At 42.9% G+C, this 144,179-nt stretch overlaps 1 protein-coding gene across 1 annotated transcript; it reads right to left on the bottom strand.

Moving 5' to 3' along the window:
- Positions 1-65,648: 65,648 nt before the first annotated feature.
- Positions 65,649-129,852, bottom strand: klf5l (Kruppel like factor 5 like). Its single transcript, XM_078211554.1, has 5 exons — positions 129,555-129,852; positions 111,740-111,838; positions 104,616-105,486; positions 102,820-102,879; positions 65,649-68,878 (listed from the first exon to the last, which is right to left on the bottom strand). The coding sequence occupies exons 1-5, from the start codon at positions 129,720-129,722 to the stop codon at positions 68,700-68,702; spliced, it is 1,377 nt and encodes a 458-aa protein (XP_078067680.1). The 5' UTR covers positions 129,723-129,852; the 3' UTR covers positions 65,649-68,699.
- Between the last annotated feature and the right edge of the window lie 14,327 nt (positions 129,853-144,179).

Raw genomic sequence — 144,179 nt, 5'->3', positions numbered from 1 at the left:
AGACTTTTGTATTATTTTCCTGATGGAAGAAGGTGGAAGAGAAAGTGTCTGGGCTGCGTGGGGTCCTTAATTATGCTGGCTGCTTTGCTGAGACAGCAGGGAGTGTAGACAGAGTCAATGGATGGTAGGCTGGTTTGCATGATGGATTGGGCTACATTCACGACCTTGACCTTGTCAAAAGCATTCTGAAGATCTAAATAAACCACATCCACTGGTTCTCCTCCATCCGCAGTGGGGGTGGGGGGAGGGGGTTGGGGGTGGGTAGGGGGGGTTGCTGGCGGGGGCAGAAGTAATGATCTGAAATTGTTCACCTCGGTGTTGAGTCTGGAAGACTATAAAGTGTTAAATCGAAAGGTGAAGTGCTACTTGCTAAGTTAACATTCAGTTTTATTGGTCACGGGGGGTCTTGTGGCAGAGTGGTGGTGTCCCTACCTCTGGACCAGATGCTCAAGTCCAACACCAGGACTTGTTGGCTACGGAAGGAGTGTTCATAATGCGGATCAACGGGCTGATAATCAGCTCGGGAATCCTTCCATTATATCCCCACTAACCACTATTCCCCAAAGGGACAAAAGTGTGTGAAGATGCATTAAAAAGCATTGGAACAGTGCAGGAGGCCATGAATAGAGAAGTCTTTCTGTCTTGACTGCCCACTCCATTCCAATGAATCTCAGTGTAACCGCATGGAACAGCACCCATCAATTTGACATGCAGGAAAACTTAGTTTAAAGACAGACTTTGATAGGAACCTGGGTCTTAACCTACCATGACCTGCCTCACAAACTATCAGTTGCAATGCTTTGTCACAGTTAGGTGAGGCTTTTTTGGCCTTCACTATCTAATTTCAGTCCTAAGTTTTGTCAAATGTTTTTAAGTGGTTAGTTAATCTTTTTGGATGGATAATGTCCACCAACGGCTTATGTATGTAAATATAAAGCAGATTTCACATGATGTACTAAATGTAAACATCCAGCTGTTGGTTTAAATACATTCTTTTGCCAAGTGAGCTGTTTTGAATATATTAAAAATATGAATCACCGTGGCCCTGATATTATCAGTCAGTTTTGGTGAATGAAGTTTCCAGGATTTTCACTTCACTGCATGTGCCTTTTTCAAAGAAAGACCCCTGCCCACGAGTCAGCCTGATTGACAGGCTTGGCTTCTAGTCAAGCAGGGAGCAATCCAGAACAGGTCGACACCTGCAGCTATGTCTTGGGAGAGTGGGAAGGTGTCTGATCTCTGATTGAAGGAGTGTTCATATGGGTGAAAGGGTCTGATGGAGACATGGGGTCGATGATTGATGTTTAATTCAAAGGAAATAGGTGAGCTTGGGGTGTGCGGGGGTGGTGATGATTTTGGGCAGGAAGGGGAGTAGCAAGGGGAAGCAATCTTAACCCCTAAGCAACAAGCTGCAGACCTTCTTATTGAAACTGGCCAGGCTTGCAGTATTTATATAGAACCCAGCCTCGTGGGAGTGGGTTGGTTGTCTGCCTCTTGTTGCACCTCCATTAACACCAGAATCAGCAGCTTTGAGGTTTTAAAAAATGTTAACATCCCACCTGACCCCAACCCTGTTTGGAGTTAAAATTCACCCCTATGTGTCACGGAGTGATTCCCCATAATAATATGTCATCAATGTGGCAGTGCATTATGGATATGTTTACATTATTAGGGCAATTACGGGCTGCAACAATGCTGTAAACCTTACTACACAATGTGGGCTTAACATTGGAACTTGTATTTTTTTATTCGTTTGCGTGATGTAGGCTTCGTTGGCTAGGCTGGCGTTTTTATTGCTCTCGAGAAGGTAGTGGCGAGCAGCTTTCTTGAACGATTGCAGTCCATGTGGTGTAAGTACACCCACAATGCTGTTAGGGAGAAAGTTCCAGGATTTTGATCTGGTGACAGTGAACGAACAGCAAGATATTTCCAAGGGTGGCACGGTAGCACAGTGGTTAGCACTGCTGCTTCACAGCTCCAGGGACCTGGGTTCGATTCCCGGCTTGGGTCACTGTCTGTGTGGAGTTTGCACATTCTCCTCGTGTCTGTGTGGGTTTCCTCCGGGTGCTCCGGTTTCCTCCCACAGTCCAAAGATGTGCGGGTTAGGTTGATTGGCCATGCTAAAAATTGCCCTTAGTGTCCTGAGATGCATAGGTTAGGGGGATTAGTTGGGTAAATATGTAGGGATATAGGAGTAGGGCCTGGGTGGGATTGTGGTCGGTGCAGACTCAATGGGCCAAATGGCCTCTTTCTGTACTGCATGGTTTCTATTTCTTTCTATTTCTATTTCTAAGTCAGGAGAGTGAGTGGCTTGAAGGGGAACTTGTAGGTGGTGGTGTTCCCACGCATTTGTTGCCCTTGTCCTTCTAGCTGGTAAGAGATCACTGGTTGGGAAGGTGCTGTCGAAGGAGCCTTGAGGTGTTCCTCCAGTGTATCTTGTAGAAGATACACACTGCTGTCACTGTGTCAGGAGTAGAGTGAGTTGATGTACAATGTTGTGGATGGGGTGCAAATCATGCAGGCTGCTTTGTCCTGGATGGCATTGATCTTCCTAAGTGTTGCTGGAGCTGCACTCATCCAGGCAAGTGAAGACTATTCCATCACACTCCTGACTTGTGCCTCGTAGATGATGGTCAGGCTTTGGGGAGTCAGGAGGTGAATTACTTGCTGCAGGATTCCTAGTCTCTGACCTGCTCTTGTTGCCATAGTATTCATATGGCTAGCCTAATTCAGTTTCTTGTCAATGGTAAACCTTCCAGGATGTTGATGGTGGGGAGTTCAGTGATGATAATACTATTGAGTGTCAGGGGGATTTGGTACGATTTCCATTTTTTGGAGATGGTCATTGCCTGGCATCTGAGTGGCACAAATTTTACTTCCAGTTATTATCCCAAGCCTGAATGTTGTCCAGACTTTGCTCCGTTTCAACATAGACTGCTTCAGTATCATGAATGGTACTGAATATTGTACAGTCATCAGTGAAAATCCCCACTTCTGACCTTATGATGGTGGGGAGGTATTGATGAAGCAGCTGAAGATGGTTGGTCTGAGGAAACCTCCCTGTGGAGCTCCTGTAGTGATATCCTGGAGATGCAACAACTACAATCATCTTCCTTTGTGTTAGGTATGACTCCAACAAGAGGAGAATTTTTCCCAATTCTGACTGACTCCAGCCTTGCTCGGATTCCTAACTGCCACACTTGTTTAAAGACTGTCTTGGGGCAGGATTTTCCGTGCAATCTACCATGGCAATGAAGGCAGTCTGCCATTGGCTGGTGGCAGGATCTTCTGGTACCACCTTTGTCAATGCGAGTTTCCCTTGTATGCACCCATCACCACTGGGAAACTCGCAGTGGGGATGCACTGTCGATAGCACCAGAAGATCCTGCCGTTGCGAACGGCCAGAAAATTCTGGCTTTGATGTCAAGGGCAGTCATTCTCACCTCACCTCTTGAGTTCAGCTCTTGTTCATGTTTGGACCAAGGTTGTAATGTCAAGAGCTGAGTGGCCCTGTGAAACTCAAACTGAGCCTCAGTAAGCAAGTTATTGATGAGTAAGTGCTGCTTGATAACACAATTGATGACCCTTCCATCACTTGGCTGAATGTCAAGAGTAGACTGATGAGGCAGTCATTGGCTGGGTTGGATTTGTCCTTTTTCTTGGGTACAGGACATACCTGGGCAATTTTCCACATTGTCAGGTAGATGCCAGTGCTGTAACTGCACTGGAACGGCTTGGGTAGGGGCACGGCAAGTTGTGGAGCACAAGTCTTCAGTACTATTGCTGGAATATTGTCAGGGGTACATAGCTTTTGCAGTATCCAGTGCCTTCAGCCATTTCTTCATATCATGTGGACTGAATCAAATTCACTGAAGACGGATATCCTTCAGGGGAAACTTCAGGGGGAGGCTGAGATCGATCATTCGCTTCTGACTGAAGATTGTTGCAAATGCCTCAACCTTCTCCTTTGCACTGATGTGCTGGGCTCCTCCATCATTGAAGGTGGGGATATTTGTGGAGCCTCCTCCTCTTATTGTTTAATTGTCCACCACGATTCACAGCTGTAGACTGCAGAGCCATTGGCTGTGGGATCGCTGAGCCCTGTCTATTGCTTGCTTTCTGGCACACAAGCAGTCCTGTGTTGTAACTTCACCAGGTTGACACCTCATTTTTAAGTATGTCTAGTATTGCTCCTGGCAGATCCACCTGAACTCTTCATTGAACCAGGATTGATTGCCTGGCTTGGTGGTAATGGTAGTGAGAGATATATCAGGCCGTGAGGTTACAGATTGTGGTCAAGTACAATTCTGCTATTGCTAATGGCCCCAGTGTCTCATGGATGCTCAGTTTTGAGCTGCTAGATCTGTTAAAAATCTCTCCCATTTACTACAATGTTAGTGCCACATAACACGATGGAGGGCATCATCAACATCAAGGTGGGACTTTTGTCTCACAAGGACTATACAAGGTCACTCTTTCCAATACTGTCATGGACTGATGCATCTGTGATTGGTAGATTGATGAGGGTGAGGTTGACTAGGGTTTCCCCTCTTGTTCATTCCCTCATTACTTGCTGCAGACTCGGTCTTGCAGCTATGTACTTTCGGACTCAGCTAGCTTGGTCAGGGTGGTGCCACAGAACCACTCTTGATGATGGACATTGAAGTCCCCCACCCAGAGTACCTGCCGTGCCCTTGCCACTCTCAGAGGTTCCTCCACGTGGTGTTCAACATGAAGGAGTACTGATTCATCAGCCGACGGGAGCAGTAGAAACATAGAAACATAGAAAAACTACAGCACAAAACAGGCCCTTCGGCCCCACAAGTTGTGCCGAACATATCCCTACCTTCTAGGCCTACCAGTAGATGGTAACAAGTTGGTTTCCTTGCTCATGTTTGACATAAAGCTATGGGACTTCATGGGTTCCTCAGTCAATGTTGAAAACTCCCAGGGCAACTGCCTCCTGGGCCGCCACCTCTCATGGGTGTATCTTGTTGTTGGTGCGACAGGACATAACCCCAGGGATGGTGTTGGTGGCAACTCAGTCATTGTGTGTAAGCTATAACTTGCTTATTTGTTAAGTTGTTTGACCAGTCTGTGGGACAATGAACACAATGTACTTTGGCAGAAGCCCCCAGGTGTTACCAAAGAGGACTTTGCAGCATCAACAGGCCTGGGTTTCCTGTTGTTGTTTCCGATGCCTAGCTCGATACCCGGTGATCCATCCAGTTTAATTTATTTTTGTAGGCTTTGTAGTGGTCAAAGATAATTGTGTGGCTTGCTATGCCATTTCAGAAGGGATTTAAGAATGAACCATACTGCTGTGAGTCTGGAGTCACATGTGGGCCAGACCAGATACGGACGGTAGATTTCCTTCCCTACAATCTAGTTTTTTAAATTCTGGATTTATTGATAGAATTTACCTTCCACCAGCTGCTGTGGTGGGATCTGAGCACATGCCCCAGTAGCCTGGGCCTCTGGACTACTAGTCCAGTGACATTACCACTACACCACTGCCTCCACATATTGTATGTATTGTGGATTCATTGCCATTTAAAGCGAGAGTGAATTTAATTTTGCTCTTTGGGGTTGGTATTAAATTATATGTGCATATAATTGCTATCTTTTTGTCATCAGATTACCAGTAAAAAGGTTTCTTGGTCCTTATTGTGTATGCTAATTTTCCCATACATTTTGCACCTAGTTAAACAAATTCCATAGATCATGTCAAGCCTCACTCAGGGACATGAGATCATAGTTTAAACTGACGTATCAGCGTAGCCCCCGGTGTCCTATCCTTTGGATAAGATCCTGAACTGAGACCGTAGCTCCCTGATTTAATGAACTTCATAGATCCTTTGACATTAACCAAAGAAGAACAGGGAGTTCTCTGTGCCGTGGCCAACATTTCTCTCTCAGGCAGAACAAAACCAGAAACACATAAATGGCCATTCATCTTATTGCTTTCTGTGGATGATTGCTGTGCACAAAATGCAATTATTTAGCTTTGAAAAATGAATGCAGTCAACTGTTGAACTGCATACACAACAGTTGAGTGGATTAATGAAAACAAAGACCTTGCCACTGTGTTATCAATTGCAGCAAGCAGTTACAGATACACAGAACAAACTGAAGAAGGAATAGAGGGATAAAGTCAATACAAACTTTGCCTTACACAGACTATCGGAGGGCATTCTCCCCAAAATGCCAGCTTTCTGTCAGAGCAATCCAAAACGCAATGCAATTCTCGCCAGTTGGTGAGATCCCGATTGCAATTCTCTCCCACACATAGTCATTCTTTTGGAGGAGGGGGGTGGGAGGGTGATTTGTGCTGTGAATGAGAATGGCAAGGCCTAAAGATGTCAGCAAGGCCTGCTCCCTAGAGATTGGGGGTGCTGTTTTAAAAGGCCTCCCCAATCTCAGATTAACTTTCAAGGCCTCCATTTCATAGCCTGCATCGAAGACAACTGCCCCCCGCCCCCCCCACCCTCCAATTCACCAGCATCATCGGGAACCACCCAATCATCGTATCCCACATGTGTGAACCCCTGCTATGAGCACACCTATAGGTCCTGCCCATTTCAGGCCCCGTCTCTTCAGGCCCTGCCACTTGGCATTGCCAACCTGACATTGACCCCTGGGGGAGACACTGCCAGGGCACTGCCCAGCCATGTCCCTGACCACCTGGGGCCAAGCCAATGGCTTTCGAGCCCCTGGCTTGGCCATCACACCTGGTCTCCAATTCCATATGTGGAGACCAGTAATGATTTCCACCAACTTCCTGTTGCGCCAGGGCAGGGGAGAGGAGGGGTGGGGGGGGGGGGGGGGGGGGGGGGAGGGGGAAGGGGGGGGTCAGTGAATAACTGGAATCGGATGAATCCAGCTAAAAATATTTCAATGCATAGTTAATTAAGGTAAATCCAATCCATTTAAATTCCCTCAAATATGTAATCCCTTATAAAAAGAAACACGTATTAATAATCCCACATCAAAGACAGATAATAGCCTCTTGGAGAAGTCAATCAAATTGTGAACTTCACTGTCCCCTTATGGTCACAATGACAGGTTTTGGAAGTAGTCAAATAGTAATAATATTACAATGACAGCCCTTAGGCCAAGTCAACAAACCATTATTGAAACTGCTGGAACCACTTATTTTCATTCTTTGAAAGAAAGGCAGTTTTCTTTCAAAATTTAAAAGGGAGGTGATTTAAGTAGCTTGATATTTGACAGTTTATATACCTAACCCAGCCTTCCCGGGTTTTAATGTCTCCACCATGAAGAAATGGAACGCACACTTGTGGTTTGAGGATGTTCCTGGAGTGAAAGTTGAGTCTGCTTACCCTGTGCACTGAGCTTAAATAGCCCAGTGGATTTGTAATTTTCATTTGTGTGCCTCACGCTTTGCTGCCTTTCCCTTACTCACAGAAATGGTGAGGGCGAGACTTTCTGATCCGGGTCTCAGCCTTAAATGCTCCCTGGAGTTTCCTCGGCTCCACAAAAATCCAGCCCAAAGTATTTGTTTAAAGTTCAACTCTGTTTCTCTCCACAGATGCTGCCTGACCTGCTGAGCATTTTACACATTTCCTGTTATTGTTTGTTTAATGTCTTTGCCATTTCCTATTCTCCATTATGATTTCACTTGTGTCTCTGACTTTAATGGGCCCATATGCAATCTATTTTTACATCTCTTATTAGTCTACTCTCACATTTTCTTCCTCTTTATCAATTTTTGGTCCACCTTTACTGAAATCTAAAATCCTCCCAATCCACAGACCTACTCTCTTTTTGGCAAAATTATAAGCCTCTTCCTTTGATTTAATACCATCATTAACTCCACATGTTAGCCATAGTTGGAATGCTTTATCTTTGGGCTTTTGTGCCTCAGAGAAAGTGTCTATAAGCACTTTAGCTACATTGAAAACTTCATGGATTAGTGCTTTGTCACATACCTGTGCTGACAAGTAAATCACTAGTCTATGAATTTTGACTTTTATATTGACTATGGCTCCAACAGGTAATTAATAGTAATATTGATCTGAAGTTGAGTGCAGATTGGACAACTGGCCTAATGCACAAAAAGCAAAGGTTTTTAATAAATGTTGTGGTTATTTTTGACGAAGTGTTTGGAAATTTCATTGAGCAAATTAGAATTTTTTTTAAGTGAGCAAGTTGGGGTGGAAGTGGGAAGAGGAGATCATTTGGGAAGAGAATTAAACAAGTTGAAATTCTTGTGGTGCGCTGGTAGCATCCCTGCCTCTGAGCCTGAAGCTTCAGGTTCAAGTGCCACTCCTGGACTTGATGGCCAAGGAAGGTGCATTTGTAATGCAGTCAAATGCATTGAGCATCAATCTGCAAATCGTTCCGGCATATGCCAATGGCAGGTGATAAGCGTGGGTGGATTCTGGGTTAGCCAAGTGACAGAAAGAAAATTGGAGCCTCTACCATCACCATTTATAGATTAGGACTACACCATACGTGTAAAAGTGCATCTTGCCACAACAACTCAGACACATTTGGCTAGACCAGATTGGCAAACAACATAGAGTTTGATTCTAGCTGGGCTGGATCTGGGACCTTCCTTACCCTACCAATGTCAGAGATCACGGCACTATGGGTTGGATTTGCCTTTGGGCAGAGAACTGAGGAAGAAGAAGATTTAGGAACTGGCTTGTTTGTCAAACACAAACATGAATTATCATGAGGTGATTGTTAACACTATTTGAACATCCATGTTAATCAAAAACAGAAAACATCAGAACCAGCAGGTAGGCTAACATCTGTGGAATGAACAGACTAGTTTACGTTTTGGGTGTGGAGTCTTCTCCATAATGGACAAATAAGAAGCAGGTCAGTATATTATTGAAGTCATGAAGAGAAGTGAGAAAAATATGCTAATGCAAAATCAGTCTTCATTACAATTAATTTTGATGATGGAAGTCCACAAAAATTCACAGTAACTTTAAACTTTCAAACTCCTGAGATATCTGAAAATAAAGTAGCACTGATGGAAATTTCATAATTCATCAAATATTTGTCTACTTTACCTAAAGGAGAACACAGGGGATCAATGTCATGGTGACATTTGTTTAACTATAAGTGGAGCCTCCTGGATTTTATGTTCGAGATTTATTACCCAGATGCAGTTATGAAGATAATGGTTAACTTTAGCAGTGAGCTCAGCTGTCACTTTAATGAATAGATGTTTTCACAGAGACTACTTTGTACAATAATTGCCCCATTCATAAACATTTACATCAGCACTACAGCATTCTGTTAGTAGTACTTTAACTTGTATTACGTGCAAAGAAATGCATTTCAAAAGCTTTTGGAACTATAGGAGAACTGCTTTTCTTTTCATAGGCTTTCTATTACCTGCTTGGCATTCGGAACTTTGACTCAAATAACAACATTTGAAATGTTGAGTTTACTGAAATTATGGTGATATTTTGGTTTGTCATTTGGTCTTGTAATCAACAATGCTGCATTTGAAAAGTTACCATTTCTGAATGACTTGCCTTTCCTTCTTGATGTATCAGTTTTTACTTTTACGAAGAGGTACCTTTGCCCCAGTGGCCCAAAGCTGGTTTTACATCCTGCTTGCTTTTCTTTTGAAGTGAAAGCAAACTGAAACGGACTGGAGTCAATTGGCCTGCCGATTGTTGTGGCTGGGGGTTTTGTTCTACTGCTGAAGACCAGTTTCAGCCCTTTGTATTGTACCAGTTCTGTGCAAACAGCTTTACTTCTGTCTGAGGTTCCTATGGCCCCAATATTTATGTGTATGTGGAGCGGGTGAATTTGAGGTCAGAATTGGGTGAAAACCGGACAAGGCCGGGAACACCTGCTGATCATAATGGCAGGATGTGGAGACACTGGAAAGAGTGCAAAGGAGATTTACCAGTATGTTGCCTGGTTTGGACGGTAGGTCTTATGAGGAAAGGTTGAGGGAACTTGGGCCTTTCTCTTTGGAGCGGAGGAGGTTGAGAGGAGACTTGATAGAAGTTTATAAGATGATGAGGGGGATAGATAGAGTGAACGTTCAAAGACTATTTCCTCGGGTGAATGGAGCGGTAACTAGGGGGCATAACTATAGGGTTCATGGTGGGAGATATAGGAAGGATGTCCGAGGTTTTACTCAGAGAGTGGTTGGGGTGTGGAATGGACTGCCTGCAGGGATAGTGGAGTCAGAAACTTTAGGAACATTTAAGAAGCTATTGGATAGGCACATGGAGTACTTCGGGATGATAGGGAGGAAATAGCTTGATCTGGGTTTCAGACAAAGCTCGGCACAACATCGTGGGCCGAAGGGCCTGTTCTGTGCTGTACTGTTCTATGTTCTATGTTCTATGACCCTCCCCTCTGACAGTCACCCAAATGGACAGCCCGAGCAGCAGGCAGGACGGAACACCAGCGGCAGAAGGCTACAACCTGAGAAGGTCCCCGGAGTCTGAGGCAGTGGGGGAGGTCTGTGATCAGGGAGGTAGGGGAAGGGGGTGGAAGGGTCTGTTATTGGAGGTGGAAGAGAAAGGCTGGGGATGGGGAAGATTGAAGGCTGATAATCAGGTGTGGGGAGTGCTGAGATGTTTCTTTGGGCCTGGGGTAGAGGAGGTGGGGAGCACATTCTTCTCCTTGCCCAAAATGGGTGCTGAAAACATTGCTGAGGCAACAGTCCCTGCCTCCCTTTCATTGTTGAGATTCCTGATCTTCGCAAAGTTCATGCAGCAACAGTAAAACTCAACTTAGTTCCTATTTGCATTGTGGGAACCTGATTTTGAATAAAATAACTTAGCTTTTCCACCAATATCCATCACCTTTTGTGCAGGGGTGTATATGGTCCATTGGGATTAGGGGTGTCTTTAATTTTTTAAGGCCTCTTCCTCCTCCTCCTCATCACTCATCACCAGATCTTGCTCATTGCAGAGCAAGCGTTAATATTGAAGCCATTGGGTGGGATTCTCCGGCCGCGCTCGCCCCGAAACTGGAAAATCCCACCCGAGGTCAACGGACATTTCCATGGTCCGCCCCTCGCCCGCTATGATTCCCATGGCGGGTGGAACAGGAAAATTCATCCCACTGAGTTTCTCTTCACTAATTTGCTCAGCTAATAACTCAAGCCTTCTGAAAGAAGAAACCCTTTTGCGCCTATGACTATAAGATGAACATATGTGGACGATACTTTTTAAGCCACCTTTCTTCACCCACCCACCCAGATTAGTGACCCGACCTTCTCGGGTTGCAGCCTCCTGCCACTCCTGCCTGCTGCTCGGGATGTCCGTTTGAGTGACTGTCAGAGGGGAGGGTCCTGCCATTATGATCAGCAGGACATTGGTGTTCCTGGCCTTGTCCAGTTTTCACCCATTTCTGACCTCAAATTCACCCACTCCACATACACTAATATTAGGGCCATTTGAACTTCAGACAGATGTAAATCCGAGAGTTTCACACCACACCATCCAACTACTCTTTAACGAGTTAAACTATTTGTTTCGTCTACCTGAGTTGGATGACTACTCTCTGCTATTTACTCTGTGGGAGGAAATTCACTCTGCCATCAGCCCAATTTGCCTAACACCCATTTGAGCCATTTTTCCATGTCTAACCGTCAAGTACAAGTTAGAAGTAAGTGACTGAATTTTTTTTTGTCCTGTTCATAGGTGTTCTTATTTTAAAATGATTTGCTCTAACATTTTCCTTGTTGCAACATTGATTTTGTTTGGAACTTGGCAGTAGGTTTTATTTAACTTTGCTAAATGCTGTTGTAAAGTAACAATGGCCTTGATTCCTGGAGCTACACACACACAGCCACATCTTTTATAGGTTTGGTATAACTTTTAACAATCAATACTTTTGATATGCTTTACTGAGCAGCTTGTGAGAAACAAGGGCGAGAGATCACAATGAAGTCTGATATTTACTTTGCTGCAGAAGACTTCATTAAGTTTCTTTCAATGAGAATGTTTTCTTGTTGATGATTTTATCTGTTGTGTGCAGTACATTATTGTCATTGATGGGAAGGTTCAAAGTAATCCATGGAAATGATCTCTCTGCTGGTTTATGCCAAAGAACAGGAAGTCAAGACATTTTGTTGGTGATAATAGTTTGATGTTGGACTTCCTGGCATTCGATCTTCAAACAGAAATACCATTCAAGCATTACGATGACACATTGTAGTGGAAGGCAGGGGAATACGTTCAGTCCTCCTACATATCTGATTCAGCCATGCTGCAGTATCAGGCCCAGGCTCAATCTAGGGCTTCCAACTCATGTTGGATATATTCCTATAGATTTCATCATGTGCTGGCCGGCCTGCAACCACACTGCCCCACTGTAATGTCCCAGCTATGTTAGAGGTTGTGGGTTTTAAACATAAAGAAAAAAGGTGTGTTTTGCACACATATGTTCAAAATAACATATAACCAGTTTATTGAAAGAGATGTTCTCCGCACAGGACAGAAAATGAAAACTGAAACAGAAACCTGTGAAACACCCCAATGACCTTATGATCTAGTCATGTGATTTGCTCTTAAAGCAATCACACAACCACATAAATATATAACATCCTCCCCCTTCTGTGGTCATGACAAAAAATTACTATGATGTTACTCATAGGATCAATAACAATCTTGACACAGTACTATGCATCATTAATAATCATCAATAGTCATAGCACTAGGGACTAAAGAAGTTGGTATTTCTGGGGATGATTCTGAGAAATCATTATGAGGTGACAACAATTGGTCAATATGGCGTTGTCAAACTAGTTCATCTTTGGTTTGAACCGAAATTGGACTGTTTTTGCTAAAACCATGACTGGTACCCACATCTCACTCGTGACATAATTACGCACTAATACTCGATCTCACAGGATAATTAAAAGAAGGATTAATGATGGAATCCCTACAATGCAGAAGGAGACCATTCAGTCCAACGGGCCTGCACCAACAACAATCCAACCCAGGCTCTATCCCTGTAATCCCAGGTATTTACCCCACTAATCCCCCTGACACTAAGGGGCAATTTAGCATAGCCAATCCACCTAACCCGTACATCTTTGCCGATGAAGGCATAGGGAGAACATGCAAACTCCACACAGTCACCCAAGCCGGCAATTGAACCCGGATCCCTGGAGCTGTGAGCTAGCAGTGCTAACCACTTTGCCACCTTGCAACCCATAATGATACACCCCAGCTCCCACGGTTCCCACCAGTCAGGAAGGCCTGGAACATACTCTTTGCACTCTTTTAAGTATGGATTTACCTCATTAACAAAATTACCAATTAAAAAAACAACAATTGAACCAACTGATACCCACTAAGGGGCACGGAAACAAAGGAAAAAAATGAAAGGAACTGGACCAAATTAAATCAAAGCATGGTTTTGGGGGCCCATGGTGCCACTGGTTATGGAGTGTCTGCTATTTCTACTCTTTTAATAAGATAATAATCAATAAGTTAAACAAAAATGACAGGGGTTACTGTAACTAAAATTAATATTCAAATGACTCAGGAAGCCCGACTAGAAAGGAATATGGTTTCTTACAGAATGCAAAGTAAAACCACCATACACACTAGTTCCTGCCATTCTTTAGGGCAAACCAATTAAACTAAATTCAATAAACTGAGGGACAAAGCAAGAAGGGCAGCCCCTTAAAGAGGAATCACCTGAAACAAAAACCAATCACAGATCAAACTTAAAACATCAAATCAAAAGTAATTAAACGGGTCAATAACACACTTCAGTTCCTGCAGTGCCTAACGGATGTGGAATGCCTTGATAGTGCCTTCGGACACGGCATGCTCCCTCTCCAGGGACACAGCGGTAAAGGGGCACACAGGTTGGGCAGCCCCCTCAGTCACCCACTGCTTGGGCCTGTTTATGGCAAGTTTGGCTAAGCCCAGCAGCAGGTTCATGAGGAGGCTCTCCTCCTGCAACCCCTCTCGTTAACCTGTGCTTAACGCTCTCTCCACTCACATTGTCTGTATGTTTAAGACTTGATTACCTGTAAAGACTCGCATTCCAACCATTATTTTGTAAATTGAGTTTGTGTCTTTATATGCCCTGTTTGTGAACAGAACTCCCACTCACCTGACGAAGGAGCAGCGCTCCGAAAGCTAGTGGCTTTTGCTAACAAATAAACCTGTTGGACTTTAACCTGGTTGTTGTGAGACTTCTTACTGTGTTTACCGCAGTCCAATGCCAGCATCTCCACATCTTGATGACAGAAGACAGAGGGTGGTTGTCGAGGGTTATTTTTCAAACTGGAGGCCTGTGACCAATGGTGTGCCTCAGGGATCAGTGATGGGTCCACAGTTATTTGTCACTTATATTAATGATTTGGATGAGAATTTAGGAGGCAATTTAGGTTAATAAGTTTTCAGATGACACCAAGGGTCTGATTTTACCATTTTCATTCTAAGTGCTGAATCTGGACGCAATTCAGACTCGACTTGGAAATCTGCTTTCAAGCGCCCCCAAATGCATTCAGCCTGAAAAAAAAATCGCGGGTCCCATTCACGCTGTGGGAGGGGCTTATCGCGTCTGAAACGATCGGAGCTCTGAACTGCGCATCTGCTCCCGGGCCGCAGAAAGCGGAGAAAGTGGCCCAGGAGCAAAAAGCGGGAGCGATGGTCCCCACACACATCACTGTCCCCCTTATCCACCCACCCCCCTGCTACCCAGACCGATCGCGACCCCCTGCCCCCTTCCCTACCACTGATCGCCCGCAGAGTGGCAGCGGACCCCCCGCCCCCCCTCCAGAGATCCATCTGCCCCTCCCCCACCAGTGAGCGATCGGGCGTCCCCTCCCCACCACCAGAGACACATCCTTCCCCCCCCCTCCCCAGTGAATGATCTGGCCTTACTCCCCACCCCCCCAGAGAATGATCTGGCCTCACTCCTCCCCCCCACCCCCAAGAGAATGATCTGGCGTCACTCCCCCTCCCCCCAGAGAATGATCTGGCCCGCCTCCCTCCCTCCCCCTTCCCCCCCACCAGACAACGATCGGCCCTCCCCCCACCCCCAACCAGACAACAATTTGGCCTCACTCCCGCCCCCCCTGCCCCAGAGAATGATCTGGCCTCACTCCCCTTCCCCCGCAACCAGAGAATGATCTGTCCTGCCTCCCTCCCCCTCCGCCTCCACCACCGATCTGAGTCAAAGAGCCGTTGGAAGCTCTGAACTCACCTCTTCAGCAGCTGGAGTGCCCGATCCAGACTTTTATTCAGCATGTTCATTTCAATGTGATTCCGGATCGGCGAACGCGGTGGTAAAGGGGGAAATGCTGATAAAGTTTGGCAGGCAGTTCATTAATTCAATTTAAATGTATGCAAATGCATTTAAATTGCTGTTGCGCCCGTTTTGGGTGCGAATCGGATCGCAGCCATTCCTGGGTCTCAGTAAAGTGGGCATCTGCGCGAACACGGGCTCGGATCGCGTTAATGGCCTCCCACCCGAGTTTACCACGTTTTTGCGCCCGAAAACGGGCACGACGCAATGGTAAAATAGGGCCCCAGGGTTGGTGACATAGTGGACAGCGAAGGAGGTTATCTAGGATTGCAACCGGATCTTGATCAATTGGGCCAGTGGGCAGATGAATGGCAGATGGAGTTTAATTTAGATAAATGCGAGGTGATCGAACCAGGGCAGGACTTACTCAGTTAATGGTAAGGTAAGGAGTTGGGGAGAGTTATAGAACAAAGAGATCTAGGGGTACATGTTCATAGCTCCTTGAAAGTGGAGCCACAGGTGGACAGAGTGGTGAAGAAGGCATTCAGCATGCTTGGTTTCATTGGTCAGAACATTGAATACAGGGGTTGAAGTTGTACAAGATGTTGGTGAGGCCACACTTGGAATACTGTGTACAGTTCTGGTTACCCTATATAGAAAGGATATTATTGAACTAGAAAGAATGCAGAAAAGATTTACTAGGATGCTACCAGGACTTGATGGTTTGAGTTATAGGGAGAGGCTGGATAGACTAGGACTTCTTTCTCTGGAGCATAGAAGGCTTCGGGGTGATCTTATAGAGGTCTATAAAATAGTGAGGGGCACAGATCAACTAGACAGTCAATATAATTTCCCAAAGGCAGGGGAGTCCAAAATTAGAGGGCATAGGTTTAAGGTGAGAGGGGAGAGATACAAAAGTGTCCAGAGGAGCAATTTTTTCGCACGGAGGGTGGTGAGTGTCTGGAACAAGCTGCCAGAGGTAGTAGTAGAGGCGGGTACAATTTTGTCTTTTAAAAAGCATTCAGACAGTTACATGGGTAAGATGGCTATTGAGGGATATGGGCCAAGCGTGGGCAATTGGGACTAGCTTAGGGGTTAAAAAAAGGGCGGCATGGACAAGTTGGGCCGAAGAGCCTGTTTCCATGCTGTAAACCTCTATGACTCTATGACTTGCGGGGAACTAGCGGGAGACTCTGCCGGAGTGATGGGGGGTAATCGGGATCGCCACTACTGGGGACGGGGTGACTGGAGATCAAGGCGCTCTGGGACAGGGGGGTCAGGTACAGCTCAGGAATGCTTGTGCGGACCGCGATCGGGCCACGATCGGGCCATGGGGGCGGGGGTGGGCAAAACTGCGGAGTTCCCGGGCTGGCCAGCGATCGAGCGACCATCGAAGTGGTCCCAATGTCAATGCAGTCTACAGCCCTCCCTCTGACACCATTCCTGCAGCTACACATTCATCTGCACTATTCTCCTGTGATTTTACCGTTAGCGTGCAGCACTGGGATTACGACCTTTAACACCCTGATTTTTAATTTATTTCCTTGTTCTTTCCTCGCCCCATGGGCAGCACGGTGACACAGTGGTTAGCACTGCTTCCTCGCAGCGCCAGGGACCTGGGTTCAATTCCAGCTTTGGATGACTGTATGGAGATTGCACATTCTCCCCATGTCTTCATGGGCTCCTCCGGGTGCTCTGGTTTCCTCTCATGGGTTAGGTTGACTGGCCATGATAAATTGTCCCTTTGTGTCAGGGGGATTAGCAGGGTAAGTCTGTGGGGTAAATATGGGGATAAGGCCTGGGTGGAATTGTTGTTGGTGTAGGCTCGATGAGCCTTCTGCACTGCAGGGATTCTATGATTCCTTTAAGATCTGTCTGCAGGACCTAATTCCCATTTCCACCTATGTCATTGGTAACACTGGATCATGATGTCTGGCTGTTACCCTTGCGCCCACTCAGAATGCTTTGCAGCCCCTCAGTGACATCTTTGACTCTGGCACCAAGGAGCTAACAAACCATTCTAGAGTCACAACTGCAAACCCTTAAGACCCCATCAGTTTCCCTAACCAGTGAATCCTCGATCACTAGTGCTTTTCTCACCTTCCTCACCAACCTTCACTGTACAGCTCAGCTGTCCATAGTGTTGGTGACTTGGTTCTCTGGCTGCATTCCCCAGAGAAACCTTTTCCCTCTCCACGCTCTCACACACACTCTCATGCACACACTCGCTCTCTCACACACTCGCTCTCTCTCACACACGCGCTCTCTCTCACACACGCGCTCTCTCTCACACATGCGCTCTCTCACACACACACGCTCTCTCACACACACTCGCCCTGACACACACACTCGCCCTCTCACACAAACAGTTTTGAGAGCAAGATGCACTCAGGGAATTTTCACACTGGCCTTTCTGCCACGTGTTTGTCTGTGACAAGTACTGGTAAAAATGAGTGAGCTTGGAATCCGTAGGAAAACTATTATTTATAAGAGATGAAAAGAAGCATTATTTTGAGTAAACGATTAAGGAAAGTGAATCAAAAACAGAAAATGCTGGCAAATCTCAGCAGGTCTAAAAGCGGGGGGTGGGGGTGAGTTAATAGGTTGTAATGAACAAAGCATCGTAGCTGTGGGGGACAGCTCGGTGGATAGGATATTGGTATGTAGATAGGCTGGAAAATTGGGCGGGGATCCTGGATTCAGGATTCAATCCTGGACCGGGGAGCGGCGCGGGCTTGGAGGGCCGAAGGGCCTGTTCCTGTGCTGTATTGTTCTTTGTTCTTTGTTCTTTGTCTGACAGCATCTGTGGAGAGAGAATAGAACCAACTTTTCGCGTCTGGGTGACCCTTCATCAGAGCTAAGAGCAACGAGAATCAGAACAGATTTATACTATGGGGGTGAAGGGAGGTGGGGGGAGGGGCGGGGGGGGGGGTGGCGGGAGGAAACTGGAGCACTTGAAGGAAACCCATGCAAACATGAGGAGAACATGCAAACTGCACACAGACAGTGACCCAAGCCAGGAATCGAACCCAGGTTCCTGGCACTGTGAGGCAGCAGTGGGCCACTGTGCCGCTTTATCTAAGTAAAATGAATTATGGTATCTCCAAGTTGTGATGGTTCAGGTCAGGAACCCCATAGTGTTTTGTGGAACCCACCTGGATCGTAAGTTTTGCATCTTGAATTTGGCTAGGATAAGCATGATAGATTTCACTTCAGATATGATTCAAACGACCCACTAGGGAGCTTTTACCAAACAAAGTTTATTTAAGAATATCGTTAACATGTACAGTAAGAAAAGTAGCAAGAACTTTTATCAATTGCAAACAAAAACAAAACAACCACAATAATGTATAACCCTCAACAAATATATACCTAAGACATTCCAATAAAAAACAATCCCATAAACAACCCTTTAAACAGCAAAGACTAATGCTCACGTGATACTGGAATTGAGTCCTTCGGATGAATTCTGCAGTTCTCTTGATAGACTCAGAACAGTTTGAAGTCAGAACAGCTTCCCAGAACCCTGGGGAGAGATTCTGGCCAAGCCACCAACAGCAGACTCTCCCCTTCAGAAAGGTAAGACCTTGTTTTCAGATAACCAGCAGAATTTCCAAATAAAACAGGGAGAGAGAAACATTTCTTTTCAGCTTGCTGTCCCTTCTAAAAAGTAAACAGCAGGTCAAACTGAAAGCGAAAGAGCTCCTGTTATTTGACCTGCCAATCAGTTTTCTTTCTCCTGGCAATGCAGAGTCATAAATATCCCAGTAAAAACAAATAAACCCCCGTTTACACCACAATAAAAAGACTCCTCCAGACAAACTGGTGCCATAATCAGAAAATGACTGAAGCCAAAAAGGCCTGCTTACAACTGCAGAAAACATGATTTAGAAAAAAAAAATCTCTTAAAGGTACACTAATATCACAAAGGGAAACATAGGTTCTTATTTCTGTATGCTTTGTGCTATCACATGTGAGAAACAAGACTTGATGGGGGCAAAGTTTGTTACAAAATGCATATTTAATGCTGATTTCTCGTCAGCACACAGCACCACAGGTCACACACACACACTGTCAGGCCTGTGTGAGCTTCCCCATTAATATCACTGAGTAATACTGTGTGTATCAGCCTGCTGTGCTATCTGCCCCAACAAATTGGTATAGTCTGTGTCGCACTGCTTGAAATAGCATCATGGCAACACACTTCTCCTTCTAGGCTCTGAAATTGGACCTTGCTGAATCATAATATTTCACGGAACATTCAAAGTGGCTACTCCAATTGTACTTTCTAACTTATCTTTATTTGTGAAACCTAAAAAGCAAAACTGATTGATGTAAACAGCAGAAATCCTGCAGGAAATTGTATCATTGGATAGAGATTCTGAACAATATTCTTAATTTGAAACATTTATTTAAATAGAATAATTTAGTATCACTAATTATTGTATGTTGATACATTTAATGGAGAAAAAAATTATGCAAAGCAGCTTCATATTTTCTGACCGTTTTGCTGTCTGTAAAGAAAAACTCTGAACATGTCTTCCCATTTAACATCCAACATTAGGATTTTATTTATATAACTGTGTATATGTGAATAGTGAATTGTGCAATATAATTATTGTCCATGGTGGCATAGTGGTGAGCACTACTGCATCACAGCGCTGGGGACCCGGTTCAATTCACGACTTGCGTCACTGTCTGTGCAGAGTCTGCATGTTCTCCCCAAGTCTGCGCGGGTTTCCTCCAGGTGCTCCGGTTTCCTCCCATTGTCTGAAAGACGTGCTGGTTAGGAGCATTGGCCAGAAGTGGGGATGCTCACTGACGACTTCACAATGTTCAGCATAATTTGTGACTCCTCAGATACTGAAGCAGACCATGTCCAAATATAACAAGGCCTGGACAATATCCAGACTTGAGCTGACAAGTGGCAAGTAACATTTGTGTCAAATAAGTACCAGGCAATGACTGCCTCCAACAAAAGAGGATCTGACCATCACCACTTAAAATTTAATGGCATTACCATTGCTGAATTCCCAACAATCAAGATCTTGGGGGTTACTATTGACCAGAAACTGAACTGGGCTAGCCATATAAATACTGAGGGCTACAAGAGCATGTCAAACATTAGGGATCTTGTGGCAAGTAATTTACCTTCTGAGTTTCCAAAGCCTGTCCACCATCTACAAGTCACAAGTTAGGCATATGGTGGGATTCTCTCCATTTGCCTGGATAGGTGTAGCTCCAACAACACTCAAGAAGCTTGACACCATTCAGGACAAAGCAATAGACTTGATTGGCATTCCATCTGCAATCATTCACTTCTCCAACACCGATGCAGAGTGACAGCCATGTGCACCTTCTACAAGATGCACAGCACAAACTCAACAAGGTTCCTTAGACATCACCTTTCAAACCCATAACCGCTACCATCTAGAAGGTCAAAGGCAGCAGATACGTGAGAACATCATCACCTGGAGGTTCCCCTCCAAGTCACTCACCATCCTGACTTGGAAATCTATCGCCGTTCCTTCACTGTCGCTGGGTCAGAATCCTAGAACTTGCACCCGAACAGCACTGTGGGTGTACCCACAACTCAGGGACTGCAGCGTTTCAAGAAGGAAGCTCACCTCCACCTTCTCAAGGGCAAATAGGCAATAAATGCTGGCCTAGACAATGAGATCCACATTCCATAAATGAATTGTTAAAAATCTCGGAAGAAGGAGGTCAGCTATTTAGAACGGGGATAAGGAAACATCCCTTTACTCAAACAGTTGTAGATCTGTGGAATTCTCTACCCAGAGACCTGTGGGTGCACACTCGTTGAGTATATTCATGACAAAGATCAATAGACTTTTGGTTGCAAAGAGAATTAAAGGAGATGGGGAATGTGCAGGAAGGGGGTGTTGACTAAAAGGCCAGCTCTGGTCCTTATGTTCTTAGCCTCCTACCCTCAGTGGAAACGTGCAACGTCTGACTCACCATCAGCAATGCCACAGTATATCTGTCAGTGCATGCACATTTTTCAATGGGTGGCTGAGAAATCTATGTGTTTTGTGAATATACAGACTGTATATTCTATGTTTTTACATGTTATGATGTTCTTCCGATGGATGTTTTGTAAGGCAGCACGATGAGTTATCTTGGGCGTTGGCTTTTATTCACATTAGAATTTTAAAGGTGCGTTTGAACTATAGGATAGTTCACACACACCACTGTGGAGTGAAATCCCGATCCCAGCTGGAGATTCTCCAAGATGGAGCAATGTGCAGCACTTCCAGCCGCTTCTGGTGCAGCCCATGCAGCACCCCATGCTGGGAAGGGTGTTTGCATGGGGGTTCCTTACACTGTAATCCTCCCAATTGGTGCTGCCATTGTGCCTCACAACTGTAGCAGCTGATCTGACTCTCCATTCACAAACTCAATCCACACAGCTCCATTAAAACTATTAGCTTGTTGCTCCCAAAGGACATGCATTAAGTAAGATGGTTCCAGCATGAGCATTATCGAAACGACTGGGCACCCACCTTGCAGATCAGATAATTTAGAATAATGTCTGCTATGATGAAGGGCTGAATTTAATACCCTCCACCCCCCTCCCCCAGGAGGCAAATACCATGGTGAGGGTGTCCTTTAATTGACTGGAGTATATGGAACAGGGACCTCACCACCACCACCCCACCCTTTCTGATTAAGTCTTGGGTGGGAAGACTTGTAGATGGCCTGCCCACCTGGATGCAAACTAACACCTGCTTAAGGGCCTCATGCCACCATTCAACCAGCAGTGGGCAGGGTGTTTGCCATGCAGGGTGCCAAACCCTGTTGGGTTTGCCTGTGGCCTGGCTGAGGGGTGGGGGCCTGTGGTGTGTCCTCATTCGCAGGCACTCTGAAAGCCATCATCTGCCCTTTCCTCTGACCCCCCCATACGTCCTCACTTTATGAGCCCCTCCCTTTGCCCCTCCCCCACCATCCTGCTCCAACTTACCTTTCTCCAGGGATCCCATGACGATCCTTGGTGAAGGCCTCAGTATATTACTGGCAGCTGCCCCTGTTCCAGATGTTGCTGCTGGTAAGGAGAGCTACCAGCCTCTGATTGGCCAGCAGCTCTCGAAGGTGAGATTTCCTCCCCACTGGGGAAAGTTCTGGAATTAAATGTCCCCTATGAAACCAGGAGCCCTGGCGGCAGTGTACCCGCTGCCAGCTAGCGACTCAGGCTTCCCAGAGATAGGGTTGGCGGGGGTGCTGTCAGTTTTGGTGGTGGAAAATGGGCCATTCGCTGCCCTCATTAAGTTCCAGCTAAAGTCTCTGGAAGTATTGTGGAATGTTCTGGAGGTCTTGTGGTGAGTTCCTGGATTTGGCAGGGAGTGTTGCTGCAACCTCACAGGGAGGACAGAGGAGCAGGTGAGCTGTCCACACCAAGGCTGCAGGGATGGGGGTTGCAGTTCCAATGTCTCAGGGTGGAATGGAGCAGGAGTTGCAGAAAGGACAAGCTCTCTGCAAATCCTTTTGCCATGCTGGAACCATGCAGACATCTCCAGGCTCCTTGGCAGTGGCAGGAATATGTCTGGCAGGCCAGCTATTGCACTCAGCATTTCAGCATACATGTCCAGCAGTGCTCTCCAGTGCTGGGCTGCCAAATTGTGTCTGCTGACTCACAACTTGCAGACCCCAACTCTATTCTAGTCTTCCGGTTAGGTGCAGTGTCGATATCTCAGCAGGTGGCTGCGACTACAAGATCATGTCATGGGACCTCTACTAGAGGAGATGGTACATAACCTAAGACACTTTTGGTTGTAGTTATGCTGCTGCTTTGGGATGAATACTACTGGCATAATCGTGATTGCATAATTCCAGCTTCAAGTTTGATGTGACGCCAACTCTCTGGAAGATTGACCTCTAGGAGGCAGTCTCATATCACTTGGGCCCAGCAATGTATGGAGTATCCAGCGTGGCATGAAGCTGGGAAAGTGAAGTCAATGGTTTGGAAAGTGCTTTGAATGTGATGAGAAAGCTGACATTGATCTTATTGCGACAGGACTCAGCATGTTGGCCAGGAAGAATGCACATTTGCAGTACCTAATGGACAATGCCGGCAATGCTTACAACTACCTGGCTTTAATTGGTGCTGCAATGCAATTGTTGCTTCAATAATATACAGCTACTTTATCACTGTTCATAACTGTTGTGTTCATTTTACTGCTCCAACTCAGGTCACCTCAATGTGAAGCACACAATTCTCTGTTGGTGTTGTCCCTGATCAGACCAGCAGAAGCCATGGTTTTGGAAGATCTTTCTGCCACCAATTTCCCTTCCCTTTCCCGTTAATTTGGCTGAGAGAGATAAAGCTCTGTGCTTGAGGATATTAGTGGAGATATATTTCAACTTGTATCTCTGGAAGAAGGTCCAGCACTGTAGGAGCTACGTGTGATTATTTATGTTTGATATTGGTTTGAAATTAGCTGTTATCTCTGTATCATTACTGACGTGTTCAGAATGCAATTAACTTGAGCACTGCCTTTTGGCAGTTGCTAATTATAGTACTTTTACAAGTTTTAACCTTTGGATCAAGGAGAGTGAACAAGGAGCCCTTTTTGCCTTTGTGGCTTAATAGTACTTCTTTATTCTTCTTGAAGGTTTTGGCATGATCTTATACATGAATTTGCATTCTGTCTGATAAGAGGAAACTGAATAACAGTATATATGTTACCATGTAGGTTACACTGAATGTGTAAATACATACACTAAAGGCTCGGCACAGTTAGGTACACGTTCACACTTGGGTGGGGTTACAATTTGCCAGGGTCATGGTCTTTACTATGGTGCTCAGGACATGCTGGATAAGGGCTCACCTGGTTATTTGTTTGGCTGATACCTGAAAAGGGCGGCAGCTTTCGGTCTGTTGGGTTAAGGGTTTGATCAAACTGAAGTCCAAGCAAAATATCCAAACTTCTTGGTTTGTCTCTGACTCCAAGTATAGTCTGCTTTATTTGCCTGACAAATGTTTAGGAGGCATCTTGCCTACATGGTTTCTTGGGAAACGTTTGGTTAACCTCAGAGCTGAGGGAAGCGTTTTGTTGTTACTTGGAGTGGTAGTTTGGAAGCCTGTGGGTTGCAGGCATTTCTTGCTGAGTAAGCTTGTGGTCAGTTATAGTGTGATAAGGCCAACCCTGTTCTCAATTACCTGCAGGACCTGCTCCAAAAGAAAACTTCAGGGTTTCAAATGACTCGAACAATTCTCCCCCTCATCGTAGAATCATAGAATCCCTACAGTGCAGAAGGAAGCCATTCAGCCCATCGAGCCTGCACCGACACCAATCCCACCCAGCCCCTATCCCCCGAACTCCACATATTTACAATGGCTAATCCCCCTGGCACTTAGGGCCAATTTAGCATGGCCAATCCACATAACTCACACAGCTTTGGAGTGTGGGAGGAAACCGGATCACCCGGAAGAAACCCACGGAGACACGAGGAGAATGTATAAACTCCAAACAGACAGTGACCCAAGGCCAGAATTGAACCCGTGTCCCTAGCGCTGTGAGGCAGCAGTGCTAACCGCTGTGCCACCATGCCACCCTTAGAAGTACTGCAAGAAGCACTGCAAGTGAATCAAGACCTGAACAGACGTTACAGCTGCAATCCTAACACTGTTTGTCTGAATGATTTGGGGCAATTCTGGAGTTTGTGTGGGATGAAGCAATGGAGAAACTCGAGTTCACCCTGTTACTGTCTCTTTCTGGTGGAAACTGAGAGGACCTTTTTCTGGGAGTGTGATCTAGGTCGTGTTTCCAAATTTAAGTTTTCTGTATCTTCTAATCACAAGGAAGGCATGGAGTGAAAGTAATGTGACATATCATGGGATGGAAATTTTGAATGAAGTAAATTAGATTTGTGAAGAAGAAAAAGAAAACCATTTTTAAACAGGCAAGGAAGCGCAGTGTCGGGAAAATGTAAGTTGGATAATATTCACTTTTTGAAGTTTGTGGATTAAGTTGTGTTGTAATGCTCCTTGCGGCAGGCACTGAGTTCTCTGGATGACGCTTACAGTTCTGTTCCAAAGCCATAAACTGTAAACTCCCCAGGCTAAACCACTTCCAGGCCCAGAACACAACATGATGCAACTAAGCAGGACAAGTGAGTGGGACTGACCTGTACAGTCTCTCCTGACTCACCAGGGAATGAATCCCTTACAAATCTTGATAGTCCTCTGAATACTCTTTCTGTTTTGTTCATCGTTTTTCAATATTAAATCACTGCAGAAAAGAAATATAATATTCATATGGTTCTTTGTTGCGATTTATCACTAAATATCTTCAGAAGGCCAAACACAAACAAGTACAGCCATATCTATTGAATTGGCACCTGAGTCACCAATAACATTTGAAAATCCTACTGCTTTTGTAGTGTATTTATTAATCATTTTAACTTCAGTGTACATAGCACATGTTGCAAAAAGATGGCTGATGCAGAATCACTCAGCCTATTGACTACAAATGAGTTTTTGTTCCCTTTTTGTTCCCTGTTAGTCAAATAGCCTCTAATTTGAGTTAATATTCATGTACAGTGCATTGCAGTGTGTCTGAGCCACTGGACTGGCTACTGTGACATAGAGAGAAAAGTGGCTGGTGCTGGGCTAGTGTGGCCCATAGATTGTCGGAGAACAGGCTTAGATAATTCTGTTTGGACAACCTGTATATTATGATGCCAGGATATAGGTACTGCCAGCAGTACCTATTGCTTCCAGTACGATGCATGTACAGATGGAGGTCATATAATCTGTGGAGGTAAGAGGTGATTTGCTTTCCTTTTTGATATGAAGAGAACTCCATCTCATCAACAGAATGGCTCCTCCAAAGTCATTGCATAGACAAACCTATAGTTTATGTTCTGTTGGTAACAGACCTTTCACATATAATCTGAAATAGTAGTCGCTTTTACTGAACTGTGTTCTGACTGGGATATAAAGTCATTAATGTGCCCAAAGTCTACACTATAATCTTTACAACCTGGCTGTTTGTTTGTTAGACATTCCTACAGCATGTGATTACTTGAAGCCCATTTAATTTGAAGAGAATGTTGTACAGGTAATGGAGTTTGCTGAGTCCATTTCAAAATGTTGGAGGAAATATATTTTATTAAAGTCCCCTGCATTGTTGGGAGACCATGTTGTGTGCATGAATAACTAAGAGTAATCAGTTCATTAGAAGATCTATTTTAATCAGTTCCTTATTCAAGAAGCCTTTTTTAACTAGTTGCATCTCTGCATAGCAAACATCAGCAAGCAATAACCAAATGTAACAGTAATCCTTCGCAGGTTTGGCAATTTCATCTTAGCAAGAGCATTTTCTGGCCAAAAGACCACTGAGATGCCTATTAACTTCCAAATTAGCTAAACCTTCCTTTTGCCGCTCAAAATAGATATTCATCAAATTGTATCCACTGCTTTCTGAGTTGAGTTAATTTATTAATATAATGTACACTCAGTTATCTCAATTATTTATTTCTACAATTTCTACAACTATTTCCCCAAAATTTGTGCTGTACTTCATTTGTAAAGTAAATCCTATTGTTCATGCTACATTGTGTGATTACTCATAAAAGACTTGAGGAAATAACAGCTTTCCCCAAAATCATCTTCGTTTCTTCTGTATTTATGTTTCCTGTCTGTTGCTGAAGATTAACTTTCTGAAGGGATCCAATTCCACTGTTTCTGCTGAAATGCTCACCAAGCAGACACTACTCACTTCTAAGCTTCAATGGTGAGCAAGCCTTTTGGATGTGGAAGCATTGCAATCCATTGCAATTGAGGAGATCCTACCATGTCTGGTCAACAACACAGATGATACCTACAGCTGGAGCTCTGGTCGATTTTTCCACTTTCTCCCGGGCTCCTGAGACTCACTGAAATGCCTCGCCTTGTCTGAAATCAGTTAACTCAAAGCAGACTTGGGACCTCCATTTGTTTTTATCATTGGATAAACATGTTGAGCTATCAGAAGAACCACTGAAACATATCTGCCTGGAAATTGTTATTTTAACGGAGATATCATCACAATGTATTTGCTGAGATGCCCAGGCATACCATGAATAAAGCAATCTTACATAGCCAAGCTAATTCCATATAACCATCCTGTCTTAAGGAACAAGCTCAATTCCAAGGATCGACCTAACTCCATGCAACCATTTAGCTTCCATACACAGAAATAGCAGCTTGAACTAGTTTCCCACCCTGACTTTCTCTTTGGAAAACCAATGACTTTCATGTCTTTTCTATTTCATCACATCAGAGAAGTCTTCATATCACCATACAGGCCTTGACAACAGAATGTTGAGAAAGTTACATTCCAATTTTATTATATATTTTCTGATTTTTTTAAACTGGTTTTTCAAGATATTACAATATCCCATTCATTTTTCCATCGAAGTATAAAATAGTGCATGGTCAATACAAGAGGTTGAGAACATAAAAAATATTGAAGACCTGAATTTTTTGCATGGCAGGGACTCAATCTCCACCATCCAGAGTCAACGGGGATAGTAAGGGGGAGCGTTTGGGTTATCGGGGATAGGCTGGGGGTGGGGGAAATTCTGGCAGTGTCTGTTCCTTGAGAGGGGGGCACCCCCAGTCAGGAGGGGGCTTACGATGGAGGCATCCTTTCCCCCTACACCTTCCCACCCGAGATCAAAGATAGTGACATTTTCTATCCCCCCCTGAGTTATCTGGCACCGGCCAGTCTAAAAATTGAGGCTGGGTGGGACTAGGCCCTTAAGTGGCTATTGGGTGGCCACTTCATGATCTTAATTGGAGCAAGGATAGACTTCCCATCTGAGGCTGTGCCCCACTGTAAAGTTTTATCCGTGTCGGTGTGGGAAGGATCCTGGAGGGAATCCCATCCATGCAATTTCATGCTCCCCCTCCCCAACCGCCTCCCCCCATCCCGCCACCCCCCCCCCCCCCCCCCCCCCCCCCGCCCCGTGTCAAACTCCGCTGGGGGGATGTAAAATTCAAGCCAAAGATCTTTATCTAATAGATAATAGATGGAAGTTTCCATGAAGTTCTTATTGTTGTCAGGTACAAGCTCAATAATCAATATAGGACTTTGTTACCAATTATCAGGATCTTTTCGCTCAGGTAATGAAAATGGTGTAACTGTTTCCTGTTCCATTGTCTGCTTAAATACCACAGCACACTTGTGCTGAAAGTAATTAGAAAATTTAATTGGACTCTTCAAGGTTAAACAAATAAGAAGCTCTGCTCTTAAGAGCAAAGAGATTAGACAGGGTAGATTCAGAAAGAATGTTCCTGATGGTGGGGGGAGTCCAGAACTAGGGGTCATAGTTTGAGGATAAGGGGTAAACCTTTTAGGACTGAGGTGAGGAGATATTTCTTCACCCAGAGAGTGGTGAATGTATGGAAGTCACTATCACATTACGTATTTGAGGCCAAAACATTGTATGATTTCAAGAAAAAATTAGATATAGATCTTGGGGCTAAAGGGATCAAGCAATATGGGAGGAAGGGGGGATCACGATATTGATTTTGATGATCAGCCATGATCAAAATGAATGGCAGAGCAAGGGGCAGAATGACCTTATCCTGCTTCTATTTTCTTTGCATTCTATGTCTCAGCCTTATTGATACAAAAATCCTCAGGATTTCATAGAATTATAGAATCCCTACAGTACAGAAGGAGGCCATTTGGCCCATCCAGTGTGTACTGACCACAATCCCACGCAGGCCCTATTCCCTTAACCCCATGCATTTACCCTGCTAACCTCCTGACACTATGGTCAATTTAGCATGGCCAATCAACCTACCATCTTTGGACTGTGGGAGGAAACTGGAGCACCTGGAGGAAACCCATGCAGGCACGGGGAGAACGTGCATGCTCTACACAAACAGTGACCTGAAGAATTGAACCTGGATGCCTGGCGTTGTGAGGCAGCAGTGCTAACCACCGTGCCACCATGCCGCTCAAATACAAGACTTGCATTTCTCCAGAAATTTAGTAAGCTGAAATGTCTCAAGTTATCCAAAAAATCTATTACTTTTGAAGTGTAGTGAGAAACATTATATTAATACATTGTCTTCATCCTAACTGCTGTGCTGCTGTTAAAACTGAACTGCCTTTATGCTGAGATTTTGGTATTGCATACGTAATATTTATTGAACCCAGTCGCAAAGAAAATTGCAAAATACACGTGATAACATTTGAGGAAACATGATTTGTTCATAATAATGCTTCAGTGAAATGTTTATTTGAAAATCTTTATAAATAGTTTAATATTGGAAACATACCAAGCAGCGTTACGGGGTATTCTATGTCCTACCTATCAATTTAGAATCATTTTCATATTACATAATTATTCTGTATAAGAATTTGTCCCAACATCAGTGCTATTCTTTCTACTGAGACAGCACTTCATGATTGGTTGTTTTTAAGTTGCTGATCCTTGGAGTCATTGCTGTGGTAGAGGTTCAAATTTCTCATTTTTATCTGACAGTGTTCATGCCTGCCTTGAAGTAAAGCATCCACTTTTCAATTTGGCCAGATATCTACAGAATGCTAAGTGAGTTCCTCATTAATGACTGACTTTTTAAAAAGGAAAATCAGTTTCAGTGCCCACTTTTTAAAAATTCCGAGCCAGGGCAAAGATTGCTTTTTACATTTTTTAAATTCATTCATGGGACATGTGCGTTGCTGGCTGGCCAGCATTTATTGCTCATTCCTGGTTGCTCTTGTTCAGAGGGCAGTTAGTTGAGAGTCAACCACATTGCTGTGGCTCTGGAGTCACATGTAAGCCAGACCAGGTAAGGACGACAGATTTCTTTCCCCAAAGGACATTAGTGAACCAGATGGGTTTTCCTGACACTCGGTAATGGCTTCATGGTCATCAGTAGATTCTTAATTCCAGTTATTTTTAATTGAATTGTTAAATTTGTCATGCAGGGGATGGAGCGGGGTGGGGGGTGTAGGGGGGAGTGGGAAAATGTGGCAAGCCATTCAAAAGTCCATTGATGTCAGCGGGAATGGAAAATCCCACTGACAGAAAATTCCACCCGCCTTGTCCATTCCTCTATTTGTTGCTTCAATTCTATTCCATTTGTACTTTCTCTCTGTTTTCCACCATTCACATTGTGCTCATAATCTGTGTTTCCATTAACATCAGTAAAAGTAGCAATAATTCGAGGCCCCTATTTGTGTTTTTACAGAAGAAGGGAATATGGGCATCTGGTGAGAAGGTAATAACAGTCATAAAGGGATGGGATTGTTTGGGTTACTGGTCATTTCCTCCAGTTTGTAGCTTTCCCAACAATAGAATTTAAATGGAGGTGCAGGACAAGATTGGACTTATTCTGGTTCAAACTTAAACTGCTTCAGTAATGAAAATCAGTAACAATTATAGTTTGGTTCACAATATGGGGAGATAATGGCTTGGTGGTAATGTCACTGGGCTAGTAAGCCAGAGACCCAAGGTAATGCTCTGGGGACCTGGGCGGTGGTTCGAATTCCACCACGGCAGATCAATCAATAAAAAGTCTGCAATGATGACCAGAAAACCATTGTTGATCATTGTAGAAACCCATCTGATTCACTAATCCCCTTTATCCTTACCTGATCTGGCCCACAAATGTGGTTGACTTTGAAATGTGCTCAATAAGGAATGAAATGACAATAGCAAACTGAGCCCTGTTGACTCTGTAAAGTCTTTCTTACTAACATATGGCAGGTTGTGCCAAAATTGGGAGAACTAGTCAAGCAAAAGCCAAAGTAGTAATACTCATGGAATCATACCTGACAGATAATATCCCAGACACCCGTTACCCCCTCAATTAATGAATCATTAATCCTCCAGGTTGAACACCACTTGGTGGAAGCAATGTGGGTGGCAAGAGTGCAGAATGTACTTTGGGTGGGGACTTCTATGTCCACCATGAAGAGTGGCTCGATTGTACCACCACAGACCAAGCTAGACAGGTCTTAAAGGACACAGCTACTAGACTGGGACTGCGGCAGGTGGTGAGGGAACCAACCAGAGGGAGAAACATACTTGACCTCATCATTGACCTGCAACAGATGCACCTGTCCAAAACAGAATCAGTAGGAGTGACCACCGCATAGTCCTTATGAAGACAAGTCTCATCCTCACATTGAGTGCAACTACCACACTGCTAAATAGGATAGATTTCAAATAGATCCAGCAACTCAAGACTGGGCAAGCAGTGCTGTGGGCCATCAGTAACAGCAGAAATGTATTCATCCTTATCCTGTGGCTTATCCCCCACTCTACCGTTACCACCAAACCAGGGACCAACCCCGGTTCAATGAATCGTGCAGGAGGACATGCCACAAGCAGCACTTAAAAGTGAGGTGTGAACCTGGTGAAGCTACAACACTGGAAAATTACATGCCAGACAGCATTTGCAGCAAGTGATAGACAGAACTAAGCGATTCCACAACTAAGGATCAGATCTAAGCGCTGCAGTCCAGTCATGAATGTTAGTGGACAATGAAACAGCTCACTAGAGGAGGAAGCTCCACAATTATCCCTATCCTCAATGGTGGAGGAGCCCAGCACATCAGTGCAAAAGATGAGGCTACAGCATTTGCAACAATCTTCAACCAGAAATGCCAAGTGGATGATCCATTATGGCCCCCCCCCCCACCCCCGGAGGTCCCTGACATCACAGATGTCATTCTTCAGCCAGTTCGATTCTCTTCAAGTGATATCAAGAAACAGCTGTAGGCAGTGGATATTGCAAAGGCTATGGGCCCTGACAATATTCCAGCAATTGTACTGGAGACTTGTGTTCCAGAAATTTCCACAGCCTTAGCCAAGCTGTTCCAGTACAGCTACAGCACGGGCATCTCATTGGAAAATTGCCTAAATATGTCCTGTATAAAAAAAGTAGGACAAATCCAACCCAGCCAATTACCACCCCGTCTATCTATTCTAAATCATCGGTAATGTGATTGAAGGGAATCATCAGCAATGCAATCAAATGGCATTTGCCTGACAATAACCTGCTCACTGATACTCAGTTTGGGTTCAGCTACGACCTCATTACAGCCATGGTTCAAACTTGGACGAAAGAGCTGAACTCAGGGTGAGGTGAGAGTGACTACCTTTAACAGCAAGGCAACATTTGACCGAGTGTGACATTATGGAGCCCCAGCAGAACTTGAGTCAATGGGAATCGGAAGGGAAAGCTCTCTGCTGGTTGGAATCATAACGAGCACAAAGGGAAATTGTTATGATTGTTGGTGGTCAATCATCTCAGCTCCAGGATATCACCGCAGGAGTTCCTCAGTGTTGTGCCCTAGGCCCAACCATCCTCAGTTGCTTCATCAATGACCTTCCTTGCATCATCAGGTCAGGAGTGGAGATGTTTGCTGATGCTTGCTCAATATTCAGAAACTTTTGCGGCTCCCCAGGTTCTGAAGTAGTCTTGTGTCCAAATGCAGCAAGACGTGGACAATATCCAGGCTTGGGCTGACAAGTGGCAAGTAACATTCATGCCACACAAGTTAGGCAATGACCATCTCCAAGAAAAAAGAATTTAACCAATTCCCTGTGACATTCAATGGCATTACCATAATTGAGTCCCCCGTTATCAACATCCTGGGAGTTATTAATGACCAGAAGCTCAACTGGACTAACTATATAAATATGGTGGCTACAAGAACAGGTCAGAGCTTAGGAATCCTGCAGCAAGTAACTCACCTCCTGACTCTGCAAAGCCTATCCACCATCTACAAGGCACAAGTCAGGAGTGTGATGGAATACTTTCCTTTTGCCTGAATGAATTCCAACAATAGTCAAGAAACTTGATATCATCCAGAATGAAACAGCTCAGTTGATTGGCATCCCGTCCTCAAATATTCACTTCCTCCACCACTGATGCAAAGTCACGACAGTGCGCACTGTCTACAAGAAAACCTGCAAGAATTCATCAAGGATCTTTAGACAGCACCTTCCAAACCCATGCCTGCCACCATCTCGAAGGACAAGAGAGTCCTTTACGCAGAGAGTGGTTGGGGTGTGGAATGGACTGCCTGCAGTGATAGTGAAGTCAGACACTTTAGGAACATTTAAGCGGTTATTGGATAGGCACATGGAGCACACCAGGATGATAGGGAGTGGGATAGCTTGATCTTGGTTTCAGATAAAGCTCGGCACAACATCGTGGGCCGAAGGGCCTGTTCTGTGCTGTACTGTTCTATGTTCTAAGGGCGGCAGACACATCAAAACATGACCCCCTGGATTTCCCCTCCAAGTCACTCACCATCCTGACTTGGAAATATTGAACTGTTTCTTCACTGTCACTGGATCAAAATCCTGGAATTTCCTCCCTAACAGCACTGTGAGTGTACTTACACCACATCGACTGCAGCAGTTCAAGAGGCAGCTCACCACCAACTTCTCAATGACAATTAGGGATGGACAATAACTATTGGCTGAGTCAGCGATGCCCATGTCCCACGAATGAATAAAAAAAATAGATGCTTGCTGCTGATAAATTCCAAATCAAGATTCATTTCTTAGAAATTCAGTCAGGTGAGAAATAAGACATCGTGTCAAGGGTTTTGTTTAGTACTTTTAAAGCAAACAACTGCCCTCCCACGTACACTTTTATCTTATCAGAATGCTTTCTGAGGAAATTGCGAAATTATCCCATAGAAACTTATTGGACACATGGTAAACAGATGGAAAGAGGGACCTCACTGACTGAGTGAGTGACCTCACTGACTGAGAACAAATAAAATATTAAACTGTGAAGAAATGCAACTCAGGGAAACTAGGCTTATCATTGGTCAGGCTGTTCATATGCATGGGAATTAAATACTTTCCTATTGCACTCAGGCCTCAGTGGGCTAAACATTTACAAACTGGAATTTTTTTTTAATATATACTTTTCCAATTCAATCAAATCAAATCCAATTCAGAGTCTCAACAAGTTGAGACATTTCAGATCCAGGCTGACAAGACAGGGCGAGCGACCAAACCACCCTGTCCTGGGCCTGATCTACATGAACCAAGCTGATTGGAGAAGGGGGAGGTTCCTCCTCCAAGACTTGAGCTCATTTGCATCTTAGCCAAAAGGCTGAGATGCCGCTTTAAAAAATTGCTTCATATGAAACATATGAAGCCCCAGTGCAACCCAATGACCTCAACCAAGTGCGGCCGACCATGGGCTGCCGACCATACTACACTTGATCTTAGCCAAAAGGTTACAAACTGGAAATGTCTATCTGCCATGTATATGCAGGTTTCTGTTTTTACTGTGGTGGGCTACAAGTGCTGCCTTAACACCTCCATTAGCACATTTAAATCAGGCTCTCACAACCTCAATCAGACCACAATGGCCTGATGTAAGCTTAACATTCGGTGCGTGAGTTCTCCAGGACTCAGGATAGCAAGCAGCAAAAAGGAGGGAGAGCTCTCAGTGTCTTTTACAACATTTACTGTGGAGAAACAGGAGATCTGTTGTTGAGTCCAAAGATGTGCGGGTTAGGTTGATTGGCCATGCTAAAATTGCCCTTAGTGTCCTGAGATGCGTAGGCTAGAGGGATTAGTGGGTAAATATGTAGGGATATGGGGGTAGGGCCTGGGTGGGATTGTGGTCGGTGCAGACTCGATGGACTGAATGGCCTCTTTCTGTACTGTAGGGATTCTATGATTCTATGATTCTATCTCTCCTGTCCTCTGGCTGCTCAAGGAAGCCTTCAACCAACCGTGGTTTTTTCTCTCTTTGCCAGCTATGATCCTGCCATGATCACCAAATTTACACAGGGGACTGTTCCATTGGCTCGCCAGTGGAGTCAGCCTCGAACTCATTGACTCTGGGTGCCATTTCTGCCAACTTTTTGTCATCCTGGCATCCCAGGCATAGATACATGAATCCAGATATCACACCATGAGGTCTGGGGGGAAAACCAGCCCAAGGTCACATCAAAGTGATGACTTTCACAAGAATCTATTCATTCTTTCAGCATCCCCCTTTAATGCAACAGATAACATACTAAGGCAAAGTTGACACAAAATTGTTTAAAATATAAAAGTGTGCTGGCGAAACAAGCTGTGATTGAAGTATGAGCAATAAGATGAAATAGAAAGTGCCCTAATACTTTGTAATTATTTGGATTCGAGACTTCACTGTGGGTAAATCATAAAGGTTTAAATACCACAAAGTAGAGTTGTGCTTATATAGCTATGCGTGAAAAGGAATAGAGAGGAGAGTTTGTATTCAGTAATGAGTGACTGAGATTTGTAAAGATGCATTTTCACAGACTTCATTAGTGAACACAAAATGTATTTATTAATAAGAATAGTACAGCAGCTTCATGTCTGTAACTTGCTCCCAAAATGTCTCTGCCTAGGAGCCTGTCTCACCACGGGGTGATTCCACACTCTGGGCCTTATTTTCCCATTTTGATTCTAAGTGCTGGGCAGACTTGAAACTGGGAGTGTTTCAGATCTGACTTTTAGGTCCGTTCTGAGGCGCCCCCTTACGCACTCTGCCTGTAAAAGTAACAGCGATTCCGAATCGCGCTGCACAAGCCTGTGGGTGAGGCTTAACATGTTTGAAATCCTGCAGCTCCGATCAGCGCCTCCAAATGCGCATGCTGTGGTGAACCATCGTTGGTTCCCACTGTGGGATTGTTCTAATGTTGTTGTTGGGCTAGGGTGTTCACACTGTGGGATTGTTCTAATGTTGTTGTTGGGCGAGGGTGGGATTAATACACCTGTGGTTGTTACTGTTGTGGCACAACCCAGTCGGGCTCCGCCTCCTGGGAGAGATATAAGACCCCCTGCTTGGGCAGGACCTCGTCAGTCTGGGATGGTGTACTTACGTTCTATTAGTTCCATTGTTAGACAATAAAAGTCTTCTGTTACCGAAGCTTCGTGCCTCGAGTTCAATTGACGCGCATCAATTTTATTGTCTAACACTAAGCTCTCGACGGAAAGGAGAGTATGGAGCAAATCCTAAAGCCAGAACGTCTGATGCTGGATCCACGTGCGGTGGGCGCTTCTAACACCTTCGACCACTGGCTGAAGTGTTTTGAGGACTACCTGGCAGCCTCCGCAGCGGTCACCACAGATGATGACAGACTCCGGGTCCTCCATGCGAGGGTAAGCGACACAGTCTACCTCGCGATCCGTGCGGCCACCACTTACCCGAGGGCCCTCGAGCTTTTAAAAAAGCGCTACACGAAACCTCCCAACGAGATCCACGCTCGTTACCTCCTCGCTACACGACGTCGGCAGTCGGGCGAAACCATGGAGGATTACGCCAATGAGCTCTTGCAGCTTGCCAGGGGCTGCGACTGCAAAGCTGTGTCGGCTGAGCAGTACATGTATGACCTCGCCCGAGATGCGTTTGTGGCCGGGGTAGGGTCTTCATACATCCGTCTCAAGCTGCTAGAAAAGGGGAATCTCAACCTGACCCAAGCTATGGAATTGGCTGAAATGCTTGAGGCGGCTTCGAAGAGCTTGGTCCTGTATCCGGAGGACCACGTGGAGACAACGTGGCAGGAGCAGTCACAAATCCCTCCTCGCCCCACGGGCTCGAAGTGCAGTGTTATGGCGTGCTCCCATGTAGACCCGACGACGGCTGCAGCCCCATGCGGCCCGCGGTGCTACTTCTGCGGAGGAGCCAAGCATCCACGACAAAAGTGTCCCGCTAAAGCGGTGGTCTGTAACCAATGCGGTAAAAAGGGACACTATGCGAAGGTGTGCAGATCGAAGCCCAAGAACGGCAGTGCAGCCTGTGACCCTTCGGAACGGGGATCGTCACCATCGACGTCGAAGTACCCACGGGGTTCGTCCACGTGCGAGTCCAGGACGACGCCATTGTGGTCGACGGAGTCGGAGCAGGATGACCACCAGGAGTCGCTACGCTTGGCGCCCTCAACCATGTGCGATTCATGGGGGCGGCCATTTTGGTCGACGATGACCAGGAGCGACCAGCAGGGGTCCTCAGCGTCAACCTCAGCTGCCTGCAGTGACGTTCAAGGACCAACGGTGGCGTCGATCACCCTGAACCAGGCTAAGCACCACAGGCTTGACTGTTCAATGATGGATATAGAGGTAAATGGTCGTGCAATTTATTGTCTGTTTGACAGCGGGAGCACTGAGAGCTTTATTCACCCTGACACTGTAAAGAGGTGTGGACTCCAGATTCAACCTGCCAAACAGACAATCTCTATGGCATCAAGGTCCCGGTCTGTCCCTGTTCAAGGACGTTGTGTGGTAACTTTGAAAGTGCAAGGCACAATTTACGAGCGATTCAGGCTCCTTGTGTTACCGCATCTTTGCGCACCAATTCTCCTCGGACTAAACTTTATGGTCCACATGAAGAGTGTGATCCTACAGTACGGTGGGCCACTCCCTTCGCTGACAGTAGGGGAACAGCTGCAGTCTCCAAATTGTCCAAAGCGCCCCGCATGCAATCTTTCTACATTGAAGATCACCACACCCTCTTTATTCAAGAATCTGGTACCAGGCTGCAAGCCCATCGCTACTAAAAGTAGGCGTTACAGCACTGAAGATCGGATCTTCATCAGGTCTGAGGTTCAGCGACTCCTCAAAGAAGGGATCATACAGCCCAGTGTTAGTCCGTGGAGAGCACAGGTTGTGGTGGTCAAGAGCGGGAACAAACCCCGGATGGTCATTGATTACAGTCAGACCATTAATCGATATACGCAGCTGGATGCGTATCCCCTCCCGTGCATATCTGATATGGTCAATCAGATTGCGCAGTACCGGGTGTTCTCCACCATAGACCTTAAGTCCGCCTACCACCAACTCCCCATTCGCCCAGAGGACCGACACTACACGGCCTTTGAGGCGGATGGTCGTCTGTATCAGTTTCTTAGGGTTCCATTTGGTGTCACCAATGGGGTCTCGGTCTTCCAGCGTGCTATGGACTGAATGGTGGACCAGAACAGGCTGCGGGCTACCTTCCCGTACCTGGATAATGTCACCATCTGCGGCCGTGATCAGCAGGACCATGACACAAATCTCCAGAACTTTTTACGCACTGCATCTCGCCTGAATTTGACCTACAACAGGGAGAAGTGTGTATTCCGTACGCGCCGGTTAGCCATCCTGGGATACGTGGTGGAAAACGGGGTCATTGGCCCTGATCCCGACCGTATGCGCCCCCTTGCTGAACTTCCCTTGCCCGCTAGTGCAAAATCACTGAGGAGATGCCTAGGCTTCTTCTCCTATTATGTGCAGTGGGTCCCCAACTACGCAGACAAAGCCCGTCCGCTTATTAAGTCCACGACTTTTCCACTCACGCCAGAGGCCCAATTGGCCTTCAAGGAATTGAAACACGACATCGCGAAAGCCACGATGCACGCGGTAGACGAATCCATCCCTTTTCAGGTGGAAAGCGATGCATCTGATTTCGCCCTGGCCGCCACACTAAACCAGGCGGGCAGGCCCGTCGCGTTTTTTTCCCGCACCCTCCAAGGCCCCGAAATTCGGCATTCAGCGGTGGAAAAGGAGGCCCAGGCCATTGTGGAGGCCGTCAGACACTGGCGCCATTACCTGGCGGGGAAGCGGTTCACCCTGATCACGGACCAGCGGTCCGTGGCGTTCATGTTCAACAACACGCAGAGGGGCAAGATCAAGAATGATAAGATCTTGCGGTGGAGAATTGAACTCTCCACCTATAACTACGATATCATGTATCGTCCAGGGAAACTCAATGAGCCCTCAGATGCCCTCTCACGCGGAACATGCGCTACTATGCAGGAGGATCGCTTGAACGCCCTCCATAATGACCTGTGCCATCCTGGGGTCACTCGGCTCTACCACTTTATCAAAGCCCGCAACCTGCCTTACTCGGTGGAGGACGTCAGGTCGGTGACAAGGAGCTGTCGGATTTGCGCGGAATGCAAACCGCACTTTTACCGACCTGACCGGGCACATTTGGTCAAGGCCACTCGCCCCTTCGAGAGGCTGAGTGTGGATTTTAAGGGCCCCCTTCCCTCAACAGATCGGAACGTGTACTTTCTGAACATAATAGACGAGCACTCCCGGTTCCCGTTTGTTGTCCCCTGCGCGGACACGTCGACTGCCACGGTGATCAAGGCATTCCGTGATCTTTTTACCCTGTTCGGGTACCCCAGCTATATCCATAGCGACAGGGGCTCGTCGTTCATGAGTAATGACTTGAGGCAATTCCTGCTCTCATACGGGATTGCCTCTAGTAGGACCACGAGTTACAACCCTAGGGGTAATGGACAGGTGGAAAGAGAGTCTGGAAGGCTGTCCTATTGGCGCTGAAGTCCAAAGGCCTTCCAGTCTCCCATTGGCAGGAGGTCCTTCCAAATGCGCTTCACTCCATTCGCTCCCTCCTGTGTACGGCAACCAATGCTACTCCCCACTAGAGGATGTTCTCATTCCCTCGGAAGTCGTCCTCGGGGATATCTTTACCAGCCTGGTTGACGTACCCAGGACCCGTCCTTCTGCGGCGACATGTAAGGGCCCGCAAGTCCGACCCCTTGGTCGAACAGGTCCACCTCCTCCACGCCAACCCTCAGTATGCCTATGTGGCATATCCTGATGGGCGAGAGGACACAGTCTCGATCCGAGACCTGGCGCCCGCAGGGGACGTAGCAACTCCTGTCGCTCCCATACCCCCAGTGACGAATCCCTTATCCCTTATTTCTCCCCCGGACGTGGCGCGGTCAGCACCGGGACCAGTGCTTAACAGTTATACACCAATGCACAGCTTGCCTGAACCCCGGAGATCGGCGCCATCGCAGAATGTACCAGGATCCCCTGCACTACCGCTTCATCAGGGTCAACCGGTCTGTGAGTCCGTGGGAGAACAGCCGGACGCTGTTTTGGGGAGAACGCCACCGCAAGCACCTACTCCGGTGTCACCGCCGGTATTGAGGAGGTCACAACGACGGTGCGGTCCTCCAGACTGTCTGGACTTATAATCTGTTGACTTTTTAGTCTGTTTTCATACCCCGCCGGCCTTTGTTCTCAAAGGAGGGGTGAATGTGGTGAACCATCGTTGGTTCCCACTGTGGGATTGTTTTAATGTTGTTGTTGGGCTAGGGTGGGATTAATACACCTGTGGTTGTTACTGTTGTGGCACATCCCAGTCGGGCTCCGCCTCCTGGGAGAGGTATAAGACCCCCTGCTTGGGCGGGACCTCGTCAGTCTGGGATGGTGTACTTACGTTCTATTAGTTCCATTGTTAGACAATAAAAGCCTTCTGTTACTGAAGCTTCGTGCCTCGAGTTCAATTGACGCGCATCACATGCGCAGTAAAAAATGCTGCTCCCCTGCCACACCCTTCCCGGGCTGGATAATGCCTCCCCGTGGCCTCCACAGATATTCCTCCATCCCCACGACATTACTGACCACTATTTCCTCCCACCCCCCCACCACCCAGACCAATCGTGAGCCCCTTCTCCCTCCCCCCCACCCTCCCTTTTCTTCCACTGATCTCAGACAGAGTGGCAGCGGACCACCCTCCCCTGCCCCACTGATTTCAGAGTGGCAGCGGACCCCCCTTCCCCCCACCACTGAACTCAGGCAGAGTGGCAGTGGACCCCTCTTCCCCTCCACTGATCTCAGGCAAAATGATAGCGGACCCCCCCTTTACCCCCACTGATCTCAGGCAGAGTGGCAGCAGACCCACTTTCTCCCCCCACCGATCTCAGGCAGAGAGCTGTCGGATGCTAGGCACCTACCTCCTCACTAACTGGAGCGCCCGAAACGGACTTCTATGGAGCATGTCTGTTTCACACCAATTCTGGATGGGCGAACGCGGTTGTCAAGGGGGAAGTGCTGGTAAAGTTGGGCTTGAAGCCCGTTAATTCAATTTAAATACATGCAAATGCATTTAAATGGCCGTCATGCCCATTTTGGGCGCGGTCCCGATCGCGGCCATTTTCAGGCCTTGGTAAAGGGGGAACCGGTGCAGAGGCGGGCACGGATCGCGCTACTCGCCTCATGCCCGACTTTACCAAGTTTTCGCACCCGAAAACGGGTGCAACGCAATGGTACAATCGGGCCCTCTGACTCCTGATTGGGCACACAAGCCACTTGAACTTACTCTGATGTGTTGCCCTTAAAGAGACAATCACTAGAGAATGCAATACAATTTAAAGAAGAATGTATACACAGGTGTAGGTGAGTGACAAACTTCCAGGAAAATGTATATACAGGTATAGTTGATTCAGTGACTGATTTCAATGCAATGGGGAGAATATGCACAGGTATTGGTCAGTGACTGACATTCCAAGAACAGGTAGAATGTGTGCGTAAGTAGATGTGATTGATATCTATGTGTATACAATTGATATAATGGACATGATAGAAAAAATAGCCGTCTGCTGTAGTGTTACCATTCTATTATTCTACACATGGTAAGTCGTGGCAGGGAAGCTCAGCCATGTGATATGTTCCTCCTATGTGATATGGAAAGTCAGGGACACTTCCAGTGTCCAGGGCGACCATGTGCGCAGAAAGAGACTCCAGCTGAAGAAACTCAAAATCTACATTTTGGAGTTCGAGCTTTGGCTGGAGTCACTGTAAAGCATCCACAAGGCTGAGATCTGTAAGCTGGTTCTAGCTAGCAGACAAGTGTGACGATACTGTACCTTTAAGAAATGTATTTTAGTCATGCTTCTGTGCTCAATGTGTTCATTAGTCCCTTCCATTTTATTGGAGCCATTTTGTCTGGATCCAGCAGTGCTCTATTGTTACTGCGGCAACATAATTGATCATAATTCATGCAGTGTTTGTTTCAACCTGAATTAATTTAGGGTTTTGTTCTTTTATTTTTTTCCCCTTGGATATTGCAGAGTGGGGTTTGATTAGGTTGATTGACAGGTAAGGTCATATGACTGGATACAGCTAAGCTTTCACAGAGAACTCAAGGCAGTCTGCTTCTTTTGGGAGAAGAAGAAGTGCCTCTCCTTTGCTCTCTCTCTGAGGTCTGGAGACTGGAATTTGCCAAGAAATAAGCCATTTCCTCTGAGATTCTATTGTTTGGGGGTGGAGATTTCTCTGGAAGTTGCTGCATGAGGATTAGAAGACAAGTGTCTGTCTGGATCATTCTCCAGAAGTGTCAAAGGGCTGGAAATCTGGTACCTATAAAGGCATCTTTGGCTTTTGTGCCAACTGGTTCTAGAGAAAAGATTCACATCTGAGGGATAATGCTAAATTGGAACAATAGAGATAGCTAGCTGTTAAGAATTATATTTTGTCATGTTTAAGCATTTTAATTGGTTAAAGTTATGCTAATTCTTTCTGTTATATTATATTTCGTTACCTTTCTTTTTGTTATAGGCTTCTGTTTGCTGTAATTGTAAAGTGATTGATGGGATGATGCACGTGTGAAAAAATCTATCATCGCTAAGAATTGGTTTTTGAAAACCTGAGGCAATGAGCATAGGAGTGGTAACTGGCAGAAAGTTTTACAGCGGGACACCACCAGAGCTCGTGAGGCCTGGTCATCAGCATAGATGTGCAAAAGATTGAACACTTGAGGAAATTTGCCAAGCTAACTTCAGACTAGACTAATGCGATGGCATGGCAGCAACCCATGTGTTGAAAACAAAGAAACAACTAGCTGAGGTGATTGCGCGTGTTGCTGCCATTCCATAGCAGATAGTCCAGTCTAAAGTTTCCTCAAATGTTCAATCTTTAGCATATCTCTGCTGACGACCAGTTCTCATGGCACCCTGCATTCTCCTGCTCTGCCCCTCTTCTCGTGAATCTCGGACAGCAGATTTTCTGAGGAAGATACCCAGCAGCACTGTGAGGCAGCAGTGCTGCCCACTGTGCCACCGTGCCGCCCAAATGGTAAATGGAAATTGCGAGCTTGAGGCAACATGCTTAAAATCCATAAACATCTCTTGGGTTTTAATTAGTTTACCACTACTGTTTTACTTTATAGTGTTATAACACTTTTCAAAACAGCTGTAATGGCCAAAATCTTCTGTTCTCGTTTGCGGCTGGGATTTTCCAGTGCCGCCGCTGACAGTGATAGAGTTCTGGCTGGAATGCCAAATTTTCTGTTTTCGCTCGCAGCGGGTCCCACCACGAACAAGAGCGGAGAATCCCACCCAATGTGCACAGTGTGCAAGCTGGAAGAATGGTGAAACGTAAGGTTATGGAACAAAAATGAATTTATACCATGAGAATCGTCATCTTTGAAGTTTTCAGCAATTCTTAACATTTTCTTCAGCAGTGTGATGTGTTTGCTGACTGTTCTCCTGCTCTAGAAATCAGGGCCGCAATTCTCCCATTGCGACCCGCAACTTTTCTGGCAGGTTGGCGTGGGAGATGCGCATCGCCGGACTTGTTCCGGGATTTGTGCATGCGCCGGGAACGCATGTGTATCTCCCAGAGCCGGCAAACGGTCGCCGGTCAGATCCTGCTGGAAACCGGCAGAAAGGCAAGTAAGTTATTTAAATCTTTTTTGGATGTATTTGAAATCTGTATATTAGTTAATTATCAGGACCTTTCAGGTTCCAATTGAATCTCCCACCCCGCCAGGAGTACTTCATTCCGGCGGGTTTCAGACTAGCTCCCCACGTTTGGGGAACTAGCGGGAGACCCCGCCGAATGATGGGGGGGGGGGGGCAATCGGGGCCCCCCAGGAGGTCAGGCGGCGGGGGGGGCGGGGGGTTGTGCCCCCTGGGCATGGACACCCTAGCAGTGCCAGCTTGTACCCCCTGGCATTGCCCAAGGGGCAAAGTGCCCGTGCCCGGGGGCACCTTGACACTGCCCATCAGGCATTGGGCAGTGTCAAGGGGGTGGGGCCTATTATGGGGCAGGGCCTAAGGGTGATCGGTGGGGTGGGGGGTCCCACTGCCACTCTGCAGACAGGATCGGTCTGGGATGGAGGGAGGGCAGCGATTGGGGTGGTCTGCCGGGGAGGGGGGTGCCTCTGGGGGAGGGGGTGCGTCTGACCCTGTTGGGAGATCAGCTGGACATCTGGGCACTCCGGGGTGAGGGGGGGTCAGGGCTGGTGGGAATTGCTGTGGGGGCCGCGATTGGGCTGTGGGGGGTGGGTGCTGGAGGGGCAGCACTGTGGGGGTCCTGGACTGGCCAGCAATTGAGCTGGCCAGCAAATGCGGAGTCTGACAAATCGGGACCACTGCGAATGCGCAGAGTTCCAGAACTTTCAATCTCCAGCATGAATAGATGGTTTTTTTAGTAAGATTCCCAACTGGGACCTCTGCAATGCACAGAGTGCAGAGATTCAAATGAGAAGCTGAACTGACAGAACAGTCAGGATTTAGAACAGTTCTCCCACCAATTCAGCACTTTTGGGAGAATCGCAGCCCAGATTTCTACAGTAATGTGGAACTTGTTCCAATCCCACCCGACTGGGCTCAGCTATTCTTTTCAGCCTCTTCATACTTAACATGCCCCAGTTGTTTTACTGGTTAGTGTGACCTCAAGCCAGCATGGATACACAATGTGTTTTTCTGTGTCATGTACCTGGTACAATATTGAATGCTTTTTATATTGCATTCCTGTTTGCTGCAAGTGTCACTGGAGGAAAAGCTGCATTTCCCAAGAGCTGGCTGAAAAAGCGTTACTGAATGACAGTTTGCTGAACAATATAACTAACCGGCAGAGCAAGTGCCTTGTTCAAATTTAGTTACAATAAACAGCCTGTGATTAGCAAGTGTTTGATGAAGTAATCCAGCAGTTTTATATCAAATGAACTGGCAATGTAATCAATGTTTCAGAGAGATTGCGTCTTTAAAGCTGTTTCCTGCAACTGAATTGGAATGAATGCTTTTTTCAGAAAATGTCTTGATCTTCAACTTCCCACTATCTGAGTTCTCCTTGTTGTATATTGGAAACGTGATACGCGGGATAGACTTTGGTTAAAACCGAAAGGAGCTACATTAATGGTGTACGATCTCTTCCTTTGTTGCTTCTTCTCTTTCTGTTTCCCGCTCTAGGTCCATTACATCATTTCCGGTGCATACATTAATACAGCAGAGCTCCAGTGAGCCAGTAGGAATGAATACAAATACATAACATTTTCTCCCCCTTCAATTGAACATCCCCAAATAAGTTCAAAGCAAGTTCAATATGAACAATAGTCAATGGGCTGGATTTTACGACCTTGCTCGTCCCAAAACCATAAAATCCTGCCTGAGGTCAATGGACCTTCCCATTGTCCGCTCCTCGCCCACTCTGATTCCCATGGCGGGCGGGGCCATAAAATTCCGGCCAATAAATCAGTAACTGTTCTCTAGGTCATCGCTCTTGGAACCTCTGGTGATTTCTATTTCACACTGACAACATTGGTGGTTGGTTTAACCGGCATTGACATAGGATCTAAAGGTTGTCTCTGCATCTGAACAAATGGTGAGGTGTTGCTTTACTCAGTGGTGTCTGGTAGTATAGGGGCTGTGGGAAGGTTCAAGTCAGGACTTTGTAAGTCTTGATCCTGAATTTTCATCAGGCTCCAGATTTGGCAGATCTGTTCTTCCAGCCAATAACTGGTCTGCATGTCTTCTCCAGATAATGTCGTCTCTTGTCTGGACATTGTAAGAGACAGGCCCAGCCTGTGCAAGGGCAGTGGCAGGAACCCATTTCTCCCCTGTGCAGTAGTTCCAAGCCAAAACTCCTTGTCCTTGGTGGAAAACTCTGGTATCCCTTCCTGCCATTCCACTTGTTGTTACTATTGCACAGTCTCCTTAGTGTTTGGAACTTTTAAAAGATCAAATGCAGAATGGAGTTGCCTTTCTATCATAAGTAAGGCAGGAGAAGTCAGGGTCATGGAACGTCTGGTATTCCAGTAGATCAGCAAGAATTAGTTAAGGCATTTTATAAGCAAATCTTGTTCCTCAGTTGCTTTCAAAGTGTGTTTCAGAGTTTGGATGAAGCGTTCTGCTCATTCATTAGTAGCAGGGTGATACAGTGCAGAAGTAATATGTTGAATATCGTTTTCTTGTAGGAAGTTTTCAAATTCCTGCGAGACAAATTGAGATCTGTTGCCGCTTACCAGCTGTTCAGGAAATCCAAAGCAACTAAATACTTCTCCTAGCTTCTCAATAGTCTCAGATAAGGTAGATGTCATCACAGCGACCTCTGGCCTTTTGGTGCGAGCATTAACCATTACTAAGAATGTATGTCCTTGGAAAGGCCCTGAAAAGTCCACACGCACATGTTGCAAAGCCTCGTCAGGCCATTCCCATGGATGCAGCGGTGCTAAAGGTGGCAGGTTTCTTACCTTCTCAGAGGAAGAACACTTTCTAGCTTTCTCCTCAATTTCCACATCAAGTCCAGGCCGCTAGACTTAACTTCTTACTATTTCCTTCATGTGTACAAATCCACATTAGCCCTCGTGTAACTTCTCTAACACCCGCTTTCACAATGGTGGCGGAATAATCACTCTGAGCCCCCATTGAACAGATCCTGACTGTACCGACAGCTCCATTCTCCTAGAGTAGTAGAGTTTCAGGTTAGGTGTTAGTTCCAAGTCTTTTATTGAAAAACCATATCCATCACTTCTGAGAGCATAGGATCACTTTGAGTGTGTTTTCTAACTTGCCTACAAGTGAAAGGTGTGTTGTCTACTTGTTAAAAGTTGAAGATATTTCCCTTCGAGCAGTCTGACAAACTGCCAGGTAGTTGCAATCTTGAAAGTCCATCTGCATTACAATGTAGACTTGACTTTTGGTACTTAATGGTGTAATGGCGGCATGGTAGCACAGTGGTTAGCACTGCTGCTTCACAGCTCCAGGGTCCCGGGTTCGATTCCCGGCTCGGGTCACTGTCTGTGTGGAGTTTGCACATTCTCCTCATGTCTGCGTGGGTTTCCTCCGGGTGCTCCGGTTTCCTCCCACAGTCCAAAGATATGCAGGTTAGGTTGATTGGCCAGGTTAAAAATTGTCCCTTAGAGTCCTGAGATGCGTAGGTTAGAGAGATTAGCGGGTAAAATATGTGGGGGTAGGGCCTGGGTGGGATTGTGGTCGGTGCAGACTCGATGGGCCGAATGGCCTCCTTCTGCACTGTAGGGTTTCTATGTTTCTAAGTATGTGCAAACAAGAGCAATGCCCATATTTGCATTTTACTTGCTGCAAGATGGTTGTGGTGGTTGGAGGTCAATAATCTCAGCTCCAGGACATCACTGCAGGAGCCCCTCAGGGTTGTGTCCCAGGCCCAACTATCCTCAGCTGCTTTATCAATGACCTTCCTTCCAACATAAGGCCAGAAGTAGGGATGCTCACTGATGACTGCACAATATTTAGTACCATTCGAGATTCCTCAGATATTGAAGCAGTTCATGTCCAAATGTAACAAGAACTGGACTTAGGCTGACAAGTGGCAGGTAACATTTGCGCCACATAAGTGCCAAGCAATGACGATCTCCAGCAAGAGAGAACCTAACCATCGCCCCTTGACATTCAATGGTGTAACCATCACTGAATCTCCCACTATCAACATCCTGGGGATTATTACTATTGACCAGAATTTGAACTGGCCATATAAATACTGTGGCTACCAGAGCAGATCAAAGGCTAGAAGTCCTGTGGTGAGTAATTCACCTCCTGACTCCCCAAAGCCTGTTCACCATCTACAAGGCACATGTTCATTTTTATTAATTTGTGGGTATTGTTGGCTGGCCAGCATTTATTGCCCATTCCTAGTTGCCCAAGAGAAGGTGGTGGTGAGCTGTCTTCTTGAAATGCTGTGAGTTGACCCACAATGCCATTAGGGAGGGACTCAGTGACTGTGAAGGAACGGCGATGTATTTCCGAGTCAGGATGGTGAGTGGCTTGGAGGAGAATCTGCAAGTGGTGGTGTTTCCATGTGTCTGTTGCCTTTGGAGTCAGGAGTATGATGGAATACTCTCCACTTGCCAGGTTAAGTGTAGCTTCAACAGCACTCAAGAAGCTTGACACCACCCAGGACAAAGCAGCCCATTAGATTGCTACCCCTTCCACAAACATTCAATCCCTCCACCATCGACAAGCAGTGGCAACCATTTGTGCCATCTATGAGATGCACTGCAGGAACTCACCAAGTTTCTTTAGGCAGCCCTTTTCAAATTCAAGACAACTACCATCTACTAAGACAAGAGCAGCAGACACCTGAGAACATCACCCTCCTGGAGCAGCGCTGTGGCATAATGGTTAGCACTGCTGCTTCACAGCGCCAGGGATCCGGGCTCAATTCTGGTCTTGGGTCACTGTCTGTGTGTAGTTTGCACATTCTTCCCGTGTCTGTGTGGATTTCCTCCAGTTGCTCCAGTTTCCTCCCACACTTCAAAGATAAGTGTGTTAGGTTGATTGGCTATGTTAAATTGATCCTTAGTGGCAGGGGGACTAGCAGGGTAAATACATGGGGATAGGCCCTGGGTGGGATTGTTGTCGGTGCAGGTTCAATAGGTCATATGGCCTCCTTCTGCATTGTAGAGATTCTATGATTCTGTGACTTGGAAATATAATGCCATTCCTTCAATATCGCTGGGTCAACATCCTAGAATTATCTCCCTAACAGCACTGTGGGTGTACTGACATCTCAAAGGCTGAAGTGGTTCAAGAAGGCAGCTCAACACCATCTTTTGAAGGGCAACTAGGGATGGACAATAAATGCTGGCCTAGCCAGGAATGACCAAACCCCACTGATAGAGCACTCAACCTAATCCCATTTCCCTGTCTTACCCTGTAACCTTGCACATTTTTACTTTTCAGATATAAATCCATTTTCCTTTTGAATACCTCGATCGACCCTGCCTCCACCCCCCTTTCAGGAAGTTCATTCCAGACTACAACTGCAACAATATTCCTCACATTACTTTTACTCCTTTTGCCCATTATTTTGAACCTGTGCCCTCTAGTTCTTGATGTACAAGACTGTGGTGGACCTCAGTTGTGCCATTGTCCTATATGGACCACCGTTGTGTGTTCTTGTCATACCTGGACACATCCCCTTCCAGTTTGGTTCCTCCCCTCGGCACCTAGTATAAAGGTGGCTGTCTCCTCCCCCTTGTTCAGTCCAGGTTGGTTATATGTTGGGATCTGCTCCTGATTCTGTTGTGAATAAAAGCCTACACTTATATTGGCATATCGGTAGTCTTTCGCCTTATTGATAGCGCATCAAAGACTATTGAAGCAGTGCTTCAGGTACCTGAACAAATAAGATGGGATGTTTTTTCATCCTTGCTAATTTCATCATCCAAAACAGGCCTAAAAACAAGTGGAAGAGGTCTTAAACACACTTTTCTTCCTTATCTTAATTTCTATCTCATTTTCCATCCTGGGAGCTCTATTTCTGTCTGCCGTACCTTTCCCGTTTAAGGGATTATACCATGACACTATGGACCATTTCTGTTTTGAAGGTAGCCCATTGTTCAGCACCTTGGGACAATAACCCTGAAACCAAACATGAGTGTTATCCAGAACCCGAATACACCATGTCCAAAATTGAGCTCCACAATAAACCAATCCTTGCATCCTCTGCTTTCTTGTTCTGCGACAATAGAAATAAAATTCTCTGGACGAGGTATAAGTGAAATGAAAACAAGTCTATTTTTCAGAAGTGTATTTTTTTTAAACTCCCGTTGCTAGGTGTCTCTGAATCTCGGGATTGATGTGACCCATTATTACATGTGTCAAGTCATGAGAAGGCCTTGTCATTTCTGCCATCTTCACTAATAGATATTCCACTCACAAGTAACCTAGAGATTACTGCAAGAGCATAATGAAACTGGAGTTAGCGCAGGATGGTGGTGCATAACCAGAGCAAGTGTCTATTGGGCACTAACTAGAGTGTGACCAGGGGGAAGTTTGTCCATGTAAATGGGAGGCTCAGTTGTTTACATGTGTGTTATTCAGTTACATTACTTGAGATGTGTATTCTAATGATATAAATTTTCCATTCCAAAAGTAGTTACAACAGACCTGGGTTCACAAATTGAATTCCAATGATTCACATTGAAATTTAGTAGTTACATTGGGTGACAGCAGCACTCTGGTGTCTTGCCCAAGTAGATTCATTTGTAACCTTAAAATGTGAGTGTAAATGGGTTATTCTCCATGATAAAGAGATTGGGGGAGCAGAGGTGTGGGTGGACTTCAGAAGGGATTCTTACTCTTGATGATTTGTACTTAAAAAAAAAGAAATATGTTCCGAATGAAAACAACTTGTTTGCATATTTACATGTCTGGGAAATGTTTCTATTATGATGGGAGTATCATGACTTTTTGTCCAAAGTCTATTGTAATGTGCACACAATGCAAATCTGTAACATAGCTGTTACCTGTGAAATATGAGCAGGTTTAGAGAATGACCGTTTAGTGACTGACTGATTGAGGGTCTGAGGGTATAACTTTCTCACTATTCTTCGCAAATGCAGCTTTATTTGATTACCAGTCTGCTGTGAGCTATTGTGATCCTGTGATAAATTGCAATGGCATTGCAACTAGATGGCTTGTTACCAAGGGAATAAAGGAACCCATTCAGCTTTAGCAACGGTTAAGTTGGTGACTAAGGAAATACACAGTCAACTTGGACTAATGGAAGTAAATAGCAACAGTACAATGAAGCTCATGCCACAAAGTCAATCTGCAGAGTTATGATAGGCTAAAGTGATATACATTTCACTTGCCCATGGGTCTCTGCTCTTTATTTATCGATCTCAACCTTGTCCACGGACTTTGATGTGGCACTACAATGGATAAGAACCTATTTAAAACTGCCTTTTGATAAAGAGTCTGCCTGTAACTCCGACAGAATTCACCTCCTAACTCTTTAATTGCTGAAACCTGAGAACTCATGGCAGAAAGGGGATAGATACAAGTCAACCTACAAAACTCAGAAAACAACTTCCAAAAGTTGACAGTTCCAAAACAACTAACAACTCAAAAAAAGTTCAATTTAAACAAAGCCCTGGGTCACTATGCAAGGTCACTGGCTCAGGCTGAATGAATACATTGAGTTATTGCACTGAACTTCTGGATTTGCATTAACTTTTGGAATCACATTCTGCAATTGAGTCACTTGTTTTGCTACAATTGATTGCAAGTGGCATATTTTTATATTCGTTCATGGGATGTGGGCGTCACTGGCTGGGTCAGCATTTATTGCCTATCCCTGAGAGTAGTATAGAGTCAACCACATTGCTGTGGATTTGGAGTCACATGTGGGCCAGATCAGGTAAGGACGGCAGATTTCCTCCCCTGAAGGACATTAGTATGACCTTTGAAAAGAATAGTTAAAGTGCAAGTGCAGAGCATGAACATTTCTCAAGATTTAATATAATGGGAGAGGGTGGTGGGTATGGAAGAACGAGGTATGCAAATACATTCTTATGGCAGCCTTAGGTGGGCCATCAGTGGATGGGAGACTGGGCTCGAGAAAAGCATTCTTTCGGGACTAAAAACAGAAAATACTGGAAAATCTCAGCAATCTGGCAGCATGGGTGGAGAGAGAATAGAACAAAAGTTTCGGGTCAGGATGACCCTTCGTCAGAGAAAAGGTTCCATTCTCTTATTTCTTGTTAAGCAACATTTTGTGCCACTTTTGCAAGAAATCTTGAATCGATTAAAATGCGGCTGTGACCTTGGACTGATTAAAAACTTTGGAAATGGATGCATTTGGATATAATTGTTTTGTGGTCGGGTTTCTGCCTCTTCTTGCTGGGGGCATCTCTATGAAGAGGCTGAATTGTTGGGTATTTTATATTATTGATGATCAACGCCAGCTGTCTTATTTTCATATTGAGTTTAACAGAAATGTATTTCCCTATTAGTGGTTAAAACTGAACCTGGTGATATTTTCTTCATTGTGGTGATCCAACAGTGTTGAAGTGAAATTGATATTGCAACTGATTTTTGAGTTTTGTACTCTGGGGGGTGTCGCCCCTGTGCTATTTTTTGACACCACAATTGTACTATGGGCTGAATTGGGTAACCCCTGAACATTTGTGTCACAAAGCTTCCATTCTAACTCACATACTGCCAATGTCATGCAGGCACTGAGCCAATTTTTGCCGCCTGTTCGATTAAATGTTTGCCGCACACAGCTAGTGTGAACGATGCTCTTCATGGCTGTGCACATCAGTTGGGGGCCCAAATTGGAAGTTGCCAGCACTAGTTCAAGATAGCCAGCACTGCGTAAAGATAACAAGCATCTCTTAAAGGGGAGATGCACCATGGCTGCTGCAGGTGCTGGTGAATCTGACCTGGGAAACAGTGAAGAATTACAGAATTGAGGAGTGAGCAGGTTCCAAGTTTTTTTTTTGACGTCGTGCTTGGAATCTGATAGAGGATGTAGGAAGTAGGAGATATGTCTTACATCCACAGAGGGCCAGGAAGCCCACCAGACACAGTGCTCGCCCCAAGTGCGGAAATTCCTGCCCAAGGTCAACAGACCTTTATAGGGTCCACCGAATTTTCTGTCCCGCCCGCTACAATTCATGTGGTGGGCGGGATGGGAAAATTCCACCCATAATGTTGTGGACAGGCAGGAGTGCTGGAAAAATGTTGCCCTTTTTTTGTTTCTTTCTTGGTTTTTTTAGAAGGTGTGTTTTTAAATCCTTTTTGACTTTAAAGAATGGACAGGCTGTCTGGTAAGGTTAAATCAAAAGAAAGAATAAATGCTTATTTTCACAACACCAGAAATCTGAATGCAATGAAACGCTCAATATTCAAATACACAGATATACATGCACACAAGAAACTAAAGATGTTGCATGCACTTAGATTATTTACAGAATAACAAGAAACAAAAGATGAAAATGTTTCAGGGGTGAACAGTTTTCTCTCTCATGGTTCTATAAAAATAAATGGAAGTTGCAAGTTTCTGGATTTTCTTACAAAATTGAGTTCCTGTAGAGAAAGGAATATACTCATGTAGGTGAAAACACATCAGCTTCTCTCTTCACTGCCTGAGTTGATTGCCTGTTTAGGCAGGGCTTTGTTCTTCTTGATGGGTGGTGGTGTCCTCTGTGCTGTGTCATCCCAGACTGCCTTGCTCTGCCCTGTCCTTGAAAAAATATGTTATCTCAAGTCAGTTTTAATTATGTGGCCACAGAATCAATACTTCTATTATCCCAAATTATTTTGATTTCACAAGCTATTGCCACACAATGGGGAATGAATGTTGGCTATTCATACTTTTTCTTTATTCTTTCATGGGATGTAGGCATTGCTGAAAAAAACAACATTTGTTGTCTATCCCTACTTGCATTTGAACTGAACATTTCAGAGGATAGTTAACCACGTTGCTGTGGGTCTAGAGTCACATGTAGACCAGACCAGGTAAGGATGGCAGATTTCTTTCCCTAAAGCGTTAGTTGGGGTCTCTGGATTACAAGTCCAATAACATTACCACTACGCCACCATCTCTCTTGCTTGTGATAAAAGTGTTTCCTCACACCTCTCTTTGTTAGGTTTCTAATTTGCAAACACCTTTCTACAGTTACTTTATTTGAGTTCCTGTAAATATCCAGACAATAGGAGCTGTAAATCCCACAGTGATCTTGCATTCTGAATGTCTCTGCTGAGTAAGGACTTCCACACAGACAATCATGTTTTCATGATTTACTAGAGACATGAATTAGACCCTGTCCAGAAATCACAAATCCTTCAGACTCCATCCTGGGTCAAGCTAAGACGTCTATATTTTATGCTGCTTTTACAAAAAATGCCCATCGTCTTCATACTATCCTTGGCACATAACGCAACCGTGACAACATTCAAAAAGCAGTAGGAACAGATAACCAGATCAATGCCCCAAGAAGCTGGTTATATTGCAGCAGGAATTTTAATAACCTCACACAAGTGATAAAGACCAGTGAATGCATCTTCAAATGCCATATCCCACCAACTGTACCACAAGCCTCAGATGTTGCTCAACTCACCACAAAGCCATCACTACCCACATCAGCCAAACAGGTATTAACATTCACTGGCACATTGCCCTCTTTTTGCTGAACAAGATGGCACAGAGCCGGAGGCAGCGAGAGATAACCAGCGAGAGAGCATGCCTGTGTGTCCTAACCCTGGTTAAGGAATTGGTGTTGGTATTATTGGGACACCCATTGCTGCGGCCATGGCCAGTGGTGGGACTGAAACTACTGGAGGCGATGATATTCTCATAATCCCCCTTCTCACATCCCACACTCTAATTTATAAGCTGCAGATGTTGTGAACGTCTTACTTTCCCCCTCTATATCACAGCTTTAACTTTGTTCCGTTTTGTTTTAGAATCCAATGTGGCCAAGCAGTGGAGGAAGATCAAGAGAGTAATGATGAAGACACAACTTGTTTTCACATTCTCACACAGCAGCTCAGAGTCTGACATGGTGCTTATCACAGAGGGTCAAGACGGGATCTGCATGTGATGTGACACTGGCCACAAGTGGCCTACAACCAGGACAAAGGCAAGAATACCGCTCAGCCAAGGGTGAAGTTGTAAACAGATTTGCTGCAGGCGACTCAGATCAGCACTTCAATGAGACAAGTGATAAAAGAGCATTTAAATGTTTTTCCCACAAAATGTTAGTCCATTGGGAGGTTTACTAAAAGCCTGTGGCCAATGTGAAGGAGCATGAAGAAGTCCAGCACAGCTTAGTTCAGACCTTGGAGTCCACTCTTTCCAGCATGGAACTGATGGTCAACTCCATTCCCACACTTACAGACCCAACAATTGTACAGGCCCAGTCTTAGCTTTCATTGTAGCTCAAGCAGTGGTCACACAACATCTGAATACTGCTATGGAAGTTCAGACTGAAATCATACAAGCTCAGACTGCGGCCATCATGGCTGTGGGTTACAATATGAAAATATGCTTCCAGGATGTTACAGCAGTGCAGCAATCCACCCCTACACTTAACTCAGATTCCTGAGGCACTGTGTCTGAGGCACTGAGGTGGATTGGTTCGATGAGGCATGTGGTGAACCATAGATGGTTACCACTATGGGTACTTGTACATATGTTACTCTTGTTACTGTTGGGGTTAGGGTTGGGGTGTTCCACCTGTTAGCATTGTTCTGTGGTACACTCCTTTTGGCTCCGCCTTCTTACAGGAGTATAAAGGTCACTGCTACTTCCTAGTAGCCCTTAGTCTGGGATAGTATTGTTTTCAGCAGTATGCTCTATTCTTGTTGTGACTAGAAGCCTTTATTCCCGGGTACGTCCTAGCCTCCCGTGTGAATCAATCGCGCATCAATTTTATTCACAACAAAATACCGAAAATTTTGTTCGAAGAAAAATGGAGCAGATGCTGAAACCCAATCGGCTAACCTTAGATCCGCGTGTCGCTGGAGTGTCGAATACTTTCGACCATTGGTTGAAGTGTTTTGAGGATTACATCGACGCCTCGACAGCAGTCCAGTCTGACGCCGACAGATTGCGGGTCCTCCACGCAAGGGTGAGCGACACTGTGTATGCAACAATCCGTGATTCCCAAAATTACAAAGAGGCCATCGAATTACTCAAGAAGCTGTACCATAAACAGCCGAACGAAATTCATGCTCGTCACCTATTAGCCACTCGATGGCGGCAGCCCGGCGAAACTACGGGACAGTACCTGCGCGAACTTCAACAGCTAGCCAGAGCCTGCAATTGCAAGGAGGTGTCGGCTACTCAATACACCAACGATCTTATCCGGGATGCATTCGTGGCGGGAATCGGCTCATCCTATATTCGCCTGCGGCTGCTAGAGCAGGGTAACTTGGACCTGGCTAAGACGGTAGAATTGGCCGATGCAATGGAAACGGCCTCCAGAAGTCTTGAAACCTACCCCACTGACCACGTGGAAACATCGTGGCAAGCACAGCCACCGCCTCAACTGTACTCGGCGGCTCCTTGGAACTGCGCGATAATGCTCTTAACTTCAGACCTGACGGCTGCGGCAGCTCCTGGAGGCCCACGGTGCTATTTCTGTGGATTGGCGAAGCACCCTCGCCAGAGATGTCCGGCCAGGATGGTGTTTTGCTCCGCCTGTGGGAAGAAAGGGCACTATGCAAAAGTGTGCCGAGCAAAGACCCCTTCCAAGCCCAGCAGTGCTGTGTGTGACTCCCCAGGATCAATTTCCTCGTCTCCGGCCTCGTCGATGTCTTCAGCCACGTGCGATTCATGGGCGCCGCCATTTCCTATGACGACGATGCAAGCCACGTGCGACCTGCGGGTGCCGCCGTTTTCAACATCATCGACCACGTGTGATTCGTGGGCGCAGTCATTTTGGTCGACACCGGCCGCAGAAGACCAGCAGGGGTCCTCGTCGTCGGCTATCTCAGCTGCCTGCAGTTACACTCGGGATCCAACAGTGGCGTCAATCATCCTGGGCCAGGCCAAGCCTCACAGACTTGACAAGTCCATGATGGACATAGAGGTAAACGGGCGCCTGACGCATTGCCTGTTTGACAGCGGGAGCACGGAGAGCTTTATCCATCCAGATACAGTGAAACGGTGCGCTCTCCGTGTGCAAACTGTCAGGCAGACAATCTCCATGGCGTCGAGGTCCCGATCTGTTATCGTTCTTGTTAGCTCTGTGGTAACCTTAACGGTGCAGGACACAGTTTACGAGAACTTCAGGCTCCTCGTGTTACCGCACCTTTGCGATCCGGTACTCCTGGGGCTAGACTTTATGATCCACGTGAAGAGTGTGACCCTGCAGTACGATGGGCCACTCCCTCCACTTTCAGTGGGAGAACAGCAGCCTCCAAATTGTCCAGCGCGCTCCACATGCAGTCTCTCGACACTCAAAATTACCCAGCCTTCCCTATTCGAAGATCTCGTGCCAGGCTGCAAGCCCATCGCGACTAAAAGCAGGCGTTACAGTGCTGAGGATCGGATCTTTATTAGATCTGAGGTTCAGCGGCTCCTCAGGGAAGGGGTCATTCAACCTAGCACTAGCCCATGGAGAGCACAAATCATGGTGGTCAAGACTGGAGACAAGCCCCGGATGGTCATAGACTACAGTCAGACCATTAATAGGTACACGCAGCTGGACGCATACCCTCTCCCGTGCATATCTGACATGGTCAACCAGATTGCGCAGTACCGGGTGTTCTCCACCATCGACTACCACCAGCTCCCCATTCGCCCAGAGGACTGCAAATACACGGCCTTTGAGGCGGATGGCCGTCTCTACCACTTTTTAAGAGTCCCTTTCGGCATCACTAATGGGGTCTCGGTCTTCCAGCGTGAGATGGACCGAATGGTGGACCAAAACGGGCTACGGGCTACCTTCCCGTACCTGGACAACGTCACTATCTGCGGCCATGACCAGCAGGACCAGGACGCCAACCTCCAGAAGTTTTTACGCACTGCGGCTCTCCTGAACCTGACCTATAACAAGGAGAAGTGCGTATTCAGCAAGCATCGCCTAGCAATCCTCGGATACGTGGTGGAAAACGGGGTCATCGGCCCCGATCCAGACCGTATGCGTCCCCTCCTTGAACTTCCCCTAAACACTAGCATCAAAGCACTGAGAAGATGCTTAGGCTTCTTTTCGTATTACGCACAGTGGGTTCCCAATTACGCGGACAAAGCCCGTCCGCTCATAAAATCTACCTCTTTTCCCCTGACAGCAGAGGCTCGCCTAGCCTTTGAAGGGATAAAAGCCGACATCGCGAAAGCCACGATGCATGCTGTCGATGAGTCCATCCCCTTTCAGGTGGAGAGTGATGCATCTGATTTCGCCCTGGCCGCCACACTTAACCAGGTGGGCAGGCCTGTCGCCTTTTTCTCTCGCACCCTCCAAGGCCCTGAAATTCAGCACTCCTCTGTGGAAAGAGGCTCAGGCCATTGTAGAGGCCGTACGGCATTGGCACCATTATTTGGCTGGCAAACGGTTTACCCTGCTCACGGACCAGCGGTCCGTGGCCTTCATGTTCAACAACACGTTAAGGGGAAAAAGTAAGAATGATAAAATCTTGAGGCGGAGAATCGAACTCTCCACCTACAACTATGATATCATGTATCGTCCGGGGAAGCTCAATGAGCCCTCAGGTGCCCTGTCACGTGGAACATGTGCCAGTGTGCAGGAGGACCGGTTACAGGCCCTCCACAATGATCTCTGTCATCCGGGGATCACTCGGTTCTTCCATTTTGTAAAGGCTCGGAATCTGCCCTACTCCATAGAGGATGTCAGGTCGATAACTCGAAGCTGCCAGGTATGTGCAGAGTGCAAGCCGCACTTCTACCGGCCTGACAGGGCACACCTCATTAAGGCCACTCGCCCTTTTGAACGACTGAGTGTCGACTTCAAGGGCCCCCTTCCTTCGACAGATCGAAATGTGTATTTCCTCAACGTGGTTGACGAATACTCCCGATTCCCCTTTGCCATCCCCTGTTCTGACATGTCCTCTGCCACGGTCATCAAAGCCCTGCGGAGTCTTTTTACCCTGTTCGGCTACCCCAGTTATATCCACAGTGATAGGGGTTCGTCGTTTATGAGCGACGACTTGAGGCAATCCCTGCTCTCTAAAGGAATTGCCTCAAGTAGGACTACGAGTTATAACCCCAGGGGTAACGGACAGGTCGAGAGAGAAAACGCTACAGTCTGGAAGGCTGTTTTACTGGCGTTAAGGTCTAGGGGTCTTCCAGTCTCCCGTTGGCAAGAGGTACTTTCTGATGCGCTCCATTCAATCCGGTCCCTCCTGTGTACGGCAACCAACGCTACCCCACATGAGCGGATGATTACCTTCTCTAGGAAGTCTTCCCCTGGGACCTCACTGCCGTCTTGGTTGACGTACTCAGGACCTATCCTCCTGCGGCGGCATGTTAGGGCCCGCAAGTCCGACCCTTTGGTTGAACAGGTCCATCTCCTCCACGCCAACCCTCAATATGCCTATATGGCATATCCTGATGGGCGAGAGGACATGGTCTGTATCAGAGATCTGGCGCCTGCAGGGGACCTGGAAACCCCTGTCACTCCCGCACCCCTGGTTAGGATTCCTTTGCCCATTCTCTCCCCTCCTGACACGACGCGGGCAGCATCGGGACCTCAACTTAATCCTCTTACTCCCGTGTACAGCTTGCCTGAGTCCAGGAGATTGTCGCCACCTCGAGGTCCACAGGCGTGTGAGGAACTGGAGGAGTCATTGGACACCACCTCGGAGAGAGGGTCATCACCACGGTCACCAGAACCGGCACTGGAGCCAGTGCTGCGGAGGTCGCAGAGACGGTGCGGCCCTCCGATACGGCTGAACTTGTGAACATATGGACAGTTCGTATTGTCTCCTTACCCCACCGGCCTTTGTTTTTAAAGGAGGGGTGAATGTGGTGAACCATAGATGGTTATCACTATGGGTACTTGTACATATGTTACTCTTGTTACTGTTGGGGTTAGGGTTGGGGTGTTCCACCTGTTCGCATTGTTCTGTGGTACACTCCGTTTGGCTCCGCCTTCTTACAGGAGTATAAAGGTCACTGCTACTTCCTAGTAGCCCTTAGTCTGGGATAGTATTGTTAAGCAGTATGCTCTATTCTTGTGAATAAAAGCCTTTATTCCCGGGTACGTCCTAGCCTCCCGTGTGAATCAATCGCGCATCAAGGCATAAATCTGCTGTCCTCTCTGAGCAAGACAGAATTTATCTTTCACTCCTGCCACTTTGCCAAAGACCTTGACATTGTTTTTCAGTCAGCCAGCCCAGGTTGCTATTATCTATGCTGAGACGTTGCCATTCACAGCTGGAACTCCTAGGCCCAGGGTTGCTGGAGAATGTTCTCCAAGGCCAGCTGCAGTCTCCCCCACTGAAAGTCAGCAGTCTTTCATCAGCCATGCTGCAGCCACTAGGACAGCACTATGTAATGCACCAGGCCAGGCAAAGGCACAGGGAAGACAGATACTAAGGGAATGCACAACACAACAGATTCCATTTCTACATTTGAAGCTGCATTCACTGGCCTTTATCATTTGTGTGGGGTTATGAAAATTATTGCAGCACTGCATCCAGTTTCTTGGTGGTAAGTCCTGTGGTGATACTTGAAGCTACAACTTATGACTTTTCTCCTGACTTTAGCTATAGTGACCGTTTTCTATAAATCACAATGAATGGCTGAATGGCTTCTTTCTGCACCAAAAGCATTTCTATGGTTCTATATAGGTGGAGACTATAAAGCAGGTCCACTTGCAAAATCAAAGTGGTTGATTAGCAGCGCTTCACAAGCGGCACAGTGGCGCAGTGGTTAGCACTGATGTCTCACAGCACCCGGGGCCCGGGTTCGATTCCGGCCTTGGGTCACTGACTGTGTGGAGTTTGCACATTCTCCCTGCGCCTGGGCGGGTTTCCTCTGGGTGCTCCAGTTTCCTCCCACAGTCTGAAAGATGTGCAGGTTAGGTGCAATGACCCGAACAGGCGCCAGATTGTGGCGACTAGGGGAATTGCACAGTCATTTCATTGCAGTGTTAATGTAAACCTCACTTGTGACTAATATAAATCCCTAAAAAAAAGGGGAGTTTAAAACTAGAGGGCATAGGTTTAAGAGAGAAGAGAGATACAAAACGGTCCAGAGGGGCAATTTGGTCACGCAGAGGGTGGTGAATATCTGGAACAAGCTGCCAGGGGTAGTAGTAAATGCGGGTACAATTTTGTCTTTTAAAAAGCGTTTAGACAGTTACATGGGTAAGATGGGTATAGAGGGATATGGGCCAAATGCGGGCAATTGGGATTAGCTTAGGGGTTTTAAAAAAAAAGGGCAGCATGGACAAGTTGGGCCAAAGGACCTGTTTCCATGCTGTAAACCTCTATGACTCTAATTCTGTATAATGCCAATTCATTGACCTTTGATTAAACACTTTGTGGTTGACTAATTATATCAGAAAAGATTGAGGTTATGACTTGGCTGAAATTGTTGATCTGAATATAGAAATAAATTCTTGTAACCTTATCATTCAATCTTAGAATGATGCTGAATGGGAATCGTTTTATTTGATGCTGTAATGTTAGCTATTTGGGTTCCAGGCAAAAAGACTCTTAGTGGGTAAAATATCATTCTGCTTTTCCAGGTGTAGTACTTATCTTACCTGTATTATGTGGAGAAAAACTAACTACTGCACCAAAATGAGAAGAATCAACCTTCTCCTGCTAAAGGTTAATCTAAGAGACTTTTGTTCACAACATGAGTATCAAATTTATTATCATTATATTAATTGTCTGTAACTTGATAAAATATAATTTTCTTCTGGATAGCATTTCCATTTCCATTTATTAATAACTTGCTTTTGTGTTGGTAGTTTTTGTAAATATATAGCTGCTGACCAACTTACCGCCAGATGTGGAATTAACCCTGAAGGTTCAAAATTACAATAACTTATTTTCAATAATAGTAATTCAATAACCTCTTTGGCTCTCAGTTTATTTGCTTTATAATTAGTTGTAACTTACAACTGCAATGCCGAGGGGATGCAGCTTTCTATCCCGTGCTTTGAAAAGTGTAACCTCAATGTTGAGTTGTCTTCTAGATTCAGGGATGTAATCAAATACACAATGTCAAGGGCCAGCTCAATCTCTTAGAGTATCTCAACCAGCCACCTGACATGCTGCAGTCACTGGCAGAGTACATGGAGGAAGTGGAAGAAGCAGAGCACACCCTTTTTACCCGTGGTGACATTAGGCACAGAGTTCATATTTTGTGGGGACAGTGGTAAGATTGGTGAGACCACACCTGCACTCTATCCAGAGAGTGCTCCTGCTTTGGTATTAGATGCTGTATCCTGAGGTGACACCAATGAAATTTAGTGCAGTCAGAAGGAAGCTATCTCTGGCACCTCTGCTTCAGCAGATTGTTGTACTTCAAGAAGCCAGACACCGAAGGATAGAACTGTCGCCTAATCTTGATGCACTTTGCAAGGTTTTATTTACAGAAATACACATTATAAACATGCACCTCCTAACCCAAAAGCCACAGTTTTAGTCTTCTCCCACTTATATATGACCATAAGTGAATCGCCAATTAATTCCTGCCACCTGAATACAATTAAAGACCAACTCAATATTTAGTTAACACAGATAGGCAGTGACAACTCTATCATCTGCTGCAGGCAATAATTTGGGGCTGTGCACAGGCTCACAAAAATGTCATTCACTCTATGTGTGGAATCTTGTTTTTGGTGGCTGGTGGCTGAAGGGAACATTTCATCTGGAGGGAACATGATGGGTGGGGATCTTTAACCCAGTTAAGTCCTTGGTGGGAAGGCCTCTGGATGACCTTAAGTGTCCAATTAGTATTGACCCAGTGGCAGGTGAAAGACCGGCCATGTAGAAGGCATGATATGTGGGGCCCTTGTCCCATGGGAGGGAAACCATTGCTCAAAGGGACTCAGTTCCTGATTGAGGGACCTGGCATTGGAAAGAGAGGGCCCAACGAAAGTCTTCCACTACTTTTGCTGCCAAATACCATCACTATCCCTCCCCTCTATCCCCACATTGTGAGACCCATCCTACCATCACTCACCTGTGCCTTGGGATTCATCGACAGTCCAAGGCCATGGGTGATGCAGCCACTGCCTCACTGGTGATGCCATTCAATCGATCAATTGGCCTTTGATTGGCCAGCAGCTCTTGGTAAGAAGGACTTCCACACCCTCTGGGGTTTTTGATCCCAGGGGAAGGCCCGCCTCTGGCTGTGAAGTGCCTGATTGACACGTGATGCTGTGGCCCTTCCTGAAGTCAGGCAACACAGGCCACTCGCTGGCTTTCCAGCAGGAAGTCGGTGAGGGCATGTGGTTGTCAAAAGTATAGAGAGATTGGTGTAAGACAGTCCTGGGGCTCAGTCCACACTGTCAGGGGGCAGATTCAGTAGACAGTCTTAGAGCTGTAGGGATCATGCCAGAGGGCTCTGCATGGCACACCTGTCTTTGTTCTGGATCTGGAAGAGGGAAGTCCTCTCTGGACAGTGAGGGTCAGGCCTAGCATGCTGTGCAGCGCGTGGTCTGTCCTTACAGTTTTTGGTCCTGGGGGTTTGAGGATCTGTACTGGCCACAGATGGCACAGTGACAGTCAGGGGAGGCAACCACATCCTGTAACGTGTGAGCTGATAAATCATAGCAGGTTATTAGATGGACTCATGCAGAGGATCCTTGAAAGTCATTGTTGATGTGGCCTTAAGAAAGGGAGGGGTCAGGTTGACAAAGGCATGGGGACATCAACATTAAATGGTTCAGGGGGAGGACAAGAATGTCAACATTTTGACATTCACTCCAGGGTGATAAGTGGAAGCAGGAGAGGGATTGGGGGAAGGGGAATGTGAATATAGTGAGGATGGAGGGGGATAGGAAGGACTTGAAAGGTAAGACGGGGAGGTTGAAAGCTGGGTGCCCACACAAACTGCAGCACCACCATGATGATCAACATCTAGCAATGACACAGTTGAAAAATAATACTTAACAAGAAATTGCCTGGGGAGTTTATTTATTTTATTAGTGTCACAAGTAGGCTTACATTAACAGTGCAATGAAGTTACTGTGAAAATGCCCTAGTAGCCACACTCCAGCGCCTGTTCGGGTACACTGAGGGAGGATTTAGCATGGCCAATGCACCTAACCATCTTTAGACTGTGTGAGGAAACCGGAGCACCCAGAGGAAACCCACGCAAACACGGGGCGAACGTGTAAATCCACACAGACAGTGACCCAAGCTGGGAATTGAACCATGGCGCTGTGAAGCAACAGTGCTAACCACTGTGGGAGGGGTCTGAGGCAGTCAACAACTGCAACTTTGGGCCAACGGAAGGGGCACTCTATAATTATCAGATCAAGTCCTACAGTTCACGGTTCAGCTGAGATCTGTTAACATGTGTCAAATGCCAATTGAAGGGGTTTAGCTCCTTAACTCATGGAGCGTGTTCATGCGAGAATCCATAAAGGCTTGGGGAAAAATCTGATTTAAAGAGTCATACAGACTTGAAACATTAAGTCTGCTTCTCTCTCCATAGATGCTTCCAGCCTGCTGACCTTTCCCAGCCTTTTCTGTTTTATTAAACATTTGATTTGGTCTGATTGTCCATCAAAGAAGTATGCAAAGTGGGAAGGAGGGTCAAACAATTAAGGGGCACAGCTGCTGCACATAAGCAACAAGCTCTCGATAAAACTTCACATTATTGTTTGAATGGTCATGGTCTATATGCCACAACCCTTGCAGTCATAAAATTGTTGTGAGGCTGAGTTAGTATCTTGGCTAAAGGAGGCAGGCTGATAGCAGCCTAACTGAGGTTACGAGCACATGGCTGTATTCACCCTGATCAAAGCCTGTTTGATGGTGTACAGTCATGTCAGAGGAGGATGCTTAGCCATCTGTGAATCTTCAGGATGTGCTTCAGCTGTGATGGGTAGCTTGAGGATGCCATGTTAGGAAGGAAGGCAGGCCTAAGGCTTCACACTGGCTTCCTGGCATGGTCACGGAGGGAACGCATTCCAGGATAAGGTCCACAGATGTAAGTAGAAGCGCAGAACGCAGGCTGCAGGCAATGTTGCCTTCTTGATGAGTTTGATGTGAGTGAGAAGAAGTTGGGCCTGTTGCCACATGGCACAGCTTAGGGAAGAACATTGACCTGAGGAACAAGAACTAGCAGGGGGTCAAGAAGACCCAGATGCTGATGGGGAGGGACTGCTTCCACAGGGGCATTTGGCATGACCAAGGGTCTATAGAATATGCCCTTCATATATGGAGCTGAGCGAGAAGCAGTGCCCCAGATGTCTCTCTTTGTCAAGGGGCGTGGTGGATCATAATAGCCTCACAGGGAATATGGCAGATATGACTCCGCATGGTTGGGAATCCAACCAATGCTGGCCTGCACTGAAGGTAACTCCTACATTCAACTGTTTTGCTAATGAATCATTTCAGGGTTCCACTTGGGATTTTTGCAGAATTACACAATTGCCCACTCATTAATACATTAGGCCATTTCCAACAAAGCACAGAATTATGTGCAGTCCATCATGGATGAGCCAAGTCAGGCTGCCAGAGCTGTGGGATTTGCAGGCATCTCCTGCTTTCCACAGATGCAGGGCACCAGATCACCCATGTTCTTATTGAATGGTGGAGCAGGCTCGAAGGGCCAAATGGCCTACTCCTTCTCCTATGTTCCTATGTGAAAAATGGTAGGTCATATGATTCAAGTCAGCAGTACACACTGACTGACATCAAGATCTGCCCACACCATATAGTTCCAGTGCATGCCCACACTGAACTCCTTCAATATTGGCAAGATGCACACTACAAATGGTCGGGAGCATGTGAATGCCACTTTTCTCCTAAACTGGTCCCATCGAACCAAAGCTACCAGTGCTGTGAAGCCATATTTTGTGGTCCTGAAGCTCTGTGCTACAGGCCACTCGCCTCTTAGTTTTATTAACTGATAAAGCATTGGAATAAATTAGAAGGCCAAGAAAATGAATCGAATAATGTTTCATCTATAAACAGCTTTTTTTATTTTGTTCATTTTCTCTTATTATACAGTACAGCTTTTAACAAAATCTGAAATCACTGTATATTGGAAGATTTTTGTTTTAAAACATTCATATTTTTGATTTTCTTCTTCAAATTTGTGAAACACTACATTATAAAAATAAGTGATACATTTAAAACAAACCAAAGCAAAACTACCACCATTTTCTTCCCCTTTGTTCTGAATATAAACATTACTTTAACAACATATAAAAATTATATACATTACTAGATATCCCAATATTTACATACCAATGTTTCTTAGGGAGCTTGATAGAAAACTAACGTACAATTAAAAACGTTACGAGCCAAAAGTTTAGTGTAAACCTTCCATCCAATAATACACAATCCCACACTGAATCTTCCATCAAAGTTGATTGTGCTGCATGCTCCTTGTGTAACATCTGAATTAACATGGATTTACTTAGCTGATCACATGTCCCCAGAATTCAACTTTTGCAATTTTTCAAGTGGTTTAGGGGATTTTCATCCCATTTTTGTCCTTCACAGTGTTAGACTATACTACCTCCTTGACTGACAGTGAGGAAAACCCAACATGTGGACCAACAATTACTGTTGTCAATGTTGTTCACTGCTTGACTTGCCTTCTTTACTGAATCAGTCTCTCCCCATGGTGAATCATTCAAATTGGTAAAATTCTCTCCAGTAGATTTGCGAAGGTCATTGTTGGTTGGGACTGATTTTCTTTCTATTCATTTCAAACATCTACAACCTCCATGAGAATTTAGCAGGAAATGTGAAACGAATGTGGGTATATGGAGTTGAGATACTTTTAGATCAGTTGTGATCCAATTGAATGGTCGGCTGGGATGAATAGTCTACACCTATTCCCATGTAAAAGGCTGGGGTGAACTTTCAGTGTAAAAGGGTTTTGCCCCAAATTATGGGCCACCTTGTGGAGAGGTGGCGCTGGGGGTGGGGAAGCAGTTTAAAACTGGTCTGTCTGCACTTACCATGTCAAACCCCGAGATGTGTGTTGGTAAGTTCCTAAATGCTTCAGCATTATAGCTGCCAAGTGCCCCCAAATGGAATCTGATTAACTTAGATCCTGGGAAGTCTCAGTTCAACTCTTTGCACTTTCAGATAAACTTTGATGACTGCAGTATGTTCATATGCTTATACTTATCATCAAGTGTGTATCCTTTCACGCACTGTGATAGGAGCGCATTATTCATTTTTCAAATTACCGATCTGTTGCCATTCAGTGTTTTTTCAAATTGTTTGCATGTACAGATAATACCAATTTGTGATTCCTTCCATTAATTTTACAAAAACAACATCTAAGTGAAGTGCGGAGACAGACAAGGATAAATGTTCAAAAGAATATCAGTGATATATGCAAGAATATTCATTAAAATTGTTTTAAGTAATGCTGAGATTGTATGAGGGACACACATTTAACTTCGTTGGTTACTATTTTTTCCTAAGTCAGGATGATGGTCAGTTCAGTCTCTTGGTAAAACTTCACAGACACCAGTGTTAATGGAAACTAGCTGAATTGGGGTACAAACATAGTGGGGACATTTATTTTTTTTAAATGCTGAAACAGGCCATTAAAATTATTCGAAATTGATAACCTGAAGAATAGCCAGCAGTCAACGGTTGGCTACTTGATGCTGGTGTTCACCAATAACAATAATTTTAATAGACAATGATCATGAGTGGTTGTAGCACTTTTTCCACCATGCATTATATCCAACACTTTCTAAAATAATTCTTCCTCACAATGTTCAGTACCTGAAACTAGTAATTAAGGCAAATTGTCTACATTCAAATGCCTCTCGTCGATGCAATCAATATTTAGCAATTCATGTACACCGAGATAATAAAAAGAGTAACAGTATATTTTAAACAGGAGTTCTTGGCACAAAATAGAGGTAATATTCAGTTAGCTTTACTTTTGGGTAAATTACTTGCAAATTAAGACATTTTTCACAATCTTCAGCATAATTGCTCAATCGTTGATCATTGTAGGAGAACAATATTTACTTTGGTCTCTTACAAAAGAAAGTATGGAATTAAGAGCTTTAGGATGTACTATAATGCTTGGCTGATATATACAGCTGTTCAAATGTTTTGACTGAATGTGCAGTTGGAATGAGAAACATTCCTAAATCAGCTTGTGCTGCAGTTGTTGTAGGTTTTAACATGTTAGGTATTATTAGTGCTTACAGATGAAGATGCAATGCCTCTCTTTTGAGTTTAATAATGGTAGTTGATTCTATCCATCTTCCCATGCAGCCATAAAACATTGTTTTTTCAACATAAACTAAGAAATGACTATGAATGATGTTACAGCAAGTATGTTTAATGCATACACATCAAGTTAATTAACCCATAAGGATAAATTCAGAATTCCTGTGCTCCTAGTAATGAAATTGCAGGCCACAGATATGGCTACAATTCTATAGTACTGATTCTCCAAACTGTGCTCCCATCAATCAAGCCTCATTTTAGAGGGAGAGCACAATGGTTGATCAAACACCTTAATGTGTGCATAGTAAACTCCTTTGTCACTAGGTGCTAATTAAAATGAACACGTTAACATGTTAATCAATATGGAGAGGAATAATGGGTTAATTGTTTGTTAAGCTTTTAATCATTTCTAAGGTATAATGTAGCACTAGGTGCTGTCTTGTCCCTTAATTATATGACCATTTAAACATGGCAGTTGGCTAATTAAATTCCAAGATTATTATGCAGTGAAGGAATATCAATTTATTGCTGATCAGTAATTTATTTCCTTAACATTGGAATGGTTTCTTCAACAATATTTCAGGCACAGGATAACAGACCATTTTCCAGGAAATAAAAAAATAAATAATACAAATTTTTTTTGAGAATTAAATGTTTTGCGTAATTGGTTTCCAGTTAACCAACTGTTTTTCTCCCAACGATATATCCTCTCAAAAATATGAAGTTATTTATCTCCTGTTTATTTGTGTGTGTTGTGTGTGTGTGTATAATGGCAGTACTTTGTTCATCTGTACACTTTAAAAATCAGTCACATTCGTTGTCTGGGCAACAGGTATTGGCTTAGTTCTGGTGTCTCTTCATGTGGAGAGCCAAATGATCTGAACGTGAAAAGCAGCGACCGCAGGCAATACACTTGAAGGGTTTTGCTCCTGTGTGCTTTCTGTAGTGTCTTGTGAGTTCATCGGAACGGGCAAAACGCCAGTCACAAGCATCCCATGTGCATTTGTATGGCTTCTCACCTGTAATTAAAATAAATGGATGTGAATAAAGTGGCTCCTTTGCAGGCCAAGGGTACTTTAATATACTTATAAATCCGAGAAAAGAACCATACACCTGGATCTTAAAGATTGCTAAGTGAATTTCCATGATATTTACACTCAACCCAGCTATATCCAATTATCTAAATATAGACAAAAGCTGACAATCTGCCAGAAGACTTTGCTAATTGATCCAAACTGCTTTGAGGGCTAGGTCTAATTTCAAGATATGAGCTGGAATTCTACCACCCTGCCTGCCTCAAAAATTGGAGCAGGCGAGCGGCGGACAATGGGAAGGTCTGTTGACCTTGGCCGGGATTTTCCGGTCTCGGGTTGAGCGAGACCTTAAATTCTGCCCATAATGATGAACTAAGAGTGTTGTTTATGCTTCTGCTTGCTCCAGATGTTTTATTTTTTTGCTTGCCTTTAATGGTCACTAGCTAAGCTACTCACTGCTTCATGTCAATGGGCCAACATGCATGGCTCTACAAATTGTCTCAAGGCCCTATCGTCTTAGGACCTTGATTACTATATTAGAATTTAGGCTCCTGTCTAAAAGAGATGGTTGTCTAGCCAACCCATGAAGAAGCCCTCAAGAAAATTGCAACGGGTAGGAATGAGCAGTCAGATATCTCTGTAATTTTTCATGTGCTACTATCTCATCTGCACTGAGCAGAGGGAGTTAAAATTGACCCTATATTTATATAATGAAAACATTTTTTTAATTTTAGAAGACGTGCCTTGAAATAGAAGCCTAGGTTTTATAATTTCATCAAATGGCCAATACCATTCATCAAAGATCAGAATTGTAACACGCCACATGGACGTGCTGTCAATGACCAGCTCACCATTACTATCAATGGATGTTCCAGTCTTTTGTTACACAGGTGCTGCAGTGTCCTTGAAGTAGATGGTATCATTTATAGCCAGCTTGCGCCTGGCCTGGACCCAATGAAAGATTTGTTGACCTGGGGAAAGGCAGGACTGGAAAATCCCGTCCCATGAAAGTGGCATCTATGGTTCGCAAGGCACAGATACATTTCTTCAAAGCCACTGGGGCTACTTAAAATATATTTTGGATGTAACTTGGCGGAAGGATTTGCATTCAAGTTTCGTTTGTTCTATATACAAAATAGTTTCACTATTCCACTGCTTGAGTTGACGGGCATAATTCATGCAGGTTTAAACACAATCAAATTTCACCAGTGTGCCATGGCCTAATGCCAGCCTACTGACGTTGGATGAGAGTGTATGAAACTATGTATGTCCAGAACTAGTTTACATTTCTAATCATACAACAATGCTTGCTCAGTGTTGCCAGGTATGCTTCCTGACAGGAAAATTATAACAAAGTGCATATAATTGTGTGGATGAAAATAATAGGGCTTTTGAGATTCCATGTACTGATAAGACTGTAATGTATACACTGTTGTATTCTACATTGGAACAGGAGATGGAATTGGATTAACAAATTAAGTGATAGCTGCGTAATTTAGTTCACCTACTGTCCTATGGGGGCGAAACAGAAAATCATCAGACTAGAAAGAAAGAGATCAGATTTATCAGTGACCTACTGGGTAAAAGCACTCTGCCAAACAGACTAGAAAGTCTTTAGTTTGAATCTCAGTCTATTTAGGTGCCTATGGAGACATATTTCACTAAGTGTCATTAGGTGTCAGCTATTGCACTCTTGCCTAAGACAGAAGGTTGTAGGTTCTGGTCTCAACATTAAATCTAGGCCGACACTCCACTGCTGCATTGTTGGAGGTGTCATCTTTCAGTTTTGACATTAAACCGTGGCTATGTTTATCCTCTCAGAGGAATGTAAAAGGTCTCATGGCACTGTTTTAAAGAAGTGCGGAGGAATTTCCCCTGGTGTCTTGGCTAATATATATCTCTCAATCAACACCATTAAAACAAATTCTGGTTTCATTTCATTGCCATTTGTGGGATCTGGTTGTGTACAAATTGGATATTGTGTTTCCCACAATACAACAGGGATTAGAAAATCAGAAGTCCTTCATTGTCTATGAAGTAGTTTGAGTCACCTCAGATTGTGAAAAGCGCTGAATGTCTTTCGAATTAATGCTCACAAAACAGGATAATTGTGGAAAGGACAACATTTTGAAAAGTTAAAGGTACTGGCTTAACTTTAAATAACTTCCTAGGGCACTAGAACTACAGCAAAATCTTAGAATCATAGAATGGTTACAGCACAGAAGGAGGCTGTTTGCCCACTGTGTCCATGCTAACTCTCTGCAACAGCAATTCAGCTAGTCCCACTCCTCTGTTCTTTTCCAAGAGCCCTGCAAACTTCCTCTGTTTAGGTGCCGATCCAATTCTCTTTAGAATGCCACGATTAAATCTAGTTCCATCACACTCGCAATCAGAGCATATCCTAACCATTTACTGTGTAAAAATGTCTTTCCTCATGCCACTGTTGATCCTTTTGTTAATCATCGTAATTAAATGTCCTCTGGTTCTCAACCATTCTGCAATGGAAGCAGTTTCTTTCTGATTCCTCATAATTCTGAGCACCTTGTCAAATCTCCTCTGACCCTTTTTTTCTCTTAAGGACAAAAAGGTCAGCTTTTCCAATCTATCCATATAACTGAATTCCATCATTCCTGGAACCAGCCTCATAAATCTTTTCTGCAGCCTCTATAAAGGTTTCATTCACATCCTCCCCAAAGTGCAGTGTCCAGCTAATTGGACACATTTCGCCAGTTGAGGTTGAGTCAATGTTTTATCTAAGTTCATATTACTTTCTTGCTTTTGTACTCTAAGATATCGTGCCATTTGCCTTGTTAACCACTTGCTTAACCAACCTGGCTAAGTTCAAGGATTTGTGTACAAAGCCCACAGGTCTTTTTGCTCCTGCACTATTTTATAATTATGCTCTTCATTTTAAATTAACTTCCCTCATTCTTTCCACAAAATATTTTACTATACATTTCTCTGCATTAAATTTAATCTTCCATGTCCACACATTCCACCAGCCTCACCATGATTTCTTGACGTCTATCAGTATCCTTCTCACGGTTCAATATACTCTCAACTTCAATGTCATCTGGAAATTTTGAAATTGTGCCTTGTATATCCATGCTTAGGTCATTAAGACAGATCAAGAAAAGCTGTGGCCCTGGTACCAACCTCAGACCCCACTGTATACAATTCTCCAGTTCAAAACACAACCGTTCAGCATTATTTTGTTTCTTCACATTCAGCCAACTGTGCATCCAAGTTTAAAAAAAATTTATTTATTAGTGTCACAAGTAGGCTGACATTAACACTGCAATGAAGTTACTGTGAAAATCCCCTTCATCACACTCTGGCGCCTGTTCGGGTACACGGAGGGAGGATTTAGCATGGCCAATGCACCTAACCAGCACGTCTTTCAGACTGTGGGAGGAAACCAGAGCACCCGGAAGAAACGCTCGCAGACATGGGGGGAATGTGCAGAGTCCACACAGACAGTGACCCAAGCTTGGAATCGCACCCAGGTCCATGGGGCTTTGAGGCAGCAATGCTAACCACTGTGCCAATTTTTCTGACAAGTAATAACATGGCCTTTATCATACAATTTTGAAGTCCATATATACCACTTCAACCACATTATCCTCATCAACCCTCTCTGCTACCTCATCAAAAAACTCAATCAAGTTAGTTAAGCATGATTTGTCTTTAAAAATTAAAGCTTTTCTTAATTATTATAATTGTTTCTAAAAGCTTTCCCACTATCAAAGTTAAACTCCCTGGTCTAAAGTTGTTGGGTTTATCCTTACATTCTTTTTTAAAGAAGGATGCAACATTTGTAATTCTTTTGGCACCAAGCTGTATCTAAGGATAATTAGAAGGTCAGTGCCTCTGAAATTTCCATTATTACTTCCTTCAATATCCTCAGATGCATCCCAACTGAGCTTGGTAACTATCAATCTCAAGTATATCAGTCAATCTAATATCTCCTTTTTTTAAATCGATGTTTTAGCCCATCCAGTGTTTCAACAAACTCCTCTTTCACTATGACACTGGCAGAGTTTCTTCCTTAGTAAAGGCAGATGCAAAGTACTCGCTTAGTATCTCAACCACGCCCTCTGCCTTTATGCATAAATCCCCTTTTTGTTCCCTATTCAGCCCCATCCTGCCTTTACTATCATTTTACTATTTATATGCAATCGACTACTTTTTAATGTTACCTGCCAGTGTTTTCTCATACACTATTTGCCTTTCATTTCCCTTCATCAACCTGACATCTGCCAAACACCCTCTTTTGCTGCCTCATTTTACTCTCTGTTTTGTCATCTTGTGATCTCTGGTTTATACCATTTTCCCCTTGTAGGAATATATTTGACTGTATCTGAACGATCTCCTCTTTAAAGACAGCCCATTGTTCCATTATATTTTGTCTTCCAATCTTTTATTCCAATTTACCTGGAAAAAGAGGAAGGGAGCAATACTGGATCTAATTCTGGGGAATGAGATGGATCAACTAGACCGGGTGTCAGTAGAGGAACAGTTTGGCAACAGTGATAATGGTGTTATAAAATACTTTGAAACTTACCCGGGACAGATCCATTTTCACTTCACTAAAATTCATCCTCTTCCAATTAAATATATTTTAGTTTTGATTTCTTATTTTTCTTTTCCATGACTAATCTATATTTTGTAATACCATCACCACTGTTCCCAAAATGTTCTATCCTTCACCACCTGGCTATCCAAGTTTCGACAAATGTAGCCAATAAGAAATCAATGGTTTTAATGGGCAGAAAAGAAGAAATATACAGTTGATGAAACCAACATGCTGTAGAAATAACTGCAAAGGTTTGGATTTGTGGCTTTCTTTTACATCAAATCACAAGCACGTCAAGCACTTATGTTTATGTGCTCATTCTTTTAGCAAATAAATGTCTGTGTTAATGGTAGAATGGGGGAGCTGCATTATTACTTGAAATATTGTTATACTAACATATGAAAAGGAGAGAGGGAAAGTGCCATCAGCCGCATCAGTGTGTGTACACACCCTAGCTGTTGGACAATGCAAATCTGTGCAACACCCCTAATCACTAATAATACGAACTCTTGAGGACCATTCTGACACTGCCTTCAAATCAAAACTCCTGAGAATAGCATTGAAACTCATTGTTTAAACAAAATATTTAAAAAGGTAGTAGAGAAAGAAAAGGAGGTAACATCAATCAGTATTCTTTGAGTTTTAAAATGAGTGACCCTTTCTCATTACCTCATACACTGCCACTTTGTTGCACAATGGTCTCTCAAAAAAGCCACACGTATACACCCTTGCATTTTTAGGCTGGAAAAGCTATTGATCGCCCTTCAAATAATTAGATTTTTACCCATTCATCACATTTGTTTGTGCTTCCTACTTAGCACTGAGAGGTCGAAATTCCTGACAACAGAACAATGGCAAGAACATTTTTCTGGTCTCTGCCTCCTGGTTAGAGGAGCCAACACATCGGGGTCAGATAATGAGTTCCTTTGGAATAAGTTCTGGCCAAGTCAACAAATACTTTGTAAATAGGAGAATATACAAGACTGGATTGCTTTTTGCACTAAGGTGTGGTCCAAATATTAGCACATGTTTTCTGATAGTAGGAATAATAAAGCTGAGGGAAGGAAATTCAGAGGTACTGGGACCTCAAATATTTGCTTTTTGTTGGCTAATTTAAAAGAAATGCCCCTTTGATTATCTCATTTATTAAATGATTGTTATTTTTCAATAAATACCATGGAGTTTCAAGTAAAAGTAAACATTCTGTTTGATATTAGTAACTGCAGGTTAGAGTCCAAGTTCTTGGGTGAAAGTCAAGAGCGTGGCAATTGGGACGCTCGGAGTAACCGACTTGAAACCAAATGATATTTTCAGCTACTTCAATGGCTCACTGAATAAATAGATTACAGCACAGACACAAGTAAGGCCCCAAATTCACCACCAGGGTAAGAAGGGGTGGAGGAGGGGGTACAGCAGGCCACCATGACAGTTAATAGAACTATTCTCAGAAAAGTCTCCCATCTATTTGTCTACTTTTCCAGCCTGAAATGGCTGTGTGGATCTTGAATCTAATCTTGAACCCCCCAAAACGGGAAAAAAATCGTTCAAAACACTAATTAAAAATAAACCGATGAGAACAGTGTCTTCCTGTGTTCTAGGCAACTGCTAGAAGGAGCTAAGTAATGAACAACATTCTGTGAAGAAATCCTAAACCTTGAATCCCTTAAGTAGGCAAAATAAGATCCTTGCTCCATGGTTTGTCTGCTTCATAGTTACACAGTGCATCAAAAAAGACCCAGAGCAGAATTCTCTCAATAACTTAGCATGTCTTGAGTTTGGTCAAATTCAATATGGCAAAGAAATAAAGCTCTGAGACTTTGAAAACATACTTTGTTAACATGAAACTGGCTGATATGTGCATGGCATATATTTTTAAATATCAGTTTGATTTGCAAGTATGTGAATAGCTCAAGGTCATTCTCAGAATGAACCAAATGGAATACTTTCACACTGTTGGATCATTTAATGCTCAGCCCTAATATCTGCTGTGTTGCTTATTAACTCATCTTCTCGAATGTGTGACACATTTTTTTTTAACAGAACGTGTGAACACACAAACATTTGGCTTTTTTCGTTTGAATACTGTATATGTATGAAACCGCACAACATTTCACACTGGACTCAACAAAAGAAAAATTATTGGACAAATATCAAATTATAAAAATGAAGGGACAACATACTTGCATTTATGTAACACCCAATCAGATTGAAAATTTCAAAGTATTTCACATTAAACAAATGACTTGTGCAGTTATTATATTAATCTAGTCAAAACAATCTTCCATAAACAGCCACGGACTGATCTGTTTTTGGTCATGCTGGCTGAGGGTGCAATGTTTTGAACAGGAAACCAGAAGAACATGTTATTTATCTGAGTGAAGCCATGTGATCTTTATCATTCATCTGCATAGCCAAGGAGGTTTAACATGATAATTGCTCATCAGAAGTGTGATTTCAAAACATTCTTACACTAAAAATAATAGTTTAATTCTTCTTGTAATCAATGTAGCCTCCAATTTTGTTTCGTAGTTCAAGGGCCCTTTTAATTTTTTTATTGTACAACAATATGTTGGTAGGTATTGAATCAATTCCCAGCAACAGATCAGCCAGCGAGTGATGTCCAGTGGAGGTTGACGTGAGCTACTATTCAAATTACACTTCAGTTTTTTCTCTATATCAGAATTTGTTGTTGAAGTCAAATTAGGCTTTAATAATTGAGCAACATGCTATCAAAGTATGACTAAGGCAGCTATTAAGCCATCAGAGATAAGCTTTTCACAAGACACATGTGCTGCACACTGGATTGTGTGGGGTCACCATTGCCCAACACTTCAACTTTATCAGTGAAAAAAGCAAACAGAGTTAGATAAGTAGGAACTGAATGGGGGAAAATTAAACTTGTTTCTCTGTGTTTGTTCGGCTCACAATCAATTTGCACAGCTTTTCAGAATAATATAAGTGCTAGATAGGGACACTTCAAAGCAGTCCTCAATTTTTAAACGCAGGTGAATATTAACATTTTCATTTCAGCAATGCATGTATCTGATCACTTAGCCATGTATCAAGCAGCCCCCAATCTTTACAACAGCTTCTTACAAAGTGCAAGTTCTAAATAGCATTTTATTCTATGTACACTAACAGAGAACCACACGAAGAACAGGTGGTTTCTGAATGCCCTCGGCTGTTGGTGCTGTGGAGTCCACCCCTTATTTGTTAAGTGAACTGCGCAATTAATTGAAAGTCACAGTGCATGACTTTCACTTTCTGCCTCTTAGAGCTTACTCAATTGTTGTGAATATCACATTTTTGTCTGTATGGCTGGGCTCAGTGCTCCACATCGTGTGTCAAGAGAAAACGGTATCCACCTTTGCCAAAGGCAGAATTTCCATTTACCACTGGTAGAGCAGGGACTTTAAGCATTGCCTACACAAACAACTATTTTGTGTAGGGTGAGCCATCTTCAAAAGCATTAGCGCTACTTCATTTACCTCATGGCATTACCACTGATGAAGTGAGGCGTACGAGGTGCAACAAGTTATGTGAAGCTGCTTCTATTCTATCAAATAATTAACTATTCTGTAATCTTGTCAGAGTTCCTGCTATCTGATTTATCTGCTTGCCACTGACAGAACAGGAGGCAAGCAGTCTTAGCCGACATTTGATGGACACACGGGGAATCAAATTTAGTTCGTATGGTGCACCTTTGCTGATAGTTAAGACCATAAGACCCATAAGACATAGGAGCAGAATTAGGCCACTCAGCCATTGAGTCTGCTCCACCATTCAATCATGGCTGATATTTCTCACATCCCCATTCTCCTGCCTTTTCCCCATTACCCCATATACCCTTATTAATCAAGAAAGTTGAAGAGGCCAAGCCTTGAGGGACACGTTCTATCACAAGTGCCGCACACAAAGCCACCAAGTGAAGTTGTGGGTTGTTTTCAGTGTTGGCATCTGTTGCCGAGCCACTGGCTGTTGTGGTGGTGGACACCAGCTCACAACTGGTGTCACCATTCTCCTCTGTTGTCAACTGGTGTCTCCCAGGTGCAATAATCAATGTTTAGGCCTTCATGTCACACTTGCAAGCATCCTTGAAGCAGAGCTTCAGACATTGTGGTAGTCTTCTGGCTTTGGCTACCTCACCATACAAAAAGTCCTTGTGTATGCGATCATCTTCCATCCTGTGGATGTGCCCAAGCCAACGTAGCTGCCTGTTTGATGAATGCTAACAAACTTGGGAACTTTGCCTTTGACAAGAGTGCTACATTGGTGAGTGTGTTCTGCTAGGATTCCCAAAATGTTTCAGCATTGTGGAAAAGGCCTTTGCTCGAGTCATTCTTAAAAGACTCCACCTACTTGCAGGCAGCCAAGCAATCATTTCAGCCAAATAAAACTGTATCTAAAATATGGTCTGCGTTTATCTGAGCTGATGAATATTTGAAATGTGATAGGTGTCTAGATGAAGGTTTTGGGGATTGTCTTTTCTTCCAACGTATGCTGCTTGAATCTGTAGTTTCACAAAACAATTATTCCTAATTTACAGTAACTATTCACACATTGGATCTTTACATGAAGTTGGAGCTTCTCCTCCTTCCACATCTCTTTTACTTCTCCTGTGTCATGTTCTCTGATATCATGTATGCTTCTGATACCCTTTACTTCATAGTGAAAATCTTTCCCTAATCAAGTTTGATCTAATGACTATAAAATGAAAGACCATGGAATCCCTACAGCGCAGAAGGAGGCCATTTGGTCCATCGAGCCTGCACTGACAACAATCCAACCCATGCCCTATCCGTGTAACCTCATGCATTTACCCTACTGATCCCCTTGACACTAAGGGGCAGTTAAGCATGGCCAATCAACCTAACCTGCACATCTCTGGACTGTGAGAGGAAACCGGAGCACCCGGAGGAAACACACGCAGACACGGGCAGAATGTGCAAACTCCACAGACAGTGACCTGAGGCCAGAACTGAACCTGGCTCCCTGGTGCTGTGAGGCTGCAGTGTGAACCACTGTGCCACCCAAAATGAATAAGGGTGGCAGAAACATGGGAATACATGCACCTGAAAGTCCCCTTCCAAGCCTCTCATACGTTGATTCGATGCGGACATTATAGGCTGAATGGCCTCATTTGGTATTGTAACAGTTCTTTGATTCTGTGTTCCTCTGTCCATCCCCATGGCCTCTGATATCCTCCATGATAACCTAAGTCTCTCTGTCCATCTCTCATGACCCTCCATCTCAACCTACGCCCGTCAGCCCATTCACCATGGCCCTACATACCCTATATGTTACCACATGCCCCTTTACCCACATCCATGGTCCTTCAGAGTTCGTGCCAACTGTGCATCTCACCCATTACGCTTGTTCCTTACCCCTACCATGCCAACTCACACAGAATCCATCATGGGCAGATCATAGGAATCATGCTGAGATCAATTAACATAATGTTCTAAGTATTCTTACATGAAAAAAAACTTATTCATGAAAAACCCATTTACTACATTTACATTCCTTCAACTACATAATCTCTTAGAAGAACAAACATTTAATTCAAATGCATACTCCGTTATAAAAACATTGGAAGCATTGGAATTCACCGTTCCACTTCAAATAATCTAAAACCACTTGTATCTGAAAATCAAACTGTGAAATGACAGGCACCCTGCTGTGATAAGGAAATGTTGTGAAGTCAGCCATACAGCGCAAATTCAGGAATGGTAGCACTAATCCAGTAATGGTAGCTCTCAGGATTATGTCAACAGATAGAGTTAAATAATAAGCAATGTTTTCTTTTTAAACTCTCAAGACAATTTTTCAAAGATTTAAAGGGCATAAGTTTAAATGCCTTGACAGCTTGACAATTGCTTTTGCAAGTTCATTTTGACAGCTTTAACAGTTGCTTTTGACAGTTAATGAGTTTATGCACATTCATATATTTGTTTAATGATCCCAAGGGGCACATGACCTATCCCTAGAGGCACTTGACCTCTCCCCAGGGGTACCTGATCTCCCCCCAGGGGTATCTGACTTCCCTCAAAGGTGTCCTGGCGCCATATCTGGAAGAAGGTGTAACTGGGGTGGTCAGTAAGTTTGCGGACAACACAAAAATGGCTGGACTTGCAGATAGTGAGGAACATTGTCAGAGGCTACAGAAGGATATGGATAGGCTGGAAATTTGGGCAAAGAAATGGCAGATGGAGTTCAATCCAGATAAATGCGAAGTGATGCATTTTGGTAGAACTAACGTAGGGGGGAGCTATACGATAAATGGCAGAACCATAAAGGGTGTAGATACGCAGAGGGACCTGGGTGTGCAAGTCCACAGATCCTTGAAGGTGACGTCACAGGTGGAGAAGGTAGTGAATAAGGCATATGGCATGCTTGCCTTTATAGGACGGGGCATAGAGTATAAAAGTTGGGGTCTGATGTTGCAGTTGTATAGAACGTTGGTTCGGCCGCATTTGGAATACTGCGCCCAGTTCTGGTCGCCACACTACCAGAAGGACGTGGAGGCTTTAGAGAGAGTGCAGAGGAGGTTTACCAGGATGTTGCCTGGTATGGAAGGGCTTAGTTATGAGGAGAGATTGGGTAAACTGGGGTTGTTCTCACTGGAAAGACGGAGGATGAGGGGTGACCTAATAGAGGTGTATAAAATTATGAAAGGCATAGATAGGGTGAACGGTGGGAAGCTTTTTCCCAGGTCGGTGGTGATGTTCACGAGGGGTCATAGGTTCAAGGTGGGGGGGGGAGAGGTTTAACACGGATATCAGAAGGACGTATTTTACATAGAGGGTGGTGGGGGCCTGGAATGTGCTGCCGGGCAAGGTGGTGGAGGCAGACACACTGGGGACGTTTAAGACTTATCTAGATAGCCACATGAATGGAGTGGGAATGGAGGGATACAAAAGAATGGTCTAGTTGGGACCAGGGAGCGGCGCGGGCTTGGAGGGCCGAAGGGCCTGTTCCTGTGCTGTATTGTTCTTTGTTCATATCCAAAGGGATACTGATCTCTCCAAATGACTCCACAAAGTTCAGACTGGCTCCTCCCAGGTTTAAACTCTGTATGCTGTATTTCGCACACTTGGATCAAAAAAATTAGGATTCATATGGACAGCTGCCTCTGTGCCACACGATCCAGTCTCATTTCTACCCTGACTAAAATAGTAGGTGCCGTGACTTCTGCTTTTCTGGCCCTTGCACCATTTTGCAATGACAGAGAGGAACTTGATCATGGTGAAAATGCAGGCCACAGTTTCAGTTTTTAATTAAATAAACTCGGTTTGATTTACGACTTATTAATCAATGGATAAAAGTGCTGGAAAAAGCCTTTTCCAAAATTATGACAAAAATTTAATAAGGGCAGATAAATGTATATTTAAACAGAACTTAGTTTGCTGGATTCATGGCTTAATGCCAATGTTTGGAGCCTCTGTACTATAGAAATTCTAGGCTCTCCTTTTCACTTGTAACCAGTGACTTTGCTGCATTCGCAGAAGGTGGAGCTTTTATTAAATTCATTGAGAACTTACTGGCTCTAAATCCCTGCTTAGGAGATGTGATTGTTTAATTATAGGGGCTGGAAGGCCAGGTTTCACTGTGGTAAATTAGAAATGAAATGCTCTTGTTGCTACAGCATTGTTATTGAATTGGCTCAATTCTTTCCTGGAGGCAACCTACAGGAGGTGGACGTGAAAAAGGAAAATTATTTTACAAGTTTCCTGATCTCTCTGGGGAATTTAAAACTCATGGTACTGCTTGCAAAACTTCACAAGATCACATTTACAGACAATGACAGCCATTCAGCCCAACTGAATTAATCCACCCAGAGAACTATGTGCACCCCCGCACCCCACCGCCAACCACCACCACCCTGGCCCTCATCACTGTGGCCTCCAATATTTTCCTAAATGATTCAAAGATTTTTGCTTCCAAAGCTCTATCTAGAAGTCTATTCCAAATGTTGAAGTCTATTTATGTGAAGAAGAATTTCTTGACATCAGCCCCAAAATTACCTTTTACTAAGTTGAACCAGTGTTTAAAAATAATGGATCACTGATTTAAGAAGAGATGAGGAAAATATATTCCTCTGAGGGTTGTGGCAATTTGGAATTGTCTTCCTCAAAAGTAGTTGAGGTAGAGTCTTTGAATATCTTTAAAGTAGATGTAGATAGGATCTTAATAAAACAAGGGGGTGAAAATTTATTAGGGTTAGGCAGGAATGTGAAGTTGCAATTAAAATGAGATCAGCCATCATCTTATTGAATGGTGGAGCAGCCTTGAGGGGCCAAGTGACCTACACCTGTTCCTAATCTGTATGCTTGTATCTTCATATGTGTACCGTTGTACTACTCCCACAACTTAATTTAAAACACAGTAATGCTCTGGGTTAATTTTTTCTAATCCAGATAATGGGTGGGATTTTACGGCCTCACTCGTCCCAAAACCATAAAATCCCGCCCAAGATCAATGGATCTTTCCATGTTCCGCCCCTCGCCTGCTCCGATTCCCATGGTGGGCAGGGTGGTAAAATTCCAGCCAATCACTCAGACACTTCCTTTGTTCTTATAAACATAGTCCTGGATATATGGGTTCACTCAATCTTGTGCCTCTTTGCTGCTGGTGACCAGAACTGGATGCAGTAATCGAAATGCATGTAACCAGTGGATGATACAATGCCACTGTTACCTAGATCAACATCCTATTAGCTTTGTTGATTGCTGTCCTGCAGTAGTCAGACAGATTTGGCGTTGAATCTACGAAGACTCTAGGTTTTCTTCAACTTAATCCTCAACAATATCAATACCTTGCATGGAATATGCATGTCATCCTTTTGTTCTTTCCTATGTATAACATTTTATATTTATCTGCAATAAATTCCATTCCTCATTGATCTGCCCACTTTTATATTTTGTCTGAATTTGTATTTATTGTATTTCTGAACTCCCTCCTCTCATTTCCTCTGCACTTTTCAGTTTAGTATCTTGGTTATTAATATAAATTAAAGCAATAATGATCCCAGTAATGAGCCCCAAGATATCCTATTGAGCCACTATCCCTTCATCTGCCAACTCTTATACAATTGATATAATGAATACTTGTTGCTTCCTACCCTTCTGCCAGCTTCTTATTCCTCTGAGGGTTTGTCCTGAATTCCTGCAGATTTACGTTTCATTGATAGCCTTTCACTTAATCAAAGGTCTTCTGGAAGTCTAGGTACACCAAGTCATAGGGTCGGCTATAGTCCATTTTAGTTGTCATCTTACCAAATTTGTTGATGAAGATGGTCAGGCAAGATCTTTACCTTCTGAAACCATTCTGAGTATTGTTAGCTAAATCAGTGCCTTATTAATGATCCTCGAGTTTATTTTTGATAAAGAGTTCCATTATTTTACATGGATTTAAAGTAAGATTAGTGGGTCTGCAATTGCCAGCCTGGCTGTTCTGCCTGGCCTGAATCATTCAAGAACTTTGGCTGCATGGGAGAGGAAGAAATGGAACGTTTAACTTGGTATTTTGCCACGTAGGAAGAGGTGCATGTTCCTCAATTTTCTAAGCATGAGAAACTCTGAAAATGTCTGGAAATATTAAATATTTAGGATTTTTTTGTAGTCACTCCTGGAGGACATACGTTGCTCATTCATATTGAGATAGATTATAAATTGTCCCTTAGGGCCCGATTTTATCATTTTGATTCTAAGTGCTGAATCTGGGTGCAATTCAGATCAGACTTGGAAATCTGCTCTCAGGCGCCCCCATACGCACTCAGCCTGGAAAAAGAATTGCGAGTCTGAATTGCGCTGTGGGCGGGGCTTATTGCACCCAAAACGCTGCTGGTCTGATTGGAGCTTTGAACTGTGCATGCACAGTGAGAAAAAAAATTGAAAAATGCGCCCCTGTCACATCGCTCCCGGGCCACAAAAAGTGGATAAAGCGGCTCGGAAGCGAAAAGCAGGAGTGATGGCCCCCACAGATATCGCCCCACCTCCACAACATAACTGTCCCCATTATCCACCCACCCCCCCCCGCTACCCAGACCAGTCGCGACCCCCTGCCCCCTTCCCCCCACAGAGTGGCAGCAGATCCCCCTGCCCAGCCCCCCCCTGCACCAGAGATCCATCGGGCCTCCCTCCCACCAGAGAATGATCAGGCCTCCCCCACCCCCCCCCAGAGAATGATAGGGCCTCCCCCCCCATCAGAGAATGATCTAGTCTCCCTCTGCCCACCCCCCCTCCCCCGCCCCCCACCACCAGACAACGATTGGGCCTCCCTCCTCCCCCACCGATCTGAGTCAGAGAGACGTTGAAGCTCTGAACTTACCTCTTCAGAAGCTGGAGCACCCGCAACAGACCTTTGCCGAACATGTCTGTTTGGCGCCGAATCTGGACACCCGAACGTGATGGTAAAGGGGGAAATGCTGGTAAAGTTGGGCGGGCAGCCGATTAATTCAATTTAAATGCATGCGGATCGCGTTAATGGCCTCACGCCCAACTTTGCCAAGTTTTCGCGCCCGTTTGATAAAATCGGGCCCTTAGTGTCCAAAGATGTGTAGGTTAGGTGGATCAGCCATGGTATATGCATGGGTTACGGGGATAGGGTGAAGGGTGGTGGGCCTGGGTGGGATGCTCATTTGGAAAGTCGGTGCAGACTCAGTTGGCCGAATGGCCTCCTTTTGCACTGTAGGGATTCTATGATAAGATGATGCATGCTTTACACTGGAGTATGTGGAGCATACTTTGAATTAATATCCTAAAGTATAGTTTTATGTTAAATCATTTAAAAGATTTGAAAACAAAATGTTCAGTTATATTTTGTTATAGCAGCACATGGTCTCGAGTGTTTTGTCTAAGTTATTAAAACACAGCTGCTCATTTCATTCAGGCTCCCAGGTGTTTTCATGTATGCCATCTACAGAATGGTTCCATAAGGACACAGCCTGGTGTAGTCTGGGTAAAATGTGAAAAAAAACACAACCATGAATATGAAACTAATCCAGACTTGTTTTGGATTAACCAGTTCAAACTCACCATATTCTTAACAGAAGGATAGAACAAAGCCACACTGTGTTAGGGACCATCCATAATTATCATCTTTGTCGTGAGTACAAAGAGTACTGTTTAGTTTACAACTCCTGTCCCGGATCCAAAAAGGTTGTAAAAATTGTGAAAATTGATCAGTTTAATGCTTATATAATGCTGTATACAAACCAATAACCATGCTTCTCACACAACTGTAGGCTTTTGTTCAAACAATGAAAATTCTGGATGGTCTCTATTCCCGCTGTGTAAATTCACCATGAAAGATCATTGGTCTGGATTGAACCTTCAACCTGACTCTTCTGGCAGCAATATATTTTATCAACTGCAAAAGATCAAGTGAGTTTCATTTTTATTATTCACTGGATTAATTATAAACATAGAAGCAAAACATGGCTTTGGTTCTTTGAAATCTATTTCTTCTCTCAAATGTGAATATTATTTTTCTTTTATAAATTTTGCTGCAGTGCACAGCTATTGTTACTTTAATATGCTCTGTGCACTACATCATGGACTTCAATAAGCCAGTTTGGCATAGTGGTGAGATTGCAGGTCTTCCCACGTTCCAATTCTAACCTGCATTTCTAATTGTTGCCAAAATTCTAAACAACAACTTGCTTAGTTTTAGTTTATTTATTAGTGTCACAAGCAGGCTTACATTAACACTGCAATAAAGTTACTGTGAAAATCCCTTAATCGCCATACTCTGGCACCTGTTCGGGTACACTGAGGGAGAATTTAGCATGACCAATGCACCTAACCAGTACGTCTTTCAGATTGTGGGAGGAAACTGGAGCACCCGGAGGAAACTCACGTGGACACGGGGAGAATGTGCAGACTCCGCACAGTCAGTGACCCAAGCCGGGAATCAAACCTGGGTCCCTGGCGCTGTGCGGCAGCAGTGCTAACCACTGTGCCACCCTCATTCAAAATAACCAACATTTATATAGTGGCCTTCACAATTGTAAAACATCCCAAGCCACTTCACAAGAGCATCAAGGGTGGCACAGTGGTTGGCACTGCTGCCTCACAGCACCAGGGACCCGTGTTCAATTCCGGCCTCAAGTGATAGTCTGTGTTGAGTTTGCATGTTCTCCTCGTGTCTGTGTAGGTTTCCTCTGGGTTCTCCGGTTTCCTCCCACAGTCCAAAGATGTGCTGGTTAGGTTGATTGGCCATGCTAAATTGCCCCTTAGTGTCAGGGGGATTAGTGGGGTAAAATGTGGGGTTACGGGGATAGGGCCTGGGTGGGATTGCTGTCGGTGCAGGCTTGATGGGCCGAATGGCCTCCTTCTGCACTGTAGGGATTCCATGATTATCAAATAAGTGATTACACTGAGCCACATTAGTAGATATCACAGCAGATGACTAAAAGCTTGTTCCAAGCAGTAGGTTTTAAGGAGTCCCAAAGAAGTTTATGAACTCCTCATACTCATTCTTGGAGTGGTGGTAGAGGGGACAGAAATTGAATTAAGAAGATGGTTTGTTACGGGGAAGAGAATCCTGGGGTTATTGTTGTAATCCTGGATAATCCAGGTATAGTAAGTATTTTTGACAGGAGAACAGGATCTGCTATAGTGCCTTATGTGGCGCAACCAGATCTGACAATTTAAGGGTAAACAAATTGTCCTCCATACACATTCAAATCTGTGTCCCTTGAACTGAAGGAAGTGGTGATAAGAGCCAGAACAGGGAGAATGAACAGAGTGAGCAAAAGTAATGGGCTCCATGGGGGCAGTGACATAGAGGTGAGAATGAGATTAAGCTTTGCAATAGATACAGAAATGATGAATGCCGGGCAGGTCAAGACTAAATTGCATTTGGTAATTCACTTGAAAATGCAGCTATAATGAAGTCAAATTAGGCAGCTTGGCTTCCTCCATATCTCACCACTTCCATCTAGCATCTTGAAATCTCTGCTGTCATCTTTTCAACAGTGTTGTCTCAACTCTACTTCATGATTTTTTTCACAACAACTATTAACTTTTCTAATACTTGCCTGAACAGCCACAACCTTTTATATGTTACAGCTCCGTACAGTCTGCATCCTTGCTTACTTGAAGTCCAATGTTCCTATTGCCCCTGTCCTTTTGAAATTTCATCAGCACACCCTAGCCCAGGGGGATTGACACTAATTTAGTAATCCCATCCAACCATCCATCCCTGCTTACTACATTAAAGGCCCTTTTTAAATGAAAGTTGTTGTACACATATGCCATTCCTCTAACAATGGGATACCCAACGTCCTGCACTCCCTCTGCTCAACAATAATAACTGCTTATTCAGATACTACACTCCTGTCTAAAGTCCACTGCCTTTGCATTGAGAACCTTTCTCTTTGACTATACCTTTGTCCTACCATGCCGTCCAAATTTGTTTTCCTTTTGCCTTGAAAACAGAGGACAAGCAAAGTAATTCTGAGACATCAGCTGGAGTCTTATGGAGGCAATGGAGATCTCAGCTGCCATATAGAATGCTGGTGAGAGCCTTGCATTGCCTCTTCCTTGGAATGCCAATCACATATTGTGCTATTCAGGCAGTTGATAGACAAATAGCAAGCTACTCTCTGGGACCAGAGATCAAGGATCAAGGCGACGGAAAATAGCCAAGCAGAGGGTTTACTTATCATACTTTCCACAATCCAAGTCTGCTGCTAAGTTGGCAGGGTGGCAGGATGAGGCCCTTAAGTGGGCATTAATTGACCACTCAAATGCCTCAATTAGCATTAGGGCAGGAAGGTGGTGGGGTTCTCACTCACCACCCTGCAACATGATTAAATATCCCCTCCCAGCATCAAACTCTGCACAGGCAAGGACAGAAGATTCCAGTCATTAGCTTGCAGGTGGGAAGTGTAAAACAGTGTAAATTGTTGAAATAATGGTGCAACTGTTTTAATGGTGAAATGACATTGATGAAATCATGTTTATTACTGACTATGTTGCAATTATTCACTATGCAAAACGCCAAATATGCTAAGGAATAGAGTTCCTATAATTCTTTTCTATGTGTTTAGCAAATAGCAATAGAAGTTAGATATTCCTTTTTTATAACCTGTATTTTCTGAAACTTGTATTGGTTCATCAGCAGAAAACAAAAACAAGAAATTGTTTTTTGAAAAGTTTTAAGCTGTTCCTTCTCAAAACACTTCCTACCTTTTGAATCCACTTTTGATGCTATTAACATGCACCACTACAGTCACTTCTCATTTAACTTCAGTATTAAGTAGGAGGAAAGTGTCCAAAGGACCTGTCAATTCAGCCTTGCAATTGTCTTGCAGGAGATATATATGTTCTGTATGGATTGTGTAATTGGCCCCACCTGTACTTCTCTTATTCTTCCTGTTCTTTCCCTCCAGCCCTCCATTCTTTACCAGAAAACTGCCAAATTACAGTAATCTAATTTTGTATCTTTTTTTGAAGTTGAGAATCTAACTTTTCATCTGAGTTCAATGAAGATTCATTGGCTCGGAACAGTTGGATGGCAACCCTCATTCTGTATCTCACAAATCAAGTAGACATGAAACAAAAATCAACAGAATGATAAGCCTTTATGCAAATAACACTATGTGGGCATTGTAGCATCTGTTAACTGTAAAGCTAAACAATTTTGCAACTGCAGCAGAACCTGTTTGAACTCTGCATTCTTGCTTATGTTATTTCTTTTGGGTTAAACCAAGTCTAAGGGGAAAAGTATTGCAAGAAAGAAAGGGATCTAGCTATTGTCTCTTGAGTCATGTTGTATGAATGTGATTAAGAGCTGTTCACTGGTTTCAAGAGGTTTCATGAAAGCTTCATTAGGTGCTTACAAAACCATTACCAGCCTCCATTCATCTGGGAATTTCCTGGGTTAATTAGATCTTCTTGTATCTTTTGATAGCTCCATTTAGATGTTGACTATAACTTGTCACTAGATGACACTGACTGTAGTCCCTCCAGACAAAGTTGTAGAAGAAAATATTTGGAATTTGATCATTGCCAGTACAATTATTGGTTCTATAGCCAGTAAATAGAATCACTATTTAAAAGCAACATTAATATTTGTGCCTCCAGAATGCCATTAATACCACAATTTTATTTTCCCTTGAGTTAACACAAAAATGACAGGTGGATGGCAATTAAGTTAAATGTGACTATACCATTCCTTTGTGCTGAATTCAACCTGGATATATTGTGAAGCAGAATTCAGAGCACAGAAGGCACTGGGGATTTCTTTTCAAGCTTGTGCATGTATAGTTCATAAAAAATTAAGTTTGCAACTTAAACGTTTTGGCTATGAGCCAATAATGTTAGCCAGAAATCCATGGAGGCTAAGTTCCAAAGTGTTGCAATCCACTGGTTCTATTACATTTACATTGGATGTTATATCTGAAATGAATATGGGTCATAAAAAGTTTTTAATGTGCCAAACATGTTTTGGCTTAAAGTGATATTTTCAATCTAATGCATGTAACACATTTATTCTTTAGCATCTGCATGTGCATCGAACCATTATTGCACACTGCACCTTTGGCTCTATAGCACTACAGTGACTCTTGTAATTAGAGAACCCATAACTGTCGTTATTCATTGCTGGAAATATGGCAACATGTGAAACAATAATACTACCAGAAGCATCTCACTCTACATATATACCGTAGAAAATCTATGACACAGGAAGTTTTTATGGAGCCCATAATGTCTGTGCCAGTTGACTGAAGGCTACCCAACCCAATCCAACTTTTCTGCACATGGTCACTCATTCTATAGTTTAAACTTTATTTATTAGTGCCCAAAATAGGCTTACATTAACGCTGCAATGAAGTTATTGTGAAAATAGGAGATGGCTCTTCAAGTGCATGTACATGTACTTTTCCAATGTAATTTGAATTTATGCCTCATGCTTTCTGGCAGTGAGATCCAAGTAGATCACCCCATTTATTTAGGCCCCTCATAATTTTATACACTCCAATTAAGTCACCACTTAGCCTCCTCTCTTTCAAGAGAATCGATTTCAATCTATCCTATCTTTCCTCATTGCTAAAATTTTCCACTCCTGGCCACAACGTCCTAAATCTCCTTGGCACCTTCCACATTTTTCCTGGTGACCAAAACTATGCATCATACTCCAACGTATTCTAACTTGTTTTTTATACACAAGCTTCCTACTCTGTGCCTCGGCTGATGAAGGAAAGCATGCCAATTGTCTTTTAAAACACCTACTGACCTCTCGCTACATTTAAAGGTCTATTATACTCCAAGGTCCCTTTGTTCCTTAACACTACTGAATATTCTCTCATTTGATCTGTACTCCTTGCCTTTTTGCACTTTCAAAATGCATTACCCCCTTCCTGTCATCCACATGGCCAATTTTTGCATCATCTGTCACTTTCTTTATCATGTCCTCTATATTTGAGACTAAATCAGTAATATAGGTAAGGGGCACGAGATTGGAGTTATTTTGAAGCTTGGCTTCATTAACATGCCTCAAGCGAGCAGGGAGGGCACCAAGCAAATAACCCACTGCAGCTTGCTGCTTGTGGAGGACCAAAAGTTGGACACTGAATAAGCTGAGTTTGGAGCTGGAGGGAGGAGTGCGGGCAATCTTGTGGGGACCTGGAGAATGTTAACAGCAATTTGAGGTTGTCAGGGGGCTCAGAAATTGAAATTGCCCCATGTGTCTACACATAGGCAGAGATTTATCCCATATCTCTAAAGAGCTTTTGAGGTGACCAAGATCGGGTCTTGAGCTGCAATGCTGGTTTAATCTGCCTTCAGTGTAAGACACCACCTTGATAAAGAAGCTGAAGTGTGCTCCAGGAAGAGTTGCCTGAAGGATCACTAAGGCTCAGATTGACAATTAAATTGCCAGCGAGTGCTCATTAAAAAGGTTGCATGCCATTTTGGTGACTACCACTTCAAATAACACTGTCCTAACAGCCACCATTGAACAGAAGTAAACAAGTTCTTGCCGAGGATTTGAAGCATTACTTAAAGCAGTGTTTAACTTTCACTGTTTAATTGTTGCTGGAGTCACCAGGAGGAAGGATCAAGGCCTGATCATGATTATTTTGCTAGCGGACCTCTGTTTGGTAGCAGAATAGGAGAGGAAGCCAGACAGAACATCAGCAGCTGCTACAGGAGAGTATGGGAGCTCCTTTCACCACTGCTTTTGCAAATACAGGTCATCCCTTCTCCCTTTGGACCTCCATTGCCATGTCTAAGAGCATATGCTTCTCTCTGTTATCGAGACCATCTTGAAATATTTAGTTGTGTGTCAGCCAATGCATTTCGCACCTTCAGTGGAGATAGGTGTCTGGAGGCTACACACCACTACACAAAATTTACTTCCAAACAGTGCTCACATGCTGAACTGGCAGGAATCTGCTTTAGTGTCTCCAGGTCTGTTCAAATCATGGTTAATCATCAATAACACCCAAAATTGTAGACTCACATCAGATTTTCAAACAGGTATATCTTATTAACACAGCATCTGCTTAGTACCTGTTTTCACCCTTACAGCAACATTTCTTCAATGTCAATTTAAATTGAAATCAGAAGTTTTATGAACATTGAAAAGAGCGAAGATAGGTTAACAATTCAATCGAAGACATTCATGTAATCATAGAGTCCCTGCAGTGCAGATGCATTGGGCCGAATGGTCTTTTCTGACAGAATATCTTATCCAGCCCTTTCCCTGTAACCCCACACATTTCCCATTGCTAATCCATCTAGCTTGCGCATCTTTGGACTGTGGGAGGAAACCGGAACACCTGGAGGAAACCCATGCAGACATGGGGAGAAAGTGCAAACTCCACACAGACAGTCACCCAAGTTTGGAATTGAACCTAGGCCCCTGGCGCTGTGAGACGGCAGTGCTAACCACTGTGCCACCATGTCGTCTTCTCCAAACATTCTGATTTCTCTTGTCCTATGTTTGTGTGCAATACATATATTTCCTTTGTAGATTGTGAGTCAGGTGCTAATGGAGCTTGTATATTTTCATTGACTTCAATGAGAAGGAATACTGTGAAAATCCACTAATCGCCACACTCCGGCGCCTGTTTGGGGACACTGAGGGAGAATTTAGCATGGCCAATGCACCTAACCAGCACGTCTTTTGGACTATGGGAGGAAACTGGAGCACCCAGAGGAAACCCACACAGACACGGGGAGAACGTGCAGACTCCACACAGACAGTGACCCAAGCCGGGAATTGAACCCGGGTCCCTGGCGCTGTGAGCAGCAGTGCTAAACTGTGCCGCCCTGGGTGTGGTTTATATTCTGTAGCCATTATGTTATTGCCCATTTTACACACAAGTTGAGTGTTCCACTTATCAAATGATTGTTTTTCCAATATCTTGATGTTTCTATTCATTATGTGACCAAGATTAGCTGTTATATCGTGCCACTCATGACTCCTGGGTGTGCGGGTGTGTCTATCTGTTTATTGTTTCTGTGCACATGTTACCCCATCAGTTTTTTTGATTGTGGCCTCCTAGCTTTTCACTTCTGAAGCAGGAAATGTATATTTTTCTTGTCATAAAAGCTGATTCCAGGAATAATTTTTAAAATGGAGTTGGACAGGTTCTTGAGGATGAAGAACTTATGAGGTTTGAATAAAAAGCAGAGATGTGGAATTAAGCATGACTGCTCTTTCAAAGAGCCAGCACAACAAGTTTGATGAACTCTTTCTGTGCTGTAGATTTTATGATTTTACGATGCTAACTGACCTGTTGTGTTTCTAACATTTTCTTTTTTGAAAATATCTGTAGGTTGAGTTATACGAGAGGTGGTTTCTTAATTTCAAAGGTATAAGTGAATTTCTGTAACTCCTGTTGGTATTCAGGGCTAACCATGCAGAAAGTTCTCCCCATTAAAACCTCTTCTTTTACTGTTTTACAACAAACAGAATACTGCGTGAGTAATGAAAATTATGCACGGATAAAGTTTCCCAAGAGGGTTCTGCTTACCCTAATTCTATCCCCCTCCTCACTAACACGCACACCTGAGGTGCGTTTCCAGGTTTGCTGCCACTTTCTGCAGGTTTTCCACTTCCTATTGACTGATGAGGAATTATCAGTAAATATTGAGATACAGTGATGTGAAGGCAGCTTGTACCACAATGTAACACTAGTTCATTACGTTTGCCTAATTGCGTGGGATCAATTTTCCAAGCAAGAATTCTTTTTTAAAAAATATGTCTGCACAATAAGAACAAAGTGGTGCACCGAGACGAATAAGAAGAGAATAAAATGTGAGATAATCAGGCCCCTATTCCCAGGTGAATGGGGGTTGCCACAAAGCGCACAGAGCTCCTGTTTCCTTAATGTCAACAGTTCACCGGCATTACAGCATTGCCTGAAATAGCATGAACAAGGTAAAAAAAAAATCTGGTTTAGCAGGTTTGCCCAAACATATTTCAACAGCAATCTGAAGAAGTGAACTCTGGTAGACCCTTGGGCAGAATTTACTATTTTAATTAATGTAACCTTCTGGTGCCTCTGCCATGAGACCTGGCAGTTTGTTTTATATGGTAGAGATCCTGGCATCAGAACTAAAAGGAGTTGATTATTACTTTAGCACAGAAACCCTAATCTGACATTGATCATTCATTTATATCAGCTCCAGGTTATTCTAAATAGTACAACAGTTTGACAAAATTATCCTGATTTATTAGGCAGAATTTTCTGCTCTCTCTAAAGTTAAAAGTTTATTTATTAGTCACAAGTAAGGCTTACATTAACACTGCAATGAAGTTACCAGTGGCATGTTTGGAGGTGGGTGGGTGGGGGGCGCATTTAATCAGGTGGGAATAACTTTGAGGTTGAAGTCTTTGTACTTTGTTTAATACAGAGGTACCTGTACCTCTTATTCATAAGACTGTAACCAAAGTAAGAATAGCAACATTGGAATGTAAAGATGATAACTGAATGACATATCGGATTATTTCTCTCTATTGAGTGACTGATGATAACAGATTTACTTTACAATTTACAGGGAATGACTTAGCTCTTAATTTCATGACAGCTTGCAATAATATGCTTAAAGTTTATTTATTAGTCACAAGTAGGCTTACATTTACACTGCAATGAAGTCACTGTGAAAATCCCCTAGTCGCCACACTCCAGCGCCTGTTTGGGTACACTGAGGGAGAATTTAGAATGGCCAATGTATCTAACCAGCATGTCTTTCGGGCTGTGGGAGGAAACCGGAGCACCGGAGGAAGCCCACGCAGACGCGGGGAGAACGTGCAAATCCACATAGACATTGACCCAAGCTGGAAATTGAACCCGGATCCCTGGCGCTGTGAGGCTGCTAACCACTGTGCCACCATGTGCGCCACCATACCACCATGAAAGGTTACAGCACAGAAAGAGGCCATTCGGCCTATCTTGCCAATGCCAGCCCGAGGGCTTAATGCCATAAAGTATTAATTAAACATAGTTAAAATGTATCTGAATTCATAAACACAGTTGATACTCTCATGGCATTGCTCCATCACCATCGGAGTATTGTGGCCACTGTGTGTACCATCTGCAAGACACACTACAGCAATTTGCCAAGTCTTCTTTGACACCATTTCCAAAACCTGCAGCCTCTACCACCTAGAAGGACAAGAACAACAGGCATACTGAAACACAACCACCTCTCTAAGTCGCATACCATCTATTGCCATTTTTTCATTGCTACTGGGTTAAAATTTTGTAGCTCCCTACCAAACAGTATTGGGGAAATCCCTTTATTACAGACTGGAGCAGTTCAAGACAACTTCTAAAAGACAATTGGCAACAGGCAATAATTGCTGATCTTGCCAGTGACACCCATATGGCAAGAATGAATAAGGAAATAGACAAAAATGAGTGGAAGAGACTGAAGTGAGAAGCAGCCTGGACCTAAGCTACAGATAGAGTAGTTGAGAAATAGGGATCATGGTGGGAAGCGGGATTTGGTGCGAGAGCTGCAGGACTTATGGACTGCCTGGTCGATAAGTTATTTTATAGTACTCACTTTTTTAATACTTTTTTTTGGGTCTCAATATGCAATTTTTTAATAATTGGCTAGAGATTGAAGGTGCAGCTGACAGGCAAATATGAGTAATTCTTTGTTTTACCTTGTTCTCTCCAACGTGGTTGCTATTAATCACGTGGTTAGTACTATACATCATTACCAATCAGTTAGTACTATACATGATTACCAATCAGAAAGCTTGACAATTTTTATGTTAATAACACGCTTGCATATGTGAATGAATGCCATGCACTTGAAGTACTTGCATTACGGCAAACTTGCTCACCTTACTATAGATTGGATAGAGCATAGCATAGTTAAAAAATATAATACAATTACAGTGCTGCAACACAGGTAATGACTACAATGACTGAATCCAGCATAGAGTATTGCAGCTGAAGCAAGAAATGCCATGGAAGTTTCAATTGATGAAGTCCATTTATAAATTTAGAATACTCTTCTTTCATTTGTGTGTGCACTTATGCAAATATTAAGACATTTTATCTACATTAAGTATTTGCACATGAGCTTCACTAATTGAAATTTCTAACCCACAGCAGTGTCCATTATGAAATTATTTCCTCTTGTGCTGCTCTTGTAAGCTCCCACCAGATTTCAATATGGTACAATGGATATTGAATTCATTTTGGAACCTGATTGTATGCGTGTTGAATTTTATTTATTGGCCATTAAACAAAGTTTAAATAACTTGCTTTGGGATCTACTGTGTCAGTCATGCTCGTTAGTGTTTGACTGGTGTATATGTGGGTGGTTTTGTTTACCCAGCATTGTACTTGATGCTAAAGAGCAAGCTCGGACATGTGGAGACTCTGAGGGCTGATGCAGTCAAAAGATTAGGTGCTGTGCTTTAATGCTAATGAAAACACTCCAATACAAAATGGCGAAGTTACAAATATGCTTTGTGAATAATCTTTTGGCATAGCTGTGGATAACTTTTGGTTTATATAACAATGAGAAGAATGCCATCTTGCCATGACCGTTGAAAGACTATTGACCTAATTTTAAATAAAGATAGGGAGACGTTTTCTACTCTGCTGTTATTGGATATCCTCATGTTTATCATAATGTTGCTTGGGATACTGGTAGAAAGCAAAACATTAATGTTAACTTATCTTAGAACATCCATTTTCTTGGCAGGTCATTCCATGTGCTCTGAACTTTTAAAAAAAAGAGAAATCTAGATAAAAGGACAAGGCTAATAATCCCATACACCAGTAAAGTTGAAATGAGAAAAGTAAGTTAAAAACATCAAGGACCAGTTAGGTAATGCTAGGCTGGTCCTTTAAAAAAAAACTAGGAGGAAGAAAAGACTGAATGAGACAAACGAGTCAAAAGTCTTGAGACCCAAGGAAGGGAATCAAAGTAAGAGACATTATGATGAGTTCACACAGTAAGGAAGTAACAGAAAAAAATACAGTCGATGACTTATTTAAAGATTGGAAGAAACAATAGAATATATTCAGAATTTAGAATTACATGGGCTAAGTAGGTCATTCAGTCTGCTCTGGAACCACCATATTAATGCTATTTGTTTAGAACATCTATTGATCTAACAGCATTCATTTCCATAAATATGTATTGCTAAAGGACTGTTACAATAAATCCCCAAGGTTGTTGAAAGAAATTAATGCAAGATCAAATTAAACAGATTAAAATAGCAGAATGAATAATTTCTGACAAATAAGTATTGATTTATGGGAATCAATATAGTCTTTAGTGTTAAATTATGCACCGGATTTTTATGGAAGCTGGATGACTCCAGAGCCATTTAAAAATGTTGGGTAGGACTCGATTTCTCCACTCTGTTTCTCACTCAATAGTGGGGGGTCACGGAAAAGCGGAGACACTAATATTTTGCCTCATATTTCACGGTGGGGGACAGTAGTGCCTTCCCAATAGTAACAGGTAAGGCAGAGGTTATAGAAAGGGAGGAACTTAGAATAATCACCAGGGAAGAAGGTACTGAGAAAGCTATTGGGATTGAAGGCAGACAAGTCCCCAGGGCCTGTGGTCTACATTCTAGGGTCTTAAAGGAAGTGGCAGAGGAGATAATGGAGCCAATTGTTACAATATTCCAAAATTCCCTCAATGTGGGAAAGGTTCCAGTGGATTGGAAAAGTATTCATATTATTCAAAAAGGGCAGGAGGCAGAAAGTAGGAAACTATAGACCAGATAGTTTAACATCGGTCATTGGGAAATTGTTAGAATCTGTTATAAAGGAATTAATAACAGAAATAACAGTGATAACATTTGGAAAGTCAAAACACAATCCATCAGAGTCAACATGGTTTAATGAAGGGTAAATCATGTTCGACTAATTTGTTAGAATTCTTCCAAGATGTAGCAAACAAAGTAGATAATGGGGATCCTGTAGATGTAGCATATCTAGACTTTCAGAATTTGATAAGATGCACACAAAAAGGCGGCATGGCGGCACAGTGGTTAGCACTGCTGCCTCACAGCTCTAGGGATCTGGGTTCAATTCCAGCCTTGGGTGACTGTGCAAACTCTGAAATTCGCCCCGTGTTTGCGTGGGTTTCCTCCAGGTGCTGCAGTTTCCTCCCACAGTCCAAAGATGTTTAGGTTAGGTGGAATGGCCATGGGAAATGTATGGGGTTATGGGTATAGGGCAGAGGAGAGGGCTTGGGTAAGATACTCTGTCAGAGAGTCGGTGCCGACTCAATGGTCAAATGGCCTCTTCGGCACTGTAGGGATTCTCTGATCCTATGATAAGGTACGATCACATGGGGTTATGGGTAATTTATTAGCTCGGATAGAGGACTGGCTAACCAACAGAAAGCAGAGAGTTGGGATAAATGGGTATTTTTCTGGTTGGCAAGATGTAATTAGTGGAGTGCCCCAGGGTGCAGTCCTCAGGCCCCAACTATTTAATAAGAACATAAGAACTAGGAGCAGGAGTAGGCCATTTAGCCCCTCGAACCTGCTCCACCATTCAATAAGATCATGCTGATCTTTTCATGGACTCAGTTCAATTTACCTGCCCGCTCACCATAACCCTTAATTCCTTTACTGTTCAAAAATGTATCTATCCTTGCCTTAAAAACATTCAACAAGATAGCCTCAATTGCTTCACTGGGCAGGGAATTCCACAGATTCGCAACCCTTTGGGTGAAGAAGTTCCTCCTCAACTCAATCCTAAATCTGCTCCCTCTTATTTTGAAGCTATGCCCCCTAGTTCTGGTTTCACCTACCAATGGAAACAACCTTCCTGCTTCTATCTTATCTCTTCCCTTCATAATTTTATATGTTTCTATAAGATCCCCCTCATTCTTCTAAATGCCAATGAGTATAGTCCCAGTCTACTCAGTCTTTCCTCATAAGCCAACACTTTCAACTCCAGAACCAACATTATACTCCACCTGCCAGACCCTTGCCCACTCACAGAAACTATCTATATCCTTTTGCAGACATTCAGTGTTCTCTGCACACTTTGCTCTACCACTCATCTTAGTATAATCTGCGAATTTTGACACACTACGCTTGTTCCTAGCTCCAAATCATCTATGTAAATTGTAAACAAAAACAACACTGATTCCTGAGGCACACAACTAGTCACTGATCACCAACCAGTAAAACACTCATTTATCCCCACTCTTTGGCTTCCTCTATCCTCTAATCAATCCTCTATCCAGGCTAATGCATTACCCATAACACCATTGACCTATCTCATGCAGCAGCCTTTTGTGCGGCACCTTGTCAAATGCCTTCTAGGAATCCAGATATACCACATCCACTGGTTCCCCATTGTCCACCATGCTCATAACGTCCTCAAAAAATTCCACTAAATTAGTTAAACAAACATCTACAAGCTATATTAATGACTTGTATACAAGGATAGAAGATCGTATAGCCAAATTTGCAGATGTCACTAAAATAGGTGGGATAGTAAGTTGCAATGAGGAAATAAGATATCTACAAATGGATGTGAATAGGTTAGGTGAGTAGACCAAAATTTGGCAGATGGAGTTTAACGTGGATAAATGTGAGATTATCCATTTTGGTTGGAAAAATAGAAAGGCAACTTATTATCCAATGGAGAGAAACCTGGGAGTGCTTCGGTGGAGATCTTGGTGCCCTTGTGCATGAATCACAGAAAACTGGTATGCAGGTACAGCAGGTAATATGGAAGGCAAATGGAATTTGCTAAAAGGTTAGAGTATAAAAGTAGAAAAGTGTTGCTGCAATTATTCAAGGCATGGGTGAGACCACACTTGGAATACTATGTACAGTTTTAGTCCTCTTACTTGAGGAGGGATGTAGTTGCATTGGAGGCAGTTCAGAGGAAGTTCACTAAATTGGTTCCAGAGATGAGGGGTTTGTCTTATGAAGAGAGATTGAGCAGCTTAGGCCTATCTTCTCTAGAATTTAGAAGAATGAGAGAAGATCTAAATGAGGTATATAAGAAGACAAAGGGGCTTGACAAAGTAGACGTAGAGGGGATGTTTTCTCTTGTGGGGCAATCTAGCATGAGAGGTCATAGTTTTAGGATAAGGGATAACAGATTTAAAACAGTGATGAGGAGAAATTACTTCTCTCAAAGCATCGTGAATCTATGGAATTCACTACCCTAAAGTGTGGTGGATGTCAGGACATTGAGTAAGTTTAAGGAGGAGATAGACAGATATTCAATGAAAATCTCCTTTGCGAAGAAATGAGGGGTCGGGAGGGTCGAACTGGTTAATTCCAACTTTGTTTTCAAAAGCTGTTGTTTCTTTTTTAAAACTGTGCAGTATTAAGAATTATTTGAAGGGTTATGGAGAATGGGCAAGGAAGTGGAGTTGAGGCCAAGATGAGATCAGCCATGATTGTATTGAATGGCGAAGCGGGCTCAAGAACTAAAGTTTAAGTTTATTTATTAGTGTCACCAGTAGGCCTACATTAACACTGCAATGAAGTTACGGTGAAAATCCCCAAATCACCACACTCCAGCGACTGTTTGGGCACACTGAGGGAGCATTTAGCATGGCCAATGCACCTAACCAGCACATAGTTTGGACTGTGGGAGGAAACAGGAGCACCCGAAGGAAACCCACACAGACACAGGGAGAACATGCCGACTCCGCACAGACAGTGACCCAAGCCGGGAATCAAACCTGGGTCCCTGGTGCTGTGAGGCAACAGTACTAAACACTGTGTCACCATGCTACCCACTGAATTGCCTACTCATGCTCCTAGTTCTTATGTTCTTATTTCACTGTGATTATGTTATATAGTTTTAAGCACAGTGCTGATTTTGTGCAAAAACTGCTTGAGTGATTTCCATTGCTTTTGTGCTGAAAAAAACTATATATACCAGATCCTTTAAACATTTTGGCTGTTTCAGCCAAACCTATATTTCTCATTTCGATAGCTTTACCCCCATTCAATTACTCAAGTTACATTTTGCTAGTGCCACCCATGTGCTGGTATAGACTTAGATCTGGATATAAAAGAATTCCAGAACAACCCTGTTCATCTGATTTTGATGCATCTCAAGAGTTGGAACATGGAAGCATCCCCAAACATTTTGTTAGCTTTCTGTATTTTGCTTCCACCTTTCCCTGTGATTTGTTTTACGTTTGTCAGTGAGAATTGCTTTGCACATAGTGTTGCAAAGATATTTTGAACCCCCAAGCATTTCAAACATCTGAGCGGTGGGTATGGGCTATCCAATGGGCATACCTCTGTACTCTATTATATCAAAAGAGGAAGAATAACAGCAGAGCCAACAGTTACAAGAGTGGGCATCATGGCAGACAAGAATCCATCTCCAGAGAACATTGAGGCAGTATTGTGACATTTCTCAGGATCTATGTCCATGGAATGCACTGTCCAATAAAAGCCATTGGGCACCTGTATGAAAGTTTAGAAGATCTCAAAGACATCAAGCTTCAGTCAATTGCTGGCACAGCATTAATTATCTATACAGATGAGTTCTCCCTGGCCCTGAAATTTATGGTTTCAGGCCTTTCCAGTCAGACACAGAATTAATGCACTTTGGCAACTTCCCTCATGCTGGGTATTGCAGGCAATTTGCATGATCAGCAAGCGGACGTTTTCCCATTGGCGTAATATGAACTGAAGAACTGTAAGGGCATGCGTTAGCTAGGTGACTGATGCCCTAATTTGAAGGATACTTGACTCCATCAATCATGGCATAACCCCCACAAAACAAAGAGACAGTGTTATTCAAATGTGCAGGTTCACAAGCTTCCCAAGGATGTAAAGGTCTGAAGGCGACAACTTGGACACTCACTGAAATACATCAATGGGAAAACTTCCGCTTGCTGATCATGCAAATTGCCTGCGATACCCAGCATAAAGGAAGTTGTCAAAGTGCATTAACTCTGCAGCATTCAGCCACCATAGTTATTTAGTGAGGGGAGCTGAAATGAGGGATGGATCCTGGGCAGAAGTCTTATTTGCTGATTCCATTAAGTGTGACCAATGAGACTCATTGCAATGGAATCCATGAAGGAACTTGGCAGGCGTGGAGAGGAACACATTCAGATGCCTGAACAAATCGGGGGATTATTTTAAATAAGTACACAACAAGAATAAGTTGTGCAGGCTTGTTGTTTGTAGGATAGGGTGAACTGTTCAACTGGACTGTAGGTTGAAGAGCACACTGTGTGAGTACTGTTTCAAGAGTGCTTAGATATGTGATCCCTAGCATAGACAAGAAAGAAAAGGATGACATGTTGGATTTCTTGCATTGCTAGTTCTTGTCAAGTCGTTGAACTTCCAACACCGCTCTCGGAGTGAGAGAGTTGGCACCCAGTGCTAATACCAACTCCAGCTGTGCACAATGATTCATGATTTTGGCCAGTTTAACCAGAAACTGCACAGAAGTTGATCTTTGCTCATTTCAATCTTCTCCAGGAAGGTTTACAGGTCTCCATCAGAGAAGTTCCATGCCCTCATTCAATGAGCAGTCGGGTAGTTATCGTTCTGCGAAAGGATAAATGGAAGTGCTTTTGAAATACTAAAAACACACTTAATATCGATTTTAAAAATGAGAGAGGGAAGAAATAACTGACACTCACCTTCTACTTCCAAACCTTGTACTGAAGAATGAAGTTTCCATAGGCCCCTTCTGGTTGTGCATGGTTCACACTGATATTCGCATTGCAGAACAGGAAGTGAACGCTGCAGGGAACTAATGTGTAACCTCCTATCATAGAAATCAGTAAACGCAGCAGCACAAATAATGCTGTGTCTGCAGCATTAATTAGATCCAGTAAATATCAGAATTTGATACACTGCTGTCTCAGTGACAGTCCTGTATGCATCATATACTTCTGTCTCAATAATGGTCCTGTTTACATCACATATTGTTGTCTAAGTTCAGTATATCTTGTATACTCTCCAAAACTGCAAAGTACTCGATTTCCAATATGAATCTTACAATTTGTAATAATAACCTGCCCCCATCAGCAGTAATCTGTAATTCTGATATATGGCTTTACATCAATCACAGCTAATCAGCAGAGTCATGCCCCTTCCCAGTTCCATAATATCATCCAGTGTATGACTTGTTTTACATTATTTAAGTATCTCGAGCTTTTGAAAGAATTAACAATAGAATTCCACAAGCTTGTATCGAAACAATATAATACTTTTAGAATCTGCAGAGTTTGATGTAAAAATTTGCTTTGTGATGAGAAATTTGACCAGAGTTCACTTTACATTCATTTATATGGGATTCCATTGCTGTGTGTGCTTAACATAATTGGTATAACCCCACTGCAGATGAGATTTGTACTGTCTAAAACAACTGTGTGTGGATTGCTGAATAGTGGTTTATGTAAGAGGAATTGACTTCAGCAAAATAGTAAAATAGGGGAGAAATTGCAAGTAAGAAAGAAAAAAACCAGGCCTTCAGGGTTATCTGCTGTCATTAGTTTCTTCTTTGTTATTCGGAAATTGAAGAGATTTGAAGACTTGGAAGAGAATCTTTTAAAACCATTGATTTGACAATGAATTCAGTCTGAACAAATTTCATTTTTAACAGATCACAAATCTTTTTTTGCTAGTAACAACTAGTTGTATGTGCAAATATTAGGAAATGCCAGAATACCAAAGTATATAACAGTTAAAGTTATATACTTTGTGGAAGTACCACGCATTACATCACCCAGCCATGTAAAGTGCTGAGACTTGATCCAGTTCTATGGTCCCATTCTTAAACCTTGAATGGCTCGATGTGATGTATCATATAAAATGCACAATTGCTTTGACAGCATATCATAGAACATATGCAGGCATTAACTTATGATCGTCAAGGAAAATAGCATACCTGTGTGGGTCCTTTGATGCGCTTTCAAGTGAGAACTCTTGGTGTAAACTTTGGTGCAGCCTGTAAAACAATACAGAATAACATTCTGTTTCATTTCAGAAGTATAATTCTACCCCCTTGCTCTGAAAAAATATCTATTAAATTTACTAATTCCAGAGCAGTAAACCTCAACCTATGGAATTCCACTCAGAAAGAAGCTGCTGAGCTACTTTGAGAATCAGTTGCTTGAAGTTCTAGAAGTTATCTACTATAACTTACTATACTATCATTATTAGATTAATAAGGGTCGGATTCTCCAACCTCGCCCGCAGCTGGGATTCTCCGGTCCTGCTGCCGTGAACAGAGATTTGGCTGAGCATCGAATTCTCTATTCTTGCTGGCAGTGGGATGTGAATAGCTGGAGAATTCCGGCCGAAATACCTATGCACGTGTCTGGTCTAGTATTTTCTGCTTCAATTAGAATCTCTCTCTTTATATACACTTAATGAAACAGGTATCAGACATGGCTGTGGATACTAAACAAACATTCTTCAGAAAAATGAGAAGTAAAGCCATTGATCCGACTCACTGATTTCAGCAGTTTTTAAATAGCAGCAAATATCTTGATTTAATGGTGTTAAAGCAATGGGCTTAATGATATAGAACAGGTTAGTAGTTGAACATGAAAAAAAATGCTCCAGACAGAAGGACACCTCTTACCACTGTCACAGGAGGTTGGTGCTACAGATAAAATCATTTAAGAGGTATAGCAGGTGAGAAGTTGGAACAAGTTATCTAGCCTCCTTGTCCAAATCCTGCAAATTTGTCTGCATATACGTCCATTGCAAAATGCAAACATAGAAGAGGCGAATCTCCATTGAGATTCTACTGCCCGACTGTCACAAGCTTTGATGGAAGATGTGCCGAAGGTTTACCCCCTTTTTCTAAAGTTTCTGTGGCTTTTGATTAAAGTCACAGCAGATGAGAAGGTGAACCCCGTATGGAGATTCAACACTGAACTGATCCTCTAAACATTGTGAGGTAGTTATAAAATGGCACAGTTGGCTTTTTATTTTCTGAATTCAGAATCAAAACATTGCACATGAGACATACATCATTGCAATGAGTCAGCTTGGGTTTTGAATAAATGATCCAGTATTTAACTATCCAAAACTTATGTATACAAAGGTTGGGGAGCTGGTGAGTTGACTACTTGAAAATCTCATCAAAATTTTCTATTGAGAGAACTGCATGAGTGCAGGCAAGCAGACTGGTGTCTCGATCATTTGCAAAATTGCAACCATTGCCTTACAACTTGACATTCTGGTTTTTAAAACTGAGCTATACAGCCCAAGAAGATTGCAGATACATTCACTTGTCTGATCTCAGTTAGAATAGAAGTGAAGCTGCTACAACTGATTTCACTACCCCTTAAAGCAAATATCACACTAGATTCTTGCGATTCAGCAATTTAAAAAAATTATATTATTCATTCTTGGAACGTGAGCATCATTGGCAAGGCCAGCATTTATTGCTCATCCCCAATTGCCCTTGAGATGCTAGAAAGTACAGTTGGGCATTGAGTTAGGCTAAGATGTTGGAATAGATTTCCAAAGCTTACTGTTTAGGTTTATATATGAAGAATGGCCACTGAAGCAAGGCAACATGTCTCAGTATGAATTTATATTTTAACAGAGGAGAAGGAGGCAGCAGTCCAGGGGTACAAAAAAGACTTGACATTGAATTTAAAATTCATAGTAATCGCCTTTGTATAGATAACAAATATTTAAAGGTTTTAATGCAACAAGCACTCATACCTGGGAAATCACAATGATGAATACGTCGCTTCTCCAACTCCGGGTTATTACGCCGACTGTATCTTGTTGACTGGAAGCCAGGCTGACAGGGCGACAAGCTGGTCTGAAGGCTATGCATCGGTGGATGATGAACTATCTTTGATGCTACTGATGCAGCATATGATGGTGGTGGCGAGAGAGTATTGATAAGGTCAGGCTGGTTTTCTGGGCTACCAGGTTGAGAGTTTGGTGGCGAGGGTGGCAGGTATGAGGTTTGTTGCGGATAAAACTGAGCTGGCACCGCAAAGTTGTTTGGTGTCGATACAACAGGCTGGAAGTGTTTAATTGCAGACTGGGTAGACAGATTGGTTGCTCCAGCCATGCCTGTTGACATGGTAACACTGTTACAACTGTGAATAACTGTAGTGTTGCCAAGTGACTGGGTAGAGCTCAAAGGCATGTTGACAACATCTGTATTGATTGGCATCTGATATAGTTGGGGTTGATGCGAACTGACGGGCAGTTGTAGCTCAGGGGAAGAGGCTTCTTGCTTGATGAAGATATTATTCACAGGAACTGACTGTGGTACACTGAACACACTGGTGAATTCGGGCAGGGCATGCGTTGTGGACGTGCATGACTGGGTGAAATTAGTAACTGGCTCTGTCTTGACTTGTGGAAGAGCTTGCTTTGTTGGTCTGTAAAGGCCTGTTCTCAAGTGGGTGATATCAGGCAGGATCAGGTTGATATTCAGGCTGTATGGTGATGTTATTTGCTCCTCAAAAAACTCATCTACCACTGAGGCACTCTCTCTTCGGTATTTCTTCTGGTCCAGAACTGTTGGAGCTGGTGGAATCAGTGGGGCGAGATACTTGTCCATTTCTGATCTTGCCTTTTTTTAAAGAAAACGAATACACTCATTTGTTTTGTGTACATTGTCAATAATTAAAGGATGCCAACTTTGCTAATACTTTGAGTTTCATGGTGCCACAACAACAAAATGTTAAAATATTTTTGTATTTGATTTTCAGTTGACTATTTCACCAACATTAATGCTAATAAACTTCAACAATTTTTGAAAAATATCCTAAAATAGAAAACCATTATTTTATACCTTTTTGCCAGCGTACATTTAAATTGTACTTTTGATAGATTAACCAGTACCTAGTTCCTATTGTTAACAGAGGCATTTTTCAGACAGTTTAAAGCAGTGCTTCTAGTAAAAGAGGCTGGTTGTTACTTGCAGGTTTACAGAATGCATTATCTGACACTTGTATAGGAGGTACACCACAGCTTGGCGGCACTGTCAGTAAACTCTACAGAATGGTCATGTTCCTAATGATTCAAATGGCAACCGCTAAAGTGGTCACTCCAATGCATTTATTTCTGGTGAAAATCTCTTTTTTTAAAAATGGCTTCCCCCTTTTCTCACTTTAAAGGTCTTTATGCAAGTACTATACATGACTGGGTGGCACGGTGGCACAGTGGCACACTGCTGCCTCACAGTGCCAGGGAGCTGGGTTCAATTCTGACCTTGGGTGATTGTGCAAACTCTACACATTCTCCCCGTGCCAGCGTGGATTTTCTTCAAGTGCTCCGGTTTCCTCCCACAGTCCAAAGATGTGCATGTTAGGTGGATTGGCCATGCTAAATTGCCCCTTAGTGTCCCAAGATGTGTAGGATAGGGTGATTATCAGTGTAAATATGTGGTGTTATGTGAATAGGGTCAGGTGTGATGCTCCGTCAGAGAGTGGGTGCAGACACGATAGGCCAAATGGCCTCATTCTGCACTGTAGGGATTCTATAAACACAAGTTATTCCCAGGCTAGCTGCTTTGAAACAGGCAGCTGAGTGAAAGTGACATTTTATTCTGTCAATAATATCGGCTCAGTGCCATCACATCAGAAATTCAATCGGAGGGCATTCAAGGGCACAAACTGTTAGCTTATCGCTCGAGGTCACAGTGAGATCCATGCTCCTACATTGCTCATAAAATTAACCGTCAGAACGATTATCATTTGATGTTGAGAAATTTCAGTACTTTTGTTTTATTTTAGCCGATTACTTTTCAACATAAGCACTTTTAGGTAATTCTACGTTAAATTTAGATGTTTGATTTTTCAATGACAGTCCAGGTAAGTAGTCTGACTGGCACTATTGCTTTGGTATGCTGTTCTAATAGTTTATGATGCCATGAAAGCTGACATTATACTGGTTTCAGGGACATTTTCATCGTAAAAATGGCAGCATTATTCATTTGTATATTATCCAGATTGCGTTTAACTGCAGCAGCCAAAGTCTATGTGGGGGTGTTTACTCTCTGCAATCTGCGTATTGCTTGACTGATTCAAGATTGTGGTTCCAGTAAATAATATATTCTCCTAATCAGAGTGCCTTCATATTTCACAAGCATAGCTGTCAAGTCAAGATTTCCTGATTTTTTTTTTAAATGGCTTCTGCACAATGGGAGTAATTAACGATTTCATGGCAAAATTTCTTGGATCCCATTCAGTTTTTCCAGCCTTAACTAACAACTACACTGAAGGGAGTTTAAGGTCATCAGGTGGTCGTACCAGGAGTCCACAGCTACTCTGCCATACCAGGAATACCTCTATAAATAATGAGCATACTCTATTGAAAGCTGTATGTTTTCCAACAAACTGTGCCCAGATATAATAACACTCATTGACACTCCTTCAGCTTTGTTTCCTTTCTTTTCTTGGGAAGGAATAATTGTCCCCTTTTAAGTCACCTTCCCACAGTGGTTCATATTCACACTCCAAGCTGTGCCACACAATAAAATTGTCAAGAAGCACAAAGTACGCTATAAAAGACTATTAGCACTCTTATTGTTATCACACAGGTACACATTGTCCATATGAGTTCTGCTCATTATGTGAAATACATATACTTCAATTATTTTCAATTTCTATACTTTGCTTTTGCAGTAACCTGTTGTAATAAAATGTTTGGTTGTTCTCTTCTAATACTGGCATAATTCAGCATATCACTCACTGTCCGATCTTGCTCAATGGCAACATACTGAAGTTAGAAGGTTAAGGTTTCAAGATACAGACCAGAGTGTTGAGCACAAACCAGTGCAGTCACGGAGGGAGTGCTACATTGTTGGAGATGTCTTTTGGATGAAATGTTGAAACAAGACCCTCTACTCTTTTGGGTGATATAAAAGATTTCACGGTACTACTTCAAAAAAGAGCAGGGAAGTTCTCCTTGGCATCCAAGCCAATATTTATCCCTCATCCCTATTGAAACAGATAACCTTATTACTGCCATATTTTCTGTATTACAGCAATAATAATTTATATTTATGTAATACCTTCAGCATAATATGACACCTCAAAACAAGAATGAGAATTTTAAGGTAAAAGCTGGAATCTGAAACACAAACAGAAAATGCTGGAGAACGAATAGAGCCAATGTTTCGAGTCGAACCTTCGGATGAAGGGTCATCCAGACTCGAAAAGATGGCTCTATTCTCTCCCCACTGATGCTGTCAGACCTGCTCAGATTTTCCAGCATTTTCTGTATTTGTGTTGGATGAGAATCTTAAAATGAACACATTGCTTGATTAGAAGCCAATGTAGGTCAGCAAGCACAGGGCTAAAAGTGAACAGGACTTGGTGAGAGTCGGGATATGCACAGCAGAGTTTTGGATGACTTCAAGTTTGCAGAGGATAGAAAGTGGGATAAGTTGATGATAGGTAAGTTGAGGCTGGGTGAAGTTGAGCAGTGTTACATATTTGGAAAAAAGATGGCTGTAGTGATGGTGCGAATAATGTATGTGGTCAGAAGCTCATCTCATGACCAAATATGATACCAAAGTTGTGGACAGTCTGGCTTCGTTTCAGACAGTTTACAGGGTGAGATGGAGAAGGAATGGAGTTGGTAACTATGGAACAGACCTTGGAGCGGGGACTGTAAAAAATGGATTCGGTCTCCCCAATATTTAATTGGATTAAATTTCTGTTCATCCAATACTGAATGCCAGATAGTCTGACAATCTAGTAAAGGTGATGGAGTCAAGAGGTGTAATGTGAAATAGAACTGAGTGTCATCAGCAGACACATGCGAACTAGTGTTGTGTTTTCAGTTGATGCCAAGGGGCAAGATGTAGATGAGAAATAAAAGGTGACTAAGGATAGATCTTTGGGGGATATCAGAGGTAATGGTAGGGAAGCAAGAAGAGAAGCCATTGCAAGTGATACCCTGGCTCTGATGAGCAAGATAAGAACAAAATTACATGAGAGCAGAGGTGTTGGAGGAGAGTGACGTTATTAACCATGTCACTAGCTAGAGACAAGTCAAAAAGGACGAGACGAGATTGCTTACTTTAGTCACAGGCATTTGTAACTTTGAAAAGAGCTGTTTCAATACTGTGGCGGGGTGGAAACTTGATTGGAGGGTTTCAAACGTGGAGTTCCGGCAAAGATGAGCAAGAATTTAGGAGGCAACAACATGTTCAAGGACTTTGGAGAGGAAAGAACAATTGGAGTTGGGGAGATCGTTTCCAAGAAAAGTGGGGTCAAGGGTAGGCTTTTTGAAGGAATGATGACAGTAGATTTAAAGGACAAAGGGGCAACACCTGAAGAGAGAGGACCATTAACAATATCACCTAACACAGAGGGAGGCTGAGTGGTCAGCACTGGCTGCTCTTGAGACGTTCTTCCTGGCTGTAAAGTGCATTTGAATATCCCGAGATCAGGCAGCTATGTAAATACGAGTTGTTCCTTTGTAGAAGTTTTCACACGTAGATAATAACTACCCGTTAAACATTGTTTTGCCAGAATAATATTGGGAGTGTCTTTAGAAATAGTTAAAAGCCTTGAAGTTTTTTTTTTAAGTCACTAGTTCCTGTAAATATGTGTTTCAAAAACTCTTTTCTGCAACTGACTGTTCCAACATGTCATAGAATCATAGTTTGGTTGCAAGAGCTCTGCAACAGCAATTTAGTTAATCCCACTCTCCTGCCTTTTCCCCATAGCCCTGCAAATGTTTTCTCTTCAGATAATTAACCTTTACCTTTTTGAAAGCCACGACTGAATCTGCCTCCACCACAGTCTCAGGCAGTACATTCCTGATCCTACCCTTGCTGTGTAGAAAAGGTTTTTCTTTGTGCCGCCTTTATATATGGAATTAAGCTTTCACACTAATCTCCTCTCCAACCAACTCAAATTTAAAAATCCCTAATAAATTATTTAGTTACCATATTTAGACAAATATCCTATAGCAACCCCATGCCTTTGTTGTCTATAACTCACTCCCAAGTTTTCTGACTATTGTTTTATGCTAATTCTGTGTGCATCAAGGTCATTGTCTTTGTGTCTTCACATTCTCCCCAAGAAATAGTGGAAGGATTCACGGACTGATTAATAGTCTGTTAAATTACAACATAAGTACTCTTTCTGTGGTCAAAACCATCTTTATTCCAGCTGATAGGGTGGTTAATACTATACAGGAAGAGACTTCATGTACTCCCCCAACCCATATAATGATGCAAAGGGCACTATATTGGCAGATAAGAATACGCTGCTGGATGTCGACCTAGAATTTAAATCTGGAGCTCTCTTCACCATCATTCTGGCATGTCTGAAGCCTGCACTTTCCACCTCGAGAATTAGAAATGCTATCACTAAGACAAAGGCTTACTTTGCTCAGTCTCTATATTTCTAGGCTGGATCATGCTCTGCATTATAGACTGAAAGAAAGCACTCTGTATATCATACACAGGAACATTGTAAACCAAATTACAGATGTCTGTTATGAACCACGTCATCATGCTCTACATTATGTCCCTGCATTACCTTTCAAAATACTATACCAAATTATAGCCCTCTTCATTATAGATGAGAGCATTACGCTCTGTCTTATAGATCAGATCATAACTTTGTATTTGTCATAGATTGGAGCTTTGAAGAAACAAAATATAACAGGTGGCTCTGGCTATTTGTTCTTAGTTCTGGACCACTTCCTAACTACTTAATATTTCAAGGCCCTATAATGGTAAGGCATACAGTGTATGCATCAAGCAAATTAGATCTCAGGTAACAAATTTCTGACATGTCTAATGTTATTTCTGCATTATTTAGTCAAATTCATTGGAGTAGATAGATTCACTCTACAAGGAAACTCTGCACATGGGAAAATGGAGAGCAAAAACCTGCTCTGGATGCACTGAATGAGAACTTCCCTTCCACACAACTTCAGCAGGACTCCACTAGATTAGCACACAGCATCATAAAATATATCCCATATTTATTGAACTCAACTACTCCCACAAGATTCAAGCTGTTAAATATGCGTCACTGTCAAATGCCAATTTGATGCTGGTAGATTTTCTGAGATGTTTAGAGAGAGGAAGAAATCTGATCAAATAATTTATTTAATCTACTCATGAAGAAAGCAATAAATGAGGAATTCATAACCTATCTATTGCTGCTCTCCTGGAGTAAGAATAATGAATGGGCAATTGTGTTTTGCTTCAGTCAACAATCACTGACTGTACTTAAGAACATGACACAAAAAACATTAAGCACATAATGATATAGCTTAACAACCAGACATCTGTTCATGAATATGGTTTCTGCTGGTATGTAATGGAAAATAGCACAGGAGCTGCTGAGATATGCACATAGCCAACAAACCTTTATGGCTATACAGATATACATTTCTCATTTCTAAGAACTTAAAAAGTTATTTCATTGTTAACAAAAAATAACTGCAAATATCCAAGTCGAACTTACACCGTTTAATTCTAGAACTGGTTACATCAGTTATAATTTCTTAATGTTTCCTTTATTAGAATCTTCCAGACATGAGAAGTTATATTCTTTCGGCAACTGAGCTACCAGTATTTTTACAATGATACAAGTTAACACTGTGACTTTGGTTCTATCCCCTCCTCACATTTAAACACTTCATATTCAGGTCCCTCTCACCCACTTGTATACCATTTGATCTATGTGCTGAGTGCCGTGTAAAATGTTATTGGACCATAAGGTCACAGTCTGGAATTTATAAAAAGGAAATCAATGTCAAGTTGCTAAATTGGGTCATTTTTTTGCATTGTGAGCATTTTCTAAATGAATGTTATTAGAACTTATGTAAAATGAAAAAGTTAAACTTACCTGACTTGAAGAAGATGTTGTTGTTTGTAACAATTGTAGTAAATGTGATTTCAGTAAACCTGATGATTTAATGGTATCTTCTCCTAGAAATATGTTGGCCTGGACAAAAAAGAAAACAAAAAGTACTTAATTGCAAGGTTTTTTCTCCATAATATTACAATACGTCTTTGTGTTTTTCATTGAAGGAAAAAAAAATCCTCAAACACTCGAGGAGTTTTCTTCCCATAATCCAATCATTGACCTCCAAGGGGCACATTGCAAGAAACAAGCTGCTTCAAATCCATAACCAAAACTTTCCCTGGCTAGGAAGTTTGCAAATTGGATTTCAGTAAGGAGATTCTCTCTTCTCTCCCTCTAACTTTGTGTGAGTCCACTGACATTAGCACACCACCATCTCCCCCAGCTTGACTAGATATTCTTTTCATCTTCACCCAATCAAAATTCTTCATCATTTCAAAAACTTCAGTAAAATCTCCTATTTCCTGTACTGCAGAAGCATTGGATTTAAGGATTTGGGGGGAAGTGAGGGGTTGGGACAAGTGTTTTGCTGTGGGAGTTGATTGGAAGAGGGCCTTAGTTTTCTGGGTGTTGACTGAAATGCCCATTCAGAGAAGGAGTTGACAATGACTCGGAGCTCAATTTCTGAGTGAGAGCACACACAAGCGTCATCTGTACATTGAAGCTAGATGAGGGAGGTTGAAGTGATTTTGGTTTTGAATTGAAGGTTGAACAGTTCCTCTCTGTTCTGTAGCTTATCCCCATGCATGCGGGTAATTTGCTGGAGGCGAGGTATGTAATTTCAATCAGGAATATGGAGAAGTTATTTGGTGCAATAATGGTTGACCCTGGTTTTCACTGTGATAGGCTTTGCAGTGGTGAGGATCATGATTTGTACATCATCATGAAGCAGGCAGAGGATAGTGACAAATTTCTGAGGGCAGCCAAATGCCCCCATATGGCTTCACAGCATGTCTGTGGTTCCTCCTTATGGGTGAAAATCACACTAGAGATCTGATTGCATTCCTCAGCCACTGGGATGAAGTTCCTCAAGACGATCTTGGCAATGATCTATTCTGTGTCATGCAGCAGGGGGATTCCTCTGCAGTTACCACAATCTGGAGGCCTTCAAAATATTTCCTGTAACAAGCACTGACTGCCTCCTTGTCCGTGATGATCTCCCTTCTATCCTTGAATTTCAGTGGGGTGGGTCCTGTAGTGCTTGGGCCATGAACACTGCTGAAGAAATGTTATGTCTGCAAGTTGCTGGATCTCTCAGGCTTTTCAACCCACCATTTGCTATTTATATCACGGGTTTTATGCTACACCTCAGCCGCCTGTAGGAATGCCTCTTTTGTCTTGAGTTGTGATGGGGTTTCCAGTCAACTAAAGTTCTGCACCTATGCTTGGTTAGGTCCTGTATCTTTTGGGTCACTTGAAAATCTGCTTGATGGAGATATAGAATAAGGTGCTGATTGGTCGAGCAATCATCAGTGCCTGTCATGGGGCAGGTGTTATGGACATCTCTGCAGTCCCTAGGTTGTGATGACACAGTCAAGCAAGTGCCAGTGTTTGGACTGTGGATAATGCCAAGAGATTTTGTGCTTGTCTTGCTGGCAGGACAGGGTGTGGTTATGACATGGTTTCGTCAGAAGGAGGACTCAGCTGGAGTTTACTTTCCATAGTTCTTCCTTGCCTAACACGTCCTTCCAGAGATCCGTATCCTTCCCGACTCTGCAGTTGAAATCTCTGAGGAGGATCAGTTTGTTGTCTATTGGGATTCAGGCTACGGATTTATCAAGGTTGGTCTATAATTCTTCCTCGGTCATTCTGTTGTCTGAAGTGTAGATGCATATAGACTGATGACAGTGGCATACTGATTCCTCCTCTGGGTGAACTGGGCAGTCATGAGGTGCTCCACAGGTGGGGCTGCTGAGCCACCAGATAAGCTCATTTTTGATGGTGAAGGCCACCCGATGGAAGCTTTGTGCCTCGTTGGGAGGTAGTGCTGCAAGGTTGACAACCATTTGCAACCTGCAGTGCCTTTTAGATGAGGAATCAAAAGCTTCAATTACTTGGCCACCTTGCCACAGAAAATAATCAAGTATGCAATGTATTGTTTACTAGATATTAGACAGGGCAGCTATTAGAGTACCAGAGTATAAAGGATATGGGGTGGAATTTTCCGGCCGTGTTCACCCTCAAACTAGAAAATCCCGCCTGATGTCAACAGACCTTTCCATGGTCTGCCCCTCACCCACTATGATTCCTGCGGCGGGTGGAATGGGAAAATTTGCCCCATGGAGTCTGTTTACAGGATTGAGCAGCACCACTGAATATACAACACACCTGAAGCTTATTATAATACCATATCTCAATTTTCTAACAATAGTTTCTTATCATGGTGAATTTATGGCTTTATAGCCCTTTCTAAAATAGGGCGCCCAAAACTCAACACAACTCCTAATTGTAGCCTAATCCTTGGCTTACAATCATGTATCATTACCTTTCTGCTCTGTTTACTAAGTCCAAAATTGATCTATTATTACACATCAGAAACGCTTCTGCAGCTTTGTATCCAATACTTTTAGTTGAATGTTCATCCTTTGTAAATGATCTATCATTTTTGACCCTCTGGATCAATTCTTGTGGTAAATATGCAAGTGATTGCACCAATTGTCTCTGTACCTGATTTTCAGGAGGCATGAGAGCTGGTTCAATCGTGACTCTCACCACTATGCACCCATCCCCCTTTCTTTCCACAGGAAGATTCTACAGCCTTTAATTGAGAGATTGGTGTTGAGTCCGGCCTAGCTCAGCTCTCAATGCTTACATAGCAGCCTAAGATTCTGAGTGTTAGTACACTAATCCTTTGCTATCCGGTAGCTTTAATATTAACAAATTTCAATGGTAAATGGAATATCACAAATATCTAGCAATGTTTCTTTTGTAACATATCCAATTTTGCCTTGTATCCTTGCACTGCACAACATGTTCTCAGCAAACTCAAAGATGGACCAGATGGAAGGACCCGGTTAACAGACATGAGGTGATACAGAAGAGTTACTGGAGGAGACCAACCTCCACCTTCTTCCCATCAATATGGTGAAGCGAAAACTCTGTTCTGCACTCAGTGACTTACCACGGAGCTGACCTTTTGAATATTGTTAATGGTTTTTAGAAAGATGGACATTTCCCTTATCCCTTGTTCTTTGTCATTCATTTAGATATCATGCAAACCATTCCAATTACAGCAAAATGAATAAAATACAGGAATATTAGTGTGGAAGGTAATCATGGAACATTGAAATTGTTAGAGGTTCAATAGATTTTTAATCAGTAGGGGAATTAAGGGTTACAGAGATAAGGCAGGAAAGTAGACTTTGTGAGTGTTAGATCAGCCATGATCTTATTAAATGGTGGAGCAGGCTCGAAGGGATGAATGGCCTACTCCTGTTCTATTTATTATGGGTCACACGAGGTTTGGATGAAGCAGATCTATTTGATCTCATTCTTTCAGAAGATCATTTTTCATCACAGATTTAATGATCACTTAACCAAGAAGTTGGGACTTCAGTGCGTGCCTAGATTATACTTGCAAGATCTGAAGTCAGAAGCCACAGCATTCTAGCCTAATAGTGTGCTACCAATCAAGATATGGTAACATGCTAGGGAAGATTATCCACTGGAATTGTGCTTGTTCTCCAATGTAGGCATTTGTCATCTGCATGGAGAGTGGCACTTCTGTGATTTTCTGTCTGAATAGACATAGAACTTTGAACATGCTTGCTCTATTGAAAGTGGCTCTATTCAGATTGAATGCTAATACTAAAACAAATGCCACTTAAAATATCTCCTATTGTTAAAACCATGGTAACATCAGATAGTTGGAATGCTGGTATATTCCTTTTGTATTATATTAGTGTCGTAAGAGAGGGCAATTGATTACAATCCCTTTGCCGAAGAAATGTACTTTTGTGAAAAATAATTTATTTACCTGCCCTGAAAACATTCAAACGCAATCTTCAATGCCTGAATCCTGGATCAGTGATGTTTCTCCCTTTTCTTGGGTGGGCTCCACACTGCAGATGGGAATCCCACTGGGAGCATGCCATAATTATTCAGCATGACAACTCTGACTGCCTGGGTAGAGGATCCTGACCATTAGGGTCCCAACTCCAAACAGTGTGGGGAACAGACACCCAGCAAGGCCCTCCAGCTCAGAGGAAGCTACAGTCTGTCATTTCAGGTAAGAGAGAGAGAGAGAGAGGGCGCCTCCACCTTGAGGGGCTCTTAGCAAATTTTGAATTTTAAAAATGGACACAGCTGCCAGGCTACAAATTTAACACTGCTACGCAAGAAGGGAGGAAGAGGAAAAAGAAGGAAATACAGAGTAGTTAGCCTGATTTTAGTCATTGAGAAAGTGCTGGAATCTACTATTAAGGACGCCTTAATAATGCATTTAGAAAATCATAGCCTAATCAAAGTCAACATAGTTTTATGAAAGGGAAATTGTGTCTTTCAAATTTATTAGAATCTACTGAGGATGCAACTAAAAGGTTAGGTAAAAGATTACCAGTAGATGTAGCATACTTGGATTTCCAAAAGACATTCGATAAGGTGCCACACAAAATTATAGTAGGCAAGATAAGGACTAATGAAGTTTGCAGTAATATATTAGCATGGATAGATGATTAGCTCATGGACAGGAAGCAAAGAGTAGGCATAAATGGGTTTTTTTTCACATTGGTCAGCTGTGACTTGTGGAGTGCCACAAGGCTGGGGCCTCAACTATTTAAAATCTACATTAATGACTTAGATACAGATATAAAGTGATGTATCTGAGTTTGCTGACAATACAAGGTCAGATTGAAATGTAAGCTGCAAGGAGAACACAATAAGGCTGAAAAGAGATATGGACAGATTAAAATGTGTGGACAACAGACTGGCAGGTGGAGTATAATGTGTAGAGTTATTCACTTTGGTCGTAAGAATAGAAAAGCAGAATATTTTTTAAATGACAAGAAACTTGTAAGTGTTAATGTTCAGCGAGACTGGATTGGTATGCAAGGTACACAAGAAGTTAGTATGCAGGTACAGTAAACAATTAGGAAGTCAAATGGCACGATAGCTTTTATTGCAAAGAGATTGGAGTGCAGGAAGTCTTGCAACAACTGTACAGGGCTTTGGTGAGAACACACCTGAAGTACTATGCGCCATTTTGGTCTCCATATTTAAGGATATACTTGCACAGAGGCAGAACAGCAAAGGTTCACGACAATGGTTCCTAGGATGAGGAAGTTATCCTATAATGAAAGGCTGAGTAAATTGGGCCTATATTCTCTGGAGTTTAGAAGAGAAGGAGAGGTTATTGAAACACAGAAGATTCCGAAGGAGCTTGACATGTTTGATATTGAGAGATTGGTTCTGCTGGCTGGAGAATCTAGAACATGAGGGCACCATCTCAAGATAAGGAGTTGATCATTTAGGACGAAGATGAGGAAAAATTTCTTCACTCAAAGGATTGTGAATCTTCAGAATTCTCTACCCCAGAGGGTTCTGGATGTCCTTTCATTGAATATATTTAAGGCTGAGATAGACAGATTTTTAGACTGTCATGTAATCAAAGTATATTTGTGAGTAGATAGGAAAATAGAGATGAAGTCCAAGATCAGTTATGATCGTATTGAGTAGCAGAGCAGGCTCTACGGACTGTTTGGTCTACTCCAGTTGTGTATTGTGCCACCACTACAGAGGGGAAGGGTGATCTGCAATTGGAGCTACTGTAACATGGTAGGCAGGAATGGTTACAAAATTTGCCTGGAGTGCTGGCCTTTGTGCCACTGGGAAGTTGCATCTAGGCAGCTGGCTCAGTTCTCAACACCATGGGTAATCCACAGGCTGATTGCCCATTAACTTATCAGAATTGGCTTGATCTGGGGCAGGAAGGTGTCATCAAACTGAATTTCCATGCCAACCCACCTCCATACGTGCTCCCAAATGCTGGTGAAATTCTGTCCCATAATGCAAAGTCTTCCGCTGAGGTATAAAAGCTCAGCTCCTAACACAATCCTTACAGTATCTAAAATAATAATGACATATTAAAGCCACATCTCATTGTGAGACCTTGGGCAAGACTGTTCGCCTCCCCCTCACTCTGCACCCCACCCCCCCAAACCAAAGTCAGTGAGGAGACGACCCACTCCACGCCAGTCTGTCCTGCAGCCATAACACACTACAGGTGGGCTGGATAGGGGCAGTGTGGGATGTCTGCCCTTTACTGGAGAGGAAGTCCCACAATCAGCAACTACTGGAGAATCTGATTGTCGGCAGGACCATCAGTCCCAGCGGTGCCAAGAGCACATTAGTGGACATTGCCAGGACTGCAACCAGAAAGAAGAATAAAACCTAATGAATCCAAGAGTCAAGGGCCTTGGCTGGAGAGGGTTTGGGGAAGTTGGAGGAAGAGGGTGGGATGATGTGCTTAATGCAGCAGGTGGGTAAGAAGAAAGTGGTGGTGTTATTTTAGGGACGTCATTCCACCTCCGCCCACCCCCCGATCTGAAAATAATACTCTCCTTCTGTGCTGTTCTTTGAGAAATTTTTAAAAATCTGTTTGCCCACTCCCACCCAACTGCCCATGCCAACCATTTTATGGCTTAGGCAATGTACTGTCAGGGTCAATTGGCTTATTGATTAAACAATGGTGGGAAAGCTGCCCATTTCACTCGCCATGCCCCATCCTCCATTATGGGGGTGGGCATGAAGATGGTGGGGTGGGAATTCACCTACTTTATGTGCACCATCCCCCCCCCCCCCCCCCCCCGTCCCACCCAGAAAACACACCTGGTGGGGCCATGTGAAATGCAGCCCTTTGTGTAAATGTAAGAACAGACACAACGTGACCAACACACAAAATTTTCAATTATTTTGGTCATGTTTCACTACAAGTGTACTTCTAAGTTATCCCAGAAAATACTTCACACCAGGTTTAGTACATGTTGAGGCTTAAAGTTATGAAATGAGAATGTATCTCCCCTTTGTGCATGTGATGAGTTCATCAATTTTGCATAGGAAGAGAGGCACCAGATGGGAGTGAGGTGTTTCCCCTGCTGGTGAATCAGAGTATGTTTTTTTCCACCTTCAGTTGGTTAATTCAATAGTGCCTTTGGGGATAGCCTGGGGCCAGGATGGCCCTCAGCTCACTCTTTTAGTCAGGTATTGTAAGGAACTCATCTTATTCAAAGTATATTTCTCAGCACGAATACACTGTGTTTTGTTATTTACTTTACTTGCACATTTTTTAATCAAACCAATGTAACTACACAGAATTTCTGGAAGCCTAAAGCAGTTTTAAATTCCATGAAAATGTAACTATTACTCATTTGGCACTTAGTGGAGTCTTTACCTCTGTAAAGTATTCCTCAGGTTAGCAAAAGATAAAGAAAGACAAAGAGGGCAGCATTGGCAATTCAAATATAGTCAACATGAACATGTCCAGCAACTAGATAAATAGACAGCTAGATAATTTAGCAACATCTATATGGTATGTTAAAATATTCATCACTAATACTTATTATCACTAACTATTAATCCAGAAAATCAGCTAATGTTCTGAGGACCAGAGTTCGAATCCTGCCACAGCAGATGGCGAAATTTGAATTCAATAAAAAAGTATCTGGAATTAAGAATCCACTGATGACCATAAAACCATTGTCGATTGTCGGAAAAACCCATCTGGTTCACTAATGTCCTTTAGGGAAGGAAATCTGCCATCTTTACCCAGTCTGGTCTACATGTAACTCCAGAGCCACAGTAATGTGGTTGACTCACACCTGCCCTCAGGCAACTCAGGATGGGCAATAAATGCTGGCCAGCCAGCGACGCCCATGTCTCATGCATGAACTTAAAATACTGTACAAAATAGGACTTCTTACAGAGCAATTAGATAAACATCAACATTAGTAAATAATCATTTTCTTCCTATCAAAACATGTAAGCAGGTATTAGCAAAGAATTGACAAATTATTCAGACCCAATGTTCATCATCAATTCTCCAATATATTAATTTGATGGGAAATATACAGAATTGTCATGCACAACAAGTCATGTAGGTTGTTCCAGTACATCACTGTCTTCCTTCCATTCAGTTATGAAACTCTCTGTTTTCATATCAGCTTTGCAAATTGTGGCTGATAAAAGCAACCAATGATTTTGATTAGTAGATAGTTTCAAGCAACTGTTTGTCCTTATAGAATCATAGAATCCCTACAGTGCAGAAGGAAGCCATTCAGCCCATCAAGCCTGCACCGACAACAATCCCACCCAGGCCCTATCTCCGTAACCTCAGGTATTTACCCTGCTAGTCGCCCTGACACTATGGGGCAATTTAGCATGGCCAATCAACCTAACCCGCACATCTTTGGAGTGTGGGAGGAAACTCACACAGATACGGGGTGAATATGCAAACTCCACACAGGTAGTCACCCAAAGCTGGAATCAAATCCGGGCCCCTGGCATTATGAGGCAGCAAAGCTAACCAATGTGCCACCCAATTAACTAGATCCAATTAATATCAAATTCATTGCTTTATCACAAGAAATAGTCAACGTAGTTTACAGCAAGCCTCATAATTAAAGTACAAAATTATGGTTATATTACATTTATTTCATTTGCTATCACTGTAAGGATTGACCAGTGTGCTGGGATTAAACATTGCTGAGATCAAATAAATCCACTGATATTGAAGTTTTCTGTTTTACATATCCTTTTAAAGGAACAGGGTTTGTTTTTAATTGGCCAATGTAGTTTTCATTACAAAAGGGAAATCAAGTCTACAGCTACTGATTTAAGAACTCCGAACAATAGTAAGACCAAATTCTCAGGATTGACGGGTAGGGTTGGAGAGCTTAAAGCTATCCTTAATCTCTAATGTGATAAGTACACGTTTTTCACTCTTTGCCTAGTCCAAAACTTAACATGGAATAGGCTGAAGTTGGGGATGTTTGCCATGATCATTCCTTCAATTTGATCATTTGCTTTGCTAAAGATGAAAGTTAATTGAATGTCTTAATTAATATCTCTATACCATGATAAACCTCAATGGAAGAATATATTGATACTCTAAAAATTAGGTAAGGCATGTATTTCTGAAATTTTCACAAAATCCACCAATGAAAGCTGGATTATTAAGACCAAAATTAGACATGCAGTAACCAGAAGGGAGGAAAGGTGTATTTGTCCAGGTGGCCCATGTCTCATAGGCCTCAATTTGGTTATCCATAAATTGATTGTGTTTCCATTTCTTAACGGAGAAGGAAATAGCTGCTCTCTGCTCTTGACCAAATCCTGCATTTTACCAACTGACAAAGAAGTGGCACTATTAGAAATATAATACTAAATGATTCTTGGCACAGTGATGTCAGTACAATGCTATTTGACTTAAGGTCATGAAACTTAGAACTTGCACTGTCTCTATTGTGACTTAATACTGCAACAATTCAACCTCTTGTTAAATTGTTTTGCTGTTAATCATTTCAGCAGGCATCTGGAACAGGTAGAACTTAATTGGGTAAGTGATTATTTTCTAGTATCTGTCCCAATTGCACCTGTGCCTTTTCAACTGATTATCATTGTGATAAAATACGGTAATTATACAGTTCGGGAGTTGTGCTGCCACAAATGAGTCACCATCTTCATTCACCATTTCCTTAAAATGTTAACAGATAATAATTTTATGTTGAGCTTTGCTGACCTAACTTTTCATATTCCCTGAAGTTGATCAGTAGGGGGCAAAGGTGTTCAGATTTACAATTGCTTTAAGAAAATATTCTTTTATGAGGCATTGAACAGTGGATGGCAGGAAGACTCCAGGGCCAGATCCAGTTTGGGCTGAGTTAGCTGTTCTCTGCCAAGGTGGCAGCAAAGGCACAACTGGCCTCAGTGATCCTGGGTTAGGAAGGTGCACAGCCAGTTTATGAATGCTACAACATGCATGTCTGGTGGGGACAGGATCAGTTTTGGGTGTGATGGCCTTTCCAGTAAAGCAGCTTGACAGCACAAGTGTGACCGCTTGGCGAGTTGCCAAAGATGCATTGGTACCAGTGGCATCATACCACAGCATGACTCAGAGACAGGAAGGGAGGAATTTGAAAGGACATGAAAAAAAAGTCAAATCACTTTTTAATTAATCAGGATCTTGATGTTTTATTTCCAACATGAACACCCACAGTCTATCTTTATTTTATTACTTTGTTTTTTTTTGTAACTTCTAAGCTAATTGTGCAAAGGGTAAGCTCAACATAAGTTATTTCTAATCAAGACTGTTAGAATTCAAGAAACAAAACAAGGACAAATTTAAGTAAAGTTTATTTATTAGTCACAAGTAAGGCTTACATTAACATTGCAATGAAGTTACTGTGAAATTCCCCTAGTCACCACAAGCCGGCGCCTGTTCGGGTCAATGCACCTAACCAGCATGTCTTTCAGACTGTGGGAGGAAACCAGAGCACCAAGAGGAAACCCACGCAGACATGGGGAGAACGTGCAAACTCTACACAGACAGTGACTCAAGCTGGGAATTGAACCCAGGTCCATGGCGCTGGTGAAGCAGCAGTGCTAACCACTGTGCTACCGTGCCGCCCCAATTTACCTCAGCATGTCTAATGGCCTTAAACTTATTACAACTGTCATCTCTGTTAAAAATTACTGAGTACGGATGCTTACTCAGAGACCTAAAGCAATTATGATAAAAATTAAGAAACAATGGGCTGGATTTTATGGCGTGGGGGGGGGGGGGCTGACTGCCCCCCATCCCTCACCCCGACCCTCAGAAGGAAGGTCAGCTGCCAGCCATAAAGCACTGCCAGCAGGATAGACTAGGTGAGAGTGGGAATTCCACCCCTCAGTGTGAGGAGGTCGCGGAGCTTATTAGTGAGTGCTGCTGAGACTGCAAGCAGAAGCCGAAGGTGACATCTGGGAAGGGTGGGAGAGCATGTCCCCATGCTCACAGGGCACTCCCCACTGAGCTGCCCTCCCTGCCTCCCACCTTTTTTCAAAAAACAGCCTACCTACTCCCGACTGCCTTCCCATGTCAACTGTGTTATGGTGTGGGCAGTGTAATATCCTGATTAATTGGCTGTTAATTCTTAATTTGGTTAAGGCAGGTGGGCGGCAAGGGGCTATGAAATTCAACCCATGTGTATGATTTAAATTTAGTTCAAATAATTCAGAACTGATAATCCTGATTCGATAAAAAGGTCTTAAATTCCAATCTTTCCTTCAAGCAGAGAGAGGAGTAACTTAGATACATTTCCCTCCAATCAGGATTCCGACTGCACCTTTTGCAACATGGATAGTAAATCTTGAGCTTTTTCACAAGGATTAAAAGAAGATAACGATGGGATAGTATTACGGATTCTTGTGTCATGAATTTGGTTGTTGGGTTTACACGTTGTTCACAGCACATGCATGTTGAGCCTCATTTGAGCTATTGCTACAAGTTTCTATTACAAATGCCTTTGCAGCTGCATAGCAAAGATGGTGGCCATTTCGTTTCACCTATTCTATTTCCTTGAGTTGTGCACTCAAGACTTGATGTTAATATATGACATGCTACAGAAATGGATGAACAGTTTTCAGCTCTAAGATTCCTTAAAGTTTTAATTTTAAAACTTCAAAAGCAACAATGTCCAATTAAGAAAATGATTGTGTTTGAAGATCTGGTAATAGCACTCCTCAAGGTTCAAAGGGCATTTACAATTGTGGGAGACAGGTACAGCACAAATGGATGAAACTGGCCCAATCCACTTTGTTGGTCCCAAAATCAATCCAAAGGCTGATTTTTTTTTCTTCAGAATAATGATTTATAATACTAGCATACAAAGCACTTTAAAATCAATACAAGTGGATCATTATCAGATGAAAAGTACTAAGGTTAGATCTTGCATCACTATAATTTTTTAAATCTAACCCAGGAACATTCAAGATTATATTTTGAGATTAAAATATTTTAATGATTTTGTGCGGTAAAATTCTAAATACCTATTTTCATGATTTTCATAAGACAAATAGCTGTGTTCAAGATAAACAGCAATCCTTTCTGCCCATATGCAATATTTTCACCTTAAATGTACCACACAGAACTTCCCCAGTGCTGACATTTGTAATTGCAATTCATACTGAACCATTTGGATTGTATAGAGTTATCCAGTCTTACTTGTCAACAGAGCTCTAATTGACCACAGTAACCAATTGTTTATGGTTATGAAGGGGAAAATAATATCAGACTTCCTGCTCCTGACCACAATCTACTGCTGGAAAGTAGGTGCAAGAACATTGGATAAAGCTAAACTAGGTCTCAATTGTGGTAGCTCCAATGGTTCAATATGTTGTGCATGCTCTGTGTTTAGTACACATAATCTGGGCAAGATACAAGAAGGCATCTGACACAAGCCACCATTACCTGGAGAGAAAGGGAGGAAATTTGTGAACAAATTATAAGGGTGAAAGCAATCAACTTTTCGGGATAGGGTTGGCCACCAGCAATAATACATTAATATTACTGTAAAATTAAAACTTTGCGAAGAAACAGTAATAACTGTTAGAATACATTGTAACTGCAAATAAACCAGACAACCTCTGGAAATTAAATTAGGTAACTTGATAAGAATGATAATGCCATTTCAAAGACAGAAAGTTTATAACAGTACATAGAATAGCCTAGGGACTTTCAGTTAATTCCAGCATTGGCATGCTATAAAAATTAGGCCATTAAACAATCAATTTTAGCATAAGAGGTTTTTTGTTGGCAACCAGAGCATTTAAAAATGCTTTACTTGGGTCAATAACCATGTAACTTTGAGCATGTTAAATTTTGGCCAATGTAACAGAATCAGTTAAATTGTCTACTGTGAATTAACCCGGCAAACTTATGATCTGTTATAAAAGTGGGTTCAGTTGCAAAGCAGTTATATATGAACTCGAGCAGCACACATCAAATAGTTTATTCAATGTAAATTAGCCTTCTCCTTTGAATACTAGTTACCCACAAATGCAGAGGAGTCTCTGCCAGCATTGCTAATTATACTTAAACATCCCAAGAAAACTTGCATTTATATAGCACCTGTCGACATCTGAAAGAGCTTTGCAGCTAATGAAGTACTTCTGAAATGTAGTCACATGACAACCAATTTCTACACAGCAAGGTCCCAAACATAGCAATGATCAGATAATCTGTTTTTATGATGTTGATTGAGGGATAAATGTTGACCAGAATATCAGGGATAACTGTCCCGCTCTTTATCAAAACAGATAGATATTTTACATTCATTCGAGAGGGTAGTTGGGACCTATGAAGGATGGCATCTCTGACAATATAGCGCTCCCTCAGTGCTGCACCGAAGTGTCAGTCTTGATTTTTGTGCTCATGTCCCAGTGGGACTTAAATCCAACTAAAATAAATGTAGTAATGAAGTCAGTGAAGCAAAGTTCAAGTATGTTCGCCAAATCATTTTTTTTCTCAAACCATGCTAATTCATCCTGATGACTGTATTGACTAATTATGGCAGAAAACTCTTGCTAGTTACAAAGGCTTGCTATTTGGTGTAATTTTCAGTGATTTGGAACTCTCACCTGAATGCTTAAGTTTTTTGACTAAGACTAATTTCAGGATAAAATGATTAGCAGCAACCACGAATGAAGCCAGAAAATATAAGAATGGTTAACAAAAGTCAGGTAGTTGCAAAATAAGTCTCATTATTGTAAAATTAATAACTTACAGGCAAACTTGGGCAAAACATCGCCTTTTCTTCCTTTAAACCTATTCTTTATGTGCTGGTAAGATTTGTTTGACATTAACACAGGTTCAAAGAAATTAAGACCTAAAGGTTTATTCATCTAGATTTTTAATGTCTGGTTGCCACTAATTGGTAATTAAAGTTTCTTTATTATTGTCACAAGTAGTCTTACATTAACACCGTAATGATGCTACTATGAAAATGCCCTAGTCGCCACACTCTGGCACCTGTTTGAGCACACAGAGAGAATTTAGCATGGCCAATGCACCTAACCAGCACATCTTTCGGACTGTGGGAGGAAACCGGAGCAAACCCACGCAGACACGGGGAGAACGTGCAGACTCTGCATTGACAGTGACTCAAGGCGGGAATCGAAACAGGGTCCCTAGAGCTGTGAGGCACCAGTGCTAACCACTGTGCCACCTGTGCTAATTTAATTAACTTTAAACAATTGTCAAATCTTATCTTTTGAAACTGCAGCAGCCGCTGGGCATTAACAGGAGCAGAAAGAAAATGCCCAATAAATGTCCAGAGAAGGACTCAGCTGACCTATAGAGAGAGCCTGGGGGTTGGAGGTATACGGTGGAAGCACAGTTATTTATACTCAAAACCTATGAACAATTTTGCTGGATAAATGAAAAACAACTCAAATAGTTTTCAATGTTGACAGTTCGCAAGTTACTAAAAAAGTATTTAGGACTTAAAAATAGAAAATAATGCAGAAAGTTGAAAATTATATTAATACACGCATATAAGAAAGCATTTGATTAAGCTTATATAAAGCTTTAAAATGTTTTAATATGTTAAATTAATATTCTACATATTCACATTAAAATACATATGAGTTTACAATGTTCAGACTTAAAAAAACTAACATGAATAATAAGTTGCAGTTTATCACTGCACTCTACAGTGAGACAATAAAATGTAAACAGTGCACAGTTGAGACTTCATAATGCAGCTTGTATTTGAGAGCGCATTGCTTGCTATTCAAGCTTAAAAATAAGAGATATAGTCTACTAAACATACAGATATTGGAAGATATCAACAATTTTTGTTTTGTCTTTCCGATGTTTCAAAGTGTCAACTAAAAGATTTAAAGAAGCACATATTAAGGACATAACCTCTCCCATTCCAGATGGCTGAGGACCGGTGTTTACAGTGAAGAACAAAATATATTCAAAAGAATGTTCTTGATAAAGTTTAAAAGTAGTTCATACCTCAATACTTAAGGACATTTTAATGTCAATGTATATACTGAATGCTCCTTCATGTGTTGACAGTACAAAACAATTGTACTTCTGAATTACTCTCATTAAAATCCATAACAGACCATATTTATTTTATGTTCCAGTGTGGGATTCTTTTACCATTAATTATTCATTTTGCATATTTATTGTTAACAATGCTTTTTTGCAAAATGTAAAAAGGCAAGGTTCTTAACCAGATTTAGCAAAGGATTATGATATTAATTTTGATTTCAAGCCACAACGACATTAGTTCACTTTGAATATTTCAAAAGAATAAACAAACAATTTTGTTGGTGACAATTATTTTTATTGTTCGTGCACAATTCATTGAAATTTAATGCATTTGGTGTTTCAGCAGGTTAAATCCAATCCCAGAAGAATTTTAGATATCTTATTAAATTAATTGATTTATTTGTAGAAGTTACTTATCCTACCTTTTAAAAATACAGCCACATTAAAAGTAGATGAGTACTACATCCAGGCAAAAACTAACATAAAAGCTAAACAACACACCCACTTCAAGCTACCATTCATCTTGCTACTTAATAAAAAGGTTAATTCAAACAACTTTAGATACATTGAATATCTTCAAGGTGACTGCTTTCTTATTCCTAGTTTACACCAGTGTGTATGTATAGAATGCATGCGTATATATCACACATCACAGGTGCATGTACACCCAGACTTCAAAGTTGAAAAAATATATACAAAATATATTGTAAAAAGTAATACTTTCCTAATATTATTTTAAAGAAATCAATTAATTTTCAAAACCAGATTGTTTCAGGAAAGTTATTCTCAAATGATTTGCTAAATATGTAAATACACAAAAAAGGGTGTCTTCAATTTACATTCCATAGTTCTCATCTTGACCAAGACGGTGCCAACCCTTCCATTTCTATATTTGTGCTATAAAGATTAAAACAAAGTTCTCCTGAATATTCTTTGCACAATAACTTTTATCATAAACCTTAATGATTATGTCAGGAGGCACTAAAATACTAAAATTATTCTTGCTGATAAAATATATATGATTTTTGTTTATGACTGCTTTAATTCTAGATTCTATCATTAAAAATACAATAAAAGTAGTAAGGCAAATGGAAAATTGAAAGACTGATTCCTAGTCATGCTCATGGATCTGATCATGGCCAATACTTGTTTCTGAAATGATACAACCACTGGTCCAATGGCTTCTGCAGTTGTGAGTCATAGAACTCTTCGTTACTTTTTCATCTCAGCCAGATTGAGTACCTTATCTCTTTGCACAGCATGCCTACAATTTAAAACTTAAAAGGAATTTAACATTGTAGCAAGGACTCCTAGATCCAAATCTCTGAAGGCAGGAGCTAACAATGAAACTGGATATGTAACATAAACAAGACTATTAGATTTCAATTATTCATTTTGAATTTTTTGACAATAACAATAACCTTTTTGAATTAATTAAAACAATTGTAAATGGACTACCAGTAGATCAAATAAGTCACAGGATGTACCTTTAACAATTTACAACAATGCTCAGGAGCAGTGGCCACTGTTCTCCAGGCAACATTCAGCCCAATTTTGGCACTTCTTTCTCAACTTGCCTAAAACAATACCAAAATATTGCCTGTCACTAACAAATATATATTTATTATTTTAGTCACCAAGGCGGGTGTGTGTGTTGGGGGGGGGGTGGGAGATAAAGATCACATTTTAATTCAAATTAAAATGGCTCTGTCATAGTCTCAAACCTCCCCGATCCTGTGCTAATTATGAGAAATGCTCAACGGACTTGATACTAACTTTTGAAGTCATTAATGCTTCCCACCTGAATGCCCGCAGCATAGCGATAAGGAGTCTAGACACAAAATCATGGACTTAAACTGTCTGTGTGGGTATATTTCTCAAAAAACTTCGTTCTTTGTTTTGTTTCTGTTCCATTGGAAGTTCATGTTTGGCCATGCCTTACTATTTTAGAGCAGGACCTGAGAGTTTTCTAACGGACTTGTGCATGTGCTGTTTGGAGTTGATGCATTTCAACTTTAAACAGTGACAAAGTATTAGAAAGTGCATTGTTTGTTGATGATACGCACCAGAGTAAACTATCTTCTTCTACAATTTGTTTATAAATATCTCCCTGACCTGCTTTCAATCTCTTCCCACCTTTTGACAGTTCACGGTCCAAGTATTAAATATCATTCAACATAAACAGAGAGAGCATTTCAGTCCATCTGATTAAATTTACTCGAATGAAAATCTCCCTTGGATTTGTAGCTTTTCGTTTCGGGTCAACAGGCGCAGCCACAGAACTTTACGAAGGAAACGAAATAAAAATACACGAATCCTAAGCTAGTTAGCACGACCCTTCGATTTTGAAAGTCGATGTAAGTGGTTTTACTTTGCAAACGCACTCGAAGCCCCGTCATCCTTTCAAATGTTTTGTGGCTCTGCCCCAGCAGCTAACGAAGAAAGGCCGCCTTCCGACCTGTTTTGATTTTAACCAGTTTGTCCTACGGATTACACACAACAAAAAAAAACTTCCACAAACCGGGGGGGGGGCCCACTTTTATTTCAATCCTCACCTTGGCCCATCACCAACATTCCCAACTTCCCCAAACAGCTGACGAAAAGCATGAAGGAAAAATAACAAGGTGAAGGAGAGGGGGGGTTAATAAACACCTTTTGGGTTTTGGCGCGGTTCGTTCTGAGCACAGGGCGGACCTGAAGAAAGAGCTGGGAAGTTAGAGTTAAGAAGCAGCGGGAGGTCGGATTGCTCTGGCCTTTTACCTGAGACAAGTCGGGCGGGTTCTCCATCATCCGGATGGCCGGCTTGATGTCCTCAAAGACGGGCTGCTCCTCGCGAGCTCCGTCAGCCATGCTCACTGGTTTGAGCTGAGTGAAGACAGCGTTTGCTTCTGTGTTGGGCACACTGATTGCCAGCGCACTCCTCGACATCACTTTCTTCACCCCCTCTAACTTTACCTTTTTTTTAGTATTTGTCTGTGTGCGTATATATATATATATATATAATCGATATAATTGAATGGAAGACAAACTAAAGCGAAGGGACTGACTTCCACCCTTGCCCACAAGCAATGCCTCCCTGCACGGTGCTCGCCAGCCTCTGCTCTCAATCTGTCACTCACCTGAACTATACCTGCACGCAGCTCCGGTGATTGACAGCGCGGCGACCAATAGCAGCCCGCGCCCGCCTGTCAATCAGACAGGCCGGGGAGTGGGCGGGGCCAGGTAGGGGGATTAGGGGCGGGGCCCTACCTAGTTTGGCAGAGACTCCTGTGGAGATCTGCTTCCACATTACACCTCCGCATTGAGCAATTCCGGCCATTGCGAAATACAAAAGTTTTCAGTGTGCTTTTTTTTTCCAAAAAAAATAAAGAAAAAAGTCTTTTTTTTGTGGGGAGTGTGCTCCGAAATGTAACTCTGGCTTTCTTCTCCAAATAATAAAACAATTGAAAAAAAGACTCACTCCATTCATAAATCTAACATGTGCGGATTAAACACTGCACTTTGAAACCTCACTAACAGTTTACAACCACAGCTACAATATTCTGTTTAAAATGCAGTCACTGCAGAAGGCGGCTGAATGTGAGAGACTTCAGCTCCTTAGCGAGAGCGAATAGATGAAAAAGGTGAATTGTCATAGGAACTAACAGCTTTATCCATCTGTTGACTGTTTTAACAAAAAAGCAAATATGCACTCGTGCAAGCGGAAGTGGTACTTCAAATTATTGTACTGAAAGAGTCTGAAGATTTTATCCTATTCATTTCACAGCATTGTGACATGCTTGATGTAACCTATGTCACTGCATTTACATTTAAATCTGTACCTATGTATGTATACAAAAAACAGGGAGCTCGAGTTCAAGCTTATAAAGTTTGTTATGCAAATTCGACCTGTATTAAGAAATGTTGTTACTTTTCTATTACAGAATATGGAACCTTAGGTAAGTTCATGTGAAGCTGCAGAGTTTGGGATGACTTGGCAATTGCACAGGAAAACAATAGACAGAAAATGGGGAGAATAAAAGAGGAAAATTGAATAGTGGAAGAAACAGCTGAAAATGTGTTGTTTTGGGACTGGCCACATAAGCTCAGGATATTTTACTGTCCTGCGTTGTCCTATAATAGCTTGCATTTATTGACATCCGTAACTTAATGAAATGTTTAAAGCCATTTTGTATGAGTATAATCAGAAAAACATTCACATCCATCTGAAGAAGCAACTGTGCGGACAGAAAACCAGAAGGTACATTTTAAAGGGTGATTTTAAAGGTGGACAGAGAGTTGGAGAGCCAGAGAGGTTTAGGGAGTGAATTCCAGAGCTTAGGGCCTAGATGACTTTTTATTATTTGTTCAAGGATGAGGCCATCACAGGCAAGGCCAGCATTTATTGCCATCCTTAATTGCACTTGCGAAGGTGGTGGTGCACGACATTTTTGAACTGCTGCAGTCCCTGTTGTATAGGTACAGACACAATAGTGCTAGGTAGGGAGTTCCAGGATTTTGACCCAGTGACAGTGAATGGTTTTTGTTGTATCCAGTACCTAGATTAATGCCATGTGGTCCCATCCTGCTTTATCCATATATGTTATTTATGTGGTTGCTTGACACAACTGAGCGAGTTATTAGGGTATGTCAGAGGGCTGTGTCAACCACAGCGTTGTGGGGCTGGAGTCGCAGGTAGGCTAGTCTGGGTAAGGCTAGCAGATCTCCTTACCTTAGTAAATCTGATGGCTTTTTACTTCAATCCAATAGTTTCATGGTTACCATTACTGAGACTACACACAAGAACACATGAAATAGACGCAGGAGTAGGCCACAAGGCCATCCTAGCCTGCCCGTCATTCAGTATAATCATTGCTGATCTATACCAACTTCAACTCCTTTTTGGGACGGCACGGTAGCGCAGTGGTTAGCATTGCTGCTTCACAGCTCCAGGGTCCCGGGTTCGATTCCTGGCTCGGGTCACTGTCTGTGTGGAGTTTGCACACTCTCCTCGTGTCTGCGTGGGTTTGCTCCGGTTTCCTCCCACAGTCCAAAGATGTGCGGGTTAGGTTGATTGGCCAGGTTAAAAATTGACCCTTAGAATCCTGAGATGCGAAGGTTAGAGGGATTAGTGGGTAAATATGTGGGGGTAGGGCCTGGGTGGGATTGTGGTCGGTGCAGACTCGATGGGCCGAATGGCCTCCTTCTGCACTGTAGGGTTTCTATTTATTCTATTCTATTCTTTTCTGTGCCATTTCCCATGGCCCTCTAATCCTCGATCTATCAAAAATTTATCCACCTCCACTTTAAATACACCTAATGATCCAGCCTCCTCTACCCTTTTGGGGCACAGAATTCCAGAGATTCACCACCCTCTGAGAGAAGAAATTTCTACACACCTGTTTTAAATGAGCTTTATCTTGTAGCTATGTCCCCTTGTTTGAGACTGTCCCACTGTCTTACCATCTATCCTGTCAATCCCACTCAGGATCTTATATGTTTACTAGCTTTTTAATTCCAGATATGTTAATTAATTGAATTTCAATTCCCCTAGCTGCCATGGTGGGATTTGAAATCCAGAGCTTCTGTCTGGGCCTCTGCATTACTTGTCTAGTAACATTACCAATATGTTATCATTCCTGTATTTAGTCGCATCATCACCAACAAGGAAATTTCAGAATTCAGGATATGATCCCACCCCTCGTCCTGCTTCCTGTTTAATCCTTCCCAGTAACAACAGGGTCACTCTCCAGTTAAAGGAGCTAATGCGAGAGCTTCAACCATTCAGGTTGGTAGTTGTCATATCCCTTTCAAGTTCATCACCGTCACTTCTGGGCCACTGAAAAGATGATATGTCAAAGGCAACAAAACCAACCCTTTTGGAGTGAAAGTTGCTTGTTGGTATAGTTAGTGGCTGATTTGTGTCATAAATAAATGTCAGTGTGATACACAGGCAATAAATTCATCAGCTACCTGGAACGTATGTAATATGAACAGGTAGTTCTGAATTGGTCAAAAATGTACTAATAAAATGTGTTGTTTTTTTTTGAAGTGGTATCACTTACAAAACAGGTTTAACTGGTATGATCCAGTGACTATCTGTAGCTAAATCTGAATAGAAGAAGAATCACTGCTTTTGGCAGCACACCCTACATTATGACATACGCACAGTTAACTCTTGTTATGCAAGTTCAACCTGCAGTAAGGAATACTACAATTTCAGGAATTCAATGTTTTTTACAATACAGAGCAAATGGAATCTTAGATAAATTACAAATAAACAATTTCATTTGTGGTTGTCTCCACTCTATAAATGCTGGAGGAACTTTTTGAACTCTAAATCAGAGGTCAATGTTTCTGTGATAACAAAGAAGTTTCTGTCTCTTTTTCAAACATTTCTTTTAAAACGTCACCCGAGTTAAGGTAGAAGCTAGTCTTTCTCAACAAATAGTACAAATTGTGGGCGGCACGGTGGCACAGTGGTTAACACTGCTGCCTCACAGCGCCAGGGACGCAGGTTTGATTCTGGGCTTGGGTCACCATCTATTTGGAGTCTGCACGTTCTCCCCGTGTCTACATGGGTTTCCTCCGGATACTCCGGTTTCTTCCCACAGTCCAAAACACCTGTTGGTTAGGTGCATTGGCCATGCTAAATTCTCAATGTATTTAAACAGGCGCCAGAGTGTGGCAACTAGGGGATTTTCACAGTAACTTCATTGCAGTGTTAATGTAAACCTACTTGTGACACGAAGAAATTTTTTTTTAAAATTCCCATTGGTGGAAACTCAGGAAGCAGATGTCCAAAGGTTGTTATCTTGTGAACACGCAGGTCATAAGGTACTAAAGTACTAGCCAAAGAGGGGCATAATAATACAGCTCTTGATTTGCTTCTTCTCATCTTTGCACTGTGGCTTGTTTGGTGCAATGTCTTCTAGCTCACGATCTGTAACCATTAGGGCCTGTGTAGGCATCCTGGTGCTTCCAAAGTGGAGCAGGAGACTGTGAACCTATAGCTTTCCAAGGGCCCTGGTAATGTTGTTCTTTCAAGCCTTTATTAACAGTGCTGTCTCCTGGAGATGTTGTCAAGTGAGTGGCCTCATATATATATATATATATATATATATATGTATAAAAATGTAGCTGTATTGATGCCTGTGTCAGTGACTGAGAAGAGGAACAAGCCATAGCAAGAAAAGTTTGGAACTAACCCTGGGGGAAGTTTCTAACTTCAACTTCCCTCTAACCCCCTGATGCATTTTTAGGCAAAGATGTGTCCTTGTCAAAAAGAATCAAATACTTGACATTTCTGCATATTTCTCCAATTCAGGTAAGTTTCCAACTTTTCATGCAGCAGAAAGTAGTCTTCGCCAATAGGGAATTCAGATATTTCTTTACCAAAAGAGTAGTGAGAATGTGGAACTCACAAATGCAGTGAATGGTTGATGCAAATTGTATTGATGTATTTAAAGGGAGGTTAGATAAGTACATGAGGGAGAGGGGAAAAGTGGTAGATGATGGTAGATTTAGGTGAGGAAAAACGGGAGGAAGTTTGAGTGGAGCATGGCATTGACTGATTAAATCAAATGATCTGTTTCTCGGTCACTGTCTGTGTGGAGTTTGCACATTCTCCCTGTGTCTGCGTGGGATTTCTCCAGGTGCTCCGGTTTCCTCCCACAGTCCAAAGATTTGCAGGTTAGGTGGATTGGTCATGCTAAATTGCCCCTTAGTGTCAGTGGGACTAGCTTAGGTAAATGCATGGGGTTATGGGGATAGGGCCTGGGTGGGATTGTGGTTGATGCAGACTCGATGGGCTGAATGGACTCTTTCTGCACTGTAGGATTCTATGATTTCATATTCCTGTGCTAAATTATCACGTCAGGCATTTTCAATGACTGGAGAGAGTGTGGAGATATATTTGTCTCCTAGCCAATAATCGTCACTAAAATAAAACAATCAAAGCAGATTAACTGATCATTTATCTTATTATTATTTATGAAATCTTACTGTGTACATTTGTCTGTCATTTTTTTCATTCATTTGTGGAACGTGGGTGTCGCTGGCTGGCCAGCATTTATTGCCCATCCCTAGTTGCTCTTGAGAAGGTGGTGGTGAGCTGCCTTCTTGAACCGCTGCAGTCCATGTGCTGTGGATTGACGCACAATGCCGTTAGGGAAGGATTAGAACAGACACGTTGAATTAAGGTAGAAGTTTAATGTTGTAAATATCTCCGTTCCTTCCAGCGACTGCGAAGGAACGGAGATATATTTCCAAGTCAGGGTAGTGAGTGGCTTGGAGGGGAACTTGCAGGTGGTGGTGTTCTCATGTATCTGCTGCCTTTGTCCTTCTAGATGAAAATGGTTGTGGGTTTAGAAGGTGCTATCGAAGGATCTTTGGTGAATTATTACAGTGCATCTTGTAGATAGTACACACTGCTGCTACTGAACATCGTGGTGGAGGGAGTAGATGTTTGTGGATGTGGTGCCAATTAAGCAGGCTGCTTTATCCTGGATGGTGTCAAGCTTTTTGAGTGTTGTTGGAGCTGCACCCGTCCAGGCAAGTGGGGAGAATTCCATCACACTCCTGACTTGTGCCTTGTACATGGTGGACAGGCTTTGGGGAGTCAAAAGGTGAGTTACTCTCCACAGTATTCCTAGCCTCTGACCTGCTCTTGTAGCCATTGCGATTATGTGGTGAGTCCAGTTGAGTTCCTGGTCAATGGTAACCCCAAGGAAGTTGACAGTGGAGGATTCAATGATGGTAACATCACTGAATGTCAAGGGGTAGTGGTTAGACTGTCTCTTAATGGTAATGGTCATTGCCTGGAATTTGTATGGCGCCAATGTTATTTGCCACTTGCCATCCTAAGTCTGGAAAATGTTCAGGTCTTGTTACATTTGAACATGGACTACTTCAGTATCTGCGGAGTTGCGAATGGTGCTGAACATTGTGCAATCATCAGCGAACATCCCAACCTCTGACTTCATGATGGAGGGAAGGTCATTGATGAAACAGCTGAAGATGATTGGGCCTATTTCATTACCCTGAGGGACTCCTGCAGAGATATTCTAGAGCTGGGATGATAGACCTTCTACAACCACAACCATCTTTATATGTGCCAGGTATGACTCCAACCAACAGAGATTTTGCCCCCTGAAACCTACTGACTCCAGTTTTGCTAAGGCTCCTTGATGCCACACTCACTTGAATACAGCCTTGATGTCATATTTACCTTCAAAACAAGAGTGTCCTCACTTTCAAAGGAATTTATTAACTTTGGAGTATTTTGGTATTTGTAGCTGCCAAGTGCAAAATCTTTCTTCATTCTTTCTTATAGAACTTTAACAAAACTAAGGGAGGGAGAATGACAGGAATAAAACATTAGCCCATATGAATTCTTGATTGCTTCTTACTATGCTCCCATTTGCTGTTTATTTTAGATTATTATATAACAGAATCTTAGCTTGACTGCCAGTTCTGATGAAAGGTTTCATCCAAAACATTGCCCTGGATTTTGAAGTCAGCGATGAAATGACAGTGCTCACCACATGCCTCGGAAAAAGCTGTCCACAAAAATCTGGTGGTCTCTGTGGTGAGGAGTTTAGCTTTCCCGGCATTGATTGCATTCTGACACCAAAGTGTCGGGGATCTCTGGCATCATCAAGCAGTCTAAGCAGACAATCATATTGAAGAATTACCAAGGCATCAAACCAGGAAGTACTGGTTATCCTTCACTTTTTAATCATGTCTCAAAGAACAAAAGAAGGATTAGAACAGATACGTTGAATTAAGGTAGAAGTTTAATATTGTAAATATTAGAAAAAATATTAATTTTAAAATCTATGGAATCTTTTATCATGATATAATAAATAAGCCATTCCACAAATATAAAATTAATCCTTCAGGGCCAATGAAGTTGTTCAGCAGTAATTATGCAAGTTGTTAAAAAAAATTACACCTCATTTAACAAAGCATAACTTTTCAAGGTTTTTACAGTGAGATAGTGTTAAAAAATGAAAGTTCATTCCAAAACAAGTGATTCCTAGGATTTCTATCTCTGAGGACAACAGCACTGTGCTCTGTGGAGGAGCAGAGAATCACTGCCAGAAACTTCTGGATTCCCAGGTTTAATTGTGCATTAATTAGTGCCAGTTTCACAGTGTGGAATTTTGCCATTTTTTGACGAAGTCTCACCTTGGTTATGAAAAGCAGAGGGTGTTCTTGCCAGCTGCGCTGCTGGGATTCTCTGCCGTGCTTTTAAATGCTTTTCCCCAAAAAAATGAAACAGGCAGGTCTGACAATGTCAGCCTGCCCCACCAGCAACTTAGCTTTTTGAAAGATTTTTTGAAAGGGTGCCCTGATGTAAAAAAAAGATTGAAACAATCCCCCATGGAACTTCCCCTAACATAGAACCGCACCCCCCCACCCCCAACCCCATTTCTGCCCCCTCCCCGCACAGAACCCACACCCCCTCCCACTCCCCACCATGGAACTCCCCTGGTTCTTCCCCCTCCCCTCTGCTACACAGACGCTCCTTTTCCCCCACAGAACAGCCATTGGCACTAATGCCTGTACTGGCCTCAAAACAGGAACAGAAAATCCCCCCCACAACAATGGTGAATGTTAACCGTTTGACTATCATTACCCCTGCGAAACCTGCATCATTCAAACGTTAACTAAGCTGCAGCTCCAGCATTTTCTGCTCCTTTTATCTTTGCTTATTCTGTGCAAATGTAAGTAAAAACAGCCTGCTATAATTTGTACAAATAAGAACTATTTTACTGAGCATTTAAATCAGTGGTGTATAAGAATATGGCTCAGGTGAATCCTTTCCATTTTGAAATTAAAGGTCCAGTCAAACTAACATATTCTGAAATTAGAGTGTTTTGTCTGGATGATACATTCTAGATAGTCATCAAAGCAGTAATAAGAACATAAAAGGTTCACAATATCAAAGTTAACATTGCACAAACAAGTTAGTAAACCAAATATTTTCATTTCTAATTATTCATTGTTGATTTTAGGACCCTTCTTTGTACATATGGGGGCGGCACGGTAGCACAGTGGTTAGCACTGCTGCTTCACAGCTCCAGGGACCTGGGTTCGATTCCTGGCTTGGGTCATTGTCTGTGTGGAGTTTGCACATTCTCCTCATGTCTGCGTGGGTTTCCTCCGGGTGCTCCGGTTTCCTCCCACAGTCCAAAGATGTGCGGGTTAGGTTGATTGGCCATGCTAAAAATTGCCCTTAGTGTCCTGAGATGCGTAGGTTAGAGGGATTAGTGGGTCAATATGTAGGGATATGAGAGTAGGGCCTGGGTGGGATTGTGGTCGGTGCAGACTCGATGGGCCGAATGGCCTCTTTCTGTATTGTAGGATTTCTATGCTTTCTATGATATCCATATAATTGTGAATAGTTCTGTTGCTACAGCAATTAGCAAAGATGTGTGGGGAGTCTGTGCTCTTGACTCCATTCCCTGACATTTGCTCTGCATGGGATGAGTAAAATTTTCTTCCCATGTAAGACAAGTTGGAAATTCACAGGTGACCTAAAGCAACCAGATCTCCAGCATCACTGGGACAATAGAACGGGTGCAGAAAAGATTCACGAGAATGTTTCTAGGGATGAGGAACTTCAGTTATAAAGATAGGTTCGAGATGAACTGATTTCCTTGGAGAAAAGAAGGCTGCGAGGAGATTTGATGGAGGTATTCAAAACCAGAGGGATCTGGACAGAGTGGATTGGGAGAAACTGTTCCCGCTTAGGAAAGGATTGAGAACGCGATGGCACAAATTGAAAGTAATTAGTGAAAGAGCAGTAGTGTCATGAGGAAAATCTTTTTCACGTGGAATGCACTGCCTGAGAGTGTGGTGGAGGCAGGTTCAATTGAAGAATTCAAAATGGAATCCTGAAAAGGAAGAATGTTCAGAGTTACAGGGAGGAGGCAGGGAATGGAACAAAGTGAGTTGCTCATTTGGAAATCCAACACTGACACGATAGACCAAAGGCTTCCCTCTGCACCATCACAATTCTGTGACACAAAGTATTGCGGTTATTTGTAGAAAAATAAAAATCACAAATGTTCAGAAAGCATATTCCATTCAAAATAAACTTCCAATAGTTTTAGAATGTCATGGGCAAAGAAAAAGATTAGAAATGAATTAAAATTTACGATAAGACTTAATGAAGACTATCACTATAACAAAAAGTGAAGAGGATGCTCAATAGAATGCATACCTCGTCCCACTGTGTTAACTCAATGTTATTGCAATTACGCAGCTCTTCCTTGAGGGCTGGTTGATGCTCTCTAACTATAATGCTGGAAAAAAAAATCTTTTTATTGAGAGTTCCATTTCACTGAGGAAACTATAGGCCAATCCACATCCAAAAACCTGCTCTGAAAACTCTGCTCACATTTTGACAGCTGTGATAAGTTCTACCGCAGCAGCTGAGACAATCCACAACATTCTAACAATCAACAACCTTTTAAATAAAATAACCCACAATATAATCCAAAAAAAAAGTAAATCTACCCTATCTCACAATGTTCAAACAAATTCCAGGATCTGATCCAGGGCCGTGATTCTCCCATCCCAACCCGCTAATTTCTTGGCGGGTTAGGCTGGGAGAATCGCGCAAGCGCTGATTCGCGGGATTCGCACATGCATTCCCGATGGGCACGGATATCCCAGTGATGGATATCCGATGGAGCCAGGACCACAGTGGAAACCGACGGGAACAGTAGGTAAGTAATTTTAATCTTATTTTAATGCTTTTTGAATGTGATTATCGGGCCCGGGACTGAAGTCTCCAGGCTTGATAGCATCGCCCACCCTGCCAGTGCAATTTCACTCAAGCAGTGTTTAGAGTAGCTCCCCATTTTTGAGGAACTAGCAGGAGACCCCGTTGGAGTGAAGGGGGGCAATTGGGGCCCTCTAGGGGGTCAGGCGGTGGGAGGTGTTGCTCCCTGGCATTGGCACCCTAGCAGTGCCAGCCTGTGCCCCCAGCCTGTGCCCCCTGGCACTGCCCAAGGGGGTCCCACTGCTATTTTGCATTGGGATCCGGTTGGGACTGGAGGGGGACCAGCGATCAGGGCGTGCTGGGAGGGGTGTCTGCTTGCGGGGGGGGGGGGGGGGGGCGGCGGGGGGGTGTCTGCCTCCTGAGAGGGGTCTGCCTCCCCTGTTGGGGACCTCTGCTGGGTTGGAGTGGGGTGGAGGAGATTGTCACTGCTGGGAGAGGGTGCTGGAGTTTGCAGCACTCTTGGACGGGGGGGGAGGGGGGTGGGGGAGGTGGTGGTGGTGGTACGGGGCTGGCCCGGGAATGCTTGTGGCAGACCCCTCCCAGGAGGTAGACCCCCCCCAACCTGGCCAGCCATCAGCTGGCCAGCAAACCAGAGACTGACAGATCGGGGCACTGCGTATTCACAGAGTTCCAGAACTGTCAGACTCTGGCGTGAATAGGCCCCATCCTCCGAGCTATTAATGATATTCGTGATTATGACCTCTGCATTGCACAGAATATAGGAGATTTGAATCTGAACTCCGACTGAAAAACAATCGTGATTAACACTTGTTTTCCTGCAATTTTAGCACTTAGACCTTTTTTGGGAGAATCTCCCGACCTCCCCCCCCACCCCCCCCCCACATCTTTGCCAAAACTAATTAGTTTTTCCTTTGGCTATACCCTAACCATGTACTACGTTTCATTGAAATACGCCCATTAGTTTTTCACGAACAGGCTAACAAACAGGAACACAGATAATGGAAAAAAAGTGAATGTAAGAAAACAAGAAAAGGTGGGATAAAGTGGGAAAAGATAGTCAGGGTGAAGTTCAGGAATTAAAAATAAATCAAAACAGTTGTTTCTTTTTTCAAATATATAATGGTTAAAAACGTGGTGTGACCCTGAGAGAAGAGGATGTCCATTTGTATTTGATGATCAAAAAATGGCAGAAATATTAATTTATTTCTTTGTATTGCTCTTTGCTATTGGGATAGAAGAGAAAAGTTCTAAAATTATTAGAGAGCAAGCTAAACAATATTGTAATGGATAAAAAGAACATGTTTGATAAGTCAGTTAAGTTAAGAGAGGACAGGGTCCAACAGAAAACAACCTAGAACAGAGAAGGAGATTAGGAAGAATTACATAGGCCCGAGAAATTATACTCTATGGCCTCATTATGTATGCTGGAGGACTGGGGAGCGGCAAGTGTAGCACCCATTTTTAAAAAGGGAAACAGGGGTAGTATGGGGTAATTGCATGCTAATTAATTAAGCATCTATGGAAGAGGAAATGTTGGAGTCTTTGATTAAGAATAACAGTTCCACGTGACTTGAAAAAGAAAATCGTTAGAATTTACCAGCACAGATTTCCAAAGGGACAACCATGCTTGACATACTTTATGGAATTATTTGAGGAGAGAACAGACATGATAGATGAGAGAAATGCAGTAGAAATAATTTACTTTTACCCATTTACTAATAATGGATTTTAGGAAACTTTTGAGAAGGCATTTCAGGGGAGACTGGTAGAGGAGATTGAGGGGTATGAACTTATGAGGTAAATAGCAAACTGGACAATGGGGTAAATAGCAAACTGCTTGGTTAGCAGGGAGGAAATGGAGTTTAGAAGTTTAGGGTGACTTTTTACTGGATAAAAATGGATAGTGGCGCTCTGCAAAGGTCAATTCAGGTTGGTAAGGTTGCATAAAAAGCCAATTACATTTTAGGTTTTATTTCAAGAGGTGTAGAATATAAAACCAAAAAGATACCAATGAACCAATGTGAAACCTTAAGGAAAATCTCAGTTGGAGTACCATATGCAGCATTGGGCTCCAATTACCATGTGCAGCATTGGGCTCCAATTGTTTTAATGCATTCATGGGATGTGGCCAGCTTTTATCGATGGTCACACCATGTTTTTACTAATTTTATATTTGTAAGTATAATATGGTGACAAGCTGCCATCCTGAACCACTGCAGTCCATGTTTTGTAGGAACACCCACAGTGCTGTTAGGAAGGGAGTTCCAGGATTTTGATCCAGTGACAGCGAAGGAACGGCGAATGGTCAGAATGGTGAGTGCCTTGGGGGGAAACTTGCTGGTGGTGGTGTTCCCATGCATTTGGGGCTCTTGTCTTACTAGTTGGTAAACATGTGGGTTTGGAAAGTGCTGTCGAAGGAGTGAGGCTTTACAAACTGTACAGTCCAGATGCTGTCTGTGATGAGTAAATTAAAGTATAAAGAAATATTTAAAAGAACAAAGAACAAAGAAAATTACAGCACAGGAACAGGCCCTTCGGCCCTCCCAGCCTGCAACGACCATGTTGCCTGACTTAACTAAACCCCCTTTTCCCTCTATTCCCATCTCATTCATGTACTTGTTAAAACGCCCCTTAAAAGTCACTACCGCATCCGCTTCCACTACCTCCCCCGGCAACGAGTTCCAGGCACCCACCACTCTCTGTGTAAAAGATCTGCCTCGTACATCTCTTTTAAAACTTGCCCCTCGCACCTTAAACCTATGCCCCCTAGTAATTGACTCTTCCACCCTGGGAAAAAGCTTCTGACTATCCACTCTGTCCATGCCCCTCATAATCTTGTAGACTTCTATCAGGTCTCCCCTCAACCTCCGTCGCTCCGGTACTTGGTACTTTTTCATTAGACCAATGTAGATTATGAGGTGATGTAAGAGCTGTATTTAAAATTGTTACAGGATGAAATACATAGAAAGCAACAGGCCATTTCAAATAATTAAATGCTAAGAACAAGGGAGAATAGATGCAGGATTAAACATAGAAGATTTAGCGGATAGGAGAAATCATTTGGCACAGATTGTTGTGAGCCTTTGGAATTAACTCTAAGGGTTAGAGGTGGGAACAGAAATATCAACATTCATGATTAGATTGGATTGGTGGATGAAGGGCAAAAAATTGGAGAGGTATTGGAGGAAGATTGATAAATATGATTAAAATTATTTGTTCATATGGAAAGTGAATGCAAACATGGATTTGTTGGATTGATTAGCCTGATTCTGACTCGTAATTTAAGAATATATATGCGGCTGATTTTATATATTTGCTTCCAATGACGATTCCCTATAAAATTGGAGGCTGACAATTTTATGGAGACTAACTCCCTGGCCTGAATATAAAAATGGCAAAACAATACTTTCTCATAACCTGTTTGACAGAAAAGGTAAATAAAATCTCCCTTACTTTGTTTTAACTTTGCACTGATTGCAATATAACTGAAACCTCTTCATCAAGGGTCACCCTTATATTTGCCACAACGGATATATGTGCATAATCTGTACTGTCGATACCTATCATGTGTTATTGCTACTATCAATCAGATTGGCTTTCCTGTTTGTGTATCATTCAGCCACTTATTCCTCACGTTTCATTGTCTTTGGCTTTTATTTCTCCCAGTGTGGTTATCTCACCCAGGTGGTCTCTTTCTCTGTGTATTGGAGTTCACTCTTTGTCTCAGTGAGTAACATACTCACCATTGTAGCCTTTCAAGGGCTATTTATTTCTCCTGTACGTGGTCCATGGCACTCAGAGGCTTGTAACGATTTATTCTCAGCTCCGGCAGTCTCTTCTGTGTTTTCTACTTCCTACTTTCTTGAATTTTGTTCTATCTTTCAGTTGCATTATTCATGAGGTTCAGTCTAGTTTTTATAACTCCAACTAATGTGAAGCGTTAAAAAATTCCAAGGCTGTCCATTGCCACCTTCATTTCTACATTTTCATATCAGTATGAGGATACAGAGTAGACCATTTAGGACGGAGATGAGGAGACATTTCTTCACTCAAAAAGCGATGAGCTTGTGGAATTCATTACCAAAGGAAGTAGTTGATGCAAAAACATTGAATGTATTCAAGAGGCGGCTAGATATAGCACTTCGGGTGAATGGGATCAAAGGTTACGGGGAGAAAGCAGGATTAGGCTATTGACTTGGACAATCAGCCATGATTGTGATGAATGGCAGAGCAGGCTTGACGGGCTGAATGGCCTCCTCCTGCTCCTACCTTCTATGTTTCTATGTTTATTTACAAGGTCGTCAGCCTTAGTGTGCTGTGAGGCAACTCTCAAAGTAAGTAAAATAATTGAAGACCATTGAAAGTGACAGAACTCACCTCAAGAATTACGTTCTTGACTTAGATGTCTGTTGGAGACCCATAGCAAAGAACTGACACTTTCTCAAAGGAAGAGAATATAATAAGGAGGAAGCTAGTGCAGGCTGCTCTTGCGCACCTCTTGAAATTTGGGTTCAGCAATATTCTCAAAGCTTCAAGAGGTCTTCCAGCTGGGTGTGTTATGTACTAACCACAAACCCAAAATTCGGGAGAAAAATAAATAAAAGATGGAGGAGTTAAAGAGAAAGTTATCTACCGTAAATATTTATTTT

This window comes from Mustelus asterias, chromosome 4 (assembly GCF_964213995.1).
Source record: "Mustelus asterias chromosome 4, sMusAst1.hap1.1, whole genome shotgun sequence".
Taxonomy (NCBI): Eukaryota; Metazoa; Chordata; class Chondrichthyes; order Carcharhiniformes; family Triakidae; genus Mustelus; species Mustelus asterias.
The sequence above is the reverse complement of the archived record's forward strand: the minus strand, read 5'-3'. Positions and strand labels throughout refer to the sequence as shown.

Bases quoted from the DNA above. Each gene is read 5' to 3' on its own strand.
- klf5l (XM_078211554.1), bottom strand. From the start codon at position 129,722: ATGTCGAGGAGTGCGCTGGCAATCAGTGTGCCCAACACAGAAGCAAAC. The intron at 102,880-104,615 runs GTATGAGTGCTT...ATTGTTTTACAG, and splicing joins TCATCATTGTGATTTCCCAG to GCTGCACCAAAGTTTACACC. The intron at 68,879-102,819 runs GTATGCTATTTT...TTTTAATTACAG, and splicing joins GCATCAAAGGACCCACACAG to GTGAGAAGCCATACAAATGC.